Here is a 144179-nt window from a genome sequence, read left to right as displayed (position 1 = left end):
ACAGAAGCGGAAGCAGCAGACTTGTGTTGATGACACAGGACCAGAGCACCAGAGGTTCAAGGCAAAGGAGAGCATTTCAACGTTCGAATGTTGGACAAAAGCAGCCAACCAGATCCCACTTTGAGTGAAGTTAAGGATGACGTTCAACCAGGGTGGGTGTACGGCTGTCAACTACAAACAAAGCTCGCCTAACAATCATCTCTCACGCGGGCCGTCCCAAACAGCATCATTTCTCACGCGGGCCGGCCAAACAGCACAGGTCGAAAACGCGGGCCATGCCAGGCAGCAAATGCTGATGCTTTTCAACACTCAAACAGCGGGATGTCTAGCAGCGTTCTGACCCACACGAACACACCCACAAAACATGAACGGTAGGCGCACCTCGTTGCGTATACCCCCCCTGCGTTCAACAGCTCAAGAATAACACAGCAATCGTTGAGGATGGTATATGAGTGGATCTCATCAAGATGAGCCCGGAAAAGTTGATCGCTTGTCTGCATCGGCTGATAGTAATTACTATTTTTTAGAACCTGGCAGTTATAACATCAGCAAGAAGAGTAGAGCCAAGGGGGTTAAATACTCTGCCTACAGAAAACGTTAGTGCTTATCTATCTGTCTTTTCTTCTATCTGTAAAACTTGCATAAAAATTGTCAAGGGCTTGTACACAAGTTACTGGAGGGTAACAGACGGAGAGAGATAGGAGATAATATAAGATATGCACTCATTAGAAAAAAAATAAGTTCATCGGACTCCACGGCATTCGTATACCAATTCGTAAAACGATAATGATTGACATTTTAACTTAAGACTGGTTGAATAATGTAGGTGATACTAAACATCCACGTATGCGGTATACAGCGCGAGATGGTTTATACTAGTGAGCTAGATTGCCATTGATTTAAACACATGAAATCCTAAAACTACGCATATGTTACTGCGTAGCATTCAGCAATGAGCATTTCAACTCACATTTAACGTTTTTTGATGCTGATGATGTTGTTCATTGAGGTTGAGTGGGTTGAGCTGATGGTTTTATTGATCTCTTCGTAAAATTCGTCCTGGAGAAATATTTACTTCAGCAAAAACAATACAGTCAGTTCTTTTATAAGACACCACACACTTTTCTTTCACCATTGTTTCCCAATTACTTTTAATTGGTTGAGGCTGAGTTTTTTTTTAAATACAAGTCGTAATATTACCTTATTACAAACAAAAGCTATCGTATAGGTCGGTTAAAAAACCGTTAGAAATTGTGATTAGTATAGCAGGGTCTGGCAGAAAACTTTACCGAATAAACATATGTATTTTAAAATGATTTTTAATGTCATTACGGTCTAACATGTAATGTTTTTCATCTTTGAATCAAAGTCCTAATTCACTTCTTTAAAACATAGAACATCTATTCATCATATAGGTGCAGAAAAATAAATGTTTTCATTTTTAATCGATAAAAAATATAGAAAAATTATAATAAAATACATAGAAAATCCATCTCAAACCATGCGGAATAACTTTTTTCTCCCACGACGGATATTTTTAACCCCATACCAACTTTTTCTTGTCTCATTCAGATCTTTCAAATGACATATGAGTCATCTGTGTACATTCCGGGCCCAGATTTGCCCAATCTCCTTTTTTTATTCAGCTGCCATTACCATTATTGAACAATAATTAAACATGCATGCTTGTTTGTGGCTCTGAATTGTTAGTTGGGTTGCGCCGGTTTTCCTTCGGAACGTGGACATACGCTTCCGAACCAAATATCCTGAGATGCGCATACGATGGCTTCTTTCCGCTCCATAACTCGTACGGGGTCCTGTCAATCGCAGACGAAGGCAACTATTCTGCAGGTAATTTGCTGTGCAGATCGCTTCGGCCCAGAACCGCTTATCGAGTCCCGCTTCGGACAGCATGCATCGCATCATCTCCACAAGGTACCTGTTTTTGCGTTCCACCACACCGTTTTGCTGTGGCGAATACGGTGCCGTTCGCTGGACCACGATGCCATTCGTCGAGAAAAACTTCATCAACGAAGCACCCACGAACTCACCACCGTTATCAGAACGAAAACATTTCGGGTATCGACCAAATTGATTTTTCAACAAAGCTCTATACTCACGAATTCTCTCCTCAGCATCAGACTTCCTCTGGAGCGGGTAGACGACGGAGTAACGGCTGTAGTCATCCACCAGAGCAATGTAGAAGCGATTACCCCTTGGTGTAGCTACCTCCATCGGACCTCCTAGGTCGACGCGAATCAGCTCTCCTACTACTTTCGACCTTGTCACAGATGCCTTCGGAAAAGAATCTCTGCTCATCTTCCCCTCACAGCAACAGCCACACATCGATTGCACTTCACAAGAGCCCATCTTCAACCCGTGCCCCAGGTCTTCACGCACTATTTTCATCACAGCTTGTGGATCTCTGTGGCCAAATCTACGGTGCCACAAATGCGGACACAGTTCACCGTGCTTTGGATCCACTAAGAACGCTTGTTCTGGAAGTTGTTTCAGATGGTATAGACCACCCTTCCTTTGACCCACTAACACTGCTTCTTCTCCTTTTAGCACTTTACACTTGGATTTGTCAAACTTGACTCGAAACCCAACTAACAATGCAGAGCCACAAACAAGCATGCTTGTTTAATTATTGTTCAATAATGGTAATGGCAGCTGAATAAAAAATTTGCTCTATAAAGAGCTGCGAAGGTGCTTTTTTAACACAAACTTAGATCAATGTTCAACGTTATGCATTAGAATGAACAAAAGTTGAATCGCCACTTATTAAACGTTTCCAAAGATTCTCATTCGACTAGTCAAGATTGTTCTACAAATGAGCTGAACAAGACATGTTTCCCCCAATTAAAAAGCCAATATTCCACTAAACAAATGTATATGTATAAAAGGATATTCAGAAGACGAACTAACGTTTTACTTGCGTCGCACTTCAGCTATTTCCACATGTTTAACATAAGCATGAATAAGAGCTAAATAAGTATCTTATAAAATCCTAATTCAGCTTCAGTATATTATAAGAACAGTTGATCCCATAGAGGCCAAAATGACGATTAACAAACACATTGTTCAGCAATAAATAAGCCTTGTAAAATCGAATAACACTATAGCTAAATTTCATAAAATGGACAAAATATCCGAAATTCGTGTTGAGTTTCGAATGCATTTCAAAGCTCATAAATTATGCTTTCTTAAAACTTTTGAAACAGCTGTTCAGAAAATAAACATGGTCAGTCTCCAGAAATGCAGAATTATTGTGAAAAACAAAAATAAACATTTAAGCTAAGTATTCCGAGTAGGAGCAAAGTACTGACAAACAAAGCGTGATATTGACTTGATTGACATAAGAGATAAAATATCTGAAGACAATATCAAAATTTTGTTCCTGGAACTTCTAAACCTATGAAAAAATTGATGTAGGGTCAGGCGGGGCAAGATGAGCACCCTAAGGATAAGCGCGATTTAAGCCTACTTAAACGTTCTTATTTTTGTAAAATTGGTAACCATCCTTATCTTTTACATTATTACTTTGACCTCCAACCATTAAAAGTTTTAAAAAGTGATAAATAGTTTTCCAAATAACACGTTAAAAAATAGCTTTTTTATCATCGGTCAAAAATACTGCGGGGCAAGATAGGCACCCCCATAAAAAGATGCAATTTACTAAAGAAAACTATTATTTAGCAATGCTTGTAATATCTGAAGATTTTATCTTTAATTTCTGATGGTAAAAAATAGTTTAGTGCAAAGGGGATACCGTAAGTCAAGCCCACAGCTAAATGTGGTTCTATAATTTCGCAGTTTTACTTAATTTTGAACATGGTGCTCATCTTGCCCCAAGGGTGAAAACTCCTTGTTATAATCAAAACAATTGAAATATTTTTTTAAATTTGATAAAAGTTTTGCTCCTGATTATCTACAGAAGATTATACTATAACTATACGGCCAAAAATTTATGAATTAATTTGTTTACGTAACAAAATTATCACTTTTAAATGACCAAATCTTACATGAAAAGGTAAACTTTTGGACTACTATGTATTTTTGACAATATTTACGTTGTGCTGTTCATTTTTTAGTTAAAATTTGTGGCCGTCATATCAATTTGATGATATTCATCAGAACCCCAAATAATTTATTGAAAAAATTCGGTAGGAACGACACAATCTAGGAGTGCTCATCTTGCCCCGGGTGCTCATCTTGCCCCACATTCCCCTACGAAGATCTAATGAATAGCTCGCAGCTATTGGTAAAATCTTGCAGAATCTAAATATGACATGCCAATTTTGTTCTAGTATTAAGTTAATACATCTATTAAGTTAATATCACTTTAAGCTATCCATATTATATTTTCTATTGCTAAGCTTTTTTCGCCTGCTCGGGATGTTTTTCCGTACAAGAAAAATGGAAATTTCTTTGACAGAATTGATTAAATAAATTTCTATAGCCAGCTACATTTGAAATGACATTTCTTCACAACTGAATAAATACTGCGCTCTAAGAAAAATGATTTACTTGGCCATTTCTGAATATAAAAATTGCATCAAGATATTCGAATATTTTTCTATTCAGGTGGGTTCTGAGGACTAACCCTTCAAATGATTCAAATATATTCATACAGAGAACTTTTACTTCAATGCATATGTAATAGGGTTATGAAAAATACAAATAAAAAATAATCAAATTATAATTTATAAAATTATTTAAGGTAATTAATCGTTTTTGAACAAACTAAAACTTATTATGAAATTAGATTAATCATTTCAGACTGTTTTTACTTTGTGTAAATAAACATTATGTTGACCAACATCGACATAAATTTTCTCACTGTGCGCTAAAAATAGCCGACTGAACTCAGCTTGGATCAGCACTAAACAGCAGCTGAATAATATGCTTGGTCAGTTGTAGATTAGCTTACCATGTGTTGATTAGACGTTGTCGAATAGAAGCTCAAACATGGTCAATATTCAGCTATGAGAAGTTTATATTTTGTACTGGACGGTATAATTATCAATTCTAGGATGGCGCAGATGGCAAGGCATACCGCTGACGATTGGAAGGTCTCGAGTTCGAATCCAGTATACAGGCGATTTTTAAATAAGATTGTTATAGGGGGAGATCCCCCAGTGCCGGACAGCACCCAATACCGGACAAAGTCGAAACATTGAGAAATCATGGTCCAATCAAGATGGTGTATTAGTAGAAAAGAAAGCAATTATGTAGACTAATGTTTGTGTAGAATAACACATCCTTGAAATATGCATCCCTTTAAAAAAAAGTAGAAAAGTTTGAAAATCTTTAAAAAAATGACGTATCTTCTTAATTTTGAGCCTATTTAGTAATTATTTTGAATATGAAAAAATACTTTGGATCCCGCAAGCATGATCGAACATAATCCTAATTTGATAGTATGAATGTATTTTGTACCATAATTGAAGTAAATATGGACAAATTACAATTTTGGTTAAGCACCTCCTGTCCCTCAGTTTCGGACAGCTTGATTTGTTATATGATATCTTTGTAATTATTGCATCAGTGTCTCAAAAAACATTCATTTTTCATGAGTTCCGTCGACCATGGTATCAAACATGCAATAAAATTAAGAAGAATGAACATTCAGAACAACATCGTAAAATGTGCTATTTTTCATCATATACGAAAGAGGTTTTTGATAGGCATCTTGCAAACTAAGAAAAACTCAAATTATTTTTGTACATGTTGCAATTGCATTGAATTGGTAATTATAAACTATTTATATAGTGTACACATTCAATGATGTTCAAATTTACAGAATTCGAGGCATTTCCAGATTGTGTCCGGTATTGGGTGCCACCTTTCAAGATCGATCAATTTGGTACTAAAATACATCATCAAAAGTCAATGTCAAAATTCATATTTATATTTTCAAATTTATTTTTGTACAATATAAAAATGATAATATTTATCATAAATGGTTAACACGAGTCCATAAAATCAATATTTTTTGAATTATGAATTTAGTGGCTTAAGTGTCCGGTACTGGGGGATCTCCCTACTATCATAATAATAGTGCACACTACATTTGTAAAGAGCCTAGAAAAATATTTTTTTGTTTTTATTTTTCTTTAATTATTTTTAGACCAGCCGTATAAAAGCTGAACTAAATGCTTGTAAAACGTTTTAAAGCTGAAAAATAAAGTTGGTATTCAACGACATGCTTTAAAGTTTCTCCAAATTTGTGTGAACAATGCTTTAACAAAGGTTGGCCATGGAAATTATTAAAATGTTATAAAACATGATGCTGGATAAAATTGCCATAATGGTGTTTGTTAAATGAGTGAATGTTAGTTGGGAACCCCAAGTCGGCAATTCTGCTGACTGACAGCAAGTTTCCTGCCAACGATGGCACATGGAACACGTCCTCCAGTTTCACATCCATCCGGGCTCCTCTTCCATTCACTGAAATTAGCCGCCCAGAGCCGGACCCAGCCGATTTGATCGACTTTCCATCAGCCAGACAGATTGTCGTCGCTTTCGCCACATTTACCTCTTCAAGAATGCTGAAGTTGTTCGTCATATGTGCTGTGGCACCCGAATTCAGATACCACACGGCAGCGTCTCCAGTCACGCCAGCAGCAAGACAAAGCTCTCCTCCTGACTCCGATTTCACGACGATGTTTGCTTGCTGTGACTTTTCTTTCTCCTGCCGATCCTGCATCAGCTTCCGACAGTCGCGCCGAAAGTGCCCCTCCTTCTTACAATAATGGCACACTTTGCCTTTCTTCACTGTTGGCTTCTCTGTCGGCTTCTTCTTCCAAGATCCGATTGCCAACGCCTTTCCACTCAACGACGCGTTTTCCACACGACGCCTTCTCTCGTCTAGCCCGCATCTGGTCGACTTTCGAGAGCAATGATGAGGCCACCGTAGAACTCCGGAAGACTGGACAGCATCAGAGCCACGAACCAGTTGTCCTTCACGTCCTCTCCTAAAGCAGACAAGCGAATTCGCAACGCCGTCATCTGCTTCAGGTGTTCCGCCATATCACCGTTATCCGACATCCGCAACGTTATCAATTGACGCACGACGTGAATGATGCTCGAAAGAGAAGAACGCTCGTGGTAATCTTTCAGAGCATCCCACATCTCCTTCGCCGTGCACTTCTGCATCACATGGATCAGTTGGGCGTCTTCCAGAGCCAACCCGATGCACTATGGTTCGAAGGCGGCCAAAACCTCAAAAATCAAAGTTGTTTTCTCCGAACGGTAATATTTTTCCCTACTTCCTTATCATATTGGTGGTTTAAATCCAAAGTTTTAGGCAGATTTATTGAATTTTGAATTTTATACAACTTTTTGAGTGGACCGTGGACATGATTTTTTGAGAAAATTAATAATTGCGATTCATAATTCACATGCTATTTATGAATTTATAGATAGCTCAAACCGCCATGGTATCTTCAGAGAAGTTGTTTGTAGATACATAAAGTATAGCTGAAATGAATAAAATTTTTCATTGAATTTATACAAAGTAAATTAGGACAAACAAATCTTCAAAAAACGTATTATTTTCTGTAAAAGTACCCTATGACATTAGTAGCCCGCGAATGCCCGCGATGAGAATAAGCTCATTCGAAAGCTAAAAATAAGAGCTTTCAAGTAGGGTACAAATTATTTTGCGATAACTTGCGATAGACCACTTTCAACGCGGTTGAATGTTTACAGAGTGTAATTCTAGTTGAATAATAACAATTCTGTGATACGCTAGTACGTGCATTGCAATCGTAGTAGGCATGAATGGCATTCCTACAAAGAACGAATAACTCGCACCTATATTTTTCATCATCTTCTTTCTGGCGTCACGTTCCAACTAGAACAAAGCATGCTTCTCAGCTTATGTTTCTTATGAGCACTTCCGCAGTTATTAGCTGAGAACTTTCTTTGCCGATTGACTATTTTTGCATGTGTATATCATGTGCCAGTTACGATGATACTTTGTGCCCCGGGAAGTCGGGGCTTTAAGAAAAAATTCTCGACCGGTGGAGCTCGAACCCAGGATTCTTAGCTTGGTCTTGCTAAATAGCTGCGCATTCACTGCTATGGCTCTCTACGAGCTTACACATACAATATTTTAGCATTATACCTTAATCAAATATTGTCCACACCTTGATTTGGTATTATTATGGTATTGAAGTGCTTTGAATTAAAATTTGAACCGTTACTGAATCCACCATATAAAATAATACAAATTAGCTTGTCTTATTTATATGGTCGAACGGAACTGTTTCCTTCGAATGCAGCCTCCAGATAAAAGTAAACAAATTAAAAAGAAACATTCCCTACGTGGATTTGCTTTTGCTGCCAAAGTAAGTATGAAAACAGACTAAAGCTATAGACATGACAATCATGCTGAAACTGATGAAATGGATGATACTTGCATTGGGACAGAGTTGGATCTGAGATATTTATCGATAAATTCTGCATGAAATTTTCACAGCTTTTCAGACATCGCATGAATTTCAACATATATTTATGAGCGATTTGTCAAAACACGAGTTCTTAGTGAATCTTTTTTACAAATTTGGATGATTGGCATATTAAAAAAATAAAGTTGTAAATTTGGACGAGATTAACTAATTTGCATATGATAGTTTTTGTGTATAGCTTACATATTACAAGGTAAATCGTTTTGAAGTTTTTGTCAAAAATTTCACTTTAGTCAAGTTGTATTTACTATTGGAGTTAGACATGGAAAAATAATTCAAAAATATTTGTTAAAATTCAAGCTATGGCTGACATGCTGTGAAAATTTTATTTAAATCCGTCAGTAAATAACTGAGAACAAGCCTGCCCAAGTTGACCATTTTGTATGAAAGATTGAAAAAATTGCAAATTGCGTTTCAAACCTGTATATTCTAATTATCAGTCCAAACATTTGAAAATAAAAGTCCATAATACCTAAAAATGGCACAAAATACGTCAAATATAGGATTTCAGCTATTTTAAGGAGAGTTTGAGGTATTGTCCGACATTTGTTCTAGATCGAACCACTGTGCGATGACCGCCTGCGCCTTCTGACCCAGGTCGCATCAGCAGCTGGAGGCTTCGATTGAATCACCACATCCAACAATTTCTCCCGTGTCAACAAAAGTCGCATCTTAAACTTCCAGATCGCGTAGTTTTGGTCGTTTAACTTTTCCATCGATACTTTCGCGTCCGCCATCTTGTCTTTCCGACACGATCAAACACGATTTTTCGGTTCAGGAAATTGTCCACACAATTCACACTCGCGACGACACAATCTCACGCACTTTCCACGATTACTGGGCCCATAACCTATTGGGACTAGGCAGCAGTGGAATAAAAATTCGAGTTATGCTTAATAAAGATATTAAAAAGGATTTATTAACTTTAACGATGCGCACACAACGAGTTCTCTTTTCAGATAGAAAATGGCGCGCATTGCATAGCCAGCAGAGGAAACATTAGACTGGTACAAATTACATGAATGATTAGGCTGGCACAAAATGTTTATATTACTAGGTCGTTGCTCCTCTAACATATTATGTTTGAAGCTTTTTTAAAACTTCAAACTTTCATATATCTCATCAAACTTCAAGAATCGCTTGAGATCCGATCGATATTGTTTCACAGGGGCCTATTTTATAAATCGAGCAGATTCATGTGACTCGTCTGTATTCATTGTCGATCAAAGCAAGCATGCATATTTCAGATGTCACCCGTCGACTCCCATAGTAATCCAGTCACATAGAGTGACAACTGTCGAAAAACTCGAGTGACAGAGCTGAGTCGAGCGAATTTTTCGGTCGACAGTGACTCCAGTCTAGTCATTTTGATCGACTCGACTTATAAAATAGACCCCTATAAGTCGAGTCGGTCAAAATGACTCGACTGGAGTCACTGTCGACCGAAAAATTTGCTCGACTCAGCTCTGTCACTTGAGTTTTTCGACAGTTGTCACTCTATGTGACTGGATTACTATGGGAGTCGACGGGTGACATCTGAAATATGCATGCTTGCTTTGATCGACAATGAAAACAGACGAGTCACATGAATCTGCTCGATTTACAAAATAGGCCCCATAATTTTGCTAAATAAAAAAAAAATAGGCCCCTATGTTGAATTTGTGGGGTCTATTTTATGGGGCCTATTTTGTAAATCGAGCAGATTCATGTGACTCGTCTGTTTTCATTGTCGATCAAAGCAAGCATGCATATTTCAGATGTCACCCGTCGACTCCCATAGTAATCCAGTCACATAGAGTGATAACTGTCGAAAATCTCGAGTGACAGAGCTGAGTCGAGCAATTTTTTCGGTCGACAGTGACTTTAGTCGAGTCATTTTGATCGACTCGACTTATAAAATAGACCCCTTATTGGTGGCAAAAGGGTGTACGGGTCGGAAATTTCGATTGATTTCTACAGGGCGTTCATACCTATAATTCAAAAATGTCGATTGATATCCAACAGAACGTTAAGATGCACCTCATCTACATGGGATAAAGTCAAATTACACACACTTACATCTCGCAATGATCTTACTCCAGGGCGTTGATATAGCTTGATCGAATGATGACATATAGGGCGTTAAGATTCATATGATCTACATGCAATAAGGTCAAATTAGGGGCCTATTTTGTAAATCGAGCAGATTCATGTGACTCGTCTGTAACCACTGTCGATCAAAGTAAGCATGCATATTCCAGATGTCACCCGTCGACTCTCATAGTAATCCAGTCACATAGAGTGACAACTGTCGAGAAACTGGAGTGACAGAGCCAAGTCGAGCAATTTTTTTGGTCGACAGTGACTCCAGTCGAGTCATTTCGATCGACTTGACTTATAAAATAGACCCCTTACTCCAGGACGTTGCAACAGCTCGCAATTTCCAATTGATATCCTACAGGGTTGATATCCTTATCCACGTGATGCAAGGTGAAATTGCTCCAGGGCGTTGATACAGCTTGATCAATTGATGTCAAATAGAGCGTCCAGATGCATCTGATCTACATGAAATAAGGTCGAATTAGGGCCCTATTTTATAAGTCGAGTCGATCAAAAACCACTCGACTGGAGTCACTGTCGACCAAAAATTTCGCTCGACTCGGCTCTGTCACTCGAGCTTATCGACAGTTGTCACTCTATGTGACTGGATTACTATGGGAGTCGACGGGTGACATCTGAAATATGCATGCTTGCTTTGATCGACTATGACTACAGATGAGTCACACGAAACCGCTCGATTTACAAAATAGACCCCTTACTCTGGGGCGTTGATAAAGTTTGGTATTTTCAACTGATGTCCTACAGGGTGTTAAGATGCACCTGATCTACATAGGATAAGTCAAATTACTTCAGTGCGATTATACAATTCGGATTTGATCCAGATCGCAAAGATTTATATGGTATAAGAATTCAAATTACTCCAGGGCGTTGGACAGCTTAATAGATTGATGTCATATACAGATGCATCTGATCTACGTGGAATAAGGTCAAAATACTCCAGGGTGTAATTTGCAATTGACGTTTTACAGGGCGTTAAGGTGCACCTGATCTACAAGAAATAAGGTCAAGTTATTCGAGGGCGTTGATAAAGCTTGGAATTTACAATTGTTTTCCTACAGGGCATTTAGATGCAGCTGATCTATCTGAGACAAGATCAAATTATTGTTAGGATTGTAGTTGCGCACCCGTAAGTAGAATATACGGTCATCGTCGGTGCTAGTGTTTAGAGGTATGCTATTGTATGATACCTGGAATGAATAAAAGGAGCGACAGTTGCTAGTTGAGTTATCAGTCAGTAGCTGTCTGCAGAGAATGGACTAGCTTGTTTTCTTTGTGCTTATAATAAGCTATCCTGGTATTGGAATGTTAAACATTGCACTCGAGGGTGCTATTCAGAGCTGCCAGATGATTTGATAGAAAATCTGTATCCACCCGGTTAGAAAATCTGTGTCCCATACAAAAAAAAACCTGTGTCCATACAAAAATTGTTGAAAGAAAATCTGTGTTCCATACAAATTGAACCTGTGTCAGAATAATAAAATCTGTGTAATACAGATAAATCTGTATATGTGGCAGCCCTGGTGCTATTAGGAGATCTGGCGTGCAGAGCAATGGCACTATTATCACAAGGTCGCACATGCTCCTTGACTTCGCGGACGATATAGATCTAATTGGAATCGATCGCAGGTCAGTGGAACAGGCCTTCGTGCCTCTGAAGAGGGAGACAGCGAGGATAGACCTGACCATTAATTCTACCAAAACGAAGTATATGGTTGCAGGTAGAGACAGAGTCAGGCATGGTGGTGTAGGTGCTGAGGTAGTGTTTGATGGGGATGTGTTTGAAGTTGTTGAAGAATTTGTTTACCTTGGAACACTTGTGACATGTGACAACGACGTTTGCCGCGAAGTGAAAAGACGTGTTGCGGCTGCGAATAGGGCCTTTTAGGGACTACGTAACCAGCTTAGGTCCCGCAGCTTGCAAACGGAAACATAATTCGCTCTGTATAAAACATTGATTCTTCCGGTGGCTCTCTACGGGTACGAAGCGTGGACGTTGAAAGAGTTAGACCGGAAAGCTCTCTGTTTTCGAGCGTAAAGTGCTGCGGACAATACTCGGTGGGAAACTCGAAAATGGTGTGTGGTGCAGACGCATGAATTACGAGTTGTATCAAGTGTACAAAGATGCGAATATTATCAATCGTGTTAAATACGGCAGACTTCAGTGGGCTGGTCACTTAGTGCGAATGTCGGAAGAAAGAATTGCGAAAATAATATTCAGCAGGGAACTAGGTAAAGGTCGGCGGCTTCGGGGATGACCACGAATACGCTGGCTGTACGCAGTGGAAGAGGACCTGGCAACCCAAAACGTTCGGGGCAACTGGAGAAGTTTCGCCCAAGACCGACGAAGATTGAGCTCTAAAATACGCCCGGCAACGGCGTGACGTTACGCTGTAGCCATCAAGGTATCAAGGTAGGAAGGTATTGGAATTTGTCTTTGTGTCTTTCCAATAATTATGTCAGGGCATTGATACAGGTCGACATCAAAAACATGCAAAAAAACTAAAAATGTGAAAAAATATTTTTTATTAAAATATTAAAAATGTTATTTAAATTTCACATACGGCCAAATAGGGAACTACTATAGCTATAACTGGTACACTTTCCCTATTTATTATTAATTATTTTTACACCAGTCGTATTAAAGCTAAACTTAATGCTAAACTAAAAACTAAGCTTAAAAATAAAGTTGCAACGACATGCTCTACCGTCAAGGCTGGTAGCGAGTCACTTTTTAGTGACTTGGTCACTTTTTTTAAGCCAGTCACTTTAAAGTCTCTTTTTTGGAGCCATTTCAACTAAAGTCACTTTTTTTGTTAAAAAGTCACTTTTTTCAAATATTTTAAGCTAAATTTTCGAGATAAAATAACGAATCGGCCTTCTTTTAATTAAGGCTGAGTTTTAATTTAATTTCATGTCAGAATCAAAACTTTGGTTCATGTTTTTTTTTTGTGGAGAAAGTTAATCTTTTATAGAGTTTCACCAGGTTTGTCCCACTCGGGCTCAGATTGAGTACCACTTCTAGTACAGAATTTGGTCCCTCGGAAGTACAAAAAGGTACCCAAGTTTGATAGATCGCAGTACACTTTTCACGGCATTCTAGATTACCTTATAAGCCATAAACTTTGGCCAACTGCAACATGGAGGTCTTTAATTTGTCTTTGGTTTCACTCTATTTGTGACGATGATTACGTAATCATCGTCATTATCGAAGCTTGAAAAGCAGTTTTTCTGTTCAAAACTAAAAATTATTCGATGAAAATGTGTTCACTGTGTTTCGGTTGGAGAACAGAATACCGTTAAGTCACCAGTCACCGTGCGGGCTCCATTCACCGTGCACATATACAAATTCCTACAGAATATTCATACAATTTTCACAAATTATTCTTTTGTCAGCAAAATAAGATAAAACTGATAAAATGAAGTAGTTTTTGTCACAAAGCATTTTGAGAAACCTAGTTTATGTAGTCAAAATCATGTGAATTCTGTTTTATAATGAGATTTTTCAACACTCTTAGTAGAAACGCCAAAAATTACCATTTTTCATTTTAACGTTAGAGTATGAAATTTTTCAAAATTTCAACAAGTTAATACTGTGGATACTACTAGTTAGATGTATTTCATCGTATGAGCAATGAAATTTTATGCAATTTATAATTTTTTATTGTGTTTCAGTCAAAACCCGAATGCACGGTAAATGGACCCTTTTCAATATGTATGGTTCCCATTACCGTGCGTTACTGTAAAAAGCTTGAAATTATTCGGTAATATTAGATTTATTGTTATGTCGTGATTAAAAAACTTCATATTGAGTGTTTGAGTGAATATGAAATGGTTTGGACAATACAGTCAAACCTCCTATTACGATTTTAATGAAAAATTATTTATTTAGTAAATTTTTAATCTTTTTATGGTTTTTATTATAAATGAAGATTTTAATACTCTTAAAAATGAGTGCGTACACTACTAGCAACATAGTTGCTCCATTACCAACATTTCTTCAAGATACAAAATTAAATCATGACGAAAACTATATGCACGGTGAATGGTGCACTAGTGTGCACGGTAAATGGTGACATAGAACGGTACGAGGCGACCTTAACATGACATTTTCAAACATATTTTTAGAGTATTTTTTGTTATCCAACACTAGTTTTATTTTTTTTTCTGAATTATTATATAATTGCACGCTACGTAGTGGCATTCTAGTACGCATCAAATTATTTGGAAAAGTTATACAATTTATTGAAGTGCAAATTTTTCTTAAATGCACGGTGAATGGTAGCTTGACGGTATAAGGAACACATTTTCCTGTAAATTTTCTTGATTTTGAACGAAAAAACTGCTTTTGAAAATTCCGAAATTGATGACGGATCCTGTCCCCTAAGCCAATCGTCTTTATGCTAAATGTCCATTCGGCCAAACGTACCTCCCAATTAACATGCTGATGGGAAATTTTAATTTCACTCAGGATTGATTCAACTATTTGTTCTCCTTTAGTCGGCATTCAAAGGACGCGTCTATGATACATTGGTCTTAAGAATCATATTCGATCTTCCATCATCATTTTTAATTTGAAATATTGATTGATGGATTGATAATACATTTTCCGTAATCTTGATATAGTTACACAAAATAAAACTAATAGAAAGTAGCCTCCTGTGAATATTATATTTTTTCCATCTTTATCTATACGCTTATATTTTTTCTAGACTAAATCTTGAATTCTTATGAAAAAAAATGGGATCTACACAGTTTACAATGAATTCAATTTCAGAAGTCATTTTTGTGAGTTTGGATGGAAATGTTAAATGACAAAAAAAATGATATCACAAATATGTTATTTTTTTAATTTACATTACAAAATAAAATACTTTGTTGGTATAGAAGACGCAACCGGTGTCAAGCATCTTTCTAAAATTTTGAAAAGTTTGGAAATCTGCTGAAAAAGTATTATTTGCGTACATACTAACTTTTCTAACATATTGGCAATATCTTAAAATTTTGGAAGTACGATAAAAATTTCCAAAGTTGGTACTTAACTAGCCCAGATAGCCGTAGCGGTAAACGCGCAGCTATTCAGCATGACCATGCTGAGGGTCGTGGGTTCGAATCCCACTGGTCGAGGATCTTTTCGTTAAGGAAATTTTCTCGATTCCCAAGGCATAGAGTATCATCGTACCTGCCACACGATATACACATGCAAAAATGGTCAATCGGCAAAGAAAGCTCTCAGTTAATAACTGTGAAAGTGCTCATAAGAATACTAATCTGAGAAGCAGGCTTTGTCCCAGTTGGGACGTAAAGCCAGAAAGAAGAAGAACTTAACTAGCCCTGCTACCGGCAGTAGATCATATTGAATGTTCCCTTCTTCATCGTAAAACAGTGTAGTAGAACTGAAATAAAACTAATTACGTTTTGATTTTCAAGTCAACTTTAGTCATTTTTTTGAGAATCGGAAGTCACTATTTAGTCACTTATTTCTCAAATCTGGTCACTAATATAACTTTTTTCGGCACTACTTTTTGCTACCAGCCCTGTCTACCAGAGGACTGACACGGCTGTCATCCTGCACACATTTCGACTCTTCCTCACATCATTTTTGGGACTTCGCGATTTGGTACCCACTTTCTGATTGGTTTGCCCTAACTTGCTCCTGATTTTCGAGTACACGTCTCATGTACTGCTGGTGCTAGTTTCTGGCAGTTAAACATATTGTGTTTAATCGTCGTATTTGATAACAAAAACAATCAAAACAAAGACACTGGACGCCATGTTGAATCAATGTTGGGTAGCATATTATCGGCTCATTTCTCCCCCCCCCCCCCTGTGCTCTACAGCTTCTCAAAATGTGTGTGAACAACGCCTACATGAAGGTTAGCCATGAAAATTATTAAAATGATGTTAAACATAATGCTGAATAAAACTACCATAATGGTGTTTGTTGAATGAGTGAATGTTTGTTTGGATTTGTTGGGGAGATTAGCGAAAGTAAAATTCAATGATTTGGCTACAGACGAGCAGTACATGACCTCTTCATGAACTAATCTACGATCACGTCACGCCGCAACTTTCAGCGGGAAGAAAATCTTTACTGCGGGCCGTGTTTACAAAAAATGAACACTATAGCTGCACATTCATCCACTCAATGTTCATCCAGTGAACATTCATTCACTGCACTGAACGAAATCTCCCGCCATAAAGTGAATGATTTTTGCTTCATCCCCGCCCCATGCCTAATATCAGACAAAATCAAGATGATTTTCATCTGCATGGAAATCATCTGTTTACAAATCATACCGAATGAAAATCATCCAGACTTGAAACGATTTTTACCCTTCAGAGAGATGCTTGAAATTGAATGATTATCATATTTCAATGTAAACAACCCCCATTAATTGTAAGTTAGAAGTTGAAACGAATTCAATTGGAAAATAAAGAATCACCCGACGATGTTGGTTTTGTGAATTTTACTATTTATTTGTATATCAATCATTATTACTACAATTCTTGAGAATAGATGCCTGAAAGCCTTCGAATATGTGCGATGCGCTCCTCCTCCTATAATATGGGCACCAAAGCTTCAATTCCATGGAAACTTTCTGTGGTTGGTACTTACGCTTAAAATGTAATGAAAAGATGCTGTTAATGAGGATAACTTGAATTGTTCCATATGGAAGCACCTGTGAAATCCACGCAAAAGCGCCAAGCACACTTTCCAACTGATGCCACCATGTTTACGATGCTGTTTACAAAAATAATTTGACATATACAATCATCAGTTTTCCATCTGATATTTCAGACAATAATTGAATGATTTTCGATTTGAGACATGGGGAAATGAAAATCTGCCATAAAATGCACGTTAGTCATTCGTTTTATTATAATTCAGTTATCTGATGATTGTAACTCAAATTTATAGTGAACATCACCACTTAATTGGATGATTTTTGTTTAATAGGCTGTGGACGCATCATATTGTTTCTTACTCATTCAAAATTAGGACAACAAAGATTTGCAGCCATGTGAATTACAAATCATTCAATCCACGGAAGGAGCTTTCGTTCAGTGTGGATGTTGGTCCGGATGTCATTTTATGTAAACATGGCCCGCATTTACAGCGGAAAAGAAAAAGAAAGTCGACAATAAAAGAAGACCGTGGATAAGTCCATTGCTACACGCAGAGAAAACAATTTTAATATCAAATATATTCTGTATCATTACAACAATATATCTGTATTATTTGCCGGCTTATAATTGACTTTTATTGTTTCAATAACAACTCCTAATTTATTTCAAAAATAAAAATTGTTGAAATTGACAGCTGCGTTAAACGGGATACAACAAAATATTTTTTTGTTTCAACTATTTTTTCTTTTGAAACAACAAATTTTTGCATTGAAATAAAACCTTCCATTTTTTAAATTAAATTACACTGTTTTTTTGAAATAAAAACACTGTTTTGTTGGTCCCAATCCCTTTATTATTATTATTTTTTTTAGGAATTAAACAATAAACAACGAAAACGAAACGTCTACTTTTCATTTATTTTGTGAAAGTAGAAGTATTGGAACATGCACCAAAATCCATTTAACTGGAGAATGTTCTTTATCCGCTTCGCGACAAAGTGACGGGATGAAATAACCGGCTCGTGTAAGAGTTGACTGCAATACTGGAGAATGCATTAGTGGAATTAAAATTTTAGAAAAGATGGTTAATACTCACCAGAAATAAATTTGATTCTGGTTTTCCTTAATCCAAAACTGATACAAAAATCTATTACCTGAACTTCTCGCACGAACATTTTAACAACGCCATGTACTTCAATTTAATATAATGTATCGGAAACATTCGCTTTTTCACCGGTTCTACTAAGCAACAAAATGGCGAGACAGTTTTTTTGCATAATTATTAGAATCAATAATGATGTAAATTTAAACAAATAAACTTTCATTTGACGTAAAGTTTTTCTTTTGTTGTTTCAAAAATAAATCTAGTTAAAAATGTACTCAGTAAATCCAACAATACTGTTGCTTTATTCTGATAAAAATGATTGCTGTTCCAACGCATTTTTTGTATTACAACAAATTCAACAAGTTTATTGAGAACAACAAAGTTATTTATTGTTTTGAATAGCTGGTATTTCTCTGCGTGTAGTTTTGTTTCATTATAAATCTAGCTACATTTATAAACTAATAAACAGCAGACAAAAATCAACAACTTAATATCGCATTAACAAAAAAAGACATATAAATGTCAAACATTGCATATTTTATCTCTATGCAAAACTACTTTTGTCAAAATAATTTCAAGCGGATGTACTGCACAAGAAAATATTCGTTTGTCTCACGCTATTATTATTCATACAGTTGAAAACTGGAATTTTCGACACGCGAAAAACGAATTTTCTCCGCTGCAAAAATTGTAATAATTTGCTACATGTGTATCGACACATCAATTTTAGAACCTATCTCACATATTGAATGCTTTCAAATGAGATTGAATGAACATTGGTATGGACCAATGCACGAGTTCACTAATTTGACATTTGAGCGGTGCCGAATTCACTGGTTTCCATGGTCACATAAATAACACGGCACCGCTAGAACGTCGAATAGTGAACCCGTGCATCGGTCCATTGTGAACCCACATAGCAAAAATCTATATAGTTTCACAAATAACGCGTATATGGAAAATGAACCTGTGAACATCAACAACCGAAACGATGAAAACAGACCGAGTGCAGATCAACCATCTTGTAAAACGAATACCAATTTAATTAAACAAGTGATTTAGTGAGTTTGTCGAATATTCTTGGAAACTTGAGCACCTGACTAATGGTTTACCCGCTTTGCTCTTGTCCACAGTTGATCAGCAGAAGTTTTCTCATTTAATTTTGTATGGGGAAAAGCATCTAATTTCAAATTTCTCATAAATGAAAGCATAAATCGAAAAAATATTTGGCAATTTTGAGAAATAATTCGTTAGATGCATTTCGCCATATAAATATTTTTGACGTTACCTTTTAGCGATTTTTTGTGCATAGACACTAGCGCAAGTGCGTTACTATGTGACGAGTAGCGAATCAGGGCATGTAACCCATTGAATAATTCAATATAAATTTAATGAATAATTCATGGGGTAAGACACTCATTAATATTGGTATTAATATCCGTTAATACGGATTAATATATATTAGTTTTATGATATCATCGAGATAGCCACGATTTTCCTAAAGACATCTGTCAGAAGTATCTTGAATTTAAGTCAATGTAGGGGGCTTAGAAACAAGCGGCAGGGCATCGTGGATTGTATGTCTTGCGGATCTGACGGTATGCAGGAGACAAATTGCATCGCAATCAAGTTGCGGAATGGCCCAGAAATCGTAGGAAGATGTGGGGCATTGATGACAATGAAGCTTTACCGAGTGTGCCAGTCTCTTTCTAGCCAGACAAACAGTGTGGTCTATATTGCATTTCTCATATATTTTGCTCAATATAGAGAATGAAGGTGAGGATGTTGTAATCACTGAATTTATTAGTGGTAGTATGGGGAATATCCTGGTCTGCAGAGACGTGTCAAGTATAGATTCTGATATTACTCCAACATATTGTATGCTTCAGGGACATCTTTTCTTTTCTTTTATTTTGGCTAAAAGGTATTTCTGATCCATTCATTCATCATGATATCATGACCATATGGATCTAAGACGAACTGACAATAAACACAACTTGTTTTTTTTTTTCATCTAAATAATCAATTTGCCTTGGCAACTCCGGCAATAGGCAAACAGCAAAACTCCATGCATACTTGATAATATTCTCAATATCAATATTAATAGCATTAATAAATATTAATATTTTAATACTGGATCTAGTGTCCTGCCCCATGGAATAATTATTATTTATTTTTGCAGTTTGATCGTGGGAAGACGGAACCAGAGGAAGCTGCTCTATTCCGAATTCCAAACATTTGGCAAGCTGCGAGTTTGAAAATTTACCCGCTACGAAACTTTAAAGAAGGCATAATGGCCATCATTCCCTCGCTTATTTGAACAATTCCGCATCACCAGTAATTCACCCGATTTCATTATTACTGGATCATAGTGACAAATGTGATTCTTAGAAAGAAATTATCATTATTATTCTTATTGAAATGTGAAAAAAACAATCATCTAATTTTTATTGTTATATCTGAGTAAGGATTTTCAACTAAATCCAGAACTAAAATCAATAATATTATTGATAAATTATCTTTATAAAACTCATGGTTTTCAATAAAAATTACCATGTGGACTGATACATAACTTTAATATTATGTATCCGGTAGAAATCAAGACCAACATTTATTTATAATTATTGTTTTCTCGGGCCCCGTGCGTCGCAGGTAATATGTGAATAGTGCGCTGTGTTCATAAAAATCGTAAGAATGCAGCGCCACACTAAAAAACTGATTTCAAAATGCGGCGAGTTGAGGCGCGTCGCGAGTCTCACTGGCGCGATCCGGTTTGGTGGCGGTGCGACAATATGTTTTGAATGAACTCCAGTTATTTGTCTCACACAGTCAATATGTGTCGACAAAATTGCAAAATATTTAGTGTGGAACAAATTCCAATGATATGAGGAATTTTTCTAGTGTCCAAACCTATGCGTCGGAGCTACGTCCGGCAAGGTGCGCTGGGTAGTCCACCAGATCCGCTGTCCAGCGCACTATGCCCGACGTTAGGTTGAACGCACACCTTTGACATGCCTTATATCAACTGCAGCGATTGACAGTAGACCGGATGTCCCGGGCCCGATTCATCTGACAAGCCAATCGAGCCCTCTGTCACCATAGAAGATGGTGTCTCCTTGCATGTCGATGGCCTGGTTGAACGCATAGATTTTGAGAAAATCGATTGTCTTCCAACTGGAGTCGCGATACAGAAAGGTCAGTTTCCGCGAATCTCTCCTATAAAGGATTACTAGTCCAACCATCGTCATTTATCATTAATTTTTATTTATTTAGGCGCGTAACGCAAACAATGAAAGTTAAATTCCAACAGATTCACGCTTCGCTTCTCGTATTGCGTCCATTTTGGTCGCTTCCTTAGTTTGGTGCCGCCCGAAATCAACTTTTTAGGGTTCCACTGTAAAAATTGCAAAAACTCACTCCAAATCCCGGGAACCGAAAATGAGCGAGCTCCGTTTTAGATCTCTTTCGCCTTGTCAGTCTGACACAACGCAGACACAACCAACCTCCCACCGCCCACTGTTTGCACTCTGCGCTGATGATTTTCCACCCCCTTCAAGACTTCAGACAGCTTTTCTCCTTCAGTCAGTCGTATCGTTTATCGACAGGTGTGAGAGTCGTTCTCTTACCGAGAAGTCTGTCGCGAAGTGTGCTAAGCTGCTCAAGGGAAGTCATTAATTGAGGTCATAATTAGAGTGTCTATTAAATAACATACATCAGGCGTAGCCCACGCGAAGAGAATCCAAAATGTCGTTCAAGAAGGACCTGGCCCTGCTGGTGAAGCCCTATTACTGGGTCAATATCCTGATGAGCATTTCCTACATCGTGGCCAAGCGAATGCCGATGGTTTGTAACTTTTTATGGACATATTTGTTCAACCAGGACCAGTGCGAGTTGGACGGTCGCGAAACGGAGATTCTGTTCTTCCTGCTCATCGTGGTCATGATCCGGACGCGGAAAACCGGAAGCGTAACCATGATCAACTACCTGACGTCCAGTTTCATGTACACAAAGTTGGCCAATTTGGGCCTGTGGTTCTACAGTGACATCCGCCTCGGGTTAATTTACGGAGTGCTGTTCATTCTGGTGGCACTGATCCTGCCAGAACCGACCTACTCCGGACCGGAAAATGTCACCTATTTCCGACTGGAGAATGGCCTCGAAGACGAAATGGAAAAGGACAAACGGGTCAACTGGTTGGTCACTTTCTACACCGTTTGGAATCCGGCTTGCGTAAATTTCGCGCCCATTTTTGCGGAACTGTCCGCGGAATACAACCTGCCCAACTTGCGATTCGGAAAGGTGGACATCGGAAGATTCCCCAACATCGGAAAGAAGTATCACGTTTCGGACAGTTCTCTCAGTCGTCAACTCCCATCGGTCATCCTGTTCCGGAATGGGAAGGAAGTGGCCCGAAGGCCGTATGCCGATGCCAAGGGCAAACTGGTCAAGTTCTTCTTCTCAGCTGACAATGTGAAGGCGGCCTTCGATCTGAACAACCTGTACAAGGAGTGCAAGGAGAATCCCATCAAGGGCGCCAAGGCGATTACGGCCAGCGAGAAGAAAAAGAACTAAGCTCCGGCGGTTCCAGTCCAGTTATGTTACATTTGTAGAAGCATTTAAGACGCGTCAAACTGCCCATCACACTCCTGTCTCATCATCTTTATCGCAATCGAACGGTTGCACATCTTTATCTCAACGCCATCGAAATCGGAACACAAACACACAACAGTCATTGATATTAAGATTAAAAGAAACGAGTCCAGCCCCACATCGTCGCGCACATTTTATACAGGGGTTAAACAAAAAGGTTGAGATAGGTAGGTACAAATTTGTCGAAATTTTAACAATCATTACTTCCTTGGAAATTAATGAAATGAGACGGAAAATTTTGTCAAGTTACATAAAATAATTCAATTTTGGCACTCAATAATTAAGCTGGATATTGAGAGTTGTGACGGATTCCCGTAGAGTAGACCAAAGGCTCAATATGGTTTCGCTTATATTTTCAACCGGTGTGAATCTCTATCTTTTTTGATATTTTTCCTATAAAGTTTATAGTATAAACTATTATAACCCTCCAATATCCAAATTTTTGTTTTCGTTCTAAAAACAATTTTTCACTATTCAATTAGTTTTGAACAATAATTTATATTTATGGCCATTCGTTCGTTCTCTAATAAAGTTGTTTCATGCATCGCTTGTAGGTATGCTAGGCAAACAGTTTCAACACTAAACAAATCGCACTCGCTCTGCCCGCGTGTGTAGTAACATGAGATGGATGGATATGGGTTATGAAAGGGGTCTGCGAAACATGTAATCTTCTGAGTTATTGGTACACCAAGTGGCTTGGTAGCTTAGTTGGTAAAACACTCGTCTAGCATACAATAGTCCAGGGATCGAATCCCAGCTGACCACGTGGATTTCACATAATTTCACCCATAATTTATTCATCTTTAGTAAGATTCTTTACCACGCGTAATGAGTTAATTAATTTAAATTAGGTAGTTTAATCTCTGAGATGGGAAAAATACACAGAATTTTAAAGGGTACCCCATCTAAAGGGTATTAGAGGGATAACTGGACTGAAGACTTTAGAATTTTTAGAATTCTAAAGTCAATCTTTGAAAGTCGTGTAAAAAACTTTGAGAAGTTCCTTTGAGATTTCAGAGTAAAACTTCTGTACAAACCTTTGGATGTCGGTAACAGGGTTGTTAACGTTGATCAACGCCGTTTCGTTGACGTTAATTGGGGTCTTCCTTAGCCGAGTGGTTAGAGTCCGCGGCTACAAAGCAAAGCCATGCTGAAGGTGTCTGGGTCGGTCCAGGATCTTTTCGTAATGGAAATTTCCTTGACTTCCCTGGGCATAGAGTATCATCGTACCTGCCACACGATATACGAATGCGAAAATGGCAACTTAGGCAAAGAAAGGTCTCAGTTAATAGGGGGAAGTCCTCTATGGCCGGACAGTTTGATTTTTCCAAAAACGAATAATGATATAAAGATTTCATTATTCCAGGATCATACCAAAACACATTTTTGCAGTGTATACAAACTATGTTACAAAAGTTTCACTCTGATACAATCTACCAAAAAAAATGTGAAACGATAAAATTTCATACAAGTGTAGCCACATATGTTTCTTATAATTTAAGCAGAATTGTCTCCGAAAGTTGACTTCAGTCAGTTTGGCATCAATCACAATGCAAAATTTATCGGAAAATGTAGAATTTCAAGGAAAAGCATCCTTTTTTTGTAAAACATTGCAAGTCCTCTATGACCGGACAGTAAAAATGTTAACCTAATAACTGGGATCTAATTTATTATTCGCTTTTTCATAATTTTGGGATACAAAAGTTTGTTTTTTGTACCCCAAAATTATGAACAACAAATTATGACAAAACAAAATTATGAGCAACAAAAGTAAAGCATAAACATCAAAACTTTCGGTCCTTGGAGGCCTTATAGAGCTTAGTGACATTTGACCACACGTAGACTAGCATACGCTCGTCATCTTCTTCTTCTTTCTGGCGTTACGTCCCAACAGGGACAAAGCATGCTTCTCAGATTAGTGTTCTTATGAGCACTTCCACAGTTATTAACTGAGAGCTTTCTTTGCCGATTGACCATTTTTGCATGTGTATATCGTGTGGCAGGTACGAAGATACTCTATGCCCTGGGAATCGAGAAAATTTCCTTTACGAAAAGATCCTCGACCAGTGGGATTCGAACCCACGACCCTCAGTATGGTCATGCTGAATAGCTGCGCGTTTACTGCTACGGCTATCTGGGCCCCCATACGCTCGTCATACACCGTCTGGATCAGCGAAACCTCCAGATTTTTCTGCAAGATGTTGATGTAGGAATCTGCCGTCATTATTCCGTCGATTTTCTCGAGGCTTCCTACTCCACTCCATGAAAAACACCTCCAGACCATCACATTTCAACACATCACACCTCCATGCGTCACCGCTCCTTGGATGTGGCGCTCCTGAAGCTCGAGCTGCCGAAAGCGGCGCAGAGCGCCACATCCAAGGAACGGTGAAGCATGGAGGAGGAAATGTGATGGTTTTAAAAAGAATATAAAAAATATATATATATCAGAAAAGATTTAACTGTGTTAACTTTAATTTGAATTAAATCAATGAGAGAAATTCGAAAACTGGTAAGGTGAGCACTTTATTTTGCCTATCAGTGTAAGTATACTTCAAACGAAATCGAATGAATTCCGTAAAGTTCATACTGCTCATAACTCCGAGATGAGCCAGCCTCGGGCTGCAAATCTCGTTAATAAAGATAATAATAATAACTGTTCATAACTGCATATTTGTAACATTCGACAAAATTAGGCTTTGAGTAAATGGAATACGAAGTGTGCATTTTATGGCAGTATGGGAAGTAATTAAAATTTCTAAAAATTACCAAGAACTCAAAAGTGCTTATTTGAGGCTGACATTTTGTACAACTCACAATACTGGGTCAGAAAATAATTATGATAGAAATTACTACTACTATTAAGGTAAGCGTTCCCTTAGTTGTGGGCGTTCTTATAGTTGCGGTAGTGCCGTTTTTATTGGAAGGAGCAACGATCGAGATGCTCTTACCAACAAGGCTGTGCTGTCAACTGTGACGCACATCAGGCAACACGCAAAAGCATCACCTACTGTGATGGTGAGAAGCTTCTTAAACGTGTCCAGCGCGCCTTTCATCCCCACTCTCATTCAAATGTGAAAGCGCCATTCAAGTGTGAACATCGTTTCTGAATTCATTCTCGTTTTATTTCCGTTTAATAAAGTTAGTTTGTTTCTACAGTATTCTCGTGTACTTGTTTCCACATAATGAAAGACATTTCCAATAGTTTTCTCTGATTTTATTACAATATCCACAGAACCGACACTGCCATTCGACGTATTGGTTTGTTGATACACAGAATAGTTGAAAAGAGCGTTCAAATTGCTTTAAAACTGATGAAATATCACTGAAATTACTAAAACTTTTCTTGTACCAATAGTTGCGGTAAAGTGTTCCTATATTGGAGGATCCCATAAAAAACAACGGATACCGCAACTATAGGAACACAAATTAAAAATATACTGCAACTAAAGGAACAGTGTACCAATAGTGGACGTATTATTTTTCACTGACATGACGTGGGTTACTGCGATGAAATCATTTTTCTCATTAACTCAATGGTCGTTGCTTTCCATTACAACATTAGCATGTACATTGATTGCGCCTTTTGAATTTAGGTGGTTAAATGAAGTTCAATCGTTATTAGTACCTCCACTATTGGCACATCTACCCTATGACATGCATATTGACATAATTTAAAAGGGGAACAAAAATAGCCAATTTTCCCAAAACTTTTTTAGTGGAAATGGCCGGATTCTGCCCAGATTTTGGCGTTCTAGTTTACAACTTCGGTAGCCAATAGTTACCATGTCCAATGTAAATAGCCAAATTTCTAGTCGGATGCTTCCGGACCCATCATATTTTATAAATTTTCAAGGAAGTTATTTTATTTTACCTATCTAGTTATTACGTTTTACCTATTTCAACCTTTTTGTCTATTCTCTGTAGGTTCAAAAGACATACGTCGTGATGTAACCTGCACGAAATCGCCAGCAGCTTGGAGAAGTGTTAATTACATTGATGAACAGTTATCGGAAAGCAAACGTCGCATCGTCCGCCCCTTTGAAAATACTGATAAGAAGAATGATTGTCTTTTGTGTATGCATTAGCTATTAGCAGCTCCGCAGTCAGCAGTAGGTCGTATCAGGGGACTACGGCATTACACCTGGCTAGCAGCATTTGCCACCGTTTTGTATTGTTGAGGTTGTTTTTAAGTTATTTTGTCTTGTTTCGTGTTGTTTTAGTTTTAAGCTGAAGCTGATGCAGTCATTAGGGATGAAAAAAAAACCAAAAGCGATATGTTAGTCAATAAATTTAGTGAAACTGATTCTGATTGTTCAGCTTGTTTTTTGTACTTTGAAGAATCCCTACTGCTTTGAACTACTTAAAGCTTAAAAGAATGAACAACTAATTTAGTACGGTACTACATTCCACTAGAGTTTTTATCCTTAGACAGATACGCGTATTTCGACCTCAACTGTAAGACCGTCGTCAGTGTCGTGTAATAGACTCGATTTAGACTCCTTATCCCGGTCGGGATTCAAACGAAACCTTTACACAATTTTGCACACTTTCCATTGTTGCTCTTGTAAGCTTATCGAGAAGGCTGTTCTTGTCCATGATTTCCCATCGCTCCACACGGTCGATACTATCGTATTCGGCGTATCGATGAAAAGATGATGCGTTGGGACTTGGTATTCACGACATTATTTGAGTAGCAGTGCGCATCGTACCTTCGTGCTGTGCGTACACGAATTCTCTCTGCTCTTGGAAGTTTTCTTAAAAACTACCTAAAGCAATAAAACAGTACTTTTCAGTGCTACAAAAACAGTACTTTTCAGTGCTAAAATTAAAAACGGTACTTTTCAGTGCTACTAAAACAGTACTTTTCAGTACTATTTTTTCTACTATTGATCCCTTTACGATCCTTGTTTGGACCCGTACCTTCGATTTTTCGTTGGACCCGTTGGCGAAAGCTAGCGGTGGTAATCCTTCTTGGACACCGTCTTGGGAAAAAAAACCTCTCGAAGGTCACGTCTTCTTTCATTTATTCACTAAACATGCTATCAACAACAAACAAAAGGAAGGGTGAATCTCTGAATTCACTACTTCCTTCCAAAAAAGTGGGTTTTAAAACTGTCACTACACGTGGCAAGAATGGAAGAAAGGACGTTTCCCCGGAATGCGAACTTTCTTCCAAGGGTGAAATGAATAATTGTATCGAAATGAGCAATCAGTTCGATGCTCTAGACAAATTTTCCGAACACCAAATCTAAGCAGCCTCTAGCCCAGGCTCTTTGATTCAAGTGAGGAAGCAAAGAGTGCCGCCTATCGTGGTCAGTTGTTCCGAATTTGCGGGATTTAGGCAGGAGATCTTGAACTCCATTAGGGGAATCAAGGTTTCCTTCCAAATCGCAAAGAAAGGAGACTGTCGCGTTTTGCCGGAAACTCTTAAAGATCGTGAACTTCTTCTCAAACATCTTGAAGAGAAGAAGCACAAATTTTTTACTTATGACGACAAAACTGAACGTTTGTTCAAAGTTGTTTTGAAAGGTCTCTCAAGTGACTATAAGTCACCTGAAGAGATCAAAAATGAAATAAATGATTTACTTGGATTTTCCCCAGTCCAAGTAATCATTATGATAAAGAGAACCCAATCTGGCATTGTTCGGAAAGGGCTTTCTCAAGAATTTTATTTAGTTCACTTTAACAAAAAAGAACTAAATAATATTAAAGCTTTAGAAAAAGCAAAACTTTTGTTTGATGTCCGTGTGACATGGGAACATTTCCAGAAACCTGGAGGAAATTACCAGAACCCCACTCAGTGCCGTCGGTGCCAAAAGTGGGGTCATGGTACAAAAAATTGTCGCATGGATGCTAAATGCATGATTTGCGGAGGTTCTTCTCACGCCAAAGACGTCTGTCCAGTGAAGGAAGATACCACCAAGTTCATATGCTCAAATTGCGGGGCTAACCATAAGTCCAATTTTTGGAATTGTCCTTCACGCAAAAGGGTCATTGAGACTCGTGCCAGGCAGATGAAAGATAATATCCGTTACGATAACGGTCGTTTCCGGAATTTGCCTGGTAGAGTATCGAACAATGCTCATTTTTCAGTTAACGATCGCTTGATCATGAATCATACCCATCAGGAAGATCATAATCATGCTCATTCACAAACAAATTTTAATCCGTCGGGTAGCCGTTCGAATCTTTCAATTTCGAATGTATCTACCCACGGTAAATCCTTTGCCGATATCGTAGCAGGAAATTCGAACTCCTCCCCTGTTCGATCCATGGGTACCCATTCTACTTGTTTCAAATCAAATGGAAAAAACCCTACCGCCACAGGTAATTCCGCTTCTTCGTCTACCGGAAATTCTAATGGGAAATCACATGACATGTCTGCCTCTGATTTTAATTTTCTAACTGAACAATTGAATCTAATGATTGATGCAATGTTCAAAGCCACCACTATGACTGAAGCAGTCCAAGTAGGTGTAAAATTTACAATTTACGTTTTTCTAATGGATCCAAATAATAATTTAAATATTTTAAATTGGAATGCTCGTTCTCTGAATGGTAAAGAGGACGAGCTGTTTAATTTTCTTACAGCTAATAACGTGCATATAGCAGTTATTACCGAAACTTATTTAAAACCTGGATCCAAACTAAAAAAAGATCCTAACTTTTTTGTTTATCGTAATGATCGACTTGATGGGGCATGTGGGGGAGTTGCAATCATCATTCATAGGCGTATAAAACATCAACTCTCGATTACTTTTTCAAATCGACGTAAGTAACTTCCATACAGTTTTGAGAAAATTAATTCAGAAGAATCACAACCTGTCTTCTAAAACTGTTTTAAAATGAATCACCTTTTTCACATTTTTTCGCCGTGTACATTGCTTAAATTTTGCATACAATAAGCTCGCATTCAAAAACTAGGGAGTTCCTGTTATTTCCCACAAAAAATTTATTACAAAATGATAAGCCGATTTATTCAGTTACTTTCGACGTTTTTGTACCAGTGTAAAATCGGCTCAAGTAGTGTTTTGTTTTGATTCGTGGTTAAGTCACTTTGTCTCTCCATACAGCGGAGCGGTGAAAGTAGTGGTTAGGTAGCGAAACTTGAAAATCTTACTTTAGTCGTTTTGTAATTCCGGAAAGTAAACGTTCTAAAAGTGAAAAATCGAGTGGTTTAGAGCAAAATGTGTAGAATTTTGTCTGCGAAACACGTAGAATCGATAAAGTAAGTTTGTATACTTTTTTGACTTGAGTCTGTTTGAATAAGTTTTCGAGAACTGTTTTCGTCATTTGAAACTAAAGGTTTTGAAACTTTAGGTGTTTCTGTTGAAACACAGTTTGGTAAATATACTTTCATAGCTGCCTATTTGCCTTTTCAATGCTCTGGACAGCAAGTTAATTTGCTCCAAACTGACTTGCGAAAATTGACTCGCAATAAGTCAAATTTTTTTATCATTGGTGACTTTAATGCCAAACATCGGTCATGGCATAATTCTCAAAGTAATTCCAACGGCAGAATTTTATTTGATGAGTGCTCTTCAGGATATTTCTGAATTTAATACCCTGATAGCCCTACATGTTTTTCCTCTTCTAGAAATCCATCTACGATTGACTTGGTCTTAACCGACTCTAGTCATATTTGTAGCCAATTAGTTACTCATGCTGATTTTGATTCTGATCATGTCCCTGTTACATTTCAAATATCCCATGAAGCGATTCTCAATCCTATCAGCTCCACTTTCAATTATTTACGAGCCGACTGGAATATATATAAAACGTATGTTGACTCTAATCTTGATGTTAACATTTCTTTAGAAACTAAACTTGATATTGACAATGCTCTTGAAACTTTAACAAATTCCATTGTTGAAGCCCGGAGCATTGCAATTCCAAAATGTGAAGTAAAATTTGAATCCGTGATTATAGACTATGATCTTAAACTTTTGATCCGTCTTAAAAACGTGAGGAGAAGGCAATTTCAACGCACTCGTGATCCTGCTATGAAAATTATATGGCAGGATTTGCAGAAAGAAATCAAGAAACGTTTTGCAGATTTAAGAAACAAAAATTTTGAAAATAAAATTTCTCAATTGGACCCCGGCTCTAAGCCCTTTTGGAAATTATCTAAAATCTTGAAAAAACCTCAGAAGCCTATCCCGGCATTGAAAGAGGAAAATAAATTATTACTAACTAATTGCGAAAAAGCTCAAAAACTTGCTATGCAGTTTGAAAGTGCGCACAATTTTAATTTAGGACTTACTAGTCCAATTGAAAATGAAGTTACTCAGGAGTTCGAAAATATTCTCAATCAAGAGAACGTTTTCGAAAATGCCTGGGAGACTGATTTGGAAGAAGTGAGAACTATTATTAAAAAAATCAAAAACATGAAAGCTCCTGGCGATGATGGAATTTTCTACATCCTCATCAAGAAACTTCCAGAAAGTAGCTTATCATTTTTAGTTGATATACTTAACAAATGTTTTCAATTAGCATATTTTCCTGACAAATGGAAAAATGCTAAGGTTGTTCCAATTTTAAAACCAGACAAAAATCCTGCAGAAGCTTCTAGGTATCGTCCAATCAGTTTGCTTTCCTCCATTAGTAAACTTTTTGAAAAGGTTATTTTGAACAGAATGATGACCCATATCAACGAAAATTCAATTTTTGCCAATGAACAGTTCGGATTCCGCCATGGACATTCGACCACTCATCAACTTTTACGTGTAACAAATTTGATCCGTTCCAACAAATCTGAAGGCTATTCTACTGGTCTTGCTCTTCTAGACATAGAAAAAGCATTCGACAGTGTTTGGCATGAAGGTTTGATTGTAAAATTAAAAAACTTTAATTTTCCAACATACATTGTTAGAATAATTCAAAGTTATCTGTCAAATCGTACACTTCAGGTTAATTATCAGAACTCCAGATCTGAAAGACTTCCTGTAAGAGCTGGTGTTCCTCAAGGCAGCATTTTGGGACCAATATTATACAATATTTTCACATCTGACTTACCTGAGTTACCTTAGGGATGTCAAAAATCCTTGTTTGCGGATGACACAGACTTCTCCGCCAAAGGACGAAGTCTGCGTGTCATCTGTAGTCAATTGCAAAAAAGTTTGGTTATTTTTTCTTCATACTTGCAAAAATGGAAGATTTCTCCTAATGCTTCCAAAACTCAACTAATAATATTCCCACATAAACCAAAAGCTCTTTATTTGAAACCTTCAAGTAGACATGTTGTCACGATGAGAGGGGTTCCAATAAATTGGTCAGATGAAGTTAAGTATCTAGGGCTCATGCTAGATAAGAATTTAACTTTCAAAAATCACATTGAGGGCATTCAAGCCAAATGTAATAAATATGTAAAATGTCTCTATCCCCTTATTAATAGAAAATCAAAACTTTGTTTTAAGAACAAGCTTTTGATATTCAAACAAATTTTCAGGCCAGCCATGTTGTATGCTGTACCAATATGGACTAGCTGTTGTAATACCAGGAAGAAAGCTCTGCAGAGAATTCAAAATAAAATTTTGAAAATGATTCTGAGACTTCCTCCCTGGTATAGTACCAATGAGTTACATAGAATATCCAATGTTGAAACATTGGAACACATGTCAAATAAAATAATAAATAATTTCAGGCAAAAATCGTTACAATCTTCTATTGCCACGATTAATGCGTTATATGTTTAGGTTAAGTTAGGTTAAGTATATTAAAAACGTTTTTTTTTCTCTCTTATAAGCAGGTGAAATCAACTCACCTGTAAAAAAAACTGAACTGCTACGGCAAATGAAATGTAAATGTTAATTAAATCTTAAATTTGTTTTACCAAATTAGGATGATAGTGTTGTCTAATAACACAGAACACCTAGATATAAGAAATGAATGTAATGTTTGGAATGATACTAATAAAGAAACTAAAAAAAAAAAAAAACATTATTTGAGTATAGATCTGGTCTGTTGTCGATCGGCCGTCAATGAAGCCGGCTTGAAAATTTCCCAAGAACTCGTTTACTACAGGTGACAGACGATGGAAGATGATCTGGGATAACATTTTGTAGGCCACATTTAGGATGGTGATCGCTCGAAAGTTCTCGCAATCTAACTTGTCGCCCTTCTTGTAGATGGACATGAGAGTGATGCAAATTTGGAAATTTTTGCTCCCCTATGCTTAAACCACCTTAAACGGTGTCAATTATGATAAAAACCATTCTCCCAAAATTTGAAGTGATTTGGAAGAAATTTGGTTGTGCACACACCATTTGAAGTTTATATGGAAATTACTATGGAAAAGACAAAGTTTTTATGTTCAGTCCTCTAACTGCTCGAAATAACAATCTATGGAAAAGTGAACAAACTCTTCTCAAGTGAAATCTTCCTAGCTACAACTTTGCCGAAGACCACGTTTTGATGGGACATAAGGATAATTTCTTATTATTGATTACAAAGTCTAAACCATGCTGAGATGATCATTCACTTACTTTCAGAGCAACACTGCTTTTTTGCTGTAGAACATAGTAGCCTGGATTTCTTTGATATATGCTACCCACCAGGAGCATCACTGTTGCCTGCCGGGCAGTTGGTTCAGCATGTAAAATGCATACCCAGTTTATGATTATGAATAGCAATTTATCCTTACGTCCAATCAAAATGTGGTCTTCGGCAAAGTTGTAGCTGAGAGGATTTCACATGAGAAGATTGTGTTCACTTTTCCGTATAACATTATGACGAAGAGATATAGGGCTGAACACAAAAGGATGGCATTTTCCATAGTAATCTTTTTTTTTTTTTTTCTTAGCTAATGAATGGCATCCATGAGGGAGGTCTCATTTGGGGTGGTTGATTTGCATCGCTTGCAGTACTGACGAAGGCATTTCTTCCTGGAAACGAAATAGGCGGAGACACATTATTTCTCAAAATATTTCACTTACCTACACTAAGTTCACTCCAAAATTGCTAACGAGACATCAGAACACTATTACCTTACGATTTCCGTAGTTTCAACACTAGTAGCTGGTGGAAATTTAATGAACCGTGCTAATTTTTAACACGGACGTTAAACTTTGCAACAATTGTTTGCACTTATCCGTCTGCGAACGAAGAACACTTTTCATCGAATTTTACCACTTTTGCTAAACGTAGAACCTCCAACACTGTTTATTTTCACTACTTGTTAATTAAAAACAATTACTGGTTGATTTCTGATGAAAAAAACTTGTAATTTCATCAAACCGTGCTAAAAACAATTATTTGATCACAGTATTTCGCTTTTTTATATTTTACGCCGGCTGCTCGTTTGCAGGGCTGTCAGATACGTTGATGGTTACGTACGACATCAAGCAATCTTATGTAGTAGAAGGGGAAAAGACTCAAATTGAAGTAGCGATTACTGGCAACAACGTCTTATCAATTATAATTTCACTATTACCAACAAATAGGAGAATATTTTTTGTGTACCACTACTTTTATACAGTTATTAGTAGATTCAAAGGAGTTTCATCTAAAATAAATCATTCTGAGTTTGTTATACTCCGTACCTTTTTTCGTGTTCCGGATAACAGAGATCCTTTAGCCCAGCACGCTTCCACTGCGCCAGATTTGAGAAGTAATGTGCTTTCGGTGAAAAAGCTGTCCAAAGGGTCGTGATGAAGCACGACGGTGACGTTGTCGCCGTTGCCCAGAATAGCTGTGCCGGTCTCAAGAGATACGTAAGTTCTATCAGTCAGAAGCTCAACGCATCCCGCAACGGCTTCGTGCCGCCAGCCGAGATGTGCAGGGATAAAGATGGGAGCATTTTGACGGACGAGCGTGAGGTCAAGGTATTTAGAAGGGAGGTAGTTCGATTTGTCAAATAAAGCATTCCGCCATATTGGAGAAAAAGATGACAACTAGCTGGTTCGTTATGCTTAAGTAGGTCAGCAAGCCATGAAACTAAAAGATATTTCCCCTCAATTCATTTTGTTTTCGAAAACGTCAGTTGTGTTTTCAGTTGTTTGAAATTGTCTGGAACGCTTCCATAGCACACTCAGCATCATGCCAATCTCGAATTACAAAATAACTGCGATTGACAGTGGATTTTCGCCACGCAGGAGTTGTACGGGAAAAGACAATAGAAATATAAGTAGTAGAACGCTAGTAGCGCTGTTGTCACAAAACTGATTTTAATTATTCTTACCTTTAATTATGGTTTTTCATTGTTTGTTCAATGCCTGGTCGTTGTTTATGTTTTTATAATTAATTTGACACTTTGATGCCCGGTACTCAGGCTGTCAGTTCGTGGCAAACTAGATGTTGGTAACACGAACAGCAGCGACATTATTGTCGCACCGCCACCAAACCGGATCGCGCCAGTGAGACTCGCGACGCGCCTCAACTCGCGCGGTTTTGAAATCAGTTTTTTAGTGTGGCGCTGCATTCTTACGATTTTTATGAACACAGCGCACTATTCACATATAAGCTGCGACTCACGGGGCCCGAGAAAACAATAATTATAAATAAATGTTGGTCTTGATTTCTACCGGATACATAATAGCATTCTTAGGTTAATGCTTCTACTGGAAAAGACAGAGCTTAACAAAACACAAGAGCTTATTCACAGATCTCATAACGCTGAAGGGGATGGGTGGGTGTCCTCAAGTTGTTACGGTTCATACAAAAACAGTGGAAATATCATACAAGAAAACACCCACCCACCCCCGGGGTGTTAAAAATGTCCATGCTCAGAATTTAGAATTTTATGCGAACACAACGACATCCTATTCAGGATCAGGAAAGCTTTCATTTCATTTTATAGTCAAACGGCATCCATGTATAACCGGCACCCGTTTAGAGAGAGAACTATCGTATTCGACAGCTTAATCGGTGTTACATTGCTATCTCCTGTTACGATTAGTTTTGTTTGCTAAAAATAAAAATAATGGTTAGTAAATGGTATCGTCAATAGTTTCATAACTCTCCTCATCCCTTGATCAGCCGATGAAACGCCATAACGTGAAATTTCGGTGACCATTCTCTTACTATCGTTGACCATCGCCGTATACCTACGGGTTACAGCCTCCATTATACACTTCTGCGGTTATCCTGGCCAGTCTCCTGCAAGAAAGCAACTCTATACTGGGTATTTTGCTCCGTAGAGTTTATTGTTAATCTGAAAACAGTAAAATTAGAATAATATTTCAGATAATACCTTATATCAAAGAACTTACTTGAAGATGCTTTGAGATATTTTCTCATTACCAAAGCGTTAATATCAATAATAAACAATCCTATGGAAACGATAGCAACCACAGGCAACCTTTAGAGGGGAAAATCACATCAACGAACTTGCCAGCTGGCCGACCGGCCAGATGTCATTTTCTACTCCCTACTGTTCACCACTCCCCGCATCCACTGACTGCTTAGATTGCTGTACCTTTCTTCAATATACCTTGCGTGAGGTGATCGAAAGGTGGAAGCAAGACTTCGACGAGCACCTGAATGGCGCTGAAAGCACAGGCAATGAAGGACGGGACAACGGAGGAAACGACTTCGTCAGTACTGCGGAGGATGGAAATCAACCAGCCCCACTTTGAAGGTGGTTAAGGATGCCATTTACCAGCTCAAGAACAATAATGCTGCTGGTAAGGATGGTATCGGAGCTGAACTCATAAAGATGGGCCCGGAGAGGCTGGCCATTTGGCACAATCTGAAAAACAACAGCTACGAAGGAGTGGAAAGAAGGGGTAATATGGCCCATCTACAAGGCGACAAGTTAGATTGTGAGAACTTTCGAGCGATCACCATTCTAAATGTGACCCACAAGGTATAATCCCAGATCAACTTCCGTCGTTTGTCACCTGTAGTAAACGATTTCGTGGGAAGTAATCAAGCCGGCTTCGTTGACGGCCGATTCGATAACGGACCAGATCTTTACTGTACGGTAAATCCTCCAAAAATGTCGATTCATCGATTCCACGGCGGCATACGATCGTATCGACCGCGTAGAGCTATAGAAAATCATGGACGAGAACAGCTTTCCCGGGAAGCTCACGAGACTGATAAGAGAAACGATGGAGGGTGTGCAAAATTGTGTGAAGGTTTCAGGCGAACACTCGCGTTCACGACAAGGTAATAGACTTTCGTGCCTGTTGTTCAATATTGTGCTAGAAGGTGTTATGCGGAGAGCCGGGCTTAACAGTCGGGGTACGATTTTTACGAGATCGAGTCAATTTGTTTGCTTCGCGAATGATATGGACATTTTCGGCCGAACATTTGAAAAGATGGCAGACCTGTACAGCTGCCTGAAACGCGAGGCAGCAAAAGTTAGACTGGTGGTGAATGCAACCAAGACAAAGTATATGCTAGCTGGTGGGGCCGATCGCGACAGGGCTCGCCTAGGTAGCAGTGTTACGATAGACGGGGATACTTTCGAGGTGGTCGACGAGTTCGTCTACCTTGGATCCTTGCTGACGGCTGACAATAACGTTTGCCGTGAAATATGGAGGCGCATCATCAGTGGAAGTCGGGCCTACTATGGCCTCCACAAGAAGCTGCGTTCACGCTCGCACCAAATGTACCATGTACAAAACGCCGGTAGTCCTCTACGGGCATGAAACGTGAACGATGCTCGAGAAGGACCTGCAAGCACTTGGAGTCTTCGAATGTCGGGTGCTTAGGACGATCTTTGGCGGTGTGCAGGAAAACGGTGTGTGGCGGCTAAGGATAAACCACGAGCTCGCCCAACTCTACGGCGAACTCAGTATCCATAAGGTGTCCAAAGCTGGAAGGATACGATGGGCAGGGCATGTTGCAAGAATGCCGGACAGCAACCCTGCAAAGATGGTGTTCGCTTCGGATCCGGTTGGTACAAGAAGGCGTGGAGCGCAGTGAGCTAGTGTGGGCGGATCAAGTGCGTTTCGATCTGGCGAGCATGGGGCAGAACCGAGGATGGATACATGCGGCCACGATCCGAGTATTGTAGAAGATTAACTTCGTGCGATGGCGAATTTTGCTCGATCGGAGCGTTCTGCGGAGTCCAAAGTAGGCACGATATCCAGCAACGATGCGTCTCTGGATTCCTCTGTTGGTGTCGTTGTTGGCGGTCACCAGTGAGCCCAAGTACACGAATTCTTCGATAACCTCGATTTCATCACCGTCAATATGAACTCGAGGTGTGGGGCGGCATGCCACGTGTCTTCTCTTGAGCCCCTCGCTGTCATGCACTTCGTCTTCGACACATTGATGTTCAGTCCGATTCGCCTAGCTTCAGCCCTTAGTCGGATGTATGTGTCCGCCATCGTCTCAAAGTTGCGTGCAACAATATCGATGTCGTTGGCGAAACCATGTAACTGAACGGACTTTCTAAAGATCGTGCTACTCGTATCTATACTCGCTCTTCTAATCACACCCTCTAAAGCAACATGAAAGGCCATCACCCTCTGCGAGATTCGAAGGGACTCGAGAGTGTCCCTGATACTCGGACTACGCACATCACTCGCTCCTTTGTCGCCTTGATCAATCTTGTCAGTTTATCCGGGAAACCGTATTCGTGCATAATCTGCCATAGCTGTTCGCGATCGATTATATCATAGGCCGATTTAAAATCGATGAATAAATTATGTGTGGGTACATTGTATTCGCGGCATTTCTGCAACAGCTGACGAATGGCGAATATTTTGTCCGTTGTTGCTCGTTCGTCCATAAATCGGCGTTCAAATTGTGATCGCACGATAATTGGCGCAATCCAACTTGTCGCCCTTTTTGTAGATGGGACACACGACACTTTCCATCCACTCCTCCGGCAATACTTCCTCCTCCCAAATCTAGGAAATAACCCAGTGCAGCGCTCTTGCCAGTGCATCACCACCGTATTTTAGGAACTCGCTCGGTAGTTGGTCCTTGGTCAGCGGCTTTGTTGTTTTTCAACCGTCCAATCTCCGTTTCTATGTTACCCGGCCGGTCGGAGGGACCAGGCTCAAATTCCGAGACTCTTAGGGTCGGCTTAAGCTCGTCAAGGGTCCAAGTAAAACGCACTCAACTTCTTTAATTCTTTTTATTGGACTTACTGGGTGTGGTGTGGGTGTGAGGTGTGTCGTGTCTCGATGTGGCCGGCCGGAAGTGGAGCACGTGGGGTTGATCGGCACGCGAAGTCTACGGGGCTTGGATGACTTGGTGCGTTCCAACGATCTCCGAGTCGAAGTTGAGATCGGTACTCTAACGGGTTGTACCAGCTTTCTAGGGCGTCGGGGTTTCCAAATGGTCGGTTTCTGGTGTCCTTGGTGATCCTTGGACCTTAGGTGGGCCTTCAGGGCAGCTACAGGGGTTCCCCACGGATTTAGACGGGTCGTGGGAGCCTTTGCCAAAACCTTCAGGCAAACGATAACGGGTCCTGGTAGTAGGGTTATGGGTAGGGCGTTAGGCTGGCTATTGGGTATTCTGGAGATATCGGCAATATTCATACCTGATTCAAACTGTATTTGCACATATGCAATTATGCACTTGAAACTCTCTTCTAATAACGGTCACTTTAACTTTGAAATATTTCCGTGTGGTCTCGCTGAGATCTAGATTGGAATAGACCTTTTGCTTTATGCTTTTCAATCCAGTAGCCTGCCCATCCTGTTCCCTTTTCCGTACCCTTTCTGTTATTCCCTTTTTGACGTGGCATACCTTATGGCTGACCGTGTTCCCCTTTTTGGCTCACTACGTGCATGATTTGTGTTAGACGTGTTCAATGTGTTTCGTGTGTTAACAAATTTTGTTCCTTATAACTAATTCCGGAGTAATACATTTAATTAACAATTATTAACAGCCTAATAACAACCATATAACAATTTTACTAACATTTCTTTATAATTCTAATAATTAATTTAATATAACTAAACAACAAACTAACAACAAATACTAACAATTATTCTGAAAAATAAATAAACAAATTAAGATCTTCGCGACGGTAACATCTATCTCTTGGAGATCTGGAGGCGGAAGTCTTTCGTCGTCCGCGCGTGCTCCTCAAGTTATTTCCGTGCCACCTTCGCTACTGGTCACATCACCGTTAAGGTGCTCGTCGTAGTGCTGCCGCTACCTTTCGACCACCTCACGTTTGTTCGCGAGAAGATTTCCGTCAGTCTCGGCACATATCGGCTTGTGGCACAAAGCCTTTGCGCGAACGGTTAAGCTTCTCGTAAAACTTCCGTGTGTCTTTAGCGCGGAACAGCTCTTGCATCGCTACGCGTTGTCGTTGTTCTTGATGGCCCAAGAAACATTTGCCTATTTTATAATCATTTATTAAGCAATTTTTCACAACTACATACTCAATAGTTGCTTTATTATATTACTTTGCAGCTGCTACGCACACATTGTTCAAGCAAATCTGGCGAAATTATTAAGCTACTTATCATTTAGTGATTGTAATCATATATTGTAATGAAGTTTATTCAGGTTTCACTCAGCCTAATAGGGACTGTTGATTTAACAACGCTAATTTAACAAACAACATTATTGCAGTTTAATTCAGCACCATGTTTAACAACATTTTAATAATTTCCATGTGAAACCTTTGTTCAGGCGTTGTTCACACACATTTGGAGAAGTTATAAAGCGTGTCGTTGTATATTGACTATATCAGTAGCGCAACCAGGATTTGGCTCTAGGGGGGGTTTGTGAAGCTGAAGATTATGTGTTTTTGGTAAAATAAAACGGGTGTAAAAACTTTCGGGCTGAATAATTTAAAATTAAATATTGCGAGATTACCATAAGAAAAAAATAACACCAAATGCAAACTTAAGCTTTTCTCTTCCATTCTGGGCATACATTTTTATATAAATTTACAACTCTATTCAAAGGAAATCTTTTGTACCTGGTGAAGTTTTCCAAAATGCGTATTACATATCGCGTAGTTTGTTCGAAAGTTTATCCAAGCTACATATGGATGCGCGCACATACACTGTTAAGGATCAACCTCTGGTAACCAGGCCTGTATGAATACCCAATACTGTATGCATACTTTTATAACGACTTGGCTGTATTTTGCTAATGTCAAATGTGTTTACTTTGTTCTTTTATTACCAACCGCGAATTACAAGATTATGTTATCTCCCGAAGTAATATCTGGATTTTTAATCGAGTTTCTCCGTCCATCCGAAATCCCATTTTATACACACTTTTCAACTATCCGAATCTTTCAAGTACAAGTCGCAGTAATAAGCATTGCGACTGTCATTAGCAGTTTGTCGAGGGCAAATCAGCATTGTAGATATTGAAGCATTTCCATATTGTAGACGAATTTTCAGCTTAGCAATGGAATCACCATCTTCCATAATCTTTCCTAGGGTTTTTATTTGTAATCATATACTTAAAACTAAAGAATTGCTTCTCCGGAAATTCACGTGCTATCTGGAGATCTTGAAATTTGCCACATGCTGAGCCAACTAAAAGATTTTTCAAAGCATCGAATTTTGCATCAAACAGCTTTTTGAACGGTATAGATATACAAACATATTTGCATGTTTGTTTGATACAAACTTCTCTTCGAAAATCTGTGGCTAATTTATCAGAAAAAGCTAGTAAACTATGTTTTTAACTCCTTCAAAAGTCTTCAAATTAGAGATCCACAACTCAAAACAACATAATTGTCAATACAACTTACTGGTCCAGTGTTTGTGGACTTTGGTGTTGAGTTTCAAAAATATATTTAAAATTTATTATAAAAAAAATCTGCTCTGGGGGGGGGGGGGGGTTTGACCCCCAAAACCCCCCCTTGGTTGCGCCACTGGACTATATTCTACAACTTCAAAATCGCTTTATAAGCATTTATCTAAGCTTTTATTCAACTGCCACAAAATTGATTAAAAACAAATAAATGACTAAAAATCGCTAACACCGTATATATCAAATGCAGCGTACACTTTTACCATGAATTAATAACCACTTTGATACTGGACCCGGATACTGGATTCAAACTCGAGACCTTCCCATCGTCAGCGGTATACCTTGTCATCTGCGCCATCCTTGAACTCATCTATCAGTCTTCCAGTGCCCAATATAAACCTCTTGTAGTTGAACATTGATCATGCTTGAGCTTCTGTTCAACAATGTCTAATCAACACGTGCTATGCTGATCAACAACTGAACAAGCGCATTACTTCTGCTGCTGTTCAGTACTGATGCGAGCTGAATTCAGTCGGCTATTTATAGCGCACAGTGAGAAAATTTATGTCAATGATGGTCAAAAATAAAGTTTATTCACAAAGTATAAACAGTATGAAATGATCAATCGAATCTCATAATAAGTTTTAACTTGTTAAAACTTTAATTTAATTGTTCATCCAACTATACTAAAATTCATTTATTTCATTTATAATATTTTTATTAGATTAGTATTTTAAGTTTTGTCGTACTTTTCCATATATTAAGCATTATAGAAATATAAAGTATATTTCAACCATTTGTATGTTAAATGTGCTCTTTTTGTTTTTCAAAATAATCCTATATCAGAAGATTGATTCAAAATATTTTTAAACATAATTGAATAATTGTATTGAGAAAAAATCAGTTATTATTGTATCCAGTATGTTTTTTATATTAGTTAGTTAGTGACGAATTCGCCAAGGGCGAAAAGCCACTCAAATAAAGATAAATAATAATAATATTAGTAAGTTGAACATTGTAATACATTTTGAATACAACGCAATTTCTAAATATTTTGTCCAATTTTCGAAAATTTTGCTATGGTGTGACCTCTTTTGTAAGGCTTATTTGTTGCTGAACAATGCGTTTATTAATCGTTATTTTGACCTTCTTTGGATTAATTATTCGGATGATATAACTATGTTGTATTAAGATTTTATGAAATACCTATTCAGCTTTAAATCATGTTCATGTTAAGCATGGAAACAGCTGAAGTGCGAAACAACCAAAACGTTAGTTCGTCTCCTGTACATCTGTTCACACAATTATATTTGTTTGGTGGAATATTGGCTCTTTAATAGAAGGAAAAATGACTTGTTCAACTCATTAGTAAAACAATCTTGACAAGTCGGCAGAGATTCTTTGGAGAAGTTTAATAAGTGTTGATTCTACTATTATTCATTCCAATGACAAATGTTGAACATTGTCTTAAATTTGGATCTAAATAGCATCTTCTCAGCTCTTTTTAGGGTATTTTTTCAGCTGTCACCATTATTCAACAATAATTCAATATGTATGTTTATTTGTGACTCGGGATTGTTAGTTGGGTAACCACTTTCATGTAATTATTGTTAAATTATTATGTATACTTCGATTATCATTAAACATGTTATGGTTAGTAACTTTTTCCGATATCAATAACCCTTTACCTTCGTTGATCCATAGTCGCCTACATGCCTTAGATTTGATTTGAAAAACATTTGAAACATTTGAAAATAACATAAAAAGACATATGTTTTGCTTGAATAAAAGCATACTCATATACTGTTATTCGCATTGTTTTTAAGTTTTACTAATCATGTTGGTCAACATTTTAAGAATAAGACGCTGAAACTTTTGTACGATTTGTTGTTAATCAAATGTTCAATATTTTACTAAAATGATGGCTACAACCTATAGAAGCTTTTAATCAGTCAATTGTTAAACTTCTTATGTGTTGTAGATCAAAAGCTACTATATTTGCATTGTCGGAAGTTTATTCAGCTCGTATTCAAAACACAAACTTCAAATGGAATACCAGCTTTTTTATAAGCGGAAATTAATTTTATTCAATTAATGATTCAACTAAAAATTTGTTCAGCAATGGTTGCTGCTATGCAGCTTGTATTAAACACGTAAGTACCGTAATTTCGGGTGAAATTGATCACTTTTCACGGTTTTTCTTGTCTGATTCCTATAATGTTGACAATGCCAAACAACTGAATGCAGGAAAACAAGTATGAAGGTGAGCCTCATTGACTCAAGTACCGAAATTTTCTAACAAATGTAATTTTAGTGCTAAAATATATCTCTAAAATAAAAAATCGGGAGATCTTATTTCGGGGTGAAATTGATCACTTATCAATGCGATTTTTGTTAATTTTCAAAACAACTCTACATAATGAATTAGAGCTTCCTGAATCCGAATATGCTTGCCAAATTCTTAACTATACAATATTCATAAAAATAATGAATATTTTAATTTCTACAATAACGCAGAAAACGCCTAAATGTATGCAATTTCCTAAGGAATTTCCTGATATCTAACAGAAATTCTATTATTTCAACCAAATCAGCGAATTGGTAAAACTCGTACCGGTTATGAAATCTAGTTTGGGGATATGTCTTAAGTATCCTCACAAACTTTCAGGATTATACCATGTTCAAATCCTTGTCTAGAACTAGAAGTTTTTTGATGTTTGTCAATACTGCATCGTACATGATTTTGAAATTTTACATTATTTTCAATGAAATTAACATTTTTGAACGCAAAAAACTTCACAACACACTATTTGGACAAACTTACGACAAACAACGTTCATTCACTGCAGGTTCCATTGATATTTGTGCTCCAATAGGAAGAAATAAAATCGAGTGACACAGTGATCAATTTCACCCTACTAATCAATTTCACCCGAATTTACGGTATCTTAAAAGCTACCAATTGTTCCTTGGGGGCGCTTCTTTCTCCGGAAGATCGAGTTTTGTCTGACCCTTGCCTGTTTATACCATGCCTCTTTTTCCCTCATCTGAAGAGCCTTTTAACCACTGCTTCCATTATTTAGGAATATTGTGGTAAAATACCATGCCTCGTTCGCTCTGGTGCGCTGTTGCAGCATTCTCACCCATGCTGCATTCTTCTCATTCTTCATCTGCTCACATTCGCCGTCGTACCAGTCGTTTCTCTGATTCGGGCCGCTGGACCTAGTGCTGCTGTTGCGGTGCTACCTATGGCGGATCTTATGTGCCTCTAGTCATCTTCAAGAGTGGTGGCGCCACGCTGCTCTTCCGTTGGTAGGGCCACTTCCGACTACTGCGCGTATTCTTGGGCTACTTCTGAGTCCCGTAGCCGCTCGATGCTAAGCCGCGGCGTTCGGCTTCGACGCGTGTTGGTCACCGTCGAAAGTTTTGAGCGCATACATACTAGGTAGTGATCCGAATCTATATTCGCACTGCGGTAGCTATGTGCGAACATTGGTGGCTGTCAGAGAAGAATTTTCCGTCTATTAGAACGTGGTCGATTTGGTTCTCGGTTAGATTATCGGGTGATCTGCAGGTGGCCTTATGGATATCATTGCGGGGGAAGAAGGTGCTTTTGGACTATCATACCACGAGAGGCTGCAAAATTGACGCATCGTTGGCCGTTGTCGTTAGATACGGCATGCAGGCTGTTCCGCCCGATCACCGGTCTGTACATCTCTTCTCGTCCTACCTTTGCGTTGTCATATATCTGCTCCAGCTGCGCGTAAAACGCGTTGCCGCATCTTGCCCAACACTATGAAGCCAGTGCCTAGCTCATTTGTGGTGCCACAGCTTTTGTAGAAGGATGTCGCTCGATGCCCGCTTTTCCACAACTTCTATCCAGTCTAACAAAGTTCCTGCAGCGCTACGATATCGAAGTTACGGGGATGTTGTTCGTCATAGATTATCCTGTCGCTACCTGCGAAACCAAGTGACTTGCAGTTCCAAGTTTCCAATCCAAACGATCGCGATGATGAGGCTATCACCTTGGATTTAGCTGTGCGCGATTCAGCATTTCTTTCTCAGCCGCTGGATACTAGAACAGACGCTGTTTGAGCCGCACCTCCTAGTGAACAGACGCTCGAGACGTACCTCCTCAATCTAGGTTGCACTACTAGCTAAGTACGCAACCCTTAGCTTATCGTGCTTATTCTGCGCGGCGTGTAAGTCCCGAGGAGGAAAGAATAACTCGCAATAACTTATGCATACCATATTTTGGTATCATACCATAATTAGGTATTGTTCAGTTGTCAATACCTCATTTTGGTATTATAACGGTATTTAAAATAAAACAATTAAAAATACTTCATTTTGGTATTCGATAGCTATTGAGGACTGCTGGAAGAATTGAACTATTATTGAAAAAAAAAACTTTTATATGAAAATCCATCACGTACCATTAAGGTATTACAATACCTGATCTAATTATCAGCTTGGTATTTGTAGAATATGCAGAAAGTATTATTTGAGGTATTTTACCTCTTATGCAGGGCTCATTCATATCTCATATAGGTTGTAAGTATTGGAAATTATCTGGTATGGAATACCTCAATTTGGTATTCAGTAGCACTTTTCTTCTGCTCGGGTCGAGACGAGCCGCTCTCACCTCGAGTGACGTGAGACGACTAATGTTAATAAAATGGAAGCGAGTCGACAATTGTCACCTTATTCGACTCGTCTCACCTCACACGACGCGCAGAGTAAGCACGTTTGTCATAATTTGACCGTGGAAGCGTGAGGTAGGAACTTGTGAGGACCTGTGTTAAACGCTCCTTCCTAGTTGTCGACTCACCGTTTTGCAGCCCCCTCTACGGGCATAAGACAGAAGCAAATAGGTGTTTTCGAGCGTTAAGTGCTGCGAACCAAGGTATCCGTTGGGTACTGTTACAAGCGATATATGAGTTATGGGTTGTAAGTTTCAAATTTTCTAAACGATGTCTAAGCAAAGTAAATTACAGTGGGATGATGATGGAAAACAAGTATGAAAATTGATATGATTTGGTTTAACAATGAAACAAATCATTACCAGCTATTGTATCAAGGTATAGGACTTTTTATTCAATGTTTGTCTTAATCTTCCCTAGCTGTTTTACATGTTTCTGACAATTAACTGTATCTGCCGATGGTTTTGAAATTGAATTTTATAAATACTCCATTACTTATTATCATTTATTTCGGGCCATCATTCGACCCAAGCAATAGTTGTTTCCACAATATTTTGCTAAATCGCCCGGCTGTATAGTAACTATCTTCTTTTATCTTCATTTTTTTTCATCCAAAGCGACAAAGTCGCTCTCACCGTACTAGTACAAATTCAGTCGATAAAACTTAAAACAAAAACTCCATAAGCAAAACAAGCATGCTTAGCAATAGTACTGTTTTTTCCATCTATCATTAGTAAGTCATTTTGAACTATGTTTTTGCCTGACAAAATAAAGAGATAACAAGTTTTCTAAACGAACCAGCAAGCTGAAAGTTGTGCTGACGAAACGGCAGTTTCATCTTCTGGGTTTGTATTTTTTCCGCTTTTCATTAGAAGGATTTCGACCCTCACTGTTTTAGCTGTTGTAGTTGTAAGTCTGTGATTTGTGTGATTCATTTTAGGTAGTGAATCTTGGTTTTGATTTCATCGCTTCGTTATCAGACTTGTTTGAGCCTTTTGATTCTTGGTCTGAAAAGAGTAATTGTCATAATCATTGCAGTTTAGCTTGATTTGTGATCTTTTTAATGGAATACTGAGACTGAGCAGTGTTGATAATAGCGGAATGCATTTAAGCTACAATTTAAGCGATCTGTTGTATGGATTTCAGTTTTATGACGGTTATGGATACATAACAAGAAGACTTGGTTGTCTCGCAATTCTGACAGATTTAATAATCTTCTTATTGAGCGATACACAATGATGGTGATTTTTGTCCAAGCGTGAATAGATCGTATCTGTTAGGTTCCCAAAATGGATTCCAAGGATTAAAGGGTCATTGGAACTATAGCGATGGTTACGTTAAAAAGTGTCTCCTCTTGTTATGCGTGTTGTTAGGTACTCTTTGAGCTGGATAGACAGCGATTTTCTGTTGCAGTTTTACACACACACAAACACTCGAATGGTCACGCGCATATTGTTTGTTTCTTAAACTGAGAATGCAGCTTATTTTACTTTTTTCGACTCCTTCTTCTTGGTTTCCTTTTTCGTCTTGGTGGATTCATCGCCGGAAGCCTTGTCTGATTTTTTGGTGTCCTTTGGCTTCTCTTCCGGATGGTCTTCATAACTGGAAAGAATAACAATTTGAAATGGTTTTGTTTTCTATTCACCCGTTTTACGGCAATGACATAATTCACTTTGGCATCGGAGGTCGATTGAATTGACTGTAACTCAGAAATGAGATACACTCTTGTACGTCAAATTTTAGTACAGTAGAGCTAATAAAAGCTCTCCTTCCGGAGTGCATTAAAAGTTTCAATAAAAGGATGAAAGAGCCAATAAAGTCGAATTCAGCAAATAAGGGCTATCGCAAAACATTGACCGAAGATAATATTTAATCGCTATGTGAATACTTACGCAAACAGTTTCTTGATGTCGCCCTTAAGCAGCGCCAACAGCAGAGGCGTTCCGAGGCAGGCCGGCACCAGATAGAGCAGCGCCGGCTGAGCGTGTTTGAACACGTGCATCACGAAGATGGTGGCCAACAGTCCGAAGAAGTACGCCGTGAAGGTAGCGTAGAAGTACAGATTGCTCTTTCGCTTGAGGCTATTGTCGAATCGCAACAGCAGGGCGATGAAGATTCCGGGAATGACAATGTCGCCCAGGCCCAGGACGGCAAAGTTCGAAGCGGCCAGTCCGTTGGTAATGAGATCCTGCGGGAACACCAGTTTGATGGGAGCTTCGAAGGATTTTGCCACGGTGACCATAACGTTCGTTCCAAACACCCAGAAGATGTCGTAAACGAAAAGACCGCTTAGCAAAATGCATCCAATCACGACGTTGTTCAGGTGCAGCAGTTCCACTCCATTTACGGCGAAAGCCAATCCGAGCAGGTTGTTGGCGATCCAATGCTTCTTCAGCAGATACCAAACGCCGATGATCAGCGAAATGATGAAGCAAACGATGTCATGCGTCGTGAACTTGTAGTCAATCAGATAGGATTTTTTATCATCCTTGACGCCTTCCGTGGGCCCTTGACTGAACGACAAGTGGTACGGGATCTTGGGAATCGAAGACGGAATCAGAGAGCCAATGACCGGGCTGAGCAGATGGGCTAGGGCCATCACGCCAAGGAAGAAGAAGTATCCGGTCAGCAGGAAGTTGATGTTGTCCTTGGAGAACACCTTGAAGAAGATGTACAGCCCAAACAGGGCACAGGAAGCCATAATCGGGAACATCATCGCGTCCTTCGAGGTCATCGTGTCAGGTTTTTCCCCCGTTTTCTGGAAGTTAGACTGCAATTGGAAAACAGAAAATCGTTAGATTCCTCTTTGTAATTGTAATTGCTCAATCCACACCCTGGCAGACAATTATCCGCCCATCTAGACACGGGCTGGGTGAGGACCTACCAAGCCTCCCCCGTTAACATGTCCTATACCGTTTAGCACACCGGGATCTTCCACAAGCAGGCGCCGGAATTAAAGCGGTCCCACAAGCTTCAGATACATTAAATAGATATAGTCCCTCTGGCACTAAACCGAATGGCGCCCTCCGCTTCACCACTAGTACTGCTTCCCCACACGCCAAGCACAATATCGAAAGTAGCGCGTTGTATAGCAAATACAGTACACCACCTCCGACACTATGCCAAATGTACAGGAAAAACAGCACCAGTAAGAAAGCGGAAGGCGCACCACTCGGTTCAGTGCCAGAAGGACTATAAGTATAACGAAGAAGAAATGAAAAGATAGTAGAGTTGGTTCGGTTATTTGATTGCTGAAACGAAAAAAACAGAAAAAACAGAAACAAAGTGTTAGCATTAAAACGGGGTTTTATAATTGATAAATGTATCGATAGTTTCTCATCTGTTACGTTTCCTTATCGTAGCGCTGTCGATTTTTTTCCATCTCCAGGGTGTTCGTCTCCGCTCGAGCAATGAGGACCATGATGAAATGAGAATATAAAAATGTGAGCATTAGTGTTGATCTAGTAATAGATTAATTTAAACTGCTTTTCATGTGCTAAGTAACTTGTAAACTCCTACTCAATTATGTTGTGTTGGCCTACACGTTTTATTTAGACACAATTTTTATTTAGAAAACTATTTGGATCCGAGATTTTAGGTGCAGATTGAGCATGTTTGATAAAACAAGCATCCTGTTTTCAGTTAAAGAATGTTCAAGAAGTTGATGATTCTGTTATTTATACTGGCTACATACAAGAATTCACTATTGATGTAATATATGGATATTGAAAGTTCCAACGCGCGATTATAATACTTCAGTTTTCGTGCTGTTGTATTGGTGTAAGTAGTGGGAAACCAATCAGTTTGGTGATTCTAACGGTAACAAATAGCAAGACGAAAGGAAAGTTGATAATCTATCATCATTATGATTTCAGTCCTAATTTCATGATCCGTTTAATAAATTCCGCGTATGATTCGGCAATTTTAACAATTTATACATGTGTATTCGAAGAAAACAGACTACGAGCATTTATTACCTGTTGCAAGGTTCCTTAGTGATCAGATATTTATCACATAACATATGTGGAACTTCGAAGTGAAAGCGAGTTGAAAAGTTGTACCCACTTCCAGCTGCTGGCAAGTGGTATATCTAGTATAGAAGACATCGAACTGTCATTACCAAGAGTAAACAAAAAACATATGATTCGATCAGTAGACCAGTTGCTGCCAAGATTACAGACATTAAGATCGGGGGACGGACGACAACGTTGGAAAACAATGTCTGAAGATAAAACATATTTATTTTTTCATAAAATGTAATTTTTTTCTGCTTTACTATTTAATATTCATGTTTCATAACCACAGAATGTGATCGTTTCGAAAATATTATTTCCTATCAAAAAAATTCCTATTTCATAACGTGAAAAAGCTTTTGCCTTCGAAAATCCTTCCATTTATGCACCTAAAGAATATAATTCTAGCATAACAACATAGGTATCTAATACATTGACTAAATTATTTCGAATTCGAGTGGTGTAAATCTCATTCTAAAGTTGTACCATAAATAGTTATTTTCATTATTTTCGTTGCCACTCTGGATATATGTTATCTTTGGTTCATTTCAATACAATGCCACATTGGGCCAGACCACAAAATTAGATGAAAAAAAAAATATTTTAATTATACTTAGGCAAAAATGTTACATATGATGGACCACATTTTGACATTAAGTGACATTAGGGTGGTCCAACAAAACACGGAAATTCCTTTGCAACTTTTACGCTTTGCAATTTGACGCTTCTATAAAGTTGATCTTTGTTTAGTTTTGAACAACCCCGCCCAAGAAGCCAATCCTGTAAGTCCACTGTAGCCGTTCCTATGGAGTTTTCAATGATGCAGGGTAGCAGTCCACGAAAAGTTGATATTTCGCCCATAACCCCCTCACTTCAAATTCTATCAAAATTACGTCCTCTACAAAGATCCAGAACTAGTTGAAACGTGTACTTTGGTGAAACAATTAAGTGACTATATTCACTCGTTTATGCGATATGACCATTTTTATTCAATAGAGTTTTGTGTGAAATGGAGTAGACATTGCAATATGCACAGAAAAACCGCAGCAGCTAAACAAATCCAGCGAAAACTATCGACATTTCAATCAACAATCTTCAATTATTGCCTACTTAGACTAAACTATAAAATTGATAGCCAAGAAATGTCAAAGTCAAATCACCCCCCGTTGTTTTATAGCTAGCGTAAAAGCTGGATTGTTCTGATAAAATTCATTGTAGTTTCAACATTTTTTTTATTACAACAAATCGAAAACACTTATTGAAACCAACAAAAATATTTATTATTTTAAATAGCTGCGTGTTGAACTTTACTGCAAAGTTCTTAACATAATTTGGATGAAAACTTTTAAACTGAATATTTTTAAGCATATTATACTTATTTATATAATGTTTAGATTTATATTCCGAACACTTGCGGCTTAGGCTGACTTGAAATCCAACTAATAGGCAAAAATCAGCCTGTATTGGCGATAAAAATATTAATATATCTCCTTTTATTGTAAGTTTTTCTTAAAAGTATTGAATAATATTTTGTTTCCATTGTCAATCACTGTGATTTTTCTACCGCCTATTCCGAACAGCACGAATAAATTTAATAAAATTTAGGATACAAATTAATCTAAGCTGGTTTATCTGACATCGAGCTAGAAAGTCATTACTACTCCCAGGGTATAAAATAGGTTCAAAACCAATAAATTTGAGTTGCAATTGACTTCCACTTCCTGGGAATTGGATGACATATATCAGTGAAATATTTCAACCAACACGCCATACAAAATCCGCGTGTTCGGAATATGATCCCTTTTTTTAATCATCAATGAATATGTTTTGATTCGTTGTACGTTTCCAATGAATAGGCTGTGTATGGTTGAAAGTGATCAAGTTTAATTAAAAAAAAATTGGCTGCAAAATTGCAATGCTTATTGGTTTTGTATAAAAATTACTTTGCAATTGATAAGCATGTGCTTGAGCTTGGATCAGTTTACATTACAAAGAACAAACGTTCAGCTTCTTTGAACAACATGTGTAAATGCTTGGGACCCAGATAGCCGTAGCGGTAAACGCGCAGCTATTCAGCATGACCATGCTGAGGGTCGTGGGTTCGAATCCCGCTGGTCGAGGATCTTTTCGTAAAGGAAATTTTCTCGATTCCCAGGGCATAGAGTATTCTCGTACCTGCCACACGATATACACATGCAAAAATGGTCAATTGGCACAGAAAGCTCTCAGTTAATAACTGTGGAAGTGCTCATAAGAACACTAATCTGAGAAGCATGCTTTGTCCCCGTTGGGACGTAACGCCAGAAAGAAGAAGAACAATGCGTTTATCGAATTATATCGCGAATCCGATTACGCGTGTTTATATCATGGATCGCATTACCAACAATTGGTGACTCCCAGATCTTTACCTTATCCCACTAACCCAATATCCTTCCCATGACAGCTGTGGAGATGTAGAGGTATACTCGGTCTCTAGTAACAGCGGTTGTCTAATTAACATACCTTCCCTTCCCCGATGATCGTAAGGATGTACCCGGCGCCGTTATTAACTTTTTAAATTGCTCATGCTCATGCTCAATATGTTCGTTTTCTCATCAAAATTATATGGTAAATCCTCCAATATTCTCCAGTGATACCTTTCAGATCCTGTGCAAATTGGATCCCCGTTGTTGTTGATATCGACGTTTGAAAAATATTATTTTTTTTGAATAAAACTGGTCATATTTCATAAACGAATAAGTAGAATCACTTAACCCTTTCATCAAAATACGCGTTTCAACCATTTCTTAAACTTTGTAGAAGACGTAATTTTGATAGAACCCGAAGTAAAAAAGTTATGGGCAAAATATCAACTTTTCATGGACTACCCCACCCTGCAGCATTGAAAACGCCGTAGCAAGGGCTACAGTAGACTCACAAAACCGGCGTCCTGGGCAAAGTTGTTCAAAACTCAACAGAGAACAACTTTATAAAACAGTTCAAAGCGCTAGCTTGAAAAGCATAAAAGTTGGAAAAAATATTTCCGTGTTTTGTTGAACCACCCCAATGCCACTGAATGTCAAAATGCAGTCCTCATCGTATGTAACATTTTTGCCGAAGACAGTTTTGTTCTAAAAAATCATCTTCATAATCAACTTTTTCTTTCTCCTAACCTTGCGGTCCGGCCCAATGTCGATTGATGTATTGGTGGTATAACACTTTTGACATTTCGATGTCCTTATACCAGCATGCAAATATTGAAGTGGGTGCCACTTTTTGAGCTCGAGTTCCACTTATGTTATGTGTATTTATCATTTCCTACAGCCTAATTTAATAATACCTACATTGGGTTGTAACAAAAATTTGATCTTGGGATGTTGATTTGCCTCCTAATCATAGTTTCGACAATAGTCACATGCTTACTATCCCTTATGGCAGTGTTGTTGATTCTATTGTCTATCGCTCATCAGTTTCGCGCCACCCGGCAGGGACTTGGTCCTATGTACCCAATACTCTGCTGTGTCTTAACTTCACGCAATACATTCTGTAGATGTGTGATACAGTTTGCGGAATATTATGATTTATCACTTCGTTCAGATGGAAAATTCTGTTATGGTACCATATTCACATATCAGATAACTCCCACCTGGAACGAAGTAATACATCGGACACATGTAGATTCAGATGTATATACGATCTATGCCTAGTTCGGCTCTGATCGACAGGCAATCAGTGTATTCAGTTTTTCAACTAGCTTGAAGCGATGAACGTTTCAAGACAAGCTCTCCACTATATCTGCTAGCAATCACCGGTCGTCGATAGACATTTCGGTTCTTTTCTGCTAAAGATAGATCCGATTGTATGTCAAAGACTATGGCTCATGCTTTTCAATACAGCTGGAAAAACAAGAACTACACCCAGCACCAAATAGTACGTAACTATGAGGCGGACCGGAAGGTTTGATGAGCAATCCCCACCCAGAAAATCGTTAGATTCCTCTTACCCGAAAAAATAAGGAACACGGAAATAGTAACTTTCTAGCGATTCAAAAATCAGAGCATACATAAAGATAAATTTTGTAAGATTCCTCATGAATGAACATACATGGAGTAAAAAGTGGACTAAAAGTTCAAGTGGGGACAAGAGTTTCTTTTCGAAGAGTTACGTCGTTGCTCAATATTCACAATATCACTTAATCAACTTATGAATTATATGTATGGTGGTTCTTATTCTAATCTGTCAAGTAAGAGCTTTCTACTCCAATATCATAAAATACCGATTGAGATTGGAAAATATGGAACAATGTTGGCATTATGCATTAGTTTTTACGCTACCTCATGATATTGTAAGTTTTCTTGTTGCATGGTTACTATTCATAATGAAGAAAAGATCGAATTGGTTCATTTTTCTTATGTTAGGGGCGTTGTTGTGGCCTTACTGACATAAGTATGCTTATGAAATGTATTATTATAATCGCATAAGATGTTGAACATAAATTCTAGCTGGCCTATAGTTTAGCATGCTATTTGCGTTTTCGTTACCTATCTAAGTATGGGCAGCATAGTTAATTTGCTCCAAACTGACTTGAGAAAATTGACTCGCAATAAGTTTTTTTTTGTGACTTTAATGCCAAACATCAGTCATGGAATAATTCGCAAAGTAATTCCAACGGCAGAATATTATTTGATGAGTGCGCTTCAGAATATTTCTCAATTCAATTCCCTGATAGCCCTACACGTTTTCCTCTTCTAAAAACCCTTCTAAGATTGATTTGGTTATAACTCCCAGGTTATAACCGACTCTAGCCAACTGGTTACTCATGCTGATTTTGATTCTGATCATGTCCCTCTTGCATTTCAAATACCATATGAAGCGATTTTCAATCCTATAAGCTCCGCTTACTATTATTTTCGAGCCGACTGGAATATATATGAATCATATATCGATAGTAATCTTGATGTTACCATTTCTTTCAGAGGCGCGTCCACGTTCGCAACCATAGGTAGGACAAATATTGGCAAACATTTTGTGCACAGTGAAGTTTTGAAATTTTTTCAATCCTGAACTATATTTGAGCGGCTCAATCGCATGGGGTGTAAGTGAAATTGTGGTCGGTTTTGACTTGAAGAAATTGTACGGTTTCCAAGCGCTCTAACGATGTTTTTAGGAGATTTTCTGCTCAACAGCAATAAACAACATAATTGACATAAGACTGGCATGTTTTTTTACTCCCATAAAAATCGTCTGGAATAAAAAAACATCAAAGTAGATTTTCTCAAAACTAAATTCTTGTCGATGACACCCGTTTGCTTTTAAGGGGGCAGGATCCGTCATTGATTTTGGAATTTTCAAAAGCAGTTTTTTCGTTCAAAATCAAACAAAATTACAGGGAAATGTGTTCACCCTATTCTATTCTTACTTTGTCAGTAGCGTTAGGGGTAGTACTGGTACTTTTAATCTGCCCTAAGCTCCTGCTCAACATTTGCTTTTATAAGCCTCTATTACATTCATCACACAGACGTTCCTAAGCAATGTTGCTCAAATGGTCACCGTGTACCTTAGCAGCAATCAACCCTTGCCGTAGTTTTGCAGTCTAGTATTCCAGACCAGTATAAAATTATGATAAGATTTGAAATGCTACTGAAGTGGTTGAAGTGAAGAACGAAATAGTTGTATTGAAAGGTCCTCATTCCCCATTTCATTTCATCAGTCACTTTTACATAATTACCACACTTTTGCTGTCGTAACTTTTGGTTTTAACACTATCACTAATATTACCGATTACCACTCATTAACTTTCGTAATACACATCATATATGTATACTTTCCATTATATCACTTCATTTTCACAGCTACAATTTTATATCAAAATTACATCACCCTACTTTCATAATAATTCATTTTTGTTACCATTTACCATCTAAATACTATCATTACCATCATAACTAAATAATTGAAAAATAATCAAACTACGATTTAGCACTACGATCAATAAAGACAATAAAATCATTTTGATAAATTTTACTGCACTCACGTTATGAACACTCTTATCATGAATGTGTTAAGAACTAGGCAAAAGTTTTTATATTCAGAGAAATGATTGCAGAATGTATTATAACCATCAATAATCTAGGAGCATTGACAAACAGACGTACCACTGAAGGTTCATATTAGTATTATTATGTATGCATTTTTAACAAAACTATCACAATCACTTTCAATGCAATTTTCAAATATTTTCATCACCACACATTTCTTCAAATATCATTATTAGCACCCTCACAATCACTAACTTCAAAACGACAACGCACAATTCTACCAAACACCTATTCTTATGTTGCATTATAAAACGATTGATCACACGTTAGCTTTGAAACTTAACCACCATTACTGATTAGTACAAATGATGCTACAGCTCGTGTAAACGAACTGAACCATCAACAACCAGCACTGGTTTATAAGTAACTAATGAGCCCTGGCAGTCCCTCCGTTCGAAGAGGACCTGTTAATATGCCGAACATATTAATAGATCCTCCGCCTGAATGCAGCCGTTTCATGAAAATCATGAAACGTAGAGGTGTGCCAAAGTATTGGGAAGGTGATATGTTTCACAGACGGATATTATTATGGTGCATCTTCTAATTTGGCACCGTCAAACCCTGTGATCGTGGCCAGGGGTGTTCACTGTATTCTATTCTCCAACCGAAACACAGTGAACATATTTTCATCGAATATTTTTTAGTTTTGAACAGAAAAACTGCTTTTGAAGTTTCGATGATGACGTTGATTACGATGACGGAGCGTTGATCGTTAACATCATTTCCATGGAAGTTATCACAGGACTAAGAACGCTTTTCGCCTTTATATCCCTTTCGGGACGGACCATATTTGAGTGATTATTTCAAAATTTACCTTATAAACTCATCATCTCGTAGAACAAAACATTCTTTATTTTGGCTATTCTATCACTCCATGAACTTTTTAGGGTCAAATTCAGACCAGCACAATTGTGCTGGTCCGTCCCCAAGGCGGTCGATGCTCGAAAAAAAAAAAAAAAAATTTTTTTTTTTAGAAAGTTGTTCAAGTCATGCCTTTTTAAAAAATTTTGGACCCGTATTTTTTTATATCGTCATTAGGGTGCTCTTTCGTGAGATAGGGTGACCCAAAAATTCAGAAATAATTATGTTTTTTTTAATGCACATTGAAATTTAAAAAAATAATGTACTTTAATTAATATGATTTTCTTTTTATAAATGGAACGAGAACAATGTACGAGAGATAAAAATACTTCATATTCTCTCTAAGATTCAAAGCATCACGTGACGATGACTTTTATCGAGATTTTTCAAGAACTAGTCTACGTCATATAAAAATGGGTAAACATACATGTATGAATAACTTGAAAACTAATTGGCTCAATCAAATCGTCTTTGTTTTGCTATGTTTGTTTGTATCCTCCTAAATTATGTGGGATTTTTCCTCAAAAATAATTATGCAATAAAAATTAAAATTGAAAATAATAATAAACCTTCGAATTGTTTAGTGGAATACCTATAAATAAATGAAAACCGAATTGAGAACTATATCGTTTTATTCCACTACAGTTTGTATCCTTTGACAGTTACGCATAATTCGACCTCCACTATAAGGCCGTTGTCAGAGTCGTGTACTAGACTCGAAAATTAAATTATTTTTTTAGAGACTCCCTCCAACCTCTTTCACTCACTTTACCTAACATATACACTATCACTTTTGAAATCACATAGCCTTCCTTCAAATGATGCTTGAACGATGTTTTTGTTAAGGTTGGTAACATGGAACTAATTTATTTTAAATAAGTGGAATCATTCATTTTATTCCTAGAGCTAAAATGGAAACGTCAAAATATTCAGTCTGCGTAAGCAGCTTTCCTAAAAATTCATGTAAATTTACGTCATATGTGCCCGACAGCTTGAACGTTTTTAAGTGCTAATAATTACCATAAAATTTCTTCTTCTTCTTTCTGACGCTAAAGAAGCCTGCTTCTCAACTTCTCAAGAGCACTTCCACAGATATTAACTAACAGCTCTCTTTGGCAATCGACCAATGTTGCATGTGTATATCGTGTGACAGGTACTCTACACTCTTAAAAATAATGAAAATTACTCTGGACGTAATTCTGGTTATGACTGAATGACACATGATGTAAGTGATGGAACGGCACAAAAACGTGTCCTTGAAGATGTATTGAACAAAAAATGTAATTTTAAATGTTAAAGGACACGAAAACGATGGAACTGTGATCGACATTTGCCGAATCCGACACTAACGTATTTGAAGCTTGACACAAATTTACGTCATTCGGCTCGCTTCTTTTATGTGCATCCCAAAAGACGTAAATCACATTATTTTTTGGTACTGTGTACGCTCAGGGAAGTCGAGAAAATTCCCTTTACGAAAAGATGCTCGACCGGCTGGACTCTAACCTACGACCCTCAGCATGATCTTGCTTAGTATCTGCGTGTATGCCGTTATGGCTATCTGGCTCCTAATATCAAATTTGCTTTATTTTATTTTTTACATCGAGTCTATTTGCTTAAAATGGAATTTAAGCCATTGTAATACAGTAGAGACCCGATTTTGTCAGCCCCCGATGAATTTTAGGCTGACAAAATCGGGAACCTGACAATTTTTTCTGTTTTTCAAATTTTAACGTGTTAATATTTGCTTATGAACTACGTTTAATACCTACATAGCTTTTAAAGGGGGGCGAGGGACATGGGCGTAGTTAGGTTTTTTTTTGTTTATCAGGGGGAGAAAAGCGGCCCTCACAATTTCATTCATTTTAAAATTTCACGCCAAAGGATCCCTTTGATCGGCAATTTTGCTCTGGCCTGTAAGACAACCGGCATCAATCTGAATCTTAGTTCTACCTAACCGTTGAATTATCTAAGCATTTTTCTTAGGACACCGCAATTCCTAAGAAAAATCAATCGAAAATTTCTTTAGGTTTTTTTTTCAGAATTTCTTTTAAAATGGCATCAGTAATTGCCTCGAAGCTCTTCTTGCAATTTCTTAAGTATAATTAATAGGATATTTCAACTGGAGATTTCTATGTAAATTTTAAAACATTTTTAAATTCATCCAGAACTGTTTTTAAGATTTTTTATAGAATTGTTTTAAAAGTTTCATCAAGAATTTGACCTGGAATTGTTGTAAAAAAATTGTTTCCAGTATGAAAATTAAAAAATAATATTTTAAGAAACTTTCTTTAGTTTGCCATTTTTTTGTGTTCTTAGAGGTATTCATAAATGACATTCGATAAAGTCGTGAATAAATATCTGAAATTATTGCCATACCTATGGGATGATTAAATGCTTGAAAAAGATCTTCGTGAAATTCCTGGTCTAATTAATGAAAAATCTCGTGAGATGATTCCAGTAAGAATCCTTCATAATCTTAGCAGTTTTGCAAAAAAAAAAAAATAGAAGTGAAATTAGAGGAATTTCTGAAGAAATCTCTAAGACAGTTTTGAGAGGAGTTTTTGAAACTATTGATGAGTCCTAGGCCAAACTACATTAAGAATACTGTGAGCAAATTTCATCAAAATGTAATTTTGAAGGGATACTTTCAAGAGCTTATAGAGTTATTCAAGGCAAAAAAACCAATAAAACATTAGGAGGAAATTTTGAAGGAAATCTTCGAGATATTACTTAAAAAACCTGAAAGAATGTAACAAAATGTGACTAATGAGTTAAATTTCCAGTACAAACGGTTACCTGGTTCTCTAGATATGTGTTCTTGAAAATCCGAGGTTTGGCTTCGATGCATCTTAACCTTTAGAGAAATTTTTAGAGGAATTCATGAATGACCCTACATACCAAATTTCTTTTTCGTGAACTCGGCTGTGTTTTTCGGTTTTTCATTTCTAACAAATTATTGCCAGGTTGCCAAGTAACGAAGCACGATTTACTGATACTCGAGAATGTATGTAATTCGTTTGTCGACTACTCAGTTGTGCATATCTCCATTGCGGACTGTTGATAAAACCTTCGAACAATGTCTGGAAAGATGTTTTTAAAAAGTCTGATGTTTGGTAGACTTTTTAAGTTTTATAATCTACCATTACGTAAGTACTGCATAAATACGAGTGCTGGAGACAATCTTTGAAGAATTCAAACACAAGATTAATTCTCATAGTAAAATTGTTCTTTTGTACAGAGGGAAGAAGGATTGCCATTGCCCCCTCTGGCTACGCCCATGCGTGCATGACATCGAACATCGTCATCAGTATTAATGTAAACGGGTAATACATGACGAAGACAATTTTTGGATATATTCAAGATAGGCTGACAAAATCGGGTCAAAAAGCTGACAAAATCGAGGGCAGACAAAATCGGGTCAGTACTGTATTAGTTTTTAGTAGTGTGTAGGATTGAAAGAACTATGTCGGATAGCTTACATATAACAGGGAATTCAAAAACCCATTTAAAAAGGATTGACAAAATCAGGTCAATAACCATATTAAAGAATGAATTTGATTATTGAAATTGTTATTCCAGCTAATTTAAAAATTACATAGAACAATCATTTTTTTTTAATGTATTTAAATATTTGGAAGCTTCCAGATTTGAAAATAAAGACACTGACAATGATTCTAATAGCACAGACAAACAGACGTCACACTCTCATCATAGTCCATCGACCACCTTTTTAACGATCGATTCAAAAATATGGTAGGTGGCCAATCCACCACCCGCAGCGCTCGCATCGTTTTTGTTCGTGTTTGACGTTTACACACTACCGCCATCTGTTGGCCTGTCGGCCAAACACACCAATTTTAGCATTGGGCGTACATGTCCTCGTGACTATGATTTTGATCGAGATTTGTTCTAAGTGTTACGTCTGTTTGTCTGTGCTAATAGTACAATACAGAAGACAGCTGCAAACAGTAGACTTTTTGATTATCCATGAGCTTTTAAAGTTTCGCAATCGGTGTGACCGTTGGATTACTAAGGAAAATGTAAAGCTCGACCATACTCGTAAGTTTTGTTTTCCCTTTCGTTTCGGTTGCATGTACATTTTTAGCTGTCAATCCTACCGTAGAAAGTTTCCTGGAAAGCAATATGTACGATTATGGCCTTTAAAGGAAGCATCACACGAATCAACGGACTAGCATGCAACGCCAAATGACACAATCGTAATACGTATCTGACGAAAAAAATACTGCAGCGGGAATTGAACCTAAACTTCTTTGATCGATACTGCTAGTTGCTTTGCAAGTACAGATTTTTATTTTCAATATACAGTTAACTCTCCCTTACTCGATATTCCGTATCTCGATATCGAGTTAGAGAACCATAGTAAAAGTTGGTTTTCATGGCTAACTCGATGGTCCCTTGGATCGCAGTTGCACTGATTTTGTGTTCTGTAACTCGATACCTCCCTAACTCGATGGTCCCTTCAATATCGAGTAAGGGAGAGATGACTGTATCAGCTTATCTAAGTCTCAAAATTTCAGATTTAGACAATATATTTTTAAGCGTAAAAGGATTGAAACGATATTTTTTATATGAGCGGATAATCTAGACTCCATAACTTTATACATTGTTTAATAGTTAAGTAGACTATTTCAAACGCATTTCATACATCATAAACAACATATTTGCGAGTAATACCAGCAGGGGCCTTCCTTAGCCGAGTGGTTAGAGTCCACGACAAAAAAGCAAAGCCATGCGGAAGGTGTCTGGGTTCGATTCCCGGTCAGTCCAGGATCTTTTCGTAATGGAAATTTTTTTGACTTCCCTGGGCATAGAGTTTCATCGTACTTGCCACATAATATACGAATGTGAAAATGGCAACTTTGGCAATGGAAGCTCTCAGGTAATAACTATGGAAGTGCTCATTGAACACTAAGCTGAGAAGCAGGCTCTGTCCCAGTGAGGATGTAATGCCAAGAAGAATAAGAAGACTAGCATGGGCTGCATACATCAATAGTATGCCATTTAATAGACTCTGTGGTTCGGAAGCAAATAGTAAGTAAAGGTTTTCAGCTTCAGTTGTCAAATTTCATAAATATTATGGTAGATATTGAACCGGCATTCATTGTAGAACACCAAAATGGATTATCGCGTCAACATGGTATTGATCGATTATCAAAGCAAGGGGAAATTCAAAAATTACGTCCATTGTTTTTAAGTCAATCTAAATCCCCCCATATCCACTATCACGCTTTTGCCTACATGCACTGTCGCACTTTCATACACCTCTACTCCCCTAAATGAATGACGTAATTTTTACTTTGTAAACTTTTACTTTGTCTTAAACTTTGCTAAAGGAGATTTAAAATATTAAATGTGATTCCCAATCTATTTCAAATATGGACGTATAAAAAATAAAAGTTTTTAAACCAAAGCTATGAGTTTCTGTTACATAGTTTTCGAACGGTACATCATCCTTATGATTCGTATGGAACCACTCATTCATGTTTTAATGCAATATTATGCACTATTGTGGACATTAGAACCAGATTCAGCCACTTAATTCGATCAAAATACTGAAAATGAAAATTGGTAGTCTACAACGAACATCGACCGGGTAAGTGCCGGCACCAGCACAATTGTGCTGGTCCCACTTTGTCCCTCCAGAAATATTTGCTGTGTGAATCAATTCTCATTTGGTCTTCACCATTTCAAAGAATGACTCTTTCACTCTCGATTCGTATTCGTGCATACCTAGAAATAACGAATAGTTGAAAAGTTGCGACAGATAAAACTTTTTCAATTCTTACGGTGTTTGTTTACTTTTTGTTTACCCTGAGCTGGTGTTTACTAAACACGATGTAAACAAAAGCTGTTGTGCTTGATTACAAGTATCAATGATAATTCAATAATCGAAATCGAAAAAGTTTAGTAAAACAATGATTTATTGCCTGAAATAGTCATTCGATGTCAAGGGTGCCGAACAGCACAATTGTGCTGGTTCGTCCCGAAAGGGATATGGTAGGTAGCGACAGGCACTTTTTTCATTTTTTTTTCTAGGAATTTCATCAGCAAATCATTCAGGTATTTGCACAAATGCCCAAATGTTCAGATGGTACACCGGAAATTTTTAAAACAGATCATTTATTGATTATTTCTCGAAGAATTTATCCACGAACTTTCCTTGGAAATTTCTTCACGATTTTCCAAAAATTCAATCAGGATTTCCCCAAGGAGAGGCACAGAAATTTAATTTCTCAAAAGGATATTTCAGAAATACTCTGAATTCTACCCAAAATTTTTCGAGAAATTTTCAAGGAAGTCCTAACTCAGCGATTGATCCATCGATTTAACTGGAATATCCTGCATGATTCTCGGCCAAAACGTCTTCTAAAATTTAATCAATAACTTCTCAATAAAGTCCTACAAATTTTCTTTCAGGATTTATATGAGATATCAACTAGGGATTTCTCTAAAGGTGCCTTCAGCAATTGCTCCAGATATTTCTTCTAAGATTTCTACAAAAAAGCCTTCGGCATTTTTTTGAGATTTTCTCAAGTAAGTCTTAAAAGTTTGTAAGGAATTCTTTCAGGAATCTCTCCAGGGTAATACAATAATCTGTGATAAAACTTCAGTAAGTTTTCAAGTCACTCTTATCGAACAAGGATCTCTGAAATAACCCCTGGACTTTTGAGAAAGTTTAAGAAGATATCCTACACTCAAAAAAATCCAAACGTCATTGCTACGTGAAAAATCACGTAGATCATTCAAAATTCATTTTACCTCCACTTCACCTGACTAAGATAAAGATCACTAAACCATTAATAACCACCAAACAGTGACTCGGTAATGTTTACTGAGGTTACCTATCGCACTTACGTGGAATTCACGTAGGTGCCTTAGTTCATTTTGACATCTGCATATTGTACGTACATTCGATGTTGAGCTCAAATCCTAAGATGGCGCCCGCTTGATTTGTGAAGAACTTCAGAAGCTGCTGCTGCTTTAATCTCTGTGTAAGATTGATTTCAAGGTAAATATGCTTTGAATATCGAAGAATCCCTGCATTACTTCATATTTTACACGTGATTTATAACCTCTTATCAATTATAGCACGCGAAGGCTACAACAAGACAGATCAAACTCACAAAATTGAGAAAACAGGATTCAAAATGCTCAGGATTGACAATAAAAATATCACATTCTTTTAAGTTTGTTTACATTTTCTAATTGGGAATAAGTTTTCTTCCAAAGCCTATTAGAAATAAGATTGGTCTTTATTACAGTTAAATTTAATGCAAAACCATCTAGGTCCTATTGAAACGCTTCGTAAAGGCTACCGGAAAATTCACGTAGCTCTTACGTTTAGCGACGGTGGAATGGACGAACTTCCAAAGTTCATGCGTTCATTCTGGGCTACCTATGGTTTGCGTAGGAGCTACGTGAAAAGTGCGATGGAAAAAAATCACGTATGTTTTCACGTAACAATGACGTTTGGATTATTTTGAGTGTAGTTAATTTACTAAGACAATCGAGAAAAAAAAACAATTCAATCTCGGGATAGGAATGATCGGAGGACTTATTGAAAAAAAAATTGTAGTATAAAGTGGTGTGAAAACTAATAGGTATAAACTTTTAAAGATTGCATGATAATTTTTAAGAGACTTTTTAGGAAATGTCTGGTAAAATTTCAGGATTTATACTTAAATGAAATGCTGAAAAAATCCTAGAAAAAAAAACAGATTTGTTGGAAGAACCCCTCAAGGAATTTTGTATTTCTGCGAGGAAACGTGGAAGAATTTTTAAAGGAATCCACATGAACAGGCGTAGAAATTTTTGCAGGGTTTCTTAAAAGAAAATAAAAACAAGCCTCGAGCTATTTTTTCAAACACTCTGGAATAAACATTTGTGGGTTTCCTCGCATGAAATTCTGTAGAAATCTTTGGGAGACGTCTTAGAGTAAGGTTGAAGAATTAGTAAAAAAAAATATCTGAAATAAATTCTAGGACAGTTTTGGAAAGAATCAAAGTAATACCAAAGGAAACTACTAGAGCAGGGTGTTTACTCGTTTACCGAAATGAAAATCCCTGATATTTCCAGGTTTTTTCATGTATAACAAAATAATTCCAGGTGCAAGAAATACTCTGGTTTTGTATGGCTGAAACAAAATAATGACAAATTTTAAAATGTTTTTGATTTAATGGCAATCTATAAACTACTAGACATTTTCTAACCCGTGCCGAAGCTATTCCAATATCTAATATTCCAATATGAACAACTCCGAGTTTTATTCAAATGAATTGTATTTGTCAATCATGAAGTCTTTTAATTTGTTTGTTAGAGCTCTGTTCATCATCGTGAACTGAACGGAACTTTCAAGTACATCAGTATGCTTCTTCTAGAAAGTTTTTTTTAGTACTGCGTTCTAGTAAAAAAAAAAAAGATTATTGACCATCCATTCCCATGGGCCATTTAGAAACCTAAGACAGCTTCATGGGCGCAAAAGTAAAAATTTATTTGGATTTGTGACAAAATGTTAAAATAAAAACTAAGTTTACCGATACACCTGCAAAAAATCCAAATTCTTTAAAATATCTCAGATTGATTGAATCGTGATAATGCTTGTTACAAAAATAATCTCCAACAGGTTTTCTTCATATATTATTTTTATTTTTTTTTCAAGAAAGCTCTCAGTCCTCCAGGATTTTATCCGGTGATTATACCATTGTTGTTCCTAGAACATCCTTCAAGACCCCCGTTTAAAAAAATGTGGGAATATTCAACCAGAAACTACTCCAGATGTCTTCAAGGGGTTTTCAGGTCGATCAGAATTTCTTCAAGATTTTAACTAGTAATTTTTCTAAGGATACCTTAAGGAATTACTCCAGATTTTGTTTCTTCGGGATCGGGATGTTATCCAATAATTCTAAGGGATTATATCAAGGAAGTTTTCAAAAAAAAAAAACAGGTATTCTTATTCATGTCAGGAAATGTCAATGAAATTTTCCAGAAAACTGAGAAATTGTTGAAAAAAAATCCGTGACGTATTCCTAAAGCAAATCTTAGGGTAACTTATATTAAAACTTTGGTAAATTCTTAAGCCATCTTTGATGAATAAGGATTTCTGGAATAACACACTCTTGTGGAAATCTTACAAAATTTTCTAGATTATTGCTAATATAATAAAAAAAAGAAAAAAAAAAAAAAAGAATCTGTGGATATTATCGCTTAGGATTTTGTGGAGGAACTCTTGGAAAAACATAAGACGAAATCCACAAAAAAAAATGTGTAGCAATAATCGGAGGATATCTTTAAAAAATTGCTGCAGTATTAACTGGTGTGGAGCCTTAAATAAAGTTTTGAATATTCCATTGCGATTTTTTGATTATTTCATTGAAATGAAATGAGTAGAAATTATTGTCGCGTTTCTTGAAAAAAAAAACTCTGAACAAATTTTACCAGAAATTCTGGAATTAACCTTTGCGGATTTCCTTGGAAAAAATCTGTGGAAATCTTTGGTAAGCCTAGTAGAGTGACGACTAGAAAAAATCGGTTGGAAGGATAGTGAAAAAATATCTAGATCCTAGGACAGTCTTTGGATAATTGTTCAAAGTAATCCCTGCGAAAATTACTAAAGGTAGTAATATTGAAGTGCTCAAGGATGTACTTGAGCTTGAGCTTGATTGGCCGCCCGTAGTTGCTACTCCAGTATCGCCAGATCAGCTGCACTTACACAAGGAACCAACCAGATGACTGCTTGGGATTAACGATCGACGCTCCGTCATCGTAATCATCGTCATCATCGAAACTTCAAAAGTAGTTTTCCTATTCAAAACTAAGAATTATTCAACGAAAATGTGTTCACTGTGTTTCTGTTGTAGAATAGAATACAGTGAACACATTTTCCTGTAAATTTTCTAGATTTTGAACGAAAAAACTGCTTTTGAAAATTCCGAAATCAATGACGGATCCTGCCCCCTTAACATACACCCTCAGTGTATAAGTGCTGGTGATCTTCTATTTTTAGGCAACAATGGTGCCTGCCACGTCAGAACGCAGACCAATGAGGGGGAGGGGAAGGAGTTGATGATGCATTCACTGGCTCCCACGGTAGACCGTATATACCATTGCATCTACGCCAGTTCATGCGGGAAGGGTGGGTGAAGGTGTGAGGTATTTTTTATGGCAGAGAGACTTGCTGTTTGGTTAGCAGACTGCCTATGTATCAGACGTAAGGAAAGGCGCTATAGTGATGGAAGCATGGAAGCGTAGGGAAACGTTTTTTTTTGTCCGTCTCGGGTTCTAGCAAATGCTATGAATTGTGATAGATCAACTGTGATTATATTCAGAATGATAGATAGAAGCAAGTGAAAGATACAACTACAAAGTTCGAGGAAAGGGACGGGCCTGGGATTGAACCCATGACCTTCTGCTTATGAAGCAGAAGCGGTAGCTATTGGACCACCAACCCCGTCTATGGAGTGCCCCGTGAAGTGCTCAAGGATGTACTGTTTTTTTTTTTGTTTTAAATATGAGAAGAAATTTTGCATCATAGTTATCTGCAATCAAGATTAAGAGAAAAAAAACTTTAAGACACCATTTTGGTTAAAATAGAGACTTGAGAGCTTTCATCAAAAATATACTTTTTAGAGACTTGCATAAAAATAAAAACCAATTCTCTAAAAAGCAACTTGCTACCAGCCCTAGATATGTTAATGCTGTACTCAAATAGCGGCGTAGCCGATTTTTTTTCGAGTGAAGAGAAATAATGCTCTGAATTTTGACGCAAAAATCCTTTGTTCTTTGTAAACACATTCTACCGTGAATTACCGCCTCAAAATAATTTCCCTGAGAATTCCAGGTTTTTTCAAGGTTGAATAAAATTCCCTGATGATTCCAGGTTTTTCAGGTAGTAGACACCCTGTCGAACTACGTTCAGAAATTTCTACGGAAATTCTGAATCAGCCAAGATCTAGAGAGTGTGCTGTGGGAGTTATATAGGAATTGCTCTGAAAGTCGCCAAGAGATTCAGAAATGCTTCGATAGATTAAATCAAGAGTGATCGCACGTTCAGAATTCGCTAGCACCATCAAACTCCTGCTGTGCATAACACTATGCGACTGGTACAAGATTAATCCATTACTTCATCCAATTGTTCCAAAATCTTCTGATAATTCTCTATAGCTGTTCCAAAACATCTCAAGAATTACTTCCAAGAATGCTCACAGCAATTTGTCCCAGAACATGTACCAGGGTTGGCTGTAGATATTTTTAAGAAACTATCCATTGATTCATTCCGAAATGCCATTGCTCCATTTGTTTGCGGGTAAAGAAGTTTCCTGTAGCAATTATTACAGTTAGTTTCCAAGGATTTTTACTATAAATATTCTCAATCGTTCTTCTCACGAGCCAGAACTTTTTGGGGGTCATGCACAAACCATGTTATGCATTACTAGGCACGATAATATCAGGAAAAATCTTATCGTGTCTTCCATCCTCCTTAAGAATCAATGCGGGTTCACTTCACTGGTAACAGGGCATAGTGCACACGCCTTGATAAGAATAAGTACGACGTTGATCGAGTTTGTATGTATATTGAACTGATGATAGTTTAATTTATTTGTCAAGTTTTCTGCCGATCGCTTGTTTCATGGGTAGGACAATACTTTGACTGTCCTACCCAGGTATTTTTGTGCGTAGTATATGTCCTACCTATCCTACCCACTTCCTGCGCCACTGATTTCTTTACAAACAAAACTTGATATTGACAATGCTCTTGAAACTATAAAAAATTTCATTGTTGAAGCCAGGGACATTACAATACCAAAATTTGAATCCGTGATTATAGACGATGATCTTAAACTCTTGATCCGTCTTAAAAACGTGAGAAGGCAATTTCAACCGTAATCCTGCTATGAAAATTAAAAGATAGGATCTGCAGAAGGAAATTAAAAAACCGATTTTTACAATTAACAAACAACCATTTTGAAAACTTTTGGCTCTAAGCCCTTTTGGAAATTATCTAAAATTTTGAAAAGAACCTCAGAAGTCAAAACCGGCATTGAAAGAGGAAAACAAATTATTACTAATTGCGAAAAAGCTCAAAAACTTGCTGTACAGTTTGGAAGCGCGCACAATTTTAATTTAGGACTTACTAGTCCAATTGAAAATCAAGTTACTCAATCAAGAGAACATTTTCAAAAATTCCTGGGAGACTGATTTGGAAGAAGTGTGAACTATTATTAAAAAATCAAAAATATGAAAGCTCTTGGCGATGATGGAATTTTCTACATCCTCATCAAGAATCGTCCAGAGAGAAGCTTCTCATTCTTGGTTGATAACAGAAGTACCTAAAAAGTGACTCGCTACCAGCCCTGGTTCGTAACTTACCTTCTGTTCTTTATGGTGCTTAACGGAACGAATGGAACCGAAGAAGATTGGCAGCATGGCCATCACGACCAGCGTCCCGTAGGCCAGGGCCATTCCCTCCGGTGTGGACGGCACTTTGGCCGTGCCATTGATTGGTGCCGCGTTGGCGCTTTCGGTGAGATTCTCCTGCACCTGCTGGACGATTTCCTCCACGACTTCGGCCATTCTCGTCTATCCACCCAATCAATCCGGTAGGCAACGGAGAAGAATCGTAACGTAACGTTCTTCCCGGTGGCGGTGGTCACTTTGTCCCCTCCGGACTGTGTGATTCTAATCGAGATTGGAACAGAAATCACGGCAATCACAAGAGAAAGGGGAATTTTGTTTGCACTCGAAGGATTCGCGTTTGCTCGATTGGTCGTTCGACGTTTTCTGACTGCGTGTCAACTCGGTTTTGCCAGATAACACAAAACCGATGACGGTTCGCGAGGTGAAAGCTGTCATTGCGGCCGAAAGTGATCTAAGAGCAAAGTTTCTCGATTCGAATGGTAAGGTTGCTTTATGTGGGGGTATTCCGGGATTTTTGAATGGGTTGTTATTTATTCGAGCAGTTACTGTGGATTTTCTTGAAAGACGGATTCCGAAGCGGGAGAATGAAAGAGAGAACTAGTGGCACGCTTCAATCATCTGCGCCACCTTAGTAAAATCCATCACATTGACTGATTCGTACCTTCCAACCAAGGTATTTAGAAGGGGGGTAGTTCGATGTGTCAAATAGAGCATTCCGCCATATTGGAGAAAAAAATGACAACTAGCTGGTTTGTTATGCTTAAGTAGGTCAGCAAGCCATGAAACTAAAAGATATTTCCCCTCAATTCATTTTGTTTTCGAAAACGTCAGTTGTGTTTTCAGTTGTTTGAAATTTTCTGGAACACTTCCATAGCACACTCAGCATCATGCCAATCTCGAATTACAAAATAACTGCGATTGACAGTGGATTTTCGCCACGCAGGAGTTGTACGGGAAAAGAGAGAGCTTAACAAAACACAAGAGCTTATTCACAGATCTCATAACACTGAAGGGGATGGGTGGGTGTCCTCAAGTTGTTACGGTTCATACAAAAACAGTGGAAATATCATACAAGAAAACACCCACCCACCCCCGGGGTGTTAAAAATGTCCATGCTCAGAATTCTGAAATATGCGAACACAACGACATCCTATTCAGGATCAGGAAAGCTTTCATTTCATTTTATAGTCAAACGGCATCCATGTATAACCGGCACCCGTTTAGAGAGAGAACTATCGCATTCGACAGCTTAATCGGTGTTACATTGCTATCTCCTGTTACGATTAGTTTTGTTTGCTAAAATAAAAATAATGGTTAGTAAATGGTATCGTCAATAGTTTTATAACTCTCCTCATCCCTTGATCAGCCGATGAAACGCCATAACGTGAAATTTCGGTGAGCATTCTCTTACTATCGTTGACCATCGCCGTATACCTACGGGTTACAGCCTCCATTATACACTTCTGCGGTTATCCTGGCCAGTCTCCTGCAAGAAAGCAACTCTATACTGGGTATTTTGCTCCGTAGAGTTTATTGTTAATCTGAAAACAGTAAAATTAGAATAATATTTCAGATAATACCTTATATCAAAGAACTTACTTGAAGATGCTTTGAGATATTTTCTCATTACCAAAGCGTTAATATCAATAATAAACAATCCTATGGAAACGATAGCAACCACAGGCAACCTTTAGAGGGGAAAATCACATCAACGAACTTGCCAGCTGGCCGACCGGTCAGATGTCATTTTCTACTCCCTACTGTTCACCACTCCCCGCATCCACTGACTGCTTAGATTGCTGTACCTTTCTTCAATATACCTTGCTTCCAACGTTTATCATTTTGCGACTTGGTCGAATAAGGCTATCCATGAGGACTTTCCGCGATAGGACTGACAGCTAAAAGTGTGAATGCAACTGAAGCGAAGGGGTAAACAAAGCATGCGAGTGTTATCAGAGCTTTACTTTTTCTTTTGTAATTGAACGGTCACTCCAATCGCGAAACGTCAAAAACTCATGGTAAACAAAAAACCAGCTGATCGCAGCTGTCTCATGGATTGCCTTATTTTTTCGCAGGAGTGTGTTTCAAGGAGTTCAATACAGAGTCAGAAATAGGGCGCATGTGAAGATTAATACATTCTCAGTAAAATCAGTTTGAAGTTTATCGGATGTAATTTTAATTCTATATTATGTTTCCGATCGATTTAATCGCACGATGCATACTTGTAGGATCCATTACAATATTACTTTTGTAGCAAACCATTTATTGCAATTTTAGAGATTACTTTCCGTTCTGCGGTTGAACAGACCGCAGCTGTCACATAACTGATTTTTACAAAGCATCATCGATCGGCTGCGATGATACCTTGCACGGTGGTTTGCGATTACCCTTTAATGGGTAAAAAAATACCCATTGTCGAATAGCAATCATATCTGTCATAAAATGGGGGAATTTCATAATTACGAAAAGGGTAAAAAAATACTCATTCTTCTAACTCACATGCAGTGTAAAAACGGGTAAAATTTTACTCTTTAATGGGTGAAAAAATAGTTGGAATGGAAAAGTCGAACCTGCGCGACCATCATCAGTTGGCAGAAGAGCCACTTGTGCCGTTGAATATTAATAATATCATTCTTCAGGATGCAAAGCAGACGCAAGTAAGTAGAATATTGTTTACGAATAACATATTCTTATATAGATATTACAATTGTATCTTATTTATTCAAAATTTCTTTCATTTTTCCAGAATTTCAACCGGACAACTTTTGATGTGAATTCTGCGTCCAGCTTCTGTGTCAAGGCCTTTTTTAATGATAATGTCAATCATTGTATAGATTTAAATAAAAACGGAAGAAATCGATGTTTAATTTCGATATTTTTACTTCACATGATAGAATTTCCTTATTTGCATTTTATTGAAACGGCTAGCATTATATTTTTGCCAAAAAGGGTATTTTTTTACCCATTTTGTAGTACACTGACTGTTCCACAATGGGTAAAAAAATACCCTTTCCTTGACAGAAACCGCTTTTACCCGTTAAAGAGTAAACCGTGTTTACTCATAAAATGTGGAGAGGCACTTCTAGCGGAAATGGGTGAATTTTTACCCATTAAAGGGTAATCGCAAACCACCGTGCAGACATGGTAAAAACAAGCGCATTTCTGGTCTGCTGAAAATTGCCGGTGCGAGCACTTAAAGCGAAGTAGGCCGTCATTGGAATTTGTACGTGTCGTTGATGATTGGTGCTAATTCATTTCACGATTTCGAGTTGAAGAAAATCAGTTGGATTTGCCCTGACACAGAAGAAAAAGTATCAGTATACTTCATGCATGTAAGCGCGTACAGTGATACGTTTCAAGTCAATATAAACTATCAAGACTGAGTTTTATCACTTTGAAATTGAAACACGAATGTCGGGCTACTTAGCCTTAAGTTAACCCCCTAAAATGGTAGTTTTTACCGCACAAATTTTTACGTGTAGGAACAACACCAGCGTTAAGGCTGGTTTGCTACTGACAAGAAAAAGAATCGCCTATCTCGATGCGTGGAAAATTTCTTCCAAAAAATGGTAAAAAAAATTACATTTTTCTGATCGCAGTACGCAGTTGAGAAGAAATGTCACTTCAAAGGGGGCTCTCTGTAGGACATTTCTTGACCCATTCAGTCAAGGAATTTCTTTACTTTTCTTGAGCGAAACAGTATACTTAGCTTTAAAACTAAAACTTCTGTGCCGTTTTTGACGACTAAGTGAACCTAAGACAAGACGTGCTAGGTCGAAGTACAAAAATAAAAAAAACCACTTCTCATTGGTCGTTTTGGCAAAGGCCTACTTTCAAATCGTTGAGTTTTTGCAACAGGGCACTTTGTTGCTAGCCGGGCCGTGTTGCTAGTTCATAAATTAGAGTTTTCATCAAAAGTTTTGAAATTTTTCATGAAACTTTTTTGTTTCAAATCTATTTATATTCGATGTTAAATTTACCGCAAGCTCTCTCAATGCTAAAATAAATGAAAAATGCTTAATTTAGAGCAATATAGTGGAAATTGTGCCAATTTTCTCTAAAAATAAAGCTAATTTTCAAAAAAAAAAAAAAAACTAGCATCCTCTATTGCACTAATTGAATGAAACGTGCAAAAAACAACCCTTGATTTAGCCTCGATATTTGAATTTGTTCAAAAGATTAGCTTGAAAACGATACTGGTAGTACTGGCTTTTGCATCGTCAAGTTTATTGACTGAAAAACAACGGGCAGTCTAAGTTGAGCTGTCACGTCCTGGCCTACACGCTTCAATAATTAAATACTAAAATGCTTAAAACTTACACTAAAATCATATTCAGTCCATTCACCCCATGAGATGCATATCTTTTTTTTTATTCCTTCAAAGTATAAACGATATTTAAGAATGATAATGCATAATGGGGCAAAATTATTTAGCTGTTGATATTTTTGTTTACATTCAAAATCAAAGAAGGAATATACATTTCAAATCAAGTAATTCAAACAAATTGATAAAAACACATTTATTACGTTTAATCACATACTACACTACCGCTTTTCGAGTATTAAGACAATTGAGCTCTCGCCGAGCGGTGTCACGAACACATGCGCAAATTTGCTGGTTGAAAATACTGCCATTTGATTTTGCTGGAAACAGCTGATCTTTGTTTATATTTTCCACCAGCAATTTTTAAGTAGTGGTGGTGACATGTACCGTGTATGTACGCGATCGCAGAAACCACTATGCATTGCTTCGACAGTATGTATTGAACCCGCAGCTGCATGAGTGCATCCTATGTAATCGGAACGGAATCCTCGTCAGAATCAACATTCAGGTGGCTAATAAATAGTTTCCGGATCGCTTCTCGGTTTAAAAGGGCGTTGGTTAACCGTCCTCTGGAATCACCAATTGGTTAATTTTGCCAGACCCTGGAGTCTGTAGAATCATCTATATATCCTATCAGCATCGGTTATATATATGGGATGGTACACAAATTATGTCACGCTAAATTTCAACTTTTTTGAACCCCTCCCCCCCCTATGTCACACTTTTTGCATGAGTCCTCCGAACATTTTGTAAGGCTTATCACGCTTGGCTTGACCCCCGTTGGAGCGTGACGTAATTTGTGCATGACCCCTATAAAAAAACTGTGAAACTGTGAAAGAAAAATGGCCAAGTCCCAGGTGTTGCTCATAATAGTCAAAAAGCATAGTGAATGATAATTTTCAAAAATCATGGCGAAGTATAAAATATATGGTGATGGTGCATATTTCCTGTGCTGGACAATGCATAAAATTAAAAAATTCAATCACTACAATAATTAACACCCTAAATAGTATTTTCAAAGTTCTCCGTGTAGATGTGAACGTCAAGCATGATCAAAAATATCAAGATTCTTAAATGAATCGTTCTGCATTTTCCACGAGAACGATTACTTTTCTTTCAAGTACACAGCACTTCGGAATACTTCTTTTTACACTCTGGTCCGATTTGTTAATGGAACGATGCACGGGTTCACTAATTTGACGTTTGAGCGGTGCCGAATCCACTAGTTGCCATGGTCACGTAAATAAACACGGCACCGCTCAAATGTCAAATAGTGAACTCGTGCATCGGTCCATATAAGCCATTTTACGAGACGTTCGAATGACGTTTTCTGGCGGGCCGCTCATTGTTGTTGTTCAAAAAACTAGCCTGATATCTGAATGGCGCTGGTCACATTTTTGTTGGCGATGACGTCCCCGTCTCTTTCAGCGCATGGTTCTACTCGGTTTACATGTATTATATTACCTGTAAATGAAAAATATCTTCTCTGCCTGCTAATTTCAATTTTACATGCGAAAATTAAAAACTTTGTTACACTGCCATTGTTGAATAAGCTTCTTCCAAATGTAGCGCTAGAAGAAACGTAAATAAATCGGCCCGCCAGAAACTTTCAAAGCTGGTAAACAAACGGAAACCATATGATTCGAAACGTCTCATAAAATGGCTTATTCACTAGCAAGTTTAAATATTTCTAACTGCTCGAAAAACCTCTCGAAATAAGTTACACGGTCGTTTGCGTTTACCCTTTAATGGGTAAAAATTCACCCATTTCCGCTAGAAGTGCCTCTCCACATTTAATGAGTAAACACGGTTTACTCTTTAAAGAGTAAAAGCGGTTTCTGTCAATGGATGGGTATTTTTTTACCCCTTGTAAAGATGTTGAATGTTTTACAAAATGGGTAAAAATTTACCCTTTTTGTCAAAAATATTTTGCTGGGCGTTTCAGTATAATGCAAACAAGGGAATTTCATCGTGTAAATTAAAAAAATCAATAATAAACATTAATTTATTCCGTTTTTATTATAATCTACCTTTGGTTACACATTTATTATTGTGAATGCTGCGTCCTGCTTTTTTTCAAGTTCGTCATATTTTTCGGTCGTAGATCTGGAAAAATGAAATAAATTTGAAATAATTAACATACAATTTCAACGTTTCTATATGAATATGGTATTCTCCAACAATATTGTACTTACTTGCGGGTACTTGGCGTCCTGGAAGATGATAATATTAAAAATAATTTCAACGGATCAACAAGCGGCTCTTCCGACAACTGATGGTGGTCGCGCAGGATTGATTTTTCGATTTCAACTAATTTTTCACCCATTAATGAGTAAAAATTTACCCGTTTTTTGCACTGTGTGCAAGTTCAAAAAAAGAGTATATTTTTACCCTTTTCATGATTGTGAAATTCCCCATTTTATGACAGAAATGATTGCTATTTGAAAATGGGTATTTTTTTACCCTTTAAAGGGTATTCGCAAACCACCGTGTAAAGCATTCGTAAAAAGTAATTTTCCCGGGAATAAAACCCAGTTGCCATCTCTACTTCAGGTACCGTTAGGCGCCACTTTTCCTAACGGCAGATGTGACCGTTATCCGTCTGCTTGTCAGAGTCAGGTGTCGGCCAGGGTAAACGCGTCACGCGAAGCGACGCGAAAATTGCACGGGAAGGAATAACAATTATTAATAATGAAATGTCAAACTCCAAAGGATTTTCGCGTCGCTTCGCGTGACGCGTCTACCCTGGCCGACACCTCACTCGTCGTCGGTCGCGTTGTCAGCTGTTTGTGTTCATAAAATGTAAACATAAGAATTCAAAATCGTTTTTAAAAGTGTTTCTCTTACGAAATTGGTCGTGTTTTTTCGAATTATTCAATGAAACACATTCAACCTGATGATGACTTCCGGCAAACACGATAATGCTCATCGCCACCTCTACAAAAGTAAGCGAAATACACGGGTGATTCGAATCGTTCGTCGCCAATCGGCTGGTCCGATAACATCCAACGAAGAAACCCAATCGCAAAGTAGTTCTCGGAACCGGCAGATTCAAATCAAGTATTTAACCTGTCCCAATCCGCTGTACGAGCGCTGGCTTCAGGACATGATTGCCGAATCGCAGTCAAAGGACACCAAGAGTCAAATGGCGCTCCAGAAAGCACTGGCCTCTTTGCGGCGCTATCCGCTTCCGATTCGCACTCCGAGGGATTGTGTCATGCTGACCGGTTTCGGAATTGGAATCTGCGAGAAGCTAATGGACAAACTCAAGAAGTTCAAGAAGGATGGCGGCGTGCAGTTTGATGACCAAGCAGGAGATGCGATGGTCGAGAAGATGTTGAACGATAAGGAGGGCCAATATTATGGGCGATTGGTTCCGACGGAGGAAGTTGAAGTTGAGTCGGATGCAAAAGAAGGTATGCTTAAGATAATTGCAAAACGAAGCTACAGCTTGAATTTTCAAGAGCACAAATCTGGATAACAAAACAGCGCTCTGAGCTGAACATGTGATCGATTTAAAAAAAATTGTATCAAACACTACATGGTACCGAGATGAACCAGCCACATGCTGAAAGTCTCGTCAATAAAGATAACATCAATAATAACACTACAGTAGTGTTATTATTAGTAGGGGAAAGTGAGACAGTTTGGCCACCTTAAGGAAAATTCGATAAACGTGCTGAAAATATTATGATTTTTTCGACTGCATGATTTCCAACAATTTTCAGATGAATACACTAGATCCGCATGATTTCCTTGGTCCTTGACGGATCCTTGACGGATAAATGATCGATTTTTCAAAATTTGTAATTTTTCGAGTCCATTTTTTACTGATGGGGTGATATGAGGGGTGCTTGATTGTTGATTGCAAAATAATCTCATATAATCTAAAACTTCAATTATTTTGTTACTACATTTGAAAGTTATCAGTATTTATAAACACTCCGTGCAAGAAGATATAATTTATTAAGAACATTCTAACAGTCAAACATCATCATTCTGAAGTGATGAAATTCTAAAGAGCCATTCGAGGCAATATGGGCAGTTTTTTTCAAACATCATTTATTTCTTTTTCTTTGAGTTTCGAACACTGACTTATATTGTTTCATTTGCTCATTAGCTTTAGGGTTGCATGTTATTTCAAATGAAATTTTAAAAGTTTATGCAGTTTTCAAGGGATGCTCATTCCACCTCATTGGCCATACCGCCCCGACTACCCCTATTATCTTTATTAACGAAACTTTCAGCATGTGGCTGGTTCATCTCGGTACCATGTATCAAACACTATACAAAGATTTTTTTAAAAATCGATCACATGTTCAGCTCAGAGCGCTGTTTGGTTATCCAGATTTGTGCTCTTGAACAAGGTGTTTAAGATAGGTGCGATTTTCAACAAAAACACGCGTTTTAAGATGTTTAACAACTCTGTAGAAGACATGAAAAATGTTAAAAAATTAAGTGAAAAGTTATAAACAAAAATGATTTTAAACGAGTTTTTTTCATACAAATTTGTGTACTTTATGTAAAAAAATTCGTAACTCTTTTACAAAATTTTTAACATTTTTCATATCTTCTACAAAGTTGTTAAACATCCTAAAACGCGTGTTTTTGCTGAACATTGCACCTCTCTATCTCTTAAAGTAGAAGAATTATCAGTCGAATTAGTTTTAATAAGGCTCATTTGTTTTATAGTAAAAACCCATGCAAAGACGCTTATAGACAAAAGTTTTTACCAAATGCTGAAAGGGGAGACATGGTACTTTCATGATTTGAAAGAGTTGTCTGCGCCATTTTGCGCCGTAGCCAGTTATAGACTGCCCTCTTTGCACAACAGTCCCATGTTGGAAAACGACAAACTGAGAAAATGACGATTGAAATGTGGAAACAATTTCGCTCTATTTTGAGCCACTATTTGTCCTAAAATGTGTTAAATTTCTACATATCATTGAATCAGTTGAGTACACGAACAAACCTAATAAATTTCTTTTGAATTCATGTTGAAAATTTGCCTTAAAATGTAGAAAAATCGTAGCGAGACTGTTATGCGATTATATACAATATAATATACCAATGTATTTGCATACCAGTCCCATCATGTTCATTGGCTCGTTCGACAGCTAGTAAAACACTCATTGCTATTAATGCACTGGTTGTTTCATTTGCTATCAATGTTCTTTGGCCGCAAAAATTTAGTTATTATAGTACAGTCAACTCTCCGTAACTCGATGTTAAGGCGACTATCGAGTTAGGGAAATATCGTGTTAAAGAACACAAAATCAGGGTAACTTTGATTAAAGGGACTATCGAGGTATTCATGAAAACCTACATTTACTACACGTTCTATAACTCGATATCGAGATACGGAATAGCGAGTTACGGACAGTATACTGTATGTCCCTGGATGAATCACCAGATCAAAAAAACATCGGATTGAATGCTGTTGTGGAGGAATTTTCTGTGAAACTGGCAACACTGAACAATATGCGTAGATAGTGTAGATGCAGAATTTGCAGCAAATAGTATCTATCGGTGGGAGTTTAAACCTTTGAAAAATATGAATATGCGCACTAATATGTAATTTAATGTGTAATTTAGAATAGTGTTATAGAATAATAAATAAATGAATTTTACAGCATTGAAGCTGCGCAACGAAAAAGCTGCTGTCAATAGGTGTTTCGTCCGTACAAAAGTGTCTCCCCTAGAAATCCTTTATAAGAGAGATTCGCGGAAGCTGACATTTCTGTCAAAGTGTGAGCCAATCGAGCAGCGAGAGCTGTCAAAGTGTGAGCCAAACGAACATGCGTTATGTTTGTTTTGAAATTTTCTTGAGGAGTAATGTAATCCGCTTGAAATTATTTCGGTAAAAGTAATTTTGCATGAAGCGAAAAAATGAAATGTTTTACTTTTTTGAATGTTTGTCAATGCGATTTTTAGTTTTTGATTTTTTTGGCTGTTTATTAGTTTTGTTATGTAGCTCAAAGATCTATAACGAAACAAAATACACTTACAGCAATGAGGAAGTCATGCCCGTGTTACAATATTATTCTCGACGCCGAGCAAAATCAGCACTGCTGGTCTGTTGCCAAATCATTCCATTTTACTTCCGCTTATCTCTCTATAAAGGATCACTAGTCTCCCCCAACAAATGCTTTCTCAAAACACACGTCATGATGTGGAATGCACTTACAGTCATGAGTCCCTGTCATGAGAGACCCAGATGATCATCTTTTGGATAATGCGGAAATGGAATCCGATGGAAATGATTCGAGGTGTTCCAGAACAACATGAATCAGGGCGAATCTAGCTAATCTGTTATATGGATCTCCCAGAATGACGAAACAAAATTTTCAGGCAATTTCTGTAAGCCTTGGCCGCAGATCTAAAATACAGTGGCTCGTGGGATGTGCCGAGCCAGTCTTTCTGTATTTTCCCAATAAGCAGATAAAGAAGGCGAAAGTTGCTGATGGTTTTTATATGGAAATCTTGCTTTCGCGTTGAAATGTTTTTATTTTGCACACTTACAAGCAAGTACTCCTTAAGTCAATTTTACCAGTATCGAAACACGCAAAAATAAGTATTAGTTCGATATTCCTGAGCACCAGCAAAGAATCATTACAAAATTCAAATAAAAAATGTAGAATGAACTTTATTTTATTTTATTTTTTGTTCCTCGTTTATTTTTATTCCCCTCGTACCTTCCAAATGGGTAACTACGGACATAAAAGAAGATTAATATTTGTATAAGCCTTATCTAAAATGAAAATCTGTAATGCATCGTAATTGAAAATACATAATTATGTGTGATATCCGCTAATTTGAAAATATTTTCGAAACAACGTGAATACATGACATTTACAATGCCGTAAGCAAGTGTGTATTAAATACAGTCAAACCTAAATGATTCGATATCTGCAGGGACCATAGAAACATCGAGTCATGGAACAGAAATGTTTTGGAAAGCAGTTTGGGCGAATCATCATTTTTACCATGAGATTTTGTTCAAGTATGGTTCCATGAGTCAATATTAAGACATAGAACATCGACACATGGAGATTTCACTGTATAATTGATTTCCTTTTACTTCATTACACATCAGTGAATTACTAGTAGTATCGAGAGACCGTTTGTAGTACTAGAAGTGGTACCCATTCTGAGCCCGACCATTATACGGATTTTGATGTTACTGTTATGCGAATATTTTCAAGATGGGAGAACACAAGTGGGGTTTGTTTTTGTACAAGTTAGGAACAAAGGCTACTTTTTTAGCAGTTTTTATCGATCTTCTGACGATGTTGAGTTGATTTATGCAAAAAACGCAAATCGGTCAAAAGTCGACATGGGACTGTTATGCGATTATGGGCAGTAGAGGCCTAAACTAGCCCTTGAAAAAAGAGTAGTTCATGAATAACCTTGTTACTTCAAAAGATAGGGTGATGATATAATCAGCAAAAACACGGGGTTTTTCATGACAAACAACTTTGTAGAAAACACAAAAAATGTTAAAAATCTTGGAAAAATTTTATGATAAAAAGTATGATTTTTAGGGGCCATTCACATACAACGGCATATATGTATCTCGAAAAGTATAAGAGATAGAAAAATCGTGTCTTCGACAAAGTTGTTTCAAATTGCCAATTCTACAACTTTGCCGAAGACACCATATGTCTATCTAAATGTTTTGAAAAAAAAAAATAGTTTTTCTATCTCACTGCTAGGTGGATTGATCACAACACTTTTTTCGTCAAAAGTTGCGCTTTAATATACCAAGAAACTTCTCCGAACAATCATCAACAATCATCAACGACGCGTACAAATTTCAATGACGGCCTACTTCGCCTTAACGTTCAACGCTCCGTCATCGTAATCATCGTCATCATCGGAACTTCAAAAGCAGTTTTTCTGTTCAAAACTGAAAATTATGCGATGAAAATGTGTTCACTATGTTTCGGTTGGAGAATAGAATACAGTGAATACATTTTCCTGTAAAATTTCTTTATATTTAACGAAAAAACTGCTTTTGAAAATTCTCAAATCAATGACGGATCCTTCCCCCTTAAATCTATTGTACTGTTTTTTTTTTGTCTTTATTAGAGTGTTTTTTAACTGACGCTAGTTCAACACTTTGTCGGATTAGAGAACACCAGAACGGTGCCTCGAAAAGGGGTATGCCAGAGGGGCAACACTAAAAAGGTAGAAGTGACACAGAAGGGATCACTACTCGAGCCCAACCAAAGGGGTCTCGCCGAACCACAGCTTCCAAGGTTTGCCAGTATGTCAAGTCCTACGTCAAAACATTTTGTAATTTGGTATTCTAAGAATGCTACCAGTATAAATACTGGTTTGTACTGTACCAAACGCGTGCACCGTAAATTTCACAAATTATCCTTGGAAAGTTTTTTTTTACACAATTCAACAGCTACGATGAAATGAACTGATTACAACACCTTTTGAAACAATTAATCGCTTCACCCAATAATTAAATGAGTTTAATTTTTATTGAGAGCAAAGCTTCAGTTCTATGGGGCTCTGCACAAAAATACAGTCGAAGCTCGTTGTAACGACCACTTTTATAGCGAAAAAAGCTCTCTATAGCGAAATTTTTCGGTCCCTTGAAAAAGATTCTAATGTTATCACTATTCTCTATAACGATTTTTCTTTATTACGACGGTCCTTTGCGATGTCGTTATAACAAGCTTCGACTGTAATTATCTCTCTTTCACTCTTTAATAAAATTAGTAAACAACAAGGCCAGTAAACGTCAAATTTCCATACTAAATCCAAACAGTGCAAAGCCCAATTACACAGTCAATTGCTTCTACTATTACCGCTATGATTTTTTATTTTAACACTCTATACCGAGATTGTTAACAAATTACAGTTTTCCAAGTAGTTAATCCAATAAAAAAAGTTGAACATCATTAAAAAAAAGAGTTACCGATTTATGATTTTGAGATCACTTACAAACCTTCATTACTAATGGGAAACGCAGACTCCTTCCAGTAAATAACCGAAAGATTGCAGAAGGAACTATAACAAATCATTATTTAGCAGAAATTCGGCGTTTTGTAAAAGAAAGTTGGCCAATATCGATAAATGAGCGATACAAATCGATGTATTCTTTGCGAGCTGAAGTCATTGAAAATTGTGAACCCTGTGAATTCAAGACCCAAACTACTTTAAATGCTGCATGTTAACCAAATAGAAATAGTTAGGATGAAACAATTGGCCCAAGAAATATTGTTTGGACCTCGAATCAATATGGATATAGAGGATGTCCTCAATGGTTGTGAAATTTGCATAAAATCATCTCCAGCGTCTACTTAGCCTACGAAGAAAATGGATCTATACGACTAGATCTTTTAGTCTAATTCATGTCGGCTTTTTCTATTTCGATAGGAAAATATTTCTATCAATAGTAGACAGTCACTCTAAATGGGTGGGAATTAATGCATTCTTCTTCTTTCTGGCGTTATGTCCCCACTGGGACAGAGCCTGCTTCTCAGCTTATTGTTCTCATGAGCACTTCCACAGTTATTAACTGAGAGCTTACTATGCCAATGACCATTTTTGCATGTGTATATCGTGTGGCAGGTACGAAGATACTCTATGCCTTGGGAAGTCGAGAAAATTTCCTTTACGAAAAGATCCTGGACCGGTGGGATTCGAACCCACGACCCTCAGCTTGGTCTTGCTGAATAGCTGCGCGTTTACTGCTACGACTATCTGTTTAGCGTTAGCGTTAGCGTTAGCGTAGTTACGGTATACTTCGTAGATTGGATACTAGCAACATTCATGTTTCTTTTTAATAATCTCATCCTGACTACTTTCAAGAACAAGGCAGGGGAGTATACCTTGTTCAAATCATAAACAAGAATACTAAAAGCATAAATATCGCTATTCCCGGCCACGCCCATCTTTACCGTAACTTGGGATAGAGGAAGGAAATGTTGATGTAGCACTTACTTAATGAGAGGCCACCGACTCAGCGACACCCTCATAAGTGCTACGGAGTTGGAGGTTGGGGAAGGTATATTGTCAGGATTCGCCTAGAAAGCTGGCGATAGACCATAAATATTTGTTGTTTAAGCGTTTTCAAATTAATCTTTTGAATGCCGGCAATCAAAAGAGAAAACAATAGCTTATTTATAGTATAAATAGTATTTCGCGAAATGCTTGTCGATTGTGCAGTAATATTTTTGCTCAATAACCAGTAAAAAGCAAAACCGATCCCTCCAGGGTCATCGGATTGTATAAAATAACGATACGCGTAAAAAAAATCACGCCTATTGAAAAACAGTACTGTACTGTATTTTTAGATAATCGAAAAACGAAAGGAAGCGCGTTCGAACTAAACATCCTAGGATAACACAGTCGGTTTTTCTGCTCAAATTATACGAAAAGCAGAATCGATCCCTCCAGGGTCATCGAACGGTTAAAAACCATCCACAATCGATTGTTAGTTGCGTAACACCCGCCCGTACAGAATGCGCAATCTGAACATAATTATCAAACTCCGAAAATAATAAGAAACGATCAGAAGTTCCACGACGCGGACAAAAACGATTCGGAAGGCTCACAAAAGAAAAAGTATCATACTGGAACAAACTCACCGGATTGATTCTCTAAATTTATGTGCTGCCTGTCACTTCCTGATGGTTCGGTGAACTTAGGGCAGACAAAAAGGACACAAATCAAACAAATCACTTTTTCATTTTTCACTTTTCACTATTCCATTTCTGAATGTAAAAACTGTCCTGCTTGGGCTTCACGAAGCACTACCCAGCAAGACGCTCTAAAACAGGAAGAAAAAAAAAAATCTCCGGCGACGAAAACATGCGCGAAACCGTGAGCTAAATCTATCGGACGACGCAAAACCGAACTGTCCTGCTTGGGCTTCACGAAGCACACTTTACTGCTACGACTATCTGTTTAGTCATAAACTCCAAATTTTGTCATGTTTTGCTTAATCTAAATAGAAAATGGGTACGGTATGCCTGCGGCGGCAGGGGTATATCCGTTTGATTTGAAACAATTAGAACGGTTACTCGTAGAAATCCTTTATAAGAGAGATTCGCGGAAGCTGACAGTTCTGTCAAAGTGTGAGCCAATCGAGCAGCGAGAGCTGTCAAAGTGTGAGCCAAACGAACATGCGTTATGTTTGTTTTGAACTTTTCTTGAGGAGTAATGTAATCCGCTTGAAATTATTTCGGTAAAAGTAATTTTGCATGAAGCAAAAAAATGAAATGTTTTACTGTGTTGAATTTTTGTCAATGCGATTTTTAGTTTTTGTTTTTTTCGGCTGTTTATTAGTTTTGATACGTAGCGCAAAGATCTATATCGAAACAAAATACACTTTATAGCAATGAGGAAGTCATGTCCGTGTTACAATATTATTCTCGACGCCGAGCAAAATCAGCACTGCTGGTCTGTTGCCAAATCTTTCCATTTTACTTTCGCTTATCTCTCTATAAAGGATCACTAGTTACTCGTAGGAAGACAATTCAAAGGGGAGGAATTGAAACTACCTGTTAGAATATAGGCATAGGATTTTCCTTGGGTAAATCCATTAACAATTAAAAAAAATCGATGGTTACCCGACGGAAGAAAATTAGCTTGTGTATGAGCATGATTATAATTTATCTGATGAGTATGATTATTAAGCAAGTGATCGTTAACTGAAAAATGAAAATTGCTGAAGATTCTCCCTGGGACATTCCGGCTACGAAAAACGTTGCCGTTTATCGGTCTGGTACGAGTTTCAACGATTCGGGCTATCCCAAATGTAAGACTTATGAGTACATCCGCAATTTTCAAAAGGACAGACGTACGTAGCATGAGAAGAACCTACGAAAACCATGCATTTAGCATTCATGCGGCAATATTTAGTACCATGGTATCACCTTTGGCACATAGGGCACTGAGTAAGGTTCTGGAAATATTCTCCAGGCCTCTGAAAATGTTCCCATGTTACACAAACATCGAACACACGATCTGTTTTTTTTTCTAGAGCTTCAACATTATTTTGATCACTTTTGTTCAATTTAACTCAATAATTAACTCATTGACTCGAAGAATCTTTCAGACGAATGCCAGATTTAGTTCTTTTTTTTATTATGATAATTTGTATTGGAGAAAATCTTAGTTATGGATAAATGTAATTAATTTATTTGATCAAATTTTCAACGTAAACGGTTGTCGGGTTCTCTACAATTCAAAGTAATCTTCTTCAAAATGGTCGATTATTGTAATAACCAAGCTCATCATTTCATTCAATCGTTCATTTCCAGATAATGACATCGAGACTCAAAAAGACGAGCAGCTTGAGATACCAGATGATTCGGTGTTCGAGAATTTGGAAGTCCTCGATAATCAGTATCTGAGCGTGTCGAATCCAAAGGTCATTCTGCTGGTGGACACCCAAGAAACCATTGGTAAATCTAAGAGCTATTTGGACCGCACCCTGAAGGAACTGGAACAGTACGACATTGAGTTCGAGGTCCGCCGTTTGAGCGTCGGAGACTTCCTATGGACCATGCGAGATGATAGTGGGACCGAGTTCATCCTTCCGTACATTGTGGAACGCAAGAGGATGGACGATCTGGCTAGTAGCATCAAGGATGGACGCTTCCACGAGCAAAAGTTCCGCCTTAAACAGTGCCAATTGGCCAATGTGGTGTATCTGATCGAACATCTGGGGAACAACCGTCAAGTGGGTGTTCCGGAGAGTACGCTTACCCAGGCGGCGCTGAACACTTACGTGCAGGATTTTACGGTTAAGTACACGGAAAACCATCACCACACGGTGCTGTACTTGTCCACTATGACGAAGCTGCTAGATGAGAACATGAAGGTGAGTTATTCTTCTAATTAATTCTCCTTAGTCATCTTTAGTCTGGGGCCTTCCTTAGCCGAGTGGTTAGAGTCCGCGGCTACAAAGCAAAGCCATATTGGAGGTGTCTGGGTTCGTTTCCCGATCGGTTCAGAATCTTTTCGTAATGGAAATGTCTTTGACTTCCCTGGGCATAGAGGATCATCGTACCTGCCACACGGTATACGAACGCGAAAATGGCAACTTTGACAAAGGAAGCAGGCTTTGTCCCAGTGAGGACGTTATTGACAAGAAGAAGAAAAAGAAGAAGAAGGTTCTCGGTGACCACCATGACTGATTGCGATCTCCCACAAGGTTTCTAAAACTAGACATGTGTGACTTTCATTTAAGCCAAACAGAACCGAAAGTCGGTCAACTCACTGTTTTTTGCAAGCTGTTTCATATTTTGGATTAGAAAACAACCATATGACCTAATTTTTAACTTTTCTTAAGGGGTAATCAATATTATTGTTTCCTCAAAAACGAAACTTAAACAAAATGTCAGATAATTTTAATTGCCGGGTTATTCCAATCAGGAGATACATTGATTTGAATTTGGAAATGGTTCATATAAGACTCTCTAGTTTTTACTAAGAACAATATTCCTAATTTATAATAAACTGTTTACTATTCTCTGTCAATTCTTAGGACAAATCGTACTGGAACATCACCAATCTACCGCCGGAGACAACAGCCGCAACCGTGTCCGATTTCAACATCAAACAGCGCACGGTTCCGATGATTTCGTTCGAGTCGTTCAACAAACAATCGTCCAAAACGCGCGACTGTACGGTGAAAGACATCTTCATGAAACAACTCCTGCAAATCAAGCTGCTCACGATCGATAAAGTGAACGCAATCGTCGACAAATATCCAACGCCAAAGAAACTGTTCTTGGCGTACGAGCGCTGTACAAGCGAGGAGGAGAAGGAGAAACTACTCAATATACCCTATGGAAAGGTGAAGAGGACGATCGGATTGAGGCTGAGCAAAATCATTTACCAATTGTTCATGAACAACGTCTATCAGTAATGAGGTAAGTGGGTTTAAACGTAATTAAAATATCAAATTTTCAATCCAAGATACATAGGGATAAACCTTGGTGTACACTCCGGGTGATCCCGCCAAGCCACAGTACTTTCCGAACGATGTCACTCCGATAATCGTATACGTGCAGTAGACACTGTCGTCGTTGTAAACCTGAAGTGGTCCTCCGGAGTCTCCCTAAAACCATTCAAAGATTCGAATATAATTTCAAAGATTTTCACCATACCACCCTCCTTACCTGGCAAGTATCCTTAGAGGAATTCCTCGAACCGGCACAGATCTGCGATTCCTCCCTCAATCCGTCCTTGAGCTTCCGGTTCGCCTCAAACTGCACCGAGCACTCGTCATGGGCAAACATATCCAGAACCACTTTGAGCAGCATGGGGCTAGTTGCTTCTCCGTATCCGATGGTGCCCCATCCGGTGGCTATGGCACGGTGGTTTTTTAGCTCGCCGCTCATCGGTAGACAAATCGGCCGGATGTACGGCGACAGGATCACCTTGCGGTCCAGTTTGATGAGGGCAATGTCGTTGTATTGGGACGTGAGACGATACTCCGGGTGCGGAATCGTTTCGGCAATGTTGAAGTCCTCCGGGAAGGCCTCGTCGTTCGAGGAATCTAGGGCCAGTTCGCCAAGGCGGACCGCGGTGGCAGGGCCACTGAAATTAGGAGATAATAAACTTCTATAACCTTTAAGAGGTATGTACAAGTCATGAGGATTTTGAATAACAAATTTTCGTTATGTATTTAATTTTTGGCCGAATAACTTCGAGATAGGTATTATTATGATCAACTATATTTTATCGTCGTCTATATTCGTTGGGAGTACAAGGATTATTTTTGTTGGATGAATAAATGCTTTTATTACATTCGTGCCAAGCTAAATCTCAAAGCCAACTTGCCAACTAGATCTAGGTTTGATTCAACCTGCATCCATGTACTTCGTATTGGCTATACTTAACCACACTGCTTTTTTCATATTACGTATTTTTGAACATTGATTTGGGAGTCAAATAACATAACGCAATTCTAGATCGATTGCAGTTCAGTTGATAAGACCTTCGTACCTCTGAAGAGTGAGACAGCGAGAATAGGCCAGACCATCAATTCTACCAGAACGAAGTACATGTTTGCAGGTAGATATAGAGGTAGATCAAGTGGTGTTGGTGGTGCTGTTTGTTTATCTTGAAACACTTGTGGTTGGATTAATGTGGACGAAAACGGAACTTACTTACTTATTTGGCTTTACATCAATTATCTTGATAAAGCCTCGCCAACAATATTTCGCCAATTCCCTCGGTTCATGGCCGCTTCTCTCCATCCTCGACTGTGACCCACGCTCTCCAGGTCCTGGTGTACCTGATCAATCCACCTAGCTCGCTGCGCCCCACGCCTTCTTGTTCCGACCGGATTCGTGGCGAACACCATCTTTACAGGGTTGTTGTCCGGCATTCTTGCAACATGCCCTGCCCAGCGTATCCTTCCAGCTTTAGCTACCTTCACGATACTGGGTTCGCCGTAGAGTTGAGCGAGCTCGTGGTTCATCCTTCGCCGCCACACGCCGTTCTCCTGCACGCCGCCGAAGATCGTCCTTAGCACTCGGCGTTCGAAAACCCCAAGAGCTTGCAAGTCCTCCTCGAGCATAGTCCACGCCTCATGCCCATAGAGGACTACCGGTCTTATGAGCGTTTTGTACATCGTGCATTTGGTGCGGGGGTGAATCTTTCTTGACCGCAGTTTCTTCTGGAGCCCATAGTAGGCACGACTTCCGCTGATGATGCGCCTTCGTATTTCCCGACTAACATTGTTGTCAGCCGTCAACAAGGATCCGAGGTAGACGAACTCGTCCACCACCTCGAAGGTATCCCCGTCTATCGTAACACTGCTTCCTAGGCGGGTCCTGTCGCGCTCAGTTCCGCCAACCAGCATGTACTTTGTTTTCGACGCATTCACCATTAGCCCGACTCTTGTTGCTTCGCGTTTCAGGCGGGTGAACAAATCTGCCACCGTTTCAAATTTTCTCCCAATAATATCCATGTCGTCCGCGAAGCAAACAAATTGTCCGGATCTCGTGAAAATCGTGCCTCGACTGTTAAGTCCGGCTCTCCGCATGACACCTTCAAGCGCAATATTGAACAACAGGCACGAAAGCCCATCGCCCTGTCGTAGTCCCCGCCGAGACTCGAACGAACTGGAGTGTTCGCCCGAGATCTTCACGCAGTTTTGCACACCGTCCATCGTTGCTCTGATCAATCTTGTGAGCTTCCCGGGAAAGCTGTTCTCGTCCATGATTTTCCATAGCTCTATGCGGTCGATACTATCGTATGCCGCCTTGAAATCGATGAACAAATGGTGCGTAGGGACCTGGTACTCACGGCATTTCTGGAGGATTTGCCGCACGGAAAAAAACTGGTCCGTTGTCGAGCGGCCGTCGATGAAACCTGCTTGATAACTTCCCACGAACTCGTTTGCTATAGGTGATAGACGACGGAAGAGAATCTGGGATAGCACTTTATAGGCGGCGTTTAGGATGGTGATTGCACGATAATTTTCACACTCCAGTTTGTCGCCCTTTTTGTAGATAGGGCATATAACGCCTTGCTTCCACTCCTCCGGTAGCTGTTCCGTTTCCCAGATTCTGACTATCAGCCGATGCAGACAAGCGGCCAACCTGTCCGGGCCCATCTTGATGAGTTCGGCTCCGATACCATCCTTGCCAGCGGCTTTGTTGTTCTTGAGCTGTTGAATGGCATCCTTAACTTCCCCCATCGTAGGAGCTGGTTGATTTCCGCTATCCGCTGTGCTGACGTAGCCATCGCCTTCGCTGTCCTGACCTTCTGTGCCTGTGTTCTCTGCGCCATTCAGGTGTTCATCGTAGTGCTGCTTCCACCTTTCGATCACCTCGCGTCCGTCCGTCAAGATGCTCCCATCCTTATCCCGGCACATCTCAGCTCGCGGCACGAAGCCTTTGCGGGATGTGTTGAGCTTCTGATAGAACTTCCGCGTTTCTTGAGAACGGTACAGCAACTCCATCTCTTGGCATTCCACCTCTTCCAGGCGGCGCTTTTTGTCCCGGAATAGGCGGGTTTGCTGTTTCCGCTTCAGTCTGTATCGTTCCACGTTTTGCCGCGTACCATGCTGCAGCATTGCAGCCCGCGCTACATTCTTCTCCTCTAAAACCTCCTGGCACTCCTCGTCGAACCAATCGTTTCTTGAGCTCCGTTCCACATATCCGACAACGCTTTCGGCAGCGTCGTTAATGGCTGCTTTGACTGTCCTCCAGCAGTCCTCAAGAGGGGCCCTATCGAGCTGGCCCTCATCCGGCAACGCTGCCTTAAGATGCTGCGCGTACACATTGGCGACATCCGGTTGTTTCAGCCGCTCGAGATTGTACCGGGGCGGGCGTCGGTACCGTACATTGTTGATGACGGATAGTTTTGGGCGCAGTTTCACCACCACCAGGTAGTGGTCGGAGTCAATGTTGGCGCCACGATAGGTTCTGACGTCGGTTATGTCGGAGAAGTGCCGTCCATCGATCAAAACGTGGTCGATTTGCGATTCTGTCTGCTGAGGTGATCTCCAGGTGTACCGATCCGGGAGGCTGTGCTGGAAATAGGTGCTACGAATGGCCATGTTCTTGGAGGCGGCAAAATCTATCAGTCATAGGCCGTTCTCGTTCGTCAGCCGGTGGGCGCTGAACTTTCCAATCGTCGGTCTGAACTCCTCCTCCTGGCCAACCTGAGCATTCAAATCTCCTATGATGATCCTGACGTCGTGGCTTGGGCAGCGGTCGTACTCGCGTTCGAGCTGCGCGTAAAATGCGTCCTTGTCATCATCAGTGCTTCCGGAGTGTGGGCTATGCACGTTGATTATGCTAAAGTTAAAGAATCGGCCTTTGATTCTTAACTTGCACATTCGTTCATTGATCGGCCACCACCCGATCACGCGCCTTTGCATATCACCCATCACTATAAAAGCTGTTCCCAGCTCGCGTGTGTTGCCGCAGCTCTGGTAGATGGTATGATTACCTCTAAACGTTCGCACCAATGCTCCTGTCCAGCACACCTCCTGCAGCGCTACGATGTCGAAACCGCGGGTCTTCAGTACATCGGAGAGTATGCGAGTACTTCCAATGAAGTTGAGAGATTTACAGTTCCACGTACCGAGTTTCCAATCGCTAGTCCATTTTCGTCGCTGTGGTCTTTGCCGATTGTTCCGGTCCGTATTCTCTCGTTGACGTTCCTGTGCTGATGTGTTTTGACGGCTGGCTCGCAGGGCCTGACACCAACCCCCTAGATTTCCGGAGGACCATTCCCCCTAAATGTTCGGAGGGCCATAGTGCGCAGTTTAGCTTAGAGTCCTTCTCCGGCACTCGGACGATGATCAGCCGCCCCTGACATGGGGAACAGACGCTGTTGTGAGCCGCTCCTAACGTGGAGTACAGACGCTCCAGGTTTGCAAAAGCAAACCCCCCCTTCCCTGTCAGCATACGACCAAAGTTCCCACCGGGGGTTGGTTACCCGATCTTCCCCAAGGTTACTCGTACCCCGGCCAGTACCACGAGGAGGTAGGGATAGGAGTTGCTGGGCAAGAGGCTAAGGACCGCACAAAGGGGTCTATTTTATTACTGCAGGTACGCGAGGTACCAATGGTACGCCATGCCCAGCCATTTACCGCGCCGGACGAAAACGGAAGTTGTGGTCAATTTTACTCGTCAGATCGAGTAACCAGTAACCTTCAAAAATAATTCCGAACATACTTCGAAAACAAAAAAAAAAACGGTTACGGGTTAAGCGTATAAAAAACGACAGACTTCAGTGAGCTGGTCACTTAGGGGCGATCCATTAATTACGTAAGACAATTTTCGCGATTTTTCAATCCCCCCTCCCCCCATGGTAAGATTTTTTGTATGAAAATAAAAAATAAATTGTATGGCGCGTAAGAAATCTGAAACCCCCCCTCCCCCCATAAACCCTTACGTAATAAATGGACGGCCCCTTAGTTCTAATGCCAGAAGAGAAAGAACTGCAGAAAAACATTACCATATGGGATAGGCGACATCGTAGGAGGCAACGAATATGCTGGCTGTATGAACTAGGAACTCTAAACGTTCGGGGAAAGTATCGTCCAAGAAGGAATATTTCGTTTCGTCGTCAGCGTTTACACAAAAAATGTATCATGCTGCTTGGAAATGCCGGACGCTTCGAAAGCCGAATTTTTGGAGGAGAAGATACAGCGTGGGCGGTCAAGCTATTCGATAGAACGTGGAACGGTTTGCTAGTGAGTTTTGGCTGATAAGGGAAGACGGGCGGCATCCGAGAGTGGCCGGAGAAGCGACGGAGCGACATCGGCGATGACGAACGCGGTAACTGGCAAGCCCACGCTCGTCAGATCAATTCGGCTGGGTTCTCCGGTGACAAACAGCATTGTGTGCGTGCAGTCCGGTTACGGAAGGTGCAGTTGTCGAGTGTTGGGCAAAGCAGCCATCCATAGAGGGTAAGCTCATCAGCATAGGGCTGACAGCCGTTTGTCCTGGCACAGTAAGCAAGCCAGGGGCTAGCGCGAACGAGGAGCGTTCAGCGTGACACGAGGAGTGCAATGCCTCGGCGCTCCATCATGCTGCCCTTCGGTCAACGTCCGGCCGATTGGACCTCCAGGGCGTGAGCCCAAAAAGAAAGGGTGCACTCAAATGATGAACCGTAAGTAGAAGAAAATTGAAAGGGACAAGAAAGATTTAGCCAGAATAGGGTCCTAAAGCCCTGTCCCAATTTTAGTGCCAAATGCTTATGTTAAGGCCAAAAACACATGCTTACTCAATTTTCAATGTTTTTCGTTTGTTTAAGTCCAAATTTTTTTTTTTTTATAATTTTGAACACCCATTGGCTTGAACTCAAATTTTGGGTGTATTTTATTTTCCGTGTCCCTTGCGAAGTGTCAGATAGGGACAACCCCAGTGTTAAAGCTGAAACCCCTGTGGTGTTTTTGTCGACTAAGCGAATGTCAAACATGATCATAAGTGTCAAGGTTCATTTATGGTCTCAATAGGCCTTATCATGTGACAGATCCGTCTATGCATTTGTTTACATCGGTGGAGGACCGGTGCTAACACGGGCCTGTCATTTTCATAGAAGAACTGTCAACGTGCTTCCCGATCAGCTGATTTGAGACGTCATGTGAATAGGCCTATTTTTAAATTAAAGTTCAAATATGATATAGTCGTTATAGTTTGCCGAGCAAGATGGACGACTTTGGAGTACGGAATGATGTTCTTCTACGTAGACAACTGAAGAGCGATTTGTGGCTGCATTACTATCGAAGAAGTTGCTCCCGGATCTAAGCGCAGCGCTGGTCTCCAAAAATTCCGAACATTACTATCGTGGTCGATAAACTCACGGAATTGTATCCCCTCAGGCCAGGTAGCAGGATCCATAGCCCTTGATTTGAGATCCTTGTGTACACCAACCTTGAAGGATACAAACGACAACATCGAAAGCGGTTTTCCTCTAGGTAACAACGATTTTACAACAACGTCGGCAGTCGGTAGTCGATCCTAAGCAAGACACTGAACATCACTTTCAGACACTTCGGGTGATATTTTTGTCAAATACACCCAGAACTTATTGTCAGCATTCGCTGCCAGTCCTTCTGATGTACCGTAATCCGGGGTAACATTGATCAGTTTTAAGGATATTTCTTAAATATTTCATCCAAAAATGTAAATGTTGTTAGTTTCATATTTTTAAAACAATTGCTGCTACCCATAGCTCGTACTGTATTATATACTGTATTTTGTTTTTTGAAAGATTTAAGCATGTTTACAAAAATGTTTTATGTGATTTTTTCATTTAGCTGATATGGGATAATATTGATCATCTATGTAAACAACGTTCGGTAATGTTGAAAATGTCGTTACTTACATAAATCATGGCCCCTGAAGCCGAATAAGATGTCCAAACGCTTACATCCCATTTACTTTTTGAGTTATTTTAAAATTAAAAACACCTCGAACAGCGGAATACGCCTAAAGGTAGCCAATTGCCTAAGAGAATTATACATTCTTAACAGTAATTCGTTAATGTTGTCTAATTGAGCATACTTATAAAAGTTTTGACAGCGGAATCGTTTTTGACGATGCCATATTTAGTGAGAACCGCATTTTCCTTGCTCATATCGCTTGCAGAACTTATGTGAGACATGAATCTTCGGTAGTGTCATCCTTAACCACTGAAACCATTGTTTCGCAAACTTGACAAATTTTCGCATAAAGTTAATGCAATTTTTGCAAAAATCTTAATTTTCAATAGCTTATAAATATAAAAAAGAGAAGCAACATTCATGCTTTGGAAATGTTTCATCAATAAATGATGATACCAACTTATTACGAGATGAGTCATTCCGATCAATGTTACCCCGCTGATTAATGATACCCCGGACTACGGTATTCCCAGCTGATTGACCGGTGCCGCAGAATATTTTCGATGGTTGCTCCGAAGATTGTGCGGATTCTTCATCACGAGTTCGCTTGGGTGTGTTCCGATCCCTAACTGGAAACGACGTGGAACTGGTGAAAGAATAGCAGGAGACAATTTGTTGAATCCTCCTTGGATCTCTAGTTTCAACTCGGCCAAAAGGCTATTTTTAATCTCCGCCTTCAAATCTTCAACCACTTTCTGGTATGCATCTCGAAGTTCTAGAGAAGCTGCATGCGCTTATGTCATAGCATTCTTGAAACGAGCACTTTTCATAATTTCGCAACATCCCTTGCAAAGACAGAAGCATTTCCGCAAATATCCTTGTATCTTCTTCTTCTTGGAATTACGACCTCACTGAGACAGAGCCTGCTTCTCAGCGTAGTGTTCTTATGAGCACTTCCACAGTTGTTAACTGAGAGCTTTCTTTGCCAAAGTTGCCATTTTCGCATTCGTATCTCGTGTGGCAGGTACGATGATACTCTATGCCCAGGGAAGTCAAGGAAGTTTCCATTACGAAAAGATCCTGGACCGACCGGGATTCGAACCCAGACACCTTCAGCATGGCTTTGCTTTGTAGCCGCGGACTCTAACCACTCGGCTAAGGAAGGCCCCATATCCTTATATAACGACTCCGACAAGTGGACGCATTTGTAATGGAAATTTGCTTTACACTCAGAAACACGGGTAGTCACAGAATGACTAAATTTTAGTAATTTATGACTATTTTCTATCTGCCTCTCTTTCATCCTGCAGGGAATTTTATTCCTAATTGTCAATTCACCTGGGTTGAAGCATCGCTAAGCTTTAACCCAGTCGAAATGACAGTTAGTGTGAAAATGCACAGCAGAATGAAAGAGAGGCAGATAGAATATAGTCATTAATGCATAAACTTTAGTAATTCTGTGACTATTTTTATTTCTGAGTGTACTTGGATTCATATGGGGCTCTGCACTGTTTTGATTTTGCATGAGATTTTGACGTTTACTGGCCTTGTTGTTTACTTATTACATGGAAGAGTGAAAGAGAGGGATGATTCTTGTGCAGAGTCCTACATGCTTTCCACATTGTAAATAAGGATTCTACCCCACTACCACGAATCCCATTACCCCGAATGCCATTAACCCGAACGCCATCACCACGAATTCCAGAACCCCGAACAACCCATCACCCCGAATAACATTACCCCGAATTCCAATATCATGGGGAAATATCACAATATCATCATGTCAAGATAATTGCAAATTCGGGAAAACAGCATTCAGGCTTATGGAATTCGCGGTAATGGTACATTCGGGATAATGGAATTCGGGGTGATGGCATTCAGGGTAATGGGGTAGAATCGAAAATAAGTAGTAATAATGAATAATTTAAATTGCACTAGAAATAGAAGTAGCTACGGGTAGGCGGGGCATATGGAGCATATCAAGCGTTTAGTCATATTTTGCATCGTACATTTTTAGTACGATATTTAAATGTTGCGTACTATCGAACGGAATGGTAAAACATTTTTTTTGACATTGTGAAATCTCAAATTTGTCGACATGGTGCCCCGACAGACCGTTATTATGTAAAAATCCATCAAATCTGAGCACAGGGCTCGATTCCTGAGGTCATTCTTACTTACAAAACGCTCATAACGTTGACCAAACTGTTCTCAACTAATATACAATTGTTACCGTTGTTACAATTAGAAATATTTACAACTGGCTTAACTTACCAGAGTAGCTTAAGTTTATTGTTACATGGCTTAAACCAGTAAGCTTAGTTTAATAGAATGAATCTAAGAAATAAATGTCAATATACAATTGATGTCACGTTTGAAAAACGTGAAACATTAAATTCAGAATATTATTAATTAACAGCTTATTTTACAAATTTCATACTAAGTAACCAGCCCACCAAATTCTGCCATATTTATTTTGCTTAATAAAAATTGCTTTCTGTACATCTGATACTACTCTTGATGTTTACGTCAAGTTTTCCACCGAATATTGCCAACTGCACTTTAGATAAATAAAATGTTTTGTTCAACTTTCTGAGCCACAACAGGATTATAACAACACGAGAAATATGATTGTCATATGGTCGGTGTTCAGACAGACTGGACCAAATGTTTTTTAATGGTTTCAGGAAAACGTACCCCAAGCATTCAGTATAAATATAATAAAATATGTGCATTATTTGCTGTGAGAAGGGATCCATTTGAAGCAACGTCTGTTTCAAAATAGAATTGGGAATATTGTATTTGATGGAGTCCTTGACTTATCTTTGCAAGGCCAAAAAGTCGTCTAGTCAGTTCTGTCTGAACACCGATCATATGTAGCAAGTGTTCGACGATAAACAAAGTCTTTAACAACTTCAAACAAATCCCCATTAAGTGCTACTTAAGTATCAACATCACTAAGACTTTCACTCTGTATACCTGCAACCCTTCACTTCGTTTTATTTTTTTCGGGATTTATCGTCAATCTGTTTATTGACTACTAAGTCGCGTTCTACTCAGTAACAAAAAAAAAAAACTATCGCAGGTAATATCAATGACTTGAAAATAATATTTAAAGCTTAAATACAATCAGGTTTAAGAATTATAGACGAGTAGCTTAATTTTTTTGTAAAATTACATGGAATAAGAAGAAATGAGTTTCTGAATTTACTGTTCAATATTGCGTTTTGTCGCATATACTCCTTAATTTTGCAGACCATGACTTTATTGGAATCGATCACAGTTCAGTAAAGAAGGGTTTCACCATTTCAAAGATGGACAACTAGGATAAGCTTGTTATAACATTTACTTTACCCAAACGTATATGGTTGCATGTAGAGAAAGAAGCAGGTTCAGATGTGTTGGTGCTGAAGCAGTGCTTGATTGAGATGTGGATGAATTTTTTGAAGAGCCATATAACACTTGTGACGTATGATAATAATGTTTCCCTTGTAGTAAAAACACATGTTCTGGCTGCGAATATCACCTTTTACGGATTACGTAACCAGCTTTGGGACCCGCAACTTGCAAAGAGAAACGACATCTACACTGTTACTTGATAAAGGCTTATCTGACTTCATGATCCATTATTTCATTAGCAACTTCGCAAAAACACTTCGCGATCCTTTATTGTACAACACTGAAAAGTGTTTCGAAAACCAAATCAGTTTTCAATAATAATGCAGAGAGAGCAACGATGAATGCAAGCATACCTAAAAGAAACATCACTGTTAATTTGCCATGTATGAGAAGATTATTCTTGGCTCCCTTAGCACATTTATTTGAGAACAGGAGCGAAAACTATTGAGCGTATAAAATAGGCAAACTTCAGTGAGCTGGTCATTTAGTGCTAATGTCGGAAGAAGAAGTTACATCAATCAGGTGAAGCTCAGTGACCCCGTGGAAGACATCGGCATATGATCATTATGTTATTAACTTGAGCGTACCAGAGTAATTAAATCATTCAAAATTTGAAACAACCGGTAATACTCCGGTACCGGTAATTGACTATAAAAGTATTCACATGACTTATCTGCTAACTCTTATTGTGCTACATATATTCTCAGATCCTTTCTTTAAATAACAACATGGTTAATTATGGATTTATTTGGTTTACTTTTGAATTGGATTAACATAGAAAATCTGAAAATCTAATCGACTGGTCATCTGCTGGTGGTGACACATTATTAGATTTTCAGCTCAAACGGATGTTCGGTTCTCCAGATTTGTGCTCTTGAAAATTTGAAGTTTGGATTCGATTTAACTTTTTTTCCAATCATCTTCACCTTAAGGAGAGGCTTAAGTTAAGCCAGTTGTAAATATTTCTAAATTTAACAACGGTAATAATTGTATTCTAGTTGAGAACAGTTTGGCCAACTTTCTGAGCGTTTTTGTAGGTTTTTTCAGTGCTATTGCAAAATTTTAATATGGATTATATTAATTTTTAAGGAAAAAACTTCAAATCAAAATTTCTCAAGATTCCCCCTAAGGGTTTTTTTTAAATTGGCCCAGAGGCGTAGAATGACCTCAGGAATCGAGCCCTGTGCTCAGATTTGATGGACAATTTTTTTACATAATAACGGTCTGTCGGGGCACCGTGGTCGAAACTTGTCTTATCCTCAACTAAATATTGTAGGTGAGGCATAGTGAGCACCCCAATGGGGAAGGATTAAGTCAAGATTTGTGGGGCTTAGATGTTGTTGAATCTAGTTTTCAAATGGCTAAGGTTTCGTTGAACAGTCCACAAAAAATGAGGGGATAACGGAGTTGAACACATAGAGTACTGTGAGGTAAATATGAAATTTCTAATCATACCATTTTTAAAGGCCCATACCATCTTACTTTCCAAATTTTCAAGTCAATTAATTATTATTAATGTTTCAGATATCTGTTATACGCAAACAAAAACGAACAACTATAAAATACGTACACTGAACCAATCCGATTATATAAATCTGAAAAATCATGTACTTGCTTCGGAATTCAGATTTGATAGATTTCATTAATGTCCAATAATGTTTATATGAAGATCCTATTGGGTTTAAATAATAACAATATGAAAGCAATTTGAATTCTACATAAAACTTTTTGGACACCATTATCTATTCTGTCATTACAAAATCAAATACATGGTATCTAGAAAAATCGTCAGAATGGCCTTACATAGCACGCTATGTCTGAACCAGACGATTATAAAAATCGAATGTACATCGGATTTTTTCTCGCTAGAGTTTAGTATTTAGGTTATATTTTCATAATCGGAATTTAAAATATTCCATCGGTGAAATTTTGATTTTTTCCACTTTTTAGCCATTTTTCATAATAAATCCCATCAGGATTCTACCCCTATTACCCCGAATCCCATTACCCCGAACGCCATTAACCCGAATGCTATTACCCTGAGTTCCAAAACCCCGAACGATACATCACCCCGAATGACATTACCCCGAATTCCAATATCATGGGGAAATGTCATCAATATCATCATGTCAAGATAATTTTAAATTCAGGGAAATAGCATTCGGGGTGATGGAATTCGGAGTAATGGTACATGCGGGGTATTGGAATTCGGGGTGATGGCATTCGGGGAAATGGCTTTCGGGGTAATGGGGTAGAATCGAAAATCAGGTGTTCGACGCATTTCCGCCCATACAAAATGTATGGAAAAAATTTCACCGATAGAATATTTTAACCCTCTCTTTCCCATGGTAGCTCCAGAGCTCTACAACTTTGCACGAATATATTATTTTATATATCAAATTATTTTAAACGGTTTTTTCTCAGAATGGTTTGTTCCTACGTCATTAATAATACATTCGACAAAAAACTGTAGAAAGTTACTCGAAAATCAAATAAAATAAAAAAATGTTCGACAAATACCGATTTTTCCAACGAAAAAATCATGGCGGTTTTCAGTACGCTGAAAAGCGTATATGTTGCCATGAAAGTGTTCCAATTAAATTATCGGCATCATAATATAGATGCGTAGAACCTCCATAGTGATTAAAAACGTAATATTTTTACTTACTTTTTCCGTAACCTTAAATTTGATTGTGGAGCACCACAGCTCCATTGGGCAGATAACAGCAAAAACTGAATGACTGTCATTGCGCATACTCCAATGCATAAGTTTGGTCAGATCACTTATTCCACGAGCGATGCCGTATTCATTGAAAGTGAAACTTTTTTGTTGAAGTTCAGTAAACACTGCACCGCTTAAACGTCAAATCGTGTTTCACCCGTTCCACCGACCATTTTGTTTTCAACACGACAAGGTTGAAGTTGTTTACTTTGAAAAATCACACAAAATTCCCCTGAAATGAGTGACAGTGAAGGTGATTTTATTGGTTTCTCGGAAGATGAAACCGAATGCGTTTTTTCTTCATTGGAAAACACCGGAAGCAATTAAGTTCGTGAATTCTTTCGACTTATTCCAGACATTTTCGGCGTTGAATCAGGTTGGTAAAGGCATTGAAGCGATTTGAAATTCAATTTTGACCCTGTACTTTTTCACATTCCAGACAACGATAGTAACTAGAACTAGAACGCTTTTCTGAAAAGCCGATCCTATTCGTTTTTATGGTACATCTGATAGTGAAGATCAGGATGGAACCAGTGGATGTGATCAAGCCGCTTCTGCATCCGTTAAACCCAAAATAAGACGGGTCAAAAATCTACTGGTAGAAAGCTAAAGAAAATGCAGGTAACAACGTGGGCAGTATCTTCGAAAAAACGTCAAAACTCCCGATAAATTCCACCAAAAGATAATACACGAGATCCTCCAGCATGTTCATTGTCTCTGTCAGCACCCCCGTTAAGGAGTTTTACTCCTTACCAGTATTTCAAATCACTTTTAATTTTTCTAAGCGAAGATAATATTTAACCTTTGTGCTGTTGGTCATTTAATACTTAGAGCAAATCCCATTCACGAGATAGTCACTTAAGATAACAAAGTTATAGTGACGACTTCCTTCGTAAGGGAAGTAAAGCCGTTGGTCCCGAGATAAACTAGCCCAGGGCTAAAAATCTCGTTAAAAAAGATAGAAAAAAATAATACTTGCTTTCTAGAATAATACTTTCACAAAAAGTACGCTGTATGCCCATTGGAGCTCAGGAGCTCCATTTATTTTTTTACAATTTTTTGCTTGTTCAATAATTTTGACCTAAATAAAAGATATTTGTTCAACAACTTCGAATGAAAAGACTCCCTGGCCACGATCACAGGGTTTGACGGTGCCAAAGTAGAAGGTGCACCATAATAATACCCGTCTGTGAAACATATCACCTTCCCAATACTTTGGCACACCTCCAACGGTTCATGATTTATCATGAAACGGCTGCATTCAGGCGGAGGATCTGTTAATATGTTTCGGCATATTATCAGGTCCTCTTCGAACGGAGGGACCGCCAGGGCTCATTAGTTACTTATAAACCAGTGCTGGTTGTTGATGGTTCAGTTCGTTTACCACGAGCTGTAGCATTCTTTGTACTAATCAGTAATGGTTGTTAAGTTTCGAAGCTAACGTGTGATCAATCGTTTTATAATGCAACATAAGAATTTGGGTGTTTGGTGGAACTGTGCGTGACACTTGTTGTTATTAAATTTAGTGATTGTGTTGGTGCTAATGGTGTGTTTATAATAATATCTATGGTGATGAAAAATGAAATTGGAAGTGATTCTGATAGTTTTGTTAGAAATATAATAATGATGATGTATAATGATGTGAACTCTACTAATTTAATAAAGGCCATAATACATTTTGCAATCATTTCTCTGAATATAAACATTATTGCCTAGTTCTTCAAACATGCATGATAAAAGTGTTAATAATGACAGCGAGTTCAGAAAAATTGATCGAAATGATTTTGTTTTACTGTAACTTTGGTGATAGTGCTAAATTGTAGTTTGAATAGTAATGACTCAACAGCAACAAAATAATGAAACATCTAAATTGAATATCTTTTAATTACTTAGTAATGCTAACAGATGATAAATGCTAATAACAATGAATTTATATGAAAATGGTGTGATGTGAAAAGTGATATAATGGAAAGTATATCTGAAGTGTATTACGAAAGTTGATGAGTGATAATCGGTGAAATACGTGATAGCGTCGAAAATAAAAGTGACGATAGTGAGTGATGAAATCAAATGGGGAATGAGGACATTTTAATAAAACTATTTCGTTCTTCACTTTAACCACTCTAGTAGCATTTCAGGCCTTATCATAGTTTGATAGTAGTCTGAACTACTAGACTGCAAAACTACGGTAAGGGCTGATTGCTGCTAGGGTACACAGTGACCATTTGAGCAACATTGCTTAGGAACGTCTGTGTGATGAACGCAATAGAGGCTTATAAAAGCAAATGCTGGGAAGGAGCATAGGGCAGATTAAGAGTGCCAGTACTACCCCTATCGCTACCGAAAAAAAAAAAAAAAAAAAAAAAAACAACTTCGAATGAAAAGACTGTTTTCTATTTTTATTTACTTGAAATCGCCGTGGGAAAGAAAGGGTTAAAACCTTTTGATTATGAAAATATAGACCAAATACTGATCTCTAGCGAGAAAAAATCCGATGTACATTCGATTTTTATAATCGTCTGGTTCAGACATAGCGTGCATAGTTAATGGACAGCCGAAATGATGTGACCAGATTTTAAGTATTTTTCTACTGAATAAATACCCATGGAACGTTACTTAGACCAGAATGGTTATTTAAAAAGTGCTGATTTTTATAGCGTAGAGCCAGAATATGACCAACGAACTTTTTTTCATAAAGAAAACATGTCTTTCGTATAAATCACGGAGTAGCAACCATTGACATGTACAGTCAGTCTATGCTATGCTATGCTATGCTATAAAGAAAACATGTCTTTCGTATAAATTTTAGCTCTCCTTGATTGAATTGATTATACTGAATCATCTACAATTTAATTAAAATTTAATTGAAAGAAATGTACGGTGATAACCCTGCTCACTATGCCTCGCCTACTCCTAAAACAATAAATAATGAAATTATTAATCAATCTGAAATCCGCATTATTTTGGCTCGAATAAAAAAACGGTGGACAAATCCATATGATGCATTTTGGCAGTATCCGTCCAATTTCCTAATGTTGATGATGTAGAATGTTTGACACGAGTATCAGATTACTCCAATCAACATGCACTTACTCACCTTTCAGCAGAATTGATACAATGGCCAGCGGTCAGAACGAATCTATCGGAGACCAATGAGCCACCGCACAGATATCGCACCTCAGGCGCCACCCCATATCCAATCAGTGCCATGTGGGGAAATTCTCGCGATTTGGCGGCTTCTCCATTCACCACCAGCTCAATCGCTTTGTGACCACATTTGTCCAATCGTTGCAACTTTGGCTCTTCTGCACCGACCGAGTTGACGTACTCTTTCGAGAATACAGCTTCCCCATACTCGATGCATTCTGTGGAACGGAGTCGGTTGATCAGCGATAGGAACAAAGGCCAAACAATGACGTAGGTGTGAGAAAGCACTTGTTGCATCTCAATTAGCGAGTCGAGTGCACTGCGGGGCCGGTAGACAGGTGAATACATCTGGGTTATTCCATGCCAAAACGTCTAGCACATGCATTGCATGACTAAAACTGCACTTTTGCGTTCAATCTGATCTGGAATTACTCAGCCGTTTCCTCCCACAGGCTAATAGCGAGGTGAGCAAACTCTCACCGGCCCAACAGTGCACCAACCTGCGTGTATATATGTCCATTAAAATAAGCGTACTTTCCGCAATCCGAGGATGATTACTCATCGCCGATGAGGTCAAAGGGGCACTTGTGGAAGTTGTTGTTTTAGGTTCGACTCCATCCGGACAGCAAACAACTTGAACTCTGCCCAGGAATCCACACTTGGTAGGATTCGCACGCCGGTTTCGAATGTCATCAATTACGGATGGACACGAGGACACGACGCGACAAATTCCGGCCGCATTGGTGCGCTGAACGATGCATTCATCTCCCTCGGCTACTACAAAGAGCACAAGGAAGAATCGGTTATCTCTGGAATTATGTTTTTATGGGACCCATTTTTTTCAAATCACCTAATTCGACGTCTCCGCACACGCCAACGGCCAAAAGCGCCAACACTAGTGGCAACGATTTGAAAACGCTCATCTTCACTGATTCAGAACCGGCACTCGACTAAACGCGTTCCATGCTATGCTACGATGAAGCGGTCCACGCTGGGTTATTAATTAGTGACCTGAGTGCCGTTTCGTTTGAACTCGAGAGGATTATCAAATAAATATTCTACACATTGGCGTAGCTAGAAATTGTCGTTTTGTATTAATTCGCTATTAACTCTTAGCAAGTTCCACAAATTTCAATCTCCAATGTGGAAAATTTAAAACGCAAAATTATTGGATACGTTTTAGAATTATGTAGAAGTTCAGCCTAACATTCCTATAAAAATAGTTTAAAAATGAATCTGTATTCCTTATAGGATTCCTTCATGTTATAAGAGATGAATTTGAAGAAGTTCTATCAATGATTCGTTCTTAATTATCTCGAAAAAAATTAATGCCTCTTTTTAAAATACACCAGTTAGCTTTACAGGAATCCCTACTGCATATTTTTCACAGGTTAAATTTTTCAATTTTTCTTGGAGCAAAACTACATTAGCTATTGTTCCATTGCATGCTTATAAAGCTACCCTATTACAAAGCTAATATGTTTCCACTGTTTGCTGCAGGAATATTAAAAATAATTCTTAAGGAATACTACCAGCTATTCTTTCAAACATTTCTCCAGGAGCGAGTTTACTCTTAGATTCCTGAATTCTTCCATAAATTCCACCAAAGATTTGTCCAATAATCGTTAAAGGTGTTTTTCTTGAAAGAGTACATTTATTTATTGAAGAACTTCATGAATATCTTCAATGTTCTACGATAATGGAATTAGCCTTTAGATTATTGTAACTTATAATACTATAATAATAATTATAACAATAATAATTTATAATAACTTCTTAAATTTAATTTTAATTTAAACATAATAAGGTACAGTGGGGGAAGTGTATCAGTGGGGTAAGTGGATCATTTGTCCATATTGAGCATAAATACTTGAATATGTTGAATGTTTTCGCACCATTGCTTCGTTTTAGGATATGTTCATACGTCCACACTGATACTAATGCAAAACTGGTACTACACGTACACTAACACAAGTAAAGTTGTTGGCTGCAAAAAAACAATTAATTTTAAAATTGTTTACCGTCAATCAAAAAACCATTGTATCTCTGGCTTAAAACAAATTCTACTAGTTTTTTCAACGCATGGTGAACGTTTCAGTTCTAATTGAATGAATCACAATGAAAAATTAGTGATTTTTATTAATACACACAGAAATGTTGGACATGGTACACTTACCCTCACTTTTTAATGGGTTGGCGTAAGTGGATCAAGTATTATTATCATTTATTGACAGACTGCTTACGATAATTTGAAGAAGTTTGAATACTTGCAAATATTGTTTTGCTTTTACTTTTTCTCATCACCAGCTTAAATTTGTCTAATTGACTATAGAAAAATTGAATTATTCCACCTAAAATTTATTTTAATCTTTCTGGTATAAGAAAATATAAAAGAATGAATATTGCAAGATTCAAACAAAACTTTTCGTGGTTTATTAAAGCTGAGTTGCAGAAGAGCAAAATATACAAATTTTCCAATTGAAAACATATGATCGTACCTTATTTGACCATATAAATTGTTCTAGACAGATGATACAAATACATTCATGAATAGAATAAGATGATTTCAGTTTGTCAAACAAAAATAAATGTAACTAATATTTTTAAACTACGAGTGTTTTTCGAAAACATCTTTCGGAATAATCCTATATATACAGGGTGTCGACTACCTGGAAAAACCTGGAAAGTCAGGGAATGTCAGGGAATTTAATTTTTGACCTGGAAAGTCAGGGAAAATCAGGGAATTTCACTAGAGGTCAGGGAAAAATGTAATTACTATAACATCAATCAAGTTGATTGTCTGCAATTTAAAACGAATAATCGAAAAAGATGGTATTCCATCTTTCAAAAATGCAGTGCATCATAGAGCAAATGCTTAAGGCTAAGTAGCCCGTCATTCATTCTGGCAACAATGATGACCTTTCAGCTTGCATTTCAAAGTGATAAAACTCAATCTTGATAGTTTATATTGACTTGAAAAAGTACGCGCTAGCATGCATAAAGTATGCTGATACTTTTTCAGCTGTGTCAGTGCCAAACCAACTGATTTTCTTTGATTCGAAATCGTGAGATGGATTAGCAACAATCATCAACGACGCGTACAAATTTCAATGACGGCCTACTTTGCCTTAAATGCATAGTAGAGTGAACTGTACTTTACTACTTATACTTATCCTCAAAATCTAAATTTTTCTAAAATGAAAAGCATCAACAGTACTCTTCGAATTTGGCGTAGACCGCTCCAAAAATATTTAGTTCTAAAGTTTCCTAAATCAACTCGTTGCCTAATTCCGCTTATTTTTCTCAAAATCTTGAGAAAAAATGGAGTTCACTTCATGAAATCATGTCAATTTTGACGAGATAAACAATAGACTGGCCCTCAAACAAAAAAGTTGTAAAACTCAACGGGGCACCCCCTAGATATGAGCCTTAGGGTAAGAAAAACGCTCTCTCAAAATTTCAACTTAATTGGTTGCTCCACCAGCGCATTCGATTTGAAGTTTGTATGGGATATTCGTCTCAAATATATTGAGAATTGATCCTATGTCACTATTTCGTTCCGTATACTAATTGTTCGTGTTCAAATAAGCCCAGAATGACAAATACACTAGTTGATACGCTAATGAACATAATTGCAGAAGGTTGTATCTGGATTTAATCTCATTTTCATTACCTTTCAGTTGTTGAAAGTTAGGCTTAGATCAGCACTCCCGTACAATCACTTATATGCATGCGACATGTGCCTCAGCTCGCCCAGCGTCATAGGTGGCTATGATGCGCTTAGTAGCTACCTCCAAGCTATGTTGAAGAAATACAAGCATTATTGCATGATATACTTCAAATGGTTAAAACATCAACTTTATTAATTTTGATCATGGTACAATCTTCTACAATATTCTTTGCTATTACATCAAGTAGTGTTTTTGAAATTCTGGGTCCAATTGAAAGCGATCATCAATTTTCCTGAACCAAACAGTAGATGATGGGCTGTTTCTCATATATTTGAGCTGAAAATCCCATATTAAATTCAATTCAAATGCGCCAGCTCATGGAACGACCAAATGAGCTGAATTTTTCAGAAAAGCTTCCTCTAACCTCAAGAAATAATCCTGGGGGGTGCCCCGTGGAATTACATAACTTTATTTTTCTCCCATACTGAGCTGGGCCAGTCTAGTAAACAATGAAGCATCTCATTTCAAGAGAACAAATCTGCAGAACAGTATATTTACTGTTTTTTTTTTTCTATCAGGTTGTTACTGGAAATAGTACGTATTAAGATAATATCACAAAGTGCTCTTATACTGATATTTTTTCATTTGGCGATCTCTTTCAATTTCAATTTTTCCATTTTGCTATATTTCAAATTTCCATTTTTTTTTAATTTCCTGAATTAGAATTCAAACGTTACTTCAGGATTTTTACAGCTTACTAACAAATATGTCCAGTTTGTTTTTTCTAGGATACTCATGAAATTATCCAGATATTCTCAAGATCCTTCCTCAACCGAAATTCTTATGAAATTCCAGAAAATGCTTGAAAGCTAAAATTTGCAGAATTTGTTTTCAAGGAATATGTGTCTTGACAGTTTGACAAATTACTTGGAGATACTCATAGAAAAATTCTTAGAGGAGTTCCTTCGAGCTTTGCCAAAGATACGATAAACTCAAGAAGAGTATCTGAAAACTTATTATTGGAGCGTTATTCAATCCCAAAATGCATTCTGTTAGAAATGTCTTAGAGAAACTTAAAAGTAGACGGAGTACCGTGTACCTTTTAATTCCGCTCCTAAATGCTTATCTTTGACAGATACGCGTATTTCGACTACCACTTGCAGTCTTCTTCAGTGTCAGTTACTCGTATCCACTGTCTTGATGAATTCTTCAGGGAAAAAATCCGATATGATATGATCCGATCCTAAAATATTAGGTAAAATAAATAACCTGTAACGAACCATCGTGAAAAGCTGTTGGCAGTATTCTATGAAAAAATGAAAACAGTATCCAAAAAATTCTTTGCGGCTCCTGAAAAAAAAATCTTTTGACGTATTCCTGTAATAAACCTAAAATATTAATAATGATTCATTTTTCAAATTCAGTTATCCTCGGCTAGTGTTCAAAATTTATATAAGTACGACGTGCTGCTTTCATTCACGGTAATGATAGTCACACTAAATGTCTGAAAAACTAGTTCGAAAATGGATCATTGAAGGTAGATTTTGCAAGTGCTCACCGCACAAAACAAAGGCGCCACTGTACACCCGATTCTGTTTTTGCACGGGGGATGCGTACCGTGCAAAAAAAGTTTTCAGTTCAAAATTTCAAAAACCGTGTAAAAAAAGTAACACCATTTCTCGACGTTTCATGCAAAAATAAGGTTTTGGCGGAAAAAAATGTATGGAAATTTTTTTTGCACGGCCGTGTAAAAAAAATCCGTGCAAAAACAGAATCGGGTGTATATGGAATTTAACATTCTGACAGCATTGCTGTTTTGTCAAACACACAACGCTACGGTGGCGCTATCTATACTTTCCATAGCGGCCGTTTTAGTTATTTCAATGATCCATTGGGACGAAATAGTATCAGGCAACACGAACACTTTCGTGAAATCTAGTGAATTTTGAATGGCTGACAATCGTTCTGATATGTAAAAGGACTTTTCCTTGATCCCACTAACAAGAAAAAACTTCTCTGGTTTCGTTACATTGTACAAAAATTAGATTCTTCCACCAAAACAAAAATAAGGAGTTTATGGGAGAAGTGAAGAAAAGTCCCTGAAGAAGTATTTTTTATATGAAGACACGGAGACCGTCTTCAGTTATTTAGCTGGACAGACTGTAACTTAACACTAGACAACGGACAAGCAAGCTCCAGTAGTAGTTTAGTATCCGAGTACTTCTTTTTTTACAATTTCAAATGTATATTTTGCGCTTGAAAGTTCCAAATGATATGGTCAATACGTGACTCAGAATTTTATGAGCTTATACTTAACTTTTACTGCTATGAATTATGAAGTTTAAAAGTAAATAATCAATTATCATATCATCTTGAATAAACGCTCAAGAAAGTTATCTGACATGTGTATTTAAGTAAAAGATTTTTCTCAGTTTCATACGATCTAAAACATACCAAACCAACAAATCAGCATGGTCTGGAATTTTTCTGGAAAACGACTGGAAGGTCAGGGAAAGTCAGGGAATTTTATTTTCAAAATTGAGTCGACACCCTGATATAGTATAACTTATGTGATTATATAGAAGATTTTTTTTTCCAAATTTCCAAAATTCTAGCTACAATTTTTTTTTGTTCGAATTAGTGTGAACTAATGTATACATATTTTTAATAATATTTTGATAAAATAAAGACGGTTTTTAATTATTAAAACATTACATCACTAGCAGTAATAACAAGAACGAGAGCAATATCGTTCTTATTTTTCTGTTCGGAACATAAACCACTGCGACCAATATTTGATCTATTGTAGTATATCCCGTGTCCTTTGTGTAGTGCATGTCGTTTTACTTTGTCACTATCGAGAAGTGATAAAGCATTCGGTTTTCTTACAGTTGTAATTCCTAACTTGATCACAGGTAAGGATTCTAACTGAAAGGTTCCTACCCTTCGAAGAGTGTGGTGCATGCACTCTCCACAGGCGCGCCCCTTTATCAGGCAAAATCGGATCCCTCGATAAAGCCAAGAAATTACACCGATATTGTCCATGCATCAGAATCCTAGTCCGTACTTCTTCAAACTAGAGAACGAAATAAATAAAAGATTAGAAAACAAATTGTTGAATTCGGCTCATTTTTTTTCCTTGTCTCAAGATCATTCTCGGCAACTGGGAAAACCGAGACTTGTCACTTTCAACAAGGTTTAAAATGTAACAAGGACTAAAAGTGTTGCTTTGATTACTATAATATCCTTTTCTCTTCGTTTGAAGCAGTCAGGACTAGGGTTCACTGGTAGATCTTTACCCCATAACGCACCACGAAAAGGTGATCTACCAATATCGTTCTTAGTATACATAATTACTCTATATATGTTTTGAGAATAGATTTTTTTAGTGGTGATCCACTTACCCCACCATGGGGCAAGTGGATCATTTGGCGCAAATTTTCAAGTCTCTCATACTCAATACATAAAAATCAGAAACACTTAAATAAATGACGATTTGAAGTATATTAGTCCCTCATTTGTTATCCACTGAACAAAAATTGAATTACATTATTCACGTAAGCTGTACATAATAATGAAGTTGACTATTGAATTTTCGGTATCCACTTACCCCACGGTACCTTAATTGAAGAATAAGTTACTCCTGTTTTATAGAACTAATTGTAATTTGAAACACGTTTTTTTTATTAATTTCGTGTTCAATGTCATACAAAATTTCCGGGGGTTGGCCCCTTTGTTAATATCCTATACGCCAATGATTCCACATATACAACCGGGCCGCGCGTTGATATAACCGGCGAGAACCAAACAGCTGGTGGTTTAGCAAGGCGTGCACAAAGTACCTATACCTAGTGCGTTTCGGGCAGTGAGTGAGAACGCGCCTGCTGCCCAGTGGGACTCGAAATGAATCGATTATTAATGGGGTGGTGCATCTCGTCCAGGAGAAAAAAAAAGTCCCGCGAACCGGTTTGCTTCAACTGATTTATTTATCCTGGTCAGTTGGGCCCGTGTTTTCGGTTTGTATGGGTTTGTTAATTTGGTTAGGAGCGAGAATGAACACTCTGGAAGAACATAATTGATGTGCAAAATAAAAGCAACTCCAAGAACGGGAAAATAACTTATTTGAAAATATAACTTCAAGAGAAGGCAGCATGAAAGAAGGATGCTTCAAATATAATATTTTGATTCATCATGTGTAGAACTCCAAACTATAAAGTATGAGTATAGATGACCATAGCCAAAGTAACCTTCGAAGTTCTTTAAGTAACTTTATGCTTTTTGTTCCGAAACAATGCTTAAGAAAATCATAAAAGATTTTCTTAGGGGAAATACTAAATTATATTGAAAGAGTGTCTAAAGCTATCCTGCCGAGAATCGCAAGTCAGTCCATTCTGTAAATAGTAGGCATTGAGAAAATGGGCTGAGAAGTTTCTTAACTTGTTTTCCATACGAGTATTCCAAAAATTCCTGAGGATTGGAACATGTTTAAATCTTAATGAAATGTGCAGAGTTTGCTTTTTACTACGATATGTTTTCGAGAGAAAATATAAAGATAATCAAAACACGGTTCATTTGTGTGTTACATGGTGCAGAAATCTTTTGTGGGACTGATATGCGGTTTATTTTTCATTACGGGTCAATTTGACTTGCTGTTTTTTCCTAATTTTTCTAAAATTTACCTCATTAGTGTAGCTGAAAGAGCATTGAAAGATATGTTGAAAACTTAGCTCAACTCAATTTTGCGAAAATGCCGATGGGACTGACTTGCAATTCACGGCAGTATCCTTGGTGAAAATCTTGAATGAATCTTTGAAAAAAAATATAAAACTTCAAGAAGTATTTAGATTACTGGAGTATTTGCCAGTATCTCTGGAATATCGGTTGTATCCAGCTTTTTACGCTTCCATGCCATAATATTTGAATCACCCCTTTCTGACATTTCTTGCCTCCTCTATAATTTTTTGTTATAGTTTGATCACAGCAACCTTTGTGGTGGAGAAAACTTTTGATGTTGACGGCCGTGTTTCCAGGAGACCAAAACGAAAGTTTTCCAAGAAATTTTATATCTTATGCATTATTTATGTATTTTTTGCTCAAATTATTGTTTATTTTAGGTGCATTAAAGAGGATTACTAGTTATCAAATTGAAAAACTGAGTTATGGATTTATTGCAGAAACAATAAACGCTTTCAACAAGATTTATTGAGTCACCAATGATTGAGGGAGTGCATAGCATAATACTTGCTCCATTAACAGAAAAGACTATCTGAGCATTTTTCTTCAAAGAGGTTAGCCAATTTTATCACAAATACGAGTGAGATGGCACTGGGTCGCCCGTTAAAATTGATTTATATAACGCACGGCTGCTTGCCAGGGACCTTACAAATTCAAAAAATTTCACTGCTAAGAAAGTGAAACCTGCTGATTTCCTTGCAAAGCTTCCAGTTTGTTGCGGGTCAAGCAAAATTTTTTACCTTTAATTTCTCGATAGCCAATTGATTAAATTGCCTTGCTTCCGTAGAAAAGTGCTCAATTCTCACATTCGTATGTTCACACCTACAAGTCCGACTATCCGAAAATTGTATGCTAACTCGTTCACATCAGGAAACTTCCAATAAATCCTAATTATTGATTGCCTAAAATCATACGAGATAATTGGGATTATAAGAAAAAGGTTTATGTCAATATAAGAAGTTGAATACGAAGATACTGCTGCTGCAAAACACATAGAGTGAAAAATAATGATAGTTCAATCAATAACATAAAATCAGTGCCTGCTAAGACTTAACTATAAAATCTGTAGACAAGAACTGTCAAAATCAAATCACCCCTTGTTGATTTATAGCTAGCGTAAAAAACTGGTATGGTTCTTTTAATGCGTTTCACAAGAAATCTCCTGACAAATTCTTCAGGAATGGTATAGAAAAAAAATCCTGAGAACATATTGAAACAAGTAATTTTGTAAGAAATTCTTGAAAAATCTGTTCATTCCTGAATAAATAGGCGGTATCTCAAAATAAATTCTGGGGCATAATTTCAATAGAAATTCAAGAGAAAATACCATTAGGTATTAGTTTTTTTTAACAAAGATTTTGGAGAAGTCATTAGTCGAATTGTTAGACAAATGCGTATTGCAACCTTAAAAATGATTCAACGTGCTTTAAAAGCAACACCTTTAAGGGAACATCTAGTGAATTTTGGTTTTACAAGGTCGCAAGAGCACCCACTACCGGACAAAGTCGAGAAATCGAGAAATCGTGGTGCAATTAAGATGGTGCCTTAGAATAAAAGAAAGATGTTATGGAGTGTAATGTTTGCGTAGAATAACACATCCTTAAAATATGCATGCTTTTTTGAAAAAAATAGAGATCTTTGAAAATTGGTAAAAAGTTGACGTATCGCCTTCATTTTGAGCGTAATAAATAATTATTTTGAATTTTAAGTAAATATTCGGATCACATAAGCATGATCGAATACAATCATAATTTGCAATAAAAATCATTGTAAAATGTATTATTTTTCATCATTTATGAAAGAGGTTCATTCATGGACATCTTGCATACTAATAAAACTCATATTGTTCTTGTAAATATTGCAAATGCATTAAATTGGCAATGAAATACTATACTTGGAGTAAAACCACAGACAAACAGACGTAATGCTCTAATTATGTTCATCGCACAGCCAAGCATGGGAAAATTCACTCACTCATAGAACACTGCCGATAAAAAATAGCAAAATATTTGCTGCAACCGAATGCTAAGTGACAGCCGAACTGCACTGGGATGAGCACTATCCCCAAGATTCATTACCAAATGCGAAAATCCGGACAAACACGAAAAGGAGTGATAACCGGTCTGTTTGTATCTGTAAGACACGAAGGGACGCTTTCGGCATTCAGCCATCGAATGCATTAAGCCGAGTGAGCGGACTCACTGAATCATTCACTGGTGTATATTGTCGACCAGTGAACGCTCATCAGCAGTCAATATTTACAGAATGCCACTCGGGCACAATCAGAATGTAAACAATCATTTGGTATTGCAATCGGCTACCTTCGGCATTCAGAATCGGTAGTCACTCATTCCGAAGCCGTTTCTCTGCCTCGCGTGATACTCGACGAAGAAGTAGAGTAGGGTAACCAATATATTTTGGACCCCTATATATTTTGGACCCCCTGGGACATTTTCCTGAAAATTTCCCAGTTTAAATTGAAAGACCAACTCAATTCGCATGCCATTTGGAAAGATAGGACTATCCCGCACTTGCATCAAGCGTTAGTACATAGCAAATGTGTTTATTCTATCTGAAATTAATTAAATTTAATCGGTTCATCCATGCAACCGTTACAACACGTTACACACAGAAATCGAAGCCGTCAGAAATTTTTCAAATATAAACAAAAACTGTTTTCAAATTTCTGAACTGAAAGCGTAGAATTTCTTCGGTTTTCCATTGTCAATCGATTGACTAGACTATGGGCAAGCATATTATACAACCAGTGTCGTGGAGTTAGTCGCCAAATGATAAAAAATGCCAGGGGTTCAAAATATATACTTTGAGGGTCCAAAATGTATTGGTGTGTCCAAAATAATGACAGACAGTGCTTCACAATTCAATTATTTTCGACGTTTTTCGGATCCTACATGACTGAATGGGCATTTTTATCTCGTAGAGGAAGTTTTTCGCTACATTTTGGCATGTTCTTTGACTTGGTTACGCTGTGCAATTAATTAATTATCCAAAATACGACCGTTACCCTACGCATCGGAAAATGAAACGATCTGCTTGGTTGAAGAAGCGCCAACCTCGCTCCTGGCCGTACGTGGAGTGAGTGAGTGAGAGAAACGTAATAATGGAGCGAGTGTTTGCTATGCTTGCGCACAGCAGAATAGCGCTCAATTCTAATATAATATATATTATATGGTAGTTTGTTGTCGGGCCACTCGTGGCGCTCGCATAACTTTTGTTCGTGTTTGACGTTTGTTCACTACCGCCATCTAGTTCACGGTTGGCCAAATGAAGTATTTTTAGCATTGGGCGTAAATGTTCACGTTACTATGTTTTAAATTGATAATTGTTCTAACTGTTACGTCTGTTTGTGTGTGGTAAAACTATTCGATGATGTACAAATTTACAGATATCGAGCTATTTCCAGATTGTGTCCGGTATTAGGAGATACCGTTTATGGTTGGCCATTTTGGTACTCATAAAAATGTAATGTCAAAATTCATATTTATAAATATTTCGAAATTAATTTTTGTACGCTACAAAAATGATAATATTTGTCATGTATGGTTAACAAGATCACATAAAACCAATATTTTTTTTAAATTATGGTTTAAGTGTCCGGTACTGGGGGATCTCCCCCTACTCCACATTACGTAAACAACGGGATTTACGCCTTTCATAGTGTTACATTTCATGCAAAGTTTTGATCAATCACACATAAAAAAAGATGCGGACAGTGTCAAAAATTGTAATTTTGTGAAAAAGTGGTGAATAATGTCTTTGAGGTTAATTCCTCACTGATGGGAATCCTGCCTATGTACGTCTACAGCCAGGCCAACTGAAATTTCACCATATATAAAATAAAATGATTTTACTTCTGTTGGTCAACAGCTAAAGTGAGTTAACCAAGGGGTTCATTATTGGCAACACTCAATGCAGCCTGTTATGTGTTATCTCAGATTAGGGTAACACATTTATTTCGGACAGGCTGAGGATATGTCTGGAAACGGAGATCGATTAACTGCATTAGATACTAATAATTTATTACGTAATGTTACTTATATGCTTAATGTCTCATTGTACTTCGAGGTTCTGGGGTGAAAAAGCTTACAAGCTGTAGCATTAGCTTCCAAAATAGCGTTTTTTGGCGACCTGTCTGTTATTCATTTCGGACACCAAATATAAATCAGATCCACGAATACGCCTGCATGAGACATTCCATTGTGTTCATCATATGGCCAACCCAAGTAACATTAGTAGCTGAACAATAGTTTATTAAACTGAAATAAGCTTAAGAGTGATTTGTTCAACTCTTATTCAGCAAAAATGTTTGTTGGGAAATTACTCATATGGCCAACTGAACAAATACCATAACCTATTTTGGACATCATTTATGCCTTATATACTTATGTTAAGATTTTAGATGAACTTAGCTTCAATTTTAGAGATATTTTATCATATTGCCACATTTAAACTTTTTCTGAATGCCTATTCTTAGCGCATTTTTGCATTTAATGTATGTTTAAATGTACATCCTCTTGCATGCGTAGGTTTCACAGATATTCTGTTGATACAATTTACAATTTTGGTATTTTTGAAGCCGATTTGTAATTTTTATGAAAATTGTTATCATTAAAAAGTAGCATAGTCTATTAATAATGCAATACATGTTTCCCGTACATATAATCGTTACCATCTCATTAGAAATAAGCATAGAACGACTAGCCTGTCCAAATTATATTCATGTCCAAGTTATATACGTTACCCTGTCTTCCATTATCTTTTGCCTGTAGCAACGGGTGTTAAATGAATAATGAGATTTTTTTCAGTCACATACTTAAAAAAAATTCGACGGATTCAGTATTTTTTATCAAAAACATACCTAATGTTTACTCTTGAAAAAAAAAAAACCGTGAATGAAAATTTAACAAGGGTGCTTGATCAGCCGTACGACGCAACTTAGTTGCGATGCTCTCACGAGAGCGCTGGTCGGCACTTACGTCTATCTTCCGGATCCTCGTGGTCAACTGCTTTATATATTTGGCCCACCACGGCCACTTCCGTATCAAAAGTGGTCAACCGTGAACATTTTACCACGATGACCGTGCGGTTTATAAAACCGTACAACACGCTCGTGGAGTGCTTGCTGTTTCGACGCCATCTTCGATTGAACTGACACACGCTAAACTTGTCACGCTCAGAAATGAGTGCCGAGTACACAAAATCAGCCTCTCTTCATGCAGCACAGATTCTGTGCAAAGGGGACTGTACACAGTTTTGTGCAAACGGTGGTAAACAAACCGAATGAGTGAAATGCGCATAGAGGAGGAACGCTTGGAATGTGGAATTCGCTTCCATTTTTGTTTTGCTTCTGAAAACATTAAAAAAAAAACATTCAAATTTTCAAGTTTTCAGATATTTTTTCATTCGAATAGCCGAAGCGGAATCAAACTTCCGCATTTGCGACCATCTTCAGCCTTTTCGCCTGAAAAAATCCTGGAAAACTTCGCATCCTACCAATGGCCAACTGTTTGCTGCCGCACGGGAGATGACTGACAGTTCCATTTCAATCGATCCGCGCACAGTCAATTCGCACCAAGTGTACCATGCTTCCAAATTCGACGGTTTTGTATGAAAAAAAAAACGACGATTCCTACAATATTTTGTCCAGTACTGCAATTAAGGGTATTCGCTAGAAATACTGCTTGGATTTTTTTGGGGAAGTCCTTTAAATAATCTTCGGAAAATTTCTGGGATTTTTGTTGTTGTGAACACTAAAGGTATCCAATGGTCTCAGTTTTCGTCCGAATGAGCTCAAATTTTGGGAGGATACCCAGAATTTGATCTAGAATCGAATGAGCGGTGTGGAGCAAAAACGATTTTTTGAATCACTCTAGTATCCATAAAGAAATTCGCGTTTAAAATTTTAAAAGGGATGTAATATTTCGTAGGATAGCTCAGCGCCCACCGGTAGACGAACGAAACAGGCTTACAACTAAGTGATTTCGTCGCCTCCAAGAATATGGCTTCGTAGCACCTACTTCCAGCACAGCTTTCCATACCGACACACCTAGAGGTTACTACAGCAGATAGAATCACAAATCGACCACGTTCTGATTTATTGACGGCACTTCTCCGACATTATCGACGTCAGAACCTATCTTAGCGCAACATCGACTCTGATCACTATCTGGTGATGTTTAAGAGGAAAATAACCATCATCGTTTTACAAATTTTCAAAACCACTTTTTTGTTCAAAATTGAAGCAATGTCCATGAAAATCTATCATTGGATTGCATTTTGTATCTGTAATGTGATGATAAATTTTCATGCAGATTTCTCCAAATTCGGACGAAATAACTGGTTTTCAATTTTTAATTATTGCTGATGATTGAATGATGGATTCTTGAGCCTTAAACTGCGTCCAAAACAATTCGTCGTTAACAGCCTACACTCAAAAAAATCCAAACGTCATTGCTACGTGAAAAATCACGTAGATCATTCCAAATTCATTTTACCTCCACTTCACCTGACTAAGATAAAGATCACTAAACCATTCATTACCACCAAATACTGACTCGGTAATGTTTACTGAGGTTACCTATAGCGCTCACGTGGAATTCACGTAGGTGTCTGAGTTCATTTTGACATTTGCATAGTGTACGTACATTCGGTGTTGAGCTTAAATCCTAAGATGGCACCTGCTTGATTTTTGAAGAACTTCAGAAGCTGCTGCTGCTTTAAACATTGTGTGAAATTGATTTCAAGGTAAATATGCTTTGAATACCGAAGAATCCCTGCTTTACTTCATATTTTATACGTGATTTATAACCTCTATCAATTATAGCACGCGAAGGCTACAACAAGGCAGACCAAACTCACAAAATTGGGGACAGGATTCAAAATGCTCAGATTGACAATAAAAATATCACAATCTTTTAAGTTTGTTTACATTGGGAATTAGTTTTCTTCCAAAGCCTATTAGAAATAAGATTGGTCTTTATTACAGTTAAAATTAATGCAAAACCATCTAGGTCCTATTGAAACGCTTCGTAAAGGCTACCGGAAAATCCACGTAACTCTTACGTTTAGCGACGGTGGAATGGACGAAATTCAAAAGTTCATGCGTTCATTCTGGGCTACCTATGATTAACGTAAGAGCTACGTGGAAAGTGCGATGGAAAAAAATCACGTATGTTTTCACGTAACAATGACGTTTGGATTATTTTGAGTGTACGGTACCGATGGCCGCCCCGGCATGACCTAGAGGGGCTTAAGCAACCCAATGTCGCAACTGCATACGCGCAGCACCACGAGGCTGCATTACCGGAAGAGGGTGAGCTGGATGAAGCCCCTCTTGAGGACTGCTGGAGAACAGTGAATGCAGCCATCAACAATGCAGCTGAGTACAACGTCGGGTACGTGGGACGGAGTCGACGGAACGATTGGTTCGACGAGGAATATAGGCAGATTCTAGAAGAGAAGAATGGGGAAGGGACTCGGCAGAACGTGGAACGTTATAGACGGAAACGGCAACAGCAGACCCGCCTCTTTCGGGAGAAAAACGCCACCTGGAGGAGACGGAGTTCGAGGAGATGGAAAACTGTGCCGGTCTCAAGAAAATCGTAAGTTCTATCAGAAGCTCAACGCATACCGCAACGGCTTCGTGTCGCGAGCCGAGATGTGCAGGGATAAGGATGGGAGCATTTTGACGGACGAGCGTGAGGTGATCGAAAGGTGGAAACAGCACTTCGACGAACATCTGAATGGCGCTGAGAGCACAGGCAATGAAGGACGAAGCAACAGAGGAAATACCTTCGTCAGTACTGCGGGTGATGGAAACCAATCAGCCTCCACTTTGAGGGAGGTTAAGGATGCCATTCACCAGCTCAAGAAAAAGAACAGCTATCGGAGGAGTGGAAGGAAGGGGTAATGTGCCTCATCTACAAGAATCTACAAGAGGCGACAAGTTAGATTGTGAGAACTTTCGAGCGATCACCATTCTAAATGCGGCCTACAAAGTATTATCCCAGATCATCTTCCGTCGTCTGTCACCTGTAGTAAACGAGTTCGTGGGAAGTTATCAAGCCGGCTTCGTTGACGGCCGATCGACAACGGACCAGATCTTTATTGTACGGCAAATCCTCCAAAAACGTCGTGAATACCAGGTCCCAACGCATCACCTTTTCATAGATTTCAAGGCGGCATACGATAGTATCGATCGCGTAGAGCTATAGAAAATCATGGACGAGAATCTACGGGAAGCTCACGAGACTTATGAGAGCGACGAAGGTGTACAAAACTGTGTGAAGGTTTCTGGCGAACACTCTAATTCGTTTGGATCCCGTCGGGGACTACGACAAGGTGATGGACTTTCGTGCCTATTGTTCAATATTGCGCTAGAAGGTGTTATGCGGAGAGCCGGGCTTAACAGCCGGGGTATGATTTTTACGACATCCAGTCAATTTGTTTGCTTCGCGGATGATATGGACATTGTCGGCCGAACATTTGATAAGGTGGGAGACCTGTACACCCGCCTGAAACACGAAGCAGCAAAAGTTGGATTGGTAGTGAATGCGACTAAGACAGAGTACATGCTAGCTGGTGGGGCCGAGCGCGACAGGGTTCGCCTAGATAGCAGTGTCATGGTATACGGGAATACGATCGAGGTGGTTGACGAGTTCGCCTACCTTGGATCCTTGCTGGCGGCTGACAATGTTAGCCGTGAAATACAAAGGCGCATCATCAGTGGAAGTCGGGCCTACTATAACCTCCACAAGAAGCTGCGGTCAAAAAAGATTCACACCCGCACCAAATGTAGCATGTACAAAACGCTCATAAGGCCGGTAGTCCTCTACGGGCATGAAACGTGAATGATGCTCGAGGAGGACTTGCAAGCACTTGAAGTCTTCGAACGTCGGGTGCTTAGGACGATCTCTGGCGGTGTGCAGGAGTGTGTGGGTGGATCAAGTGCGTATCGATTTGGCGAGTGTGGGGCAGAACCGAGGATGGAGAGTTGCGGTCACAAACCGAGTATTGTGGCTTGAAATTGTTGATTCAGTATTATCTGTGTAGATGTTAACTAAATAAATGAAAAAATGAATATAACAGCCTACCTGATTGAAAAAGGTGAAATTGTTACTTTAAAGTTTCAAAAAGATTTTTAGTTTGAGCTAGTTTATGTCACACAAAGTGTAATGAATATTAAACTTTTCTATCTTTTTTGTTAATTGCTTACAGATGGTCTCGATTACGCAAGATAAACACGCTATGGAAAGGACAATCATACATCATTACACGTTCAAATGGCAAATTTAGCAACCGGACACTCAAATTTCGGCAAATGATTTTCGGTATTTCGATTATTTAGACTATTAAGTTTTGATAATCAAATACCCCGAGCAATAGGTTCATATGGTACAATTGAGTCAGAGCAACAGATCTGTAGGCAAATTCCAGCACGTATTTTCTTCGAAGAAAAAAAACTTTTCTTGCTGGTGAGTAATGAAAGAAAATTTCTTCTCTTTGAAGAAATTGCTCGCCAGATTTCACCTACTTGTCATACATCATCTGCTGTGGCTTGATTGTAACATGTGTGATTTTTGCAAAAAATCGATTTGAATACCATATTGCTTAACTTGCCATCCAAACGGTGTAGATGGACACTGGTGCTTGTGATATCTTATTATTAGCACTCAATGGATCCTCATAGCAAAATATCCTTAATGCATTGTGTACACTAAGTATTATTCAAGTAGCAATGATTCATCAAGAGCATATCAGTAAGTATTATCGATTTAAAGTAAAGTAATCATTGTTGACGGCCAATGACGAAGAATTTGCTCTTGAGAGGGGACGAAGAAACTGATCATGGCTTAGGCCACGTTCTTATATTTCTTCCAAAACTTCCCCCACTGATTGTTTTAGTTTTCAATCTGAGGCCTTTCGTGTAGAATAATGATGATTCTAGAAGCGTTAGAGTCACCACCTGAATTCGATGGGTCGTTCTGAGACTAGACCTCCACGTGGTGATCGTTCGCGTCAACACGTGTAGAGCGTCTAAGCCCGGGACCGTTTTGAATTCGAACGTCTGATTCACGTTTCACTGACAATAACTTATGACATTAAAGTAACTAAGGCCTACTCTCGCCATGTTTGATCAGAATTTGTCTAGTGACTCGAGTATCTATTTCAACTTCACAGGTGCCTATCCAGGATGGGAAGCTATTTTCGGACAGAAATTGATGACAGGTCGTGATTCACTTATGCCATTTGCTATGTGGTTTATATTTGAACGCTTAGTCGTTGCGAGTGCTTCAGAGGGGCACCCCACGGGGGAACGAAACAAATGTGATACTCTACATATCTACAGATTTTAAACTTAATAAATGGAGTAAAAATAAAAACAATCGCTTCCGCTCGGAGCGCAGCGTTTTCGGTTTTTGTGCTGACGGAGGCACCGTTTGATGACAGCAGTCCATCCCGTCTGTGGTTTTTACTTTTGATTGCACTCCAGTATCTTCTGCGCTTCGGTCTATGGAGGAAAAAGGAATGATACGAACGTAGGAGTTTAGTTTGATTAAACGATAGTGCACAGTGCAACGTTTTTACCTGAATCATCCGGTAGATGACCATTAGGGAGTCCACCGGAGTTTTACAGCTGTCCTGCACGCCAAACGAACCCGGCATGTTCATGCTCAGAGGGTTTGAGGAACGTTTTCCCCAGGATGGGGTGAATGTGAGCTGTGGATAGAGGTGAGTAAATTGATACATCAGAGAACTCGTAATTTAAACATATAAAGGTAATGAATCTAGGTTTATATTATTATTTGGAATCCTTCATTAAACGACTTAACGCTAATAAATTCGGGGGCAATTTTTAGAAAGAAATGTATAGAGCGTTTTACTGTCCATAATCGCATAATTGTCCCATGTGAATAGGAATCCAAGCAAACATGGGGCTGACATGTGTTTATGGGCAGTTTAGGTAGTTAAATATAAATTAAAGGCAAGTTAAAGTACAATGGAATACGAAAAAGCGGCATTTCTTCTATATAATTTACATTGTAATACTTGAAAAGATGGTTTGTCTTAAGCTACTTAATAATAAATAAATGAAATAAAATGAAATCTTCGACCTTTTTGGTCGAACTATAATTAGATGAAAAGCCGAATTTAGTGCTACACCATTTACTTCCACTAGCGTTTGTATTCTTTGCCAGATACGTGTATTTCCACTTTAACTGTAAGGCCGTCTTCAATGTCGTGTACTAGACTCGACTTCTACTATACGACACTGAAGGCGGCCTTACAGTTGAGGTCGACATACGTGTATCTGTCAAACGATACAATCTCTAGTGGAATTAAATTGTTAAGCACTAAATTCGTGTTTTCTTTTATTTATTTATAGAGGAAGTCATATCAATATAATCGGATGAACCTAATACAAGATTCTACTTCAACTGTGTACACCTTACATCGTAAATTTGTGCGTACACAAATTCTCTTTGCTAACGTAAGTTTTAGGTAGAGTTTCCATTCCCGGGATTCCCGAATTTCCCGGGATTTCCATATTTCCCAAGAACGTTTATAAAAACAAAATACTATCTTTCTTCAAACAAAAACCATCGCACAATTTACTTTTCATATCATTCTAACCAATGAACTTACTACATCACTAGTTATATTTCGATGCTGATTTTTCGTTTTTCGTAATGAAATACATAGTTGTTCATAAAATGGATATCGTTTTTGATGAGTTCCTCGAAAATTCCCTTATTTTGTATAGCATATATTATTAGAGTGGTTCAAAAAATCGTTTTTGCTTCACACCGCTTATTCGATTATAGATCAAATTCTGAGTGTCCTCCCAAAATATGAGCAAATCATGGCTACTATGTTTTATTGCATATATCCAGTAATGCCTGCAGAACAGCTCAATAATTTTATCCAAAGTTTTACTACTCATTCAAAAATCAATAACTTATTACTGGGGCGTCGATCCTTGTTCCTGCACCTTCGATTTAGTTGAAACCGTTGGCAGTAGCTTCTAATAGATTCTTCGTCAAGACGGTATCTAAGAAAGATTACTTTTTAGACACTGTCTTTACAATGAATCTTTTAGAAGGTCACTTCCAAATATTCACTGAATCATGAACAAAAGGAAGGGTGGACTTCTAAATTCGCAGCTATCTTCCAAAAAAGGGTTTAAAACTATTACTAAATGTGGCACAAATGGTAGAAAGAATGTTTCTCCGGAATGCGCGCTTTCTTCCAAGGGTGAAATGGATAATGTTGAAAAGTGCATCGAAATAAACAATCAGTTCAATGATTTAGACAAATTTTCCGATCAGTACATCGAAGCAGCCCCTAGCCTAGGCTCTTCGATTCAAGTAACGAAGCAAAAATTCCAGATGATCTCTAACTCCATTAGATTCCCTTTCAAATTGAAAAAAATAGAAGACTGGCGCGTTTTTGCACCTTGAAGAGAAGAGGTACACATTTTTCACTAATGACGACAAAACTGAACGTTTGTTCAAGATCGTTTTGAAAGGTCTCTCAAGTGACATTTAGCAAAAAGGATGCTAAATGACGTCTGTCATGTGAATGGAGATTCCAAAAAGGTGGTAAAAGCAAATTGCGGGGGCAACTATTAGTCCAACTTTAGGAATTTCCCTTCACGCAAACGAATTGTGAAGGCTCGTACCAGACAGATGACAGAGGACGTTTTATTAATTCATTAAGTTTATTTTCTTCCTTCTCACACTGAACTTTTTCTGTTTATCAAAAAGCTTTTAGAAAGGTGTTCTTATGAGCTCTGGATATCAATCCATATAATCTGTCAATCGGTTTTCAGTGCCACTGGAGTAAACGATCCGAACACTCGTACAATTCTCACAGTCATGAACCATGATCTAGCTTTCATCAAATAGTAGAGTCCTAAAGTTCGACCTTAGTGGTATAATCAAAGTTTTCAGGAAAACAATAGCAGTTGGAACCAAACAGATACCATACAGTGAACTTTCAACATTTTGGCTATAACTTTGATGAACAAACTTGTGTCAAAATGTTTACCTAATTTTAGTTATAACAGTTTCAAAATTGATTGTCTTAAACGAACTTTTGCCCCACCGGTGGGGCAAGAGTTCGAATCTAGTGTGGCGCAAAAGTTCGCTGGCTAAAACACAAAATATCGATACTTTTATGACAGGCATACTTCATACCAGCCATAAATTTGAGTTTGCCGAAAAATACACACTAAAGTGTTATCAAAAAATTGCCCAAATCAGAGTTAATTGTAATATACTCAAAAATAGCAGTTTTTCGCAAAACTAAGTGGAAATGTAAGATTTTGGTGACATTTTTCGTACGATCAGGCAAATTTAGCAAAATTTGATGATAATATGTGGATTCAAGGCAATTCGAAGATTTTGTCCTGAGTTTATACGTGGGTCGAATTTTTGCCCCACTATGGGCCAAACATTGTTTTCAAGCATTTATGCAAAAACTAATTCACCTAAAAGCATCCTTATGACAGGCCTAGAAGCGCCCTTACATAAAATATTGACAAAGATTGTGTCTTCATTTGGTTCCATGCAACAATAGTTTGACCGAAAATTACAATATTCACGTCGAAAAACAACACACAGCCATAACTTTTCCAAATATCAATCATTTGTTATGATATTTGGAGTGAAAGTCTCTTACTTGAATAGATTAAATCTAATTAAATCTAGTTTGAAATTTTCAAACAACCATGTCATTTATAAGTTTTGTTTTGAATTGAGCTAGAAATCTTAAAAAGAAATTCTTGCCCCACTCGAACTTTTGCCCCACTTTACTCTATAGGTAGACCTGTGTTATCCACTTCGTAAAAACTGACCACGAAATTAAAGTTAAACGTGTCCTGCTGTGATTGGACAGAAAAACAAAATTGAAAAAAATAAATACGATTTTAGCGAGGGCTTGTTCACAAATTTCATAACGCCGAAAATGGTCATGTTTGATATCCACCCACCCCTTGTAACGCTGTTTGTATTGATATACTTCAAATTTTGTATGAGCTGTAACAATTTTAGGATACCCACCCACCCCTTTCAGCGTTATGAAGCCCCGAAGACAAGAGCCATAAAAAGGTAGCAAATCCGAACCCAATCTAAGGGAGTACTAAATTTCAGCTATATCTGTTTTTATGCATTTAGTTTCAGAACCCACCGCTGCACTTGTAATGGAGGCGTTGCAATCACTTGGTGGTTATAACTCTGATAGTTAAATCAAGGAAAATGTATGAATTACCGAGTATCTTCACCTTTTCAAGATGATTTCGGGACATAGTGCTCTAGGGTGGGGCTTATTTCCAAAAATCTTCCGTAGTCAGGATTTACAAAGTGGAAAATGATCATCGGTCCCAAAACAACATCCTGTGAAAAAATGAGAATTATTGGTGATGGTTTAGAGATGGCGCAAAGGGCGTAAGTGCAGTTTTCCCATTTTAATGAACTCTGATAAAATTTGGTATGCTTTTCAGCTTGTTTTGGTGATTTTAGGACCCTGAAGGGCAAAAAATTACCTCAAAATTGCGATATCTCCACTTTTTTAGATGATATTTGACGAAATATATTTTATGCATGCGAATTTTGGCCCTTGAATAGGTTACAATGACTGATTACTATGAACCCGAATAAGAATAGCTGGGGAGGATTCCTATGCTTGTAGAATGGAACAAAGAGCAAAGAAGAATGAGAGAAAGCACAAAGAACACAGAAGAATGTAAGGTGGGGTGGGTTAAACAGGGGGGAGGGTGTAACTGATGATATTATATTAGAATCAACTACGGAGCCGTGAAAATATCTCGGTATGAGATGTGATTATATGCAAGTTTAACACTCATTTAGTATTTTAGAATGTCCGTTTGATATAACTCCAGCAATTGCTTTTATAATCTGAAAGAAATTACAATTACAATTTTGCAACGGTCCCTTTCGATAAATTGCTATCATCATTCAGAAAAAAAAAACAACCAAACGATTATTGAACTAAAGCAGTAAAGTGACGTGCATTTATCTATATCTACCAGGAGAATAATGATGAAACTTCGCATGGAATTAAAGACATTTTAGTCGTTACTGCAATTTTTCCATAAAGAGTAATCTAAAATCGTATACATGGGTCGAAAACTAGAGATGGTTAAAAAATTAGTGCTCTTCCCCTACTTGAAGAAAAATTGCTCGAAATATTTCTGAAGTAGGTAATATTAAATAGAAGTCAAGGGGTCGGACCTGGTGTAGTGGTTAGAACACACACCTCTCACGCTGAGGATCTGGGATCGAATACCATCCTCGAGATAGTCACTAAAAATTTCAGTGGCGACATCCTTCGGAAGGAAAGTAAACCCGTTGGTCCCGAAATGAACTAGCCCACAGCTAAAGAGCTTAAAATCTCGTTAATAAAGATTGAAGAAAAAAAAATAAAGTCAATAAATATAATCATCGTTTTCTAGATTCCTCAGTTACGCTTAAGACATCACTAGTTTCACTCTCCCACCTGTTTAACCCACCCCACCTTACATTCTTCTGTGTTCTTTGTTCTTTCTCTCATTCTTCTTTGCTCTTTGTTCCATTCTACTAGCATAGGAATTCTTCCCAGCTATTCATATGCTTATTCGGGTTCATAGTAATCAGTCAGCGTAACCTATTCAAGGGCCAAAAATCGCATGCATAATATATAGTTCGTCAAATATCATCTAAAAAAGTGGAGATATCGCAATTTTGAGGTAATTTTTTGCCCTTAAGGGTCTTAAAATCATCAAAACAAGCTGAAAAGCATACCAACATTTTTCGAAGTTTACTAAAATGGGAAAACTGCACTTACGCCCTTTGCGCCACCTCTAAACCTTCTCACTTTTTCACAGGATGTCATTTTGAGACCGATGATCATTTTCCACTTTGTAAATCCTGACTACGGAAGATTTTTGGAAATAAGCCCCACCCTTATAGAGCACTGTAATTTTGATAGTATCTTCCCAGAAAGCTGTGACAGATTTGTATATTAATCCGAGAAGAGTGCAAAGTCTTTTGATATTACTTTGAGGGTTTTCATCAGCGAACAGAAGGATTTTTATTGAAAGTATTCGTAGAACGGCAGTATAAAACATGATAATATCTCTGTTAGATCGTATCGGATTTGTATATTAAATTCAAAATTATAATTGAAAAATTAATTCTATGGATTGTGCTTCACTCTTTCTCACTTCTCAAGGGAGCTCCCAAATCCGGGCCTGATCTAGATATCGAGTTAAGGCGAAGTAGGCCGTCAATGAAATTTGTACGTGTCGTTGATGATTGTTTCTAATTCATCTCACGATTTCGAATCAAAGAAAATCAGTTGGTTTTGCGCTGACACAGCTGAAAAAGTATCAGCATACTTTATGCATTTTAGCGTGTCCCGTGATACTTTTTCAAGTTAATATAAACTATCAAGACTGAGTTTTATCACTTTGAAATGCAAGCTGAAAAGTCATCATTGTTGCCAAAACGAATGACGGGCTACTTAGCCTTAAAGAACCCTGGTAAAATTTGGTTTTCATGGCTACCCCGATGGTCCCTTGGATAGCAATTGCGCTGGTTTTGTGTTCTATAACTCGGTACCTCCCTTGCTCGATGGTCCCTTCGAATTGTGGAGAGTTGACTGTAGTAACAATAGTGATTTTGTTCCTTAGATGTCACTAGTGATTAGAGAACTTCTTTATTTCAAGAAGGTTGTTGTCTTCGGCGGGACTAGCTAGTATGAATCTTTTGTTTGACGGGTATCTCAGGATCCTGACCACATAGAAATATGGCATTAGTAGCGGAATTTGGGGCAACTGTGCTTAAGGTGGCATATTGTTCTCTAACTTTGCCTAAAGCTTATAAATTACAGCAATTTAGCCTCATGATGTTAGTATCGCATCTTTTCATAACCACTGTGCCGTTTAAAAAGAAAATAACCGAAAAAGTATTACTTTTTGAGCTTTTCAGATGATATTTGTATTTGTGATATTTGAAATAACCTATTTTTCTATACTATGGGGCAAGTGCGCCACCCATATGGGGCAAAACGACCACCGAATAAACATCGCATGTAATATTACTTGTAATGAAATTTTCTTTATTTCCTATTAATGTTACTTACAAAGCAGGAGCTAATCGACAATTTGAAAAAAAAAACAACTCAACTAGGGTTGTCATGTCTATTACGGCTTAACCAGCCGACGGTGTTTTGAAAATACCTGAAGATCGTAGACACAAAAGTCAATTTGAACAAATTGAGATGTAAGATTGTGAAAAATAATAGAATCGTTCTGGTGGGCTTCGATCCCACGACTCCCAATACGCTAGACTGGGCGCGTTAACCAACTACGCCACAGAACGGGTAACGATTCTGCAGCGCAATCGGCCAACCTGAAACCAAAGTCCGTCACGACCCCATTTTCTCCTTCACAACCCTACACCTCCTTCTGCTCTCTGAGCCAACGTTGGCTTATAAGTAGTGTGGCACAAACAAGGCAACAGTGCGACGCTAAAAATAAAATCTCTCACTGTTGATCGTAGGCACGCTTAGGAGAGTCGAATTGGGCATCTCAGAAAAAATGTTGGGTTTACATATTTTTTTCTCACAGATCTTCAATTTTTGGTATAATCGTTCTTTTAAGTGGGTTTATCATGCTTGTGAACCATCTTAGATATCCTTTCGTCTTGTTTGCATCGTATTTCATCAATATTTTTCAGACATTTATCTTAGAATATTTGAAAGATATTTTTTGAAATTCCTCATGACATTACGACAAGTATTACTGCTCGTATTTCTGTATGGATATCTTCATTATTTACTCCAGGAATTGATTCAGGTATTTGCCCAAAGAATTTGCTTCAAAGATTCCTTCAGAAGTTCATTTCGTGTTTTTCGGACAATCTAGGGAATCCTTTTGAATGTTTCGTTTTAGGAAATCAGAAAATCTACTAAGGATAATTAGAGAAATTACAGCAAAGATTTCATCAGGAATTCTTCCGAAGATACTTTCAGATTTTTTTTCAAGAGAGTCTTAACTCTTCCAAGAATTTATCCAGTGATTCCACCATCCTTTTTTCAAGAACTTCCTCCAAGATTTTCGTTTAGAAGATTTGCAAGAACTCAACCAGTATTTATCCATGCATTTTCCAGGATTTCCACAAAATTGTCGTTCAATATTTCTTCATGATTCCTCCTGGAGTTCTTCCAGAAAACTTTTGAGTAATATGCCAAATTTTCAAATTGTTTTTCAATTATTTTTTCAAGGACATTTCCAGGAAAATGATTTTTTTATAATTCGGGATGAATTTTAATAATAAATCCTTAAGTAACATCTTATGAAACCTAATTGAGTTATAGAGTAACCCTTGATTAACTCCCACTAGGTTGTATGTAAGAACTTCTAAACTCTCGAGGAAATCTTGGAGGATTTCCTAAACAAATTGCAAACTCCTCTCGTACAGGAATTGCTTGAAAACTATCAGACGGGTTTCCTGAAGAAATTTGTGTAGGAGAGATCGAAGGAATTATTGGAAAAAATTACAGAAGTATTATCTGTGAATCTGTGTGAAATCTTTGATACATTTTTGGAATATACAGTAAGATACAGATACTCGAGAAATTATTTGGAAAAACTGCAGGATTGAACCTTGAATGAACTACAGCAGTTGATAAATGTGGATGAATTATTGTAGGAATTCATGCTAAAATGCCAGGAAGGATGACTGGAGAAATTGACGTCTGAATTTTTGCAGATCTTTTATGCCTGAACAAAATTCTTCAAAAACTCTGGAATGCACTTTTGGCTTTTCTTGGATAAACTCCTGTAGGAATCTTTGGAAAACTTCTTAAAGAAACAACTGGAGCAATCCATAATCCTTGTAGAAATTACTGAAGCATCGGAGTGTTCAACAATTCCCTGTAGCTAATTCCGAAGTAATTTCTCTAAGGATCCTTTGAAAATTGCTGGAAGCTTTCCTTGGAGAATTGGTAAAGGCATCTGAAGATGAATTTTTGGAGGGATCTCCGTAGAAGGCCCTGAAAGTTTGCAAGAAGAAATCTCTAAAGAAAACGTTAGCAGAATTCCTGGAGCTCTTTCTCGAGGAATCTGAGAGATTTTTTTTTTATTTTTTTTTTATTTCTTTATTAGTATCATTCCAAACATTACATTCATTATTTCTTATATCTAGGTGTTCTGTGTTATTAGACAACACTATCATCCTAATTTGGTAAAACAAATCTAAGATTTTATTAACATTTTGTTAATAACATATTACATTTCATTTGCCGTAGCAGTTCAGATTTTTTACAGGTGAGTTGATTTCACCTGCTTATAAGAGAAAAAAAATATACTTAAATATACTTAACCGCTTTGAATATACTTAACCTAACTTAATCTAAACATATAACGCATTAATCGTGGCAATAGAAGATTGTAACGATTTTTGCCTGAAATTATTGATTATTTTATTTGACATTTGTTCCAATGTTTCAACATTGGATATTCTATGTAACTCATTGGTACTATACCAAGGAGGAAGCCTCAGAATCATTTTCAAAATTTTATTTTGAATTCTCTGCAGAGCTTTCTTCCTGGTATTACAACAGCTAGTCCATATTGGTACAGCATACAACATGACTGGCCTGAAAATTTGTTTGAATATCAAAAGCTTGTTCTTAAGACAAAGTTTTGATTTTCTATTAATAAGGGGATAGAGACATTTTACATATATGTTACATTTGGCTTGAATGCCCTCAATGTGATTTTTGAAAGTTAAATTGTTATCTAGCATGAGCCCAAGATACTTAACTTCATCTGACCACTCTTTAATGAATGTTCGAATCCTCTGAGCAGAATCTCAAATAGAGAAACTTTAAAGTAGATGGAGTACCGTGTACCTTTTAATTCCGCTCCTAAATGCTGACACTGAAGAAGACTGCAAGTGGTAGTCGAAATACGCGTATCTGTCAAAGATAAGCATTTAGGAGCGGAATTAAAAGGTTCATCTGACCAATTTATTGGAACCCCTCTCATCGTGACAACATGTCTACTTGAAGGTTTGAAATAAAGAGCTTTTGGTTTATGTGGGAATATTATTAGTTGAGTTTTGGAAGCATTAGGAGAAATCTTCCATTTTTGCAAGTATGAAGAAAAAATATCCAAACTTTTTTGCAATCGACTACAGATGACACGCAGGCTTCGTCCTTTGGCGGAGAGGCCTGTGTCATCCGCAAACAAAGATTTTTGACATCCCTGAGGTAACTCAGGTAAGTCAGATGTGAAAATATTGTATAATATAGGTCCCAAAATGCTGCCTTGGGGAACACCAGCTCTTACAGGAAGTCTTTCAGATCTGGAGTTCTGATAATTAACCTGAAGTGTACGATTTGACAGATAACTTTGAATTATTCTAACAATGTATGTTGGGAAATTAAAGTTTTTCAATTTTACAATCAAACCTTCATGACAAACACTATCGAATGCTTTTTCTATGTCTAGAAGAGCAAGACCAGTAGAATAGCCTTCAGATTTGTTGGAACGGATCAAATTTGTTACACGTAAAAGTTGATGAGTGGTCGAATGTCCATGGCGGAATCCGAACTGTTCATTGGCAAAAATTGAATTTTCGTTGATGTGGGCCATCATTCTGTTCAAAATAACCTTTTCAAAAAGTTTACTGATGGAGGAAAGCAAACTGATTGGACGATAGCTAGAAGCTTCTGCAGGATTTTTGTCTGGTTTTAAAATTGGAACAACCTTAGCATTTTTCCATTTGTCAGGAAAATATGCTAATTGAAAACATTTGTTAAATATATCAACTAAAAATGATATAAGCATAAGCATAGATGACCGTACAATTCGTAGTTGCTACTCCGTGATTAACTAGAACAATCGAAGTTGCACAGGGAATTAATGAATGGGGCTTGGGATTAGCTTACCATTCTTCAATGTGCACAAATCGAGAGCTCAAATTTAAAAGTCAATAACGGCGCCGGCCACGTCCTTACGGTCATCGGGGAAGGGAAGGAATGTTAGTGTGACTACCGTTGTTACTAGAGACCGAGATCACCTCTGCATCTCCACGGTTGTCATGGAAAGGATATTGGGTTAGCGGGATAGGGTAGAGATCTGGGAGTCACCAATGTTTGGTGATGCGATCCATGATATAATCACGCCTAACCGGATTCGCGAAATAATCCGATAATCGTATTGTACGCCGAACAAGTGCTCGTCACTCGCCCACGCAGGAGCAAGCGGCGCGATCAATAGATCAAACACTACTAACGATCTGCGACGCTTTTTCATTTCTCTGAACGAACGACGCGCGACAAATTTGATCCTACCCTCATCGCTCGCCCCCGCAGGAGCAAGCATCAAAGTCGAAGGATCAAACACTACTCATTTGTTAAATATATCAACTAAAAATGATAAGCTACTTTCTGGAAGTTTCTTGATGAGGATGTAGAAAATTCCATCATCGCCAGGAGCTTTCATATTTTTGATTTTTTTAATAATAGTTCTCACTTCTTCCAAATCAGTCTCCCAGGCATTTTCGAAAACGTTCTCTTGATTGAGAATATTTTCGAACTCCTGAGTAACTTCATTTTCAATTGGACTAGTAAGTCCTAAATTAAAATTGTGCGCACTTTCAAACTGCATAGCAAGTTTTTGAGCTTTTTCGCAATTAGTTAGTAATAATTTGTTTTCCTCTTTCAATGCCGGTATTGGCTTCTGAGGTTTTTTCAAGATTTTAGATAATTTCCAAAAGGGCTTAGAGCCAGGGTCCAATTGAGAAATTTTATTTTCAAAATTTTTGTTTCTTAATTGAGCAAAACGTTTCTTGATTTCTTTCTGCAAATCCTGCCATATAATTTTCATAGCAGGATCGCGAGTGCGTTGAAATTGTCTTCTCCTCACGTTTTTAAGACGGATCAAGAGTTTAAGATCATCGTCTATAATCACGGATTCAAATTTTACTTCACAGTTTGGAATTGCAATGCTCCTGGCTTCAACAATGGAATTTGTTAAAGTTTCAAGAGCATTGTCAATATCAAGTTTAGTTTCTAAGGAAATGTTAACATGAAGATTAGAGTCAACATACGTTTCATATAAATTCCAGTCGGCTCGTAAATAATTGAAAGTGGAGCTGATAGGATTGAGAATCGCTTCATGCGATATTTGAAATGTAACAGGGACATGATCAGAATCAAAATCAGCATGAGTAACTAATTGGCTACAAAGATGACTAGAGTCGGTTAAGACCAAGTCAATCGTAGATGGATTTCTAGAAGAAGAAAAACATGTAGGGCTATCAGGGTATTGAATTGAGAAATATCCTGAAGAGCACTCAATAATAAAATTCTGCCGTTGGAATTACTTTGAGAATTATTCCATGACCGATGTTTGGCATTAAAGTCACCAATGACAAAAAATTTTGACTTATTGCGAGTCAATTTTCGCAAGTCAGTTTGGAGCAAATTAACTTGCTGTCCAGAGCATTGAAAAGGCAAATAGGCAGCTATGAAAGTATATTTACCAAACTGTGTTTCAACAGAAATACCTAAAGTTTCAAAAACATTAGTTTCAAATGACGAAAACAGTTGATGTTTTATACGCCTATGAATGACGATTGCAACTCCTCCACATACGCCATCAAGTCGATCATTACGATAAACAAAAAAGTTAGGATCTTTTTTTAGTTTGGATCCAGGTTTTAAATAAGTTTCGGTAATAACTGCTATATGCACGTTATTAGCTGTAAGAAAATTAAACAGCTCGTCCTCTTTACCATTCAGAGAACGAGCATTCCAATTTAAAATATTTAAATTATTATTTGGATCCATTAGAAAAACGTAAATTGTAAATTTAACACCTACTTGGACTGCTTCAGTCATAGTGGTGGCTTTGAACATTGCATCAATCATTAGGTTCAATTGTTCAGTTAGAAAATTAAAATCAGAGGCAGACATATCATCTGATGATTTCCCATTGGAATTTTCGGTAGACGAAGAAGCGGGGTAGGAGTTACCTGTGGCGGTAGGGTTTTTTTTCCATTTGATTTGAAACAAGTAGAATGGGTACTCATGGAACGAATAGGGGAAGAGTTCAAATTACCTGCTACGATATCGGCAAAGGATTTACCGTGGGTAAATACATTCGAAATTGAAAGATTCGAACGGCTACCCGACGGATTAAAATTAGTTTGTGAATGAGCATGATTATGATCTTCCTGGTGGGTATGATTCCTAATCAAGCGATCGTTAACTGAAAAATGAGCATTGTTCGATACTCTACCAGGAAATTTCCGGAAACGACCGTTATCGTAACGGATATTATCCTTCATCTGCCTGGCACGAGCCTCAACGACTCTTTTGCGTGAAGGGCATTCCCAAAAGTTAGCTTTGTGAAGGCCCTTGCAATTGGCGCATTCAAACTTTCTGGTATCTTCTGGTCCTTAGCGTGAGAAGATCCTCCGCAAATCATGCATTTAGCATTCATGCGACAATTTTTTGTACCATGACCCCACTTTTGGCACCGACGGCACTGAGTGGGGTTCTGGTAATTTCCTCCAGGTTTCTGGAAATGTTCCCATGTCACACGGACATCAAACAAAAGTTTTGCTTTTTCTAAAGCTTTAATATTATTTAGTTCTTTTTTGTTAAAGTGAACTAAATAAAATTCTTGAGAAAGCCCTTTCCGAACAATGCCAGATTGGGTTCTCTTTTTCTTAATGATTACTTGGACTGGGGAAAATCCAAGTAAATCATTTATTTCATTTTTGATCTCTTCAGGTGACTTATAGTCACTTGAGAGACCTTTCAAGACAACTTTGAACAAACGTTCAGTTTTGTCGTCATAAGTAAAAAAAATTGTGCTTCTTTTCTTCAAGATGTCTGAGAAGAAGTTCACGATCTTTAATAGTTTCCGGCAAAACGCGACAGTCACCTTTCTTTGCGATTTGGAAGGAAACCTTGATTCCCCTAATGGAGTTCAAGATCTCCTGCCTAAATCCCCCAAATTCGGAACAACTGACCACGATAGGCGGCACTCTTTGCTTCCTCACTTGAGTCAAAGAGCCTGGGCTAGAGGCTGCTTCGATTTGGTGTTCGGAAAATTTGTCTAAAGCATCGAACTGATTGCTCATTTCGATACAATTATTCATTTCACCCTTGGAAGAAACTTCGCATTCCGGGGAAGCGTCCTTTCTTCCATTCTTGCCACGTGTAGTGACAGTTTTAAAACCCACTTTTTTGAAAGGAAGTAGTGAATTCAGAGATTCACCCTTCCTTTTGTTAGTTGTTGATACCATGTTTAGTTAATGAACGAGAAAGACGTGACTTTCGAGAGGTTTTTTCCATAGACGGTGTCCAAGAAGGATTACCACCGCTAGCTTTCGCCAACGGGTCCAACGAAAAATCGAAGGCACGGGTCCAAACAAGGATCGTAAAGGGATCAATAGTAGAAAAAATAGTACTGAAAAGTACTGTTTAAGTAGCACTGAAAAGTACCGTTTTTAATTTTAGCACTGAAAAGTACTGTTTGTGTAGCACTGAAAAGTACTGTTTTATTGCTTTAGGTAGTTTTTAAGAAAACTTCCAAGAGCAGAGAGAATTCGTGTACGCACAGCCCGAAGGTACGATGCGCACTGATTTTTTTTTTTTATAATAACATTATAGAACATTATCTCCAGCTGTTGAGCTTCTCAGTTTGTTCTAGTTTTTGACAAGTCTTCTTAAGAGAACTGGTCCGGAAAAGGATATAAATTTTGATTGAATAATAAATTACTAATGAAGTTGATCTTACCAATGATCTTGATTTTTTCTCAGTCTTGTGGTAATGTCTAACATTTAAAACAGTTATTTCCATTTTTCTATCAAGGATTCCATGAGTTTGAAAATTTTTCTTGGCTTCCTTGGACACAGAGATTCTGTGAACGTTTGTTCTATTCATAATTTTGAATGTGGAAGCCAGATAATGATGGTGTGAATTGAGCGATAGATTTGAAAGAATTTTTGTTTAAGTGTTACGTCTGTTTGTCTGTGGTAAAAGTGAAGCACATTCTACTTTTCCATAAACAATCGAAATGGGTTTTCTGCAACGCCCGAATCGATAAACGGAAATCAGAATACAATCAACCCACCATGAATCGAGTTTGAAGGGACTATTGGCCCATTCAAATATCGAGTTGTTGTATAGAAATCTTTTGAAAAACTGATTGAAGAAACCGTAATAGAAACCATGATATTTATTTTTTTTATTGTGATTCCATGAATCGTTATCGAATAATGATTTTAATTCTTCAACCAACTCTCTAGCTTAGCATGATCTCAAAATATAGAAGATTGAAAAACAAATTGTTACTAACGTATCTAGCGAATAAATTCTCAATCAGATTGGCACTGCCATATAAAGCTTGATCTGTTGAACAGCTTTGTCGAAGACAGCAACCTTCTAGCTCATCTGTATCTTGAGATAAGTATGCGTTAAATGGATGATATGGTACACCCAGATAATCCGGAATATATCCAGAACCACCTGGAACATTTTTGTAAATTATTCGGACCACAAATTAGAAGCTTTGATTGGGAAGTTCTGAAAATGTTAACAAAATCCATCAAGAAACAAAAAAAAACTTTTGTACATTCTGAATAGGCGTATCTGCAGTAGCCTTGGGCAAATTTTTCTATAATATCGATGTTACTGAATCGATTCACATTTGAGCTGTCAAATCAATTCACCGATGTAATCGAAAACTTTGATTCGATGTTCTTGAATCGATTCGAATCGAATTTTAATTAAAATTCATGAGATGCATTTGCATTCGAATGCATTTGCATTCACTTTTAACATCTTTCAATTGAATAAGTTTCAAAATTCAGTAAATTAGATTTGATATTTCATGTCCACAACAAAATTTGGTTTCTTTTTCATTAACTCATTAAGACATATTTATCAATTTCAACAAACTAAATCAAATCAAAAATCGAATGAAGAAAATCGATTCCGCCTATTTCAGATGCTTCAAACACAGATAAACAGACGTAACACTTAGAACAAATCACATCCACATAGTCATGCTAAAATTAGTGTATTGGACCGACGGGCCAACAGATGGCGGTAGTGTGTAAACGTCAAACGCGAACAAAAACAATGCGAGCGCTGCGGGTGTCGGATTGGCCACCTACCATATTTTTGAATCGACCGTTAAAAAGGTGGTCGATGGACAATGATGAGAGTTTGACGTCTGTTTGTCTGTGCTTCAAACATCGATTCAAAAAATCGATGAATCGGAATGAAAACATCGATTTTCGGACCATCGATTGAAAATCGCCCAACGCTAATCTGCAGTGATTTCCGTCAGTAGGTAGTAGCTAGTGGCTAAAGAGAAAATCGATGAAGAGAAATCGATCACTGCACGGAGAAAATGAAGTACTCAAAAGTGAGTTTATTCCACTCAAATAGGGCGGTTCATGCGTTAACCTAATTTTGAGTTGATGGAGTAGAAGTTGTTTCCATATGCAGCTATGCCTAAAAATACCTACTGGCTAAGTTCTTTTCACTCAACCGGCAGATCAAATTACTCAACATCCAGTACTATGCCGCTTACTCAATTTTGAGGTAACGCACAAAGGTTCGGTTTTTGGGTTGTTTTGCTCTTCGCTCTCTGAAAACAATCGAAATATGGAGAAAAAAATAACTCAAATATAAGTTAAAAAATACTCAAATATGGGTTTTCCGTTTTCTCCGTGTGCCTTATGATACTGAACGTGAGAAATGTTTTTCTGCATGTGAAAAGTATGTTGGCCGGATGATGATTAATATAATCGAATTAAACTAATCCAACAGTCCACTTTGGATTAACTTCAAACATTGCCATATAGATTGTCTTCATTAGTCAGAATCTTCATTATAGGTGACAAAGGCCACCGGCAATATCGTGTCGCCAGTCCTGCAACAGGAGGCACGCTACCAGAGCAGTGAGATTAGATTTTAATCAAACTCAATTTCCAATTAGCGACCTGCTTTCACTTCGCTGCTGGCAGGAATCTCTCATCGCGGCCGTGGACATAACCGGAAGTGTCTGTGCAACGCAACGTGTGCCGTTAAAGCTCTCACTCACCTGTGCATCACAAACGAAGATCAAAGCAGCGCAGATTAGCAGCATGCTGAATAGCTTCACTAGATCCATTTCCGGATTGCGGGGGCCTCGACAAAAGGGCACAACTGTTTGGTCAACCAAATGAAACGGGAGCTCTCGAAGCGTAATATGTCACACGATTGTATTCTATTGAACTGGCACTTGATACTGATTGATGGCGGAAAAGCTGATTGCAATGGTTTTATACTATCGTATCGATATGAAGTGGCAATCAGTTCCGGTTGCCGTTCTTTGCTATGGTTTCATTATTGGGCAGTGTAGTTAATTAGGTATCGACGATAACTTATCGCTGCCAGGAGTTTTGCATACATTTAGCAGTTAGGTTGCATCGCGCCGTTCGGAAAATGGAAGCTGTGAATGCGATGGACCATGGCGTTGGAGGTTATTTTAATTTTCCCTTTGACGTAATGAATCCCTAGAAAATACTACTAGGAGGATGATGGCTATTCAAGCATGGAAATTGTAGTCTTTTTGAAGAGCACTATAGAGTTTCATGGATGTAATCGGTTGCTACTTTGTAGTTACTGCACCATGGCTAGTAAGTATCATCGATTTATGCTAGGACTGACTACTCAATTAGGTTCTGTTCATTATGTGATCGCAGACGAATGAGAGCTGGTTTTGGCTACTCTGATATGAACATGGATAGTTTGTAAGCTGTAGATCTAATGCCATATATTCAAAGGACAGAGTTCTGACATTTCTGCCGCAATGCGTTTAGCTTGAAATAGGTATCTTCAATTCTTGAATAAGCTGTAATTAGCATTTTTTTTTTAAATTTAGTGAAAAATTTGATGCTACTGAAACGATATGAATTTAACTTCTGGAACGAATTTGTTCGAATTATTTAAGCGTTTTTTAATGATCACGTCCGTCAATACTTTAACCCTTCTTCTTCTTTCTGGCGTTACGTCCCAACTGGGTCAAAGCCTGCTTCTCAGATTAGTGTTCTTATGAGCACTTCCACAGTTATTAACTGAGAGCATTCTTTGCCGAATGACCATTTTTGCATGTGTATATCGTGTGGCAGGTACGGTGATACTCTATGCCCTGGGAATCGAGAAAATTTCCTTTACGAAAAGATCCTCGACCAGTGGGATTCGAACCCACGACCCTCAGCATGCTCATGCTGAATAGCTGTGCGTTTACCGCTACGGCTATCTGCGCCCCTCTAAATCGCGACTTTAACCTTCTAAATCCATTTTTTCTCTTCAATCTAAATATCGTCTTTGTTATCTAAAATCATTCTAAACTCGTATTGGCTAATGATTCATTTTTGTTTGCAAATTTATACATTTTTTTATTTTTATAACACTGCGGAACACGTTTTTGTCTCAAGCTTCAAAATACCGCTATTCACTAAATAAAGGGTTGCTGAGTCCAATGCCGTTTCAGAAATATCATGGCACGTCTAGTCTTCGAGATATTGACTGTTGAAAATACAAAATTTGACTGTTTCAGACAACTTGCATGCAAGTTTGCCAGCTTGTACGGCAATTTATTTGCTTAATTTGTCACAGAGTTCAAACTTCATCTATAAAACAATAGTTATCAACAAAGTTCATAATATTTTCGATGATAAAATGTTATTTTTTGGTGCTCCAGAAAAGTATTGTATTTTGCCACATAAGAGAAACGAAGAATTTTATAGGAAGACTGCAAGCATGTTGATAAAAATCGATTTAGACTAAATTTTATCGTGAAATTTCAACTAAGTTGTATCTAAATTGAAAGTCCTATTCAGCATGTTTGTTAGGTTCTATCACAAAAAAAATGATAAATCATACATTAAATTTCACGTAAACATCAATAAAACCAGTGTTATATACAACTTTGGTGACCTGTAGCTAAAAATTGTGACGTGCTGGAACATTTCTGAGAACGGCATCAGATTCAGCAACCCAAAATCTACTAGAGACTCATAGTTTGATCCTTGAGACACGCAAAAATGTCATTTTTGTTACGCTGTGTAATTTTTCATTTTGAACATCCCTAACCTTTTTAGGGGCCCAGATAGCCGTAGCGGTAAACGCGCAGCTATTCAGCATGACCAAGCTGAGGGTCGTGGGTTCGAATCTCACCGGTCGAGGATCTTTTCGGGTTGGAAATTTTCTCGACTTCCCAGGGCATAGAGTATCTTCGTACCTGCCACACGATATACACATGCAAATGGTCATTGGCATAGTAAGCTCTCAGTGAATAACTGTGGAAGTGCTCATAAAAACACTAAGCTGAAAAGCAGGCTCTGTCCCTGTGGGGGCGTAACGCCAGAAAGAAGAAGAACCTTTTTCATTTTTTGAAGCCTCTTCTGGTTACTGATTATTGGCAATAATAAAAAAATGAGTTTTTGGCAATAATAAAAAAATGAGTTTTTCTGTACTTTTGAAAAGATTAAACTTCTTTCTGGTGTATATTTTTATTTTCCTTGAAAACTAATGGAAAAAACAGGTTTGGAATTATTTTGATACCATTTTAATGTCATCTGTGATAAGTTGATTGTAGAAAAATATAAAAGGTACGTATCACACACTAAATAAACTCTACGCATTTGTAGATTATAAAAATACATTTTTTCGATCATTTTTCAAAAATACAAAATAGATTCAAAAGTCATAGAAACTTCCCTTATATGCGTGTTATGGTCCAAGGTTTGAACCAAAAGAAAATCATTTTGAATTCCGAGCGACAAAAAAGTAAACAAAATTTCAAATTGTACCCTGTTTGAAGGCGAGGTTGGGTATTAGAGGGTTAACAATTATGAATACGGAGAAATCCCTCGTGGATTTCTAGTAAAATTCTCTTGTGATTTTTTGTAGCAAATCCTCGCGGAAAACATTTGAAAGATATTCGGGGAAATTTACATGGGTGTACGGGAAAATTCCTTGCGGATTGCTAGAAAACCTTTCGCGGGATAATCCCTTGTGGATCTCCGTCTCTATTTTCGGGAAAACTTCTGCAAAATTTAATAAAATTTACACTCCAGCAAGAATTTTCTTGGAAATCCAACAGGTTTATCTCCAGACACCTGAATATTCCTGAAAATCTAGCAGGGATGTTTAAAAAACTCCGGCAGGTATATTACAGAAAATTAGTCAGAGATTTTCTCGGATGTCCATTGAGTATGTTACCGAGAATTCATCAGAGATCTACCTGGAACACCATAGGAAATTTATCTGAAAATCCAACAGGAAGTTCTTCGGGAATCCAGCAGTGATTTTCCCAGAAATAATGCTGAGATTTCATCAGAGATCTAGTTAAGATTTCCCCTAAAATTCGCACAGCTTTCCAGAGGAAAACCTGCATAAACCTTTCCTGGAATCCAAAGGTATCTTTTTCTGAAATCTATCAGTGATTTTCCCGAAAATCCAGTAAGAATTTGCATAGAAATGTAACAAGAATTTCCCTGGAAAACTGTGCCACATTTCTTGGAATACGTCTGTTGGATTTCTGAGAAAATCTCTGTTGAATCCCCCTACTGGATACCAAGGAAAATATCTGCTGAATTTCCGAAGAAATCCCTGCAAGATTAACAGGTAAATCCCTACTGAATTTCCAGAAAAATCCTTGCTGGATATCCGTGCAAATCACTGCTGGATTTCTGGGGTAATCTCTGCTGGCACTCCGGGGTAATCTCTGCTAGATTTTCGGGAAAATCCCATTTAAATTTCTTGCGAAAGCCCTGATGGATTTCCGGAAAAATACATGCTGGATTTCCCGATAAATCTCCACCGAATTTTTGGGAAAAACCGTACTAGATTTTATGGAAAATTTCTTCCTGATTTGCAGGAATATCCCCATCAGATTTCCCGAGGGCCTAACAATTTGTTTTGGAAAATTCCTGCTGAATATTGAGGGAAATATTCATGGAGTTCTGCGCCAAATTTTCATGGATATTTTTGTCGGATTTCTAGGAAAACCCTTGCTGAATTTCCGGGGAAATGCCTGCTGGATTTCTGAGGATATCCCTAATGGAAAGCCAACTGAGGTTTCCCCGGAAATCCAGAAGGGATTTTACCAGAAGTTTATCAAGGATTTCCGGGAAAATTCCTGCTGAATTTCCAGGAAAATTCCTGCAGAATTTCCAGGAGTTTTCCTACTGAAAAGGTCTTGCTGAATGTCTGGGGTAATCTCTGCTGGATTTCCGGGGAAATCCCTGTTGGATTTCCGGGAAAATCCCTGTTGGATATCCTAAGAAATTCCTGTTGGATTTTCGGCGTAATCCCTGTTAAATTTCCGGGGAAATCCCTGTTGGATTTCCGGAGAAATCTCTGTTGGATTTCAAGGGAAATTCCTGCTGAATGCTTCAGGACTCCCGGAGAAATCCCGTCCGAATTTTCGGAGAAATCCCATCCGTATTTCCGGAGCAATCCCATCCAGAATTCCGGTGAAATCTCATCCGGATTTCCGGAGAAATCCTATCCGGATTTTCGGCGTTATCCTTATCGGAATGCCGTAGAAATCCATTT

The 144179-nt window shown here is 38.0% G+C and overlaps 5 protein-coding genes across 10 annotated transcripts; 2 read left to right on the top strand and 3 right to left on the bottom strand.

Moving 5' to 3' along the window:
* The first annotated feature begins 21858 nt into the window (after positions 1-21858).
* On the top strand, positions 21859-27264 carry LOC5575684 (thioredoxin-related transmembrane protein 2 homolog). The gene is made up of 2 exons (XM_001655758.2): positions 21859-23125; positions 26886-27264. The coding sequence occupies exon 1, from the start codon at positions 22053-22055 to the stop codon at positions 22878-22880; it is 828 nt and encodes a 275-aa protein (XP_001655808.1). The 5' UTR covers positions 21859-22052; the 3' UTR covers positions 22881-23125; positions 26886-27264.
* A 19396-nt stretch (positions 27265-46660) lies between these two features.
* On the bottom strand, positions 46661-70080 carry LOC5575683 (minor histocompatibility antigen H13). 2 transcript variants are annotated; one of them, XM_001655759.2, is made up of 4 exons: positions 69636-70080; positions 48187-49064; positions 47785-47896; positions 46661-47301 (listed from the first exon to the last, which is right to left on the bottom strand). In XM_001655759.2, exons 1-4 carry the CDS (start codon positions 69837-69839, stop codon positions 47257-47259), a joined length of 1239 nt encoding a protein of 412 aa, XP_001655809.1. In that variant the 5' UTR covers positions 69840-70080; the 3' UTR covers positions 46661-47256. The 2 variants fall into 2 exon arrangements, with proteins under 2 accessions (XP_001655809.1, XP_001655810.1); XM_001655760.2 differs by having other exon boundaries at positions 46661-47896; positions 69636-70079.
* A 6663-nt stretch (positions 70081-76743) lies between these two features.
* Positions 76744-122907, top strand: LOC5575682 (crossover junction endonuclease MUS81). Of its 4 annotated transcripts, XR_002500626.1 has the most exons (5): positions 76744-77423; positions 86295-86857; positions 87524-87911; positions 121748-122289; positions 122711-122884. XR_002500626.1 is itself a non-coding variant. In XM_001655763.2 (4 exons), the coding sequence occupies exons 1-3, from the start codon at positions 76904-76906 to the stop codon at positions 87905-87907; spliced, it is 1467 nt and encodes a 488-aa protein (XP_001655813.2). In that variant the 5' UTR covers positions 76744-76903; the 3' UTR covers positions 87908-87911; positions 122711-122907. The 4 variants fall into 4 exon arrangements, 3 of the variants coding, with proteins under 3 accessions (XP_001655813.2, XP_021701218.1, XP_001655814.2); XM_001655763.2 differs by lacking the exon at positions 121748-122289 and having other exon boundaries at positions 122711-122907; XM_021845526.1 differs by lacking the exons at positions 121748-122289; positions 122711-122884 and adding an exon at positions 112747-113574.
* On the bottom strand, positions 87884-105094 carry LOC5575678 (venom protease). 2 transcript variants are annotated; one of them, XM_001655765.3, is made up of 5 exons: positions 104956-105093; positions 104640-104879; positions 104056-104323; positions 88161-88581; positions 87884-88099 (listed from the first exon to the last, which is right to left on the bottom strand). In XM_001655765.3, exons 1-5 carry the CDS (start codon positions 105026-105028, stop codon positions 87932-87934), a joined length of 1170 nt encoding a protein of 389 aa, XP_001655815.2. In that variant the 5' UTR covers positions 105029-105093; the 3' UTR covers positions 87884-87931. The 2 variants fall into 2 exon arrangements, with proteins under 2 accessions (XP_001655815.2, XP_021701219.1); XM_021845527.1 differs by having other exon boundaries at positions 87921-88099; positions 104640-104882; positions 104956-105094.
* LOC5575676 (hypertrehalosaemic prohormone) lies at positions 122766-139881 on the bottom strand. Its single transcript, XM_001655767.2, has 3 exons — positions 139675-139881; positions 123119-123250; positions 122766-123041 (listed from the first exon to the last, which is right to left on the bottom strand). The coding sequence occupies exons 1-3, from the start codon at positions 139741-139743 to the stop codon at positions 123003-123005; spliced, it is 240 nt and encodes a 79-aa protein (XP_001655817.1). The 5' UTR covers positions 139744-139881; the 3' UTR covers positions 122766-123002.
* Positions 139882-144179: the final 4298 nt, after the last annotated feature.

Source organism: Aedes aegypti, chromosome 2 (assembly GCF_002204515.2).
Source record: "Aedes aegypti strain LVP_AGWG chromosome 2, AaegL5.0 Primary Assembly, whole genome shotgun sequence".
Classification (NCBI taxonomy): Eukaryota; Metazoa; Arthropoda; class Insecta; order Diptera; family Culicidae; genus Aedes; species Aedes aegypti.
This window is presented reverse-complemented; position numbering and strand designations above follow the sequence as displayed.

Excerpts from the sequence above, each read along its gene's own strand:
- LOC5575684 (XM_001655758.2), top strand. The coding sequence starts at position 22,053 with ATGTCGTTCAAGAAGGACCTGGCCCTGCTGGTGAAGCCCTATTACTGG.
- LOC5575683 (XM_001655759.2), bottom strand. The coding sequence starts at position 69,839 with ATGGCCGAAGTCGTGGAGGAAATCGTCCAGCAGGTGCAGGAGAATCTC. Across the intron at positions 49,065-69,635 it reads AGCACCATAAAGAACAGAAG|TCTAACTTCCAGAAAACGGG; the intron begins GTAAGTTACGAA and ends TTCCAATTGCAG. Across the intron at positions 47,302-47,784 it reads AGAAGAAGGAGTCGAAAAAA|ACCAAGAATCAAAAGGCTCA; the intron begins GTAAAATAAGCT and ends TACTCTTTTCAG.
- LOC5575682 (XM_001655763.2), top strand. The coding sequence starts at position 76,904 with ATGATGACTTCCGGCAAACACGATAATGCTCATCGCCACCTCTACAAA. Across the intron at positions 77,424-86,294 it reads TGAGTCGGATGCAAAAGAAG|ATAATGACATCGAGACTCAA; the intron begins GTATGCTTAAGA and ends GTTCATTTCCAG. Across the intron at positions 86,858-87,523 it reads TGCTAGATGAGAACATGAAG|GACAAATCGTACTGGAACAT; the intron begins GTGAGTTATTCT and ends GTCAATTCTTAG.
- LOC5575678 (XM_021845527.1), bottom strand. The coding sequence starts at position 105,028 with ATGAGCGTTTTCAAATCGTTGCCACTAGTGTTGGCGCTTTTGGCCGTT. Across the intron at positions 104,883-104,955 it reads GTGCGGAGACGTCGAATTAG|TAGCCGAGGGAGATGAATGC; the intron begins GTGATTTGAAAA and ends TGCTCTTTGTAG. Across the intron at positions 88,582-104,055 it reads TGTATCAATTCTGCTGAAAG|TGGCCCTGCCACCGCGGTCC; the intron begins GTGAGTAAGTGC and ends TCCTAATTTCAG.
- LOC5575676 (XM_001655767.2), bottom strand. The coding sequence starts at position 139,743 with ATGGATCTAGTGAAGCTATTCAGCATGCTGCTAATCTGCGCTGCTTTG. Across the intron at positions 123,251-139,674 it reads TCTTCGTTTGTGATGCACAG|CTCACATTCACCCCATCCTG; the intron begins GTGAGTGAGAGC and ends CTCTATCCACAG. Across the intron at positions 123,042-123,118 it reads TCATCTACCGGATGATTCAG|ACCGAAGCGCAGAAGATACT; the intron begins GTAAAAACGTTG and ends TTTCCTCCATAG.